General features: G+C 38.4%; 2 protein-coding genes and 1 pseudogene across 2 annotated transcripts in view; 1 reads left to right on the top strand and 2 right to left on the bottom strand.

The window, feature by feature from the left end:
* LOC133074520 (mitochondrial adenyl nucleotide antiporter SLC25A24-like) overlaps positions 1 to 71,279 on the bottom strand; it is a 77,807-nt gene extending 6,528 nt beyond the window's left edge. Inside the window, exons 1-9 of the mRNA XM_061168443.1 lie at positions 71,103 to 71,279; positions 60,870 to 60,878; positions 55,759 to 55,885; positions 46,100 to 46,187; positions 30,630 to 30,741; positions 18,410 to 18,568; positions 12,891 to 13,043; positions 3,610 to 3,717; positions 911 to 1,078 (exon numbers count right to left, since the gene is read on the bottom strand). Of these exons, the coding sequence (XP_061024426.1) occupies positions 911 to 1,078; positions 3,610 to 3,717; positions 12,891 to 13,043; positions 18,410 to 18,568; positions 30,630 to 30,741; positions 46,100 to 46,187; positions 55,759 to 55,885; positions 60,870 to 60,878; positions 71,103 to 71,279 (1,101 nt within the window). The remainder of the gene's footprint in view (positions 1 to 910; positions 1,079 to 3,609; positions 3,718 to 12,890; positions 13,044 to 18,409; positions 18,569 to 30,629; positions 30,742 to 46,099; positions 46,188 to 55,758; positions 55,886 to 60,869; positions 60,879 to 71,102) is intronic.
* Positions 71,280 to 78,680: 7,401 nt separating this feature from the next.
* Positions 78,681 to 134,217, bottom strand: LOC133074519 (mitochondrial adenyl nucleotide antiporter SLC25A24-like; annotated as a pseudogene).
* A 4,460-nt stretch (positions 134,218 to 138,677) lies between these two features.
* Positions 138,678 to 140,977, top strand: LOC133040969 (dnaJ homolog subfamily C member 14-like). Its single transcript, XM_061121259.1, has one exon. The coding sequence runs from the start codon at positions 138,823 to 138,825 to the stop codon at positions 140,920 to 140,922; it is 2,100 nt and encodes a 699-aa protein (XP_060977242.1). The 5' UTR covers positions 138,678 to 138,822; the 3' UTR covers positions 140,923 to 140,977.
* Positions 140,978 to 144,179: the final 3,202 nt, after the last annotated feature.

Raw genomic sequence — 144,179 nt, 5'->3', positions numbered from 1 at the left:
TGCAAATCAAAACCACAATGAGGTACCATTACACGCCAGTCAGGATGGCTGCTATCCAAAAGTCTACAAGCAATAAATGCTGGAGAGGGTGTGGAGAAAAGGGAACCCTCTTACACTGTTGGTGGGAATGCAAACTAGTACAGCCGCTATGGAAAACAGTGTGGAGATTTCTTAAAAAACTGGAAATAGACCTGCCATATGACCCAGCAATCCCACTTCTGGGCATACACACTGAGGAAACCAGATCTGAAAGAGACACGTGCACCCCCATGTTCATCGCAGCACTGTTTATAATAGCCAGGACATGGAAGCAACCTAGATGCCCATCAGCAGATGAATGGATAAGGAAGCTGTGGTACATATACACCATGGAATATTACTCAGCCATTAAAAAGAATTCATTTGAACCAGTCCTAATGAGATGGATGAAGCTGGAGCCCATTATACAGAGTGAAGTAAGCCAGAAAGATAAAGAACATTACAGCATACTAACACATATATATGGAATTTAGAAAGGTGATAACGATAACCCTATATGCAAAACAGAAAAAGAGACACAGAAATACAGAACAGACTTTTGAACTTTGTGGGAGAATGTGAGGGTGGGATACTTCAAAAGAACAGCATGTATACTATCTATGGTGAAACAGATCACCAGCCCAGGTGGGATGCATGAGACAAGTGCTCCGGCCTGGTGCACTGGGAAGACCCAGAGGAATCAGGTGGAGAGGGAGGTGGGAGGGGGGATCGGGATTGGGAATACATGTAAATCCATTCCATGGCTGATTCATATCAATGTATGACAAAACCCACTGGAAAAATAATAATAATAATAATAAAAATAAAAATAAAAAAATTAAAAAAAAACTAGAAAAAAAAATAAAATAAAAAAAAAAAAGAATAAGCTCACCTCATAAACACAAAGATCTATGCCTGCATAAGGTATAATTCCTAGCAAGTTAGGAATATAACCTTTGAAAAAGGCTCTAGCACCTTCTTGCTTCAGAAGCTGCTTGCCACAATCAATAATCCCTGAGTACTGTCCAGTTTTACCTACAGCCAGTCTGGTCTTTATAACCTAAATGTGAAAGAATACAATAAAAATACATTGATCAGATTCATTCAACTCACCTAGCAATCTATTAAACTGTATTAGGTCAGGATGTTTGCTAATTATCATAGAAATAAAAAAAAGCAATCTCAAATATAATTTTAACTTTTTGCTAACTCTTAATTATAAACAACTGATACAGTACAGAGGTTTTTAAAATTATTTAAACAGGAAAATATTTGTGGCTTTAATTGATATACTCTTTCATGTGCTATAGGAAACATATTCTAAAACAAACCAGCTGAGATAACATTATTGATTTAAGATAAAGCAATAACATTCTCGAGGCAAGAATACTGGAGGTGGTAGCCATTCCCTTCTCCAGGGGATCTTCCTGACCCAGGGATTGAACCTGGTCTCCCGCATTGCACACAGATTCTTTATTGTCTGAGCTACCAGGGAAGCCAAAAATAAAGCAGCTATAGCCAAAATTCAAGTTTTAAAAAAGTATATGGTCATGGTAAAGTGAACAACAAGTACGGAAAAAACATTCTATAATATGCTACAAAACACATACTCTGGGAACTATCGTTAACAACAAGGTCTATAAACTAATTTAATATAACTTGGGTTCATTTTGTGCTCATAAAGTAATAATATAACATGGGTTATTAAGACAATATAGCCTCTTGTAGGCTGTCTGTGATCCATATTCCTATGTTTAGTGTAATTCTTCTGATAGAACTTCACTTATTGTCCTTTTAATTTCTATTAAGCTAATTTAACAGAGTTCCAGATACACTTCTCAAAGGAGGAAATGGCAACCCACGCTAGTACTCTTGCCTGGAGAATCCCATGGACAGAGGAGCCTGGCCAGTTCTGGCCCACAGCGTTGCAAAGAGTCAGACACAACTGAAGTGACTTAACATGCACACATGCAGATATACTTGGAGAAATGGCTCTCTAAAATATCCAAGACAAGAAAAACACAAACTTTGTCTTGATTGGGCAACTGTATGTCTTGATGGAACTTCCTCTGAGTAGTCAGTTGGAAGCCCTCTGTACGAACTTCTCTGTAGGACCCAACACTTTGGATAATCCCATTCTTAAAATTCTTTGCCTTCTTCAGGGCAATGCACTCTCTTCTTACCCAAGTAAATTTTTTCTGTCTGCTTCCCTGGCATGTTTTTTGTTCCTTTCATTCTCTAAACTAAGATTTTCTCAAAATTTAAAAATAAAATTATGACTTATTTCTAAGCAATTTCAAGGCTTTAACTAACACCTCTTCACAGATGACACATCAAGACTTGAAATCTCTCAAGTCTTATTATTACATTTGCAACTGCCTGTAGAAAATCATGACTCAGTTGCCCACCAATAACTCAAATTAAATACAGGCAAACCTGAACTCATCATCTTTCAGAGTCTGGCTCACTTCCTTCATTCTGTACCTCTGTTAGAGACCTAACTCAGATATAACTCTCCTAAACACTTGGGCACAGAACCCAGCCAGAACTTTGTCATCTTCCCTTCCCTTTCTTCTGTCCTCCATTTCTCAAGTGATCTTATGACTGTTCTAATGACTATTCTAATGTGAGTCAGTTTCTGCTAGTCAATATCATATGTCAAGTCCTTATTATCACTTCTCTGAATGATAGCAATATCTTGTATCTAGTCATCTCATTTCTCTAGTCTCTAAAAAACTTTACCAGGATTACACTTCAAGCTCCAAAGTCTTTAATGGCTCTTATTTTTTTAAGAAATTAAAGCTAAATTTCTTAAGTTGCATTGACGAGCCATTCTGATCTGGTTCCAACCCATTATTTATAGTATTGTCCTATCTACACCTGAATATCTGCTCTTATACCCCCATTCCTTTGCTCAAGTTGTTATTTGCACTTAAAATCCACTTCCTCATCATCTCCAAACATCCAAATTCTAAGTCAAACTCACACATTCAACTCATGTCCTTCATGAAATCCATTAACTGGAATACTATCTCCCTTCTGAATTTCCGTAATACTTGGTATTGATCTCCCTTCTAGAATTTATATTTATATTTGGACCCACTCCATTTTTCTGGCCTGGAGAATTCCATGGACTGTATAGTTCTTGGGGTTGCAAAGAGATGGACACAACTGAGCAACTTCCACTTTCACTTTTCATCATTACTGATGTACATATTCTATCTCCCCTTCTGGACTATAATAGGCTCCATGACCAAAATGTCTGTCTGATTCAACTCTGGATCCAGAGAAGTACTTTAAAGTTTGTGGGTGTGCAATACAAATTTGATTTTATTAATGAATAAGTGATTCTATCAATTAATTAATCAATGAAATTATTTATCTTCTTAGTACAATACTGATTTTTTCCTAAACCAAAAATGACTGGGCAACTGACAGTTACTAAGGGCAACCGACACTTCATGTGAGACATATCTTATAACTATAAAGCTATTTATTGTATAAAATACTGATCTGTGATTCACTTATTTTTTTAAATTACAATTTGCATTAAAAACATTCCTTTGGTTAAAATTTTGTAATAGTACATACCTCCATAGGGTAAATACAGGTCTGTGCAGTTGCACCAGCCAATGAACCAGAAATAAATCTTTCAATAATTCCTATTTTAGCACCATCAGAACTAAGCCATTTCTTATACTGTATAAATAAAAATATTAAAATGTATAAAATTACTGAAATTGAATATACATTATTTGTTTATAACATTAATATTAATAACAATTATTTGAAAAAGTATTTCAGACACCCAACATTAGAATATCTAGTAGAATATCTGATTTTAATTTTATGCAATTAATTGTCTAAGATAATAAGTAAGACCCCTCTATTTTCACCTCCTTTTCCTCTTTTTTTCTGCAGAAGAAGTTAGCTATTCATGAATTCATAAAAGTATTTCATAAAAGGCATGCAAATGACACAAAGGAACTGTATTCTCTTATCTCTTTTTAGCCCCACCCCTTACACATGGAACATACTTCATATTGTTTGGATAGTAGATAATCAGGAATAGTAACTTTATGTGATAGGCTTTTTGTTACAAAGAACAACAGTTTCCTATTGTTAGCTTAATAACAGAGATTATTGAATTACATGTGGAAATAAGGAAAACAGAAATATCAGTGTAAAGGTCAGGCTTCACAGGGACTAAACTAAGTTTCATGAAAATTGAAACTGGAAACTCATTTAGGATCCAAGATGACCTCAGCAAGCAGATTATCTTGTTACTTCCTAGGCAAAATGTTTTTCCATTTGCCTCTTCTGATGGTCTTTCATCAGCATGATTCAGCCACTCTCTATGAACTAACTCTCTGGTCCTCAAATCAGTAACTCCCCATCAGAAAGTGTGATGGTTCACTTAACGTGTCAGAGACTGCTATCTGTTCCCATCCGTGTGTGCTAAGTCACATCAGTCATGTCCGACTCTGTGACCCTATGGACTCTAGCCTGCCAGGCTTCTCTATCTATGGGATTCTCCAGGCAAGAATACTGGAGTGGGTTGCCATTTCCTTCTCCAGGAGATCTTCCTGACCCAGGGATTGAACCTGCATCTTTTACATCTCCTTCATTGGCAGGTGGGTTGTTTACCACTAGCACCACCTGAGAAGCCTAGTACTATCTATTCCCAGTCTTATTTGTTCCAAATACCCTTTATCTTTTTCTTCCTTTTAGTGTAACACAGCTGACTCAGCTACAAACTACATTTTCCTCTTCTTCCTTGCAATAGACTGTATGTTTAAATGATTAATTTTGGCCAATGAGATGTGAGGGGAAGTTAAATATGGAAATTCTGAGACACCTCCTTAAACTAAACTATCCTAAACTCTTTTTTCCTCCACCTGGGAAATGGCAAAGATGGGTGCAGCCTTGGAACACATATATTGAAGATGGCAGAGTTGTACAGCTAGCCCCAGACCACTTGCTTCTGTCTTACTTAAGCTACTGTATTTTGAACTCCCTTTGTTAAAACATCTTAGAAAGAACCCTAAAGAGTACAAAAATTGGTTACTAAATGGAGGGTGATACCATAACTAAAACCTAAAATATGTGGCAATGGCTTTATTATTAAGATACAGATATTACAGTCTAAGAAGGTGATGATGCTCTAGAGCTCATGAGCTCTAATGCTCTGTGGAAATGCTTGATAAAATTACCTCCTGTGATAACTTAGAAGGAAGACCATGTGTTTTTTGACCCTGAAGTTACAGGAAAACTAACTGTAAAACCTCAGAATGCCGGACAGTGTTGCCTGTTCCTTGCTGATTTTAGTAAGATCTGTGAGACAGGAGCTAAAGCATCTCTCTGCCTGTCTGCCTTAAGGCCTTCTCAAAAGCTAGTTTGTAAGCACAGTTGGAAGGAAATAGAGCTCTGCAAAGGGATTTGTCACTGCCTGACTTAATTTTGTCAAGAAATGTGGAGCTTCCAAGTAGGGAAAGTTACCAGCACAGAAGCTGGTAATGAGATTGTCCTAAAGAACTTATCTATAAAAATCACATCAAGGGTGTTGTCATCTGTCAGGCTATTATTTCAGTTAACATCAACATAGCATACTATAAAAAAATAACAAAGGGAAGGAATGACTGAGCATAGGAACTGGAAAATAAAATATCAGGAAAAATATTTTTGGGTGTGGCTACTTTGCATGGTATTGACTGGAAACAAACAGACAGGAAGTAAAAGAAGTTTTGAAAGAACTTATTGCTAGAAGGCCCATGAGCATAGCCTATAAAATCCTATATTTTTACTGATCTCTAATGCAACTCTGAGGCCCTCAAACATAAGCAGGCAGATAGCTGGCCATGGCAGACATTTCCAGAAGCCTCCATCACATCTGGACAGTTTTGTGCAGACTCACAGGCAAAATGATTGTCTGAGGAGGCTTTACAAATAGCTAAGAAAAGAAGAGAAGACAAAGTCAAGGGAGAAAGGGAAAGATATACCCAGACTGCAGAGTTCCAAAGAATAACAAGGGAAGATAAGAAAGCCTTCTTAAGTGAACAATGCAAAGAAATAGAGGAAAACAACAGAATGGGAAAGGCTAGAGATCTCTTCAAGAAAATTAGAGATACCAAACATTTTATGCAAAGATGGGCGCAATAAAGGACAGGAATTGTATGGAACTAACAGAAGCAGAAGATACTAAGAAGAGGTGGCAAGAATACACAGAGGAACTATACAAAAAAGATCTTAATGACCCAGATAACCACAATAGTGTGATCACTCACCTAGAGCCACACATCCTGGGTGTGAAGTCAAGTTGGCCTTAGGAAGCATCACTACAAACAAAGCTAGTGGAGGTGATGGAATTCCATGTGAGCTATTTCAAATCCTAAAAGATGATGCTGTGAAAGTGCTGCATTCAACATGCCAACAAATTTGGAAAACTCAGCGATGGCCACAGAACTGGAAAAGGTCAGTTTTCATTCCAATCCCAAAGAAGGGCAATGCCAAACAATGTTTAAACTACCACACAATTGCATTCATTTCACATGCTAGCAAGGTAGTGCTCAAAATGCTTCAAGCTAGGCTTCAACAGTACATGAACCAAGAACTTCTAGATGTATGAGCTGGATTTAGAAAAGGCAGAGGAGCCAGAGATCAAATTGCCAACATCTGTTGGATCACAGAAAAAGCTAGAGAATTTTTTTTTTAAATCTATTTCTGCTTCACTGACTATGCTAAAGCCTCTGTGTAGATCACAAGTTGTGGAAAATTCTTAAAGAGATGGCAATAGCAGACCATCTTACTGTTTCCTGAGAAATCTGTATGCAGGTCAAGAAGCAACATAATCAAACATGTAACAACAGACTAGTTCAAAATTGGGAAAGGAATATGTCAAGGCTGTATATTGTCATCCAGCTTATTTAACTTCTATTCAGAATACACCATTCAGAATGCTGGGCTGGATGAACCACATGTTGGAATCAAGATTGATGTGAGAAATATCAATAACCTCAGATATGCAGATGACACTACCCTAATGGCAGAATGTGAAGATGAACTAAGAGTCTCTTGATGAAGGTGAAAGAGGAGAGTGAAAATGCTGGCTTAAAACTCACCATTCAAAAAAACCAAGATCATGGCATCCAGTCCCATCACTTCATGGCAAATAGATGGGCAAACAATGGAAACAGAGACAGACTTTATTTGGGGGGTGGGGGGGGCTCCAAAATCACGTGGACGGCGACTGCAGCCATGAAATTAAAAGACTCTTGCTCCTTGGAAGAAAAGCTATGACAAACTTAGACAGTGTATTAAAAAGCAGAGACATTACTTTGCAACAAAGGTCTGTCTAGTAAAAGCTATGGTTTTTCCAGGAGTCATGTATGGATGTGAGAGTTGAACCATAAAGAAGGCTGAGCATTGAAGAATTGATGCTTTAGAACTGTGGTGTTGGAGAAGACTCTTGAGAGTCCCTTGGACTGCAAGGAGATCAAACCAATCAATACTAAAGGAAATCAATCCTGAATATTCACTGGAAGGACTGATGCTAAAGCAGAATCTCCTAACATTGGCTATCTGAGGCGAAGAGCCAACTCTTTAGAAAAGACCCTGATGCTGGGAAAGGGGAGAAGGAGACGACAGAGGACAAGTTGGTTGGATGGCATCACCAACTCAATGGACATTAGTTTGAACAAACTCTGGGAGATGGTGAAAAATGGGGAAGCCTGGCATGCTGCAGTCCATGAGGTTGCAAGGAGTTGGACACAACTGATTGACTGAACAACAGTGGCAGAATCCCATCTAAAGAAAAAGCCTCTCACCTCTCTGTTTTTCTGCCTTAGGGCCTCCTGAAAAGCTACGGGAGCCTGTTGAACTTAGAAGTCTGGAAAGTTAAAGTCCTAAGATGATTCTTCAAATAACCTGGGATAGGAACTGGTAAGGGCTTCCCTGGTGGCTCAGCAGTAAAGAACTCACATGCCAATGAAGGACACACAGCTTCCATCCTTGGGGTCCAGAACAGCCCCTGGAGAAGGAAAAGGCAACCCACTCTAGAATTCTTGCCTGGGAAATCCCATGGACAGAGGGGTCTGGCAGGCATCATATAATCCATGGGGTTGCAAAGAGTTGGTCACGACTTAGCAATTAAACAACAAGAAATTGGTAGATAAATGCCTTAGCTCCTTTCCTCAGACAGATAATCCTGGGGACTATTCTGTCTACTTCTTACAAGTTCTGGAAGAATCAAGCCCCTACCACCTACAGCTGGACCCTCATATATGTACACTTACATTGGCTTTTCTTCCTTCTGTGTCTTTCTGCATCAGTCCTTCCAATGAATTCCAATTCACCTCTGGGTGACTCCAAACCTAAACATTTGGTACCACTTCAAAAGTCCTATCTACCAATTAAAGACTGTCAGAGTGGATCAAAAACCAAAATCCAAATGTATGTTGGCTACAAGAAATCAGCTTTAAATTTAAAGACACATATATTAAATGCAAATGAGTGGAGAAAAATATACCATGCTAACAGTAATCAAAACAAAGTGGAAGTAGCGATATTAATTTCAGATAGAACTGACTTCAGAGCAAGAAAAGTTACCAAGGATAAAGATAAAGGGGTCAGTTCTATAAAATGACATATTAATCCTTAAATAATAGTCCTGATAGAACTGCAAAGAGAAACAGATGAATGTATTATAATAGTTGGAGATTTCAACATCTTCTATCAGAAATGGACATTTCCAATGGGCAGAATATCAGTAATAACATAGCTGAACTAAACATCATTACTCAACTGGAAATAACTGACATCCATAGACTATTTCAACCAACAACAGCAGACTACACATTTTACTCAAGCACACATGGAACACTCACCAAGACAGACTGTATTTTGGACCATAAAACACATCTTAACAAATTTAAAAGAACAGAAATCAAACAATGTCTACTTCTCAGACCACAAAGGAAATTAATTAAACTAGAAATTAATGATAGAAAGATAATTGGAAAATACCAAAACATGTGGAGATTAAACAAAACTTTTGTTTTAAGTAACACATTGGTCAAAGAAGAAATCTCAAGAGAAGTTTTAAAATATTTTAACTAAATGAGAATAAAAACACTATCAAATTTAGTGGGAAGCAGTACTTTAAGGGAAGTTTACAGTTTTGAATGTATACATTAGAAGAAAGATAAAAATGAATAAGTTTCCACCTTAGGAAAATAGAAAAAGAAGAGCAAATCAAGCCAAGGGTAAGCAGAAGAAAAGTAATAATAATAATTAGAATAGAAATCAATGAAATTGAAAATAGGAAATCAATAGATAAAATCAACAAAAATCAAATGCTAGTTTTTTGAAATGTGGCACTAGAAGGTAAGCCTGCTCATATTATTAGAACTGAATCACTCACCAGTCACAGGCAACAAAGACATGATTACTAGTGGTAAATGGGATGATGATAACTTATGGTATGCTGTGGCATTACCATTACTAAGATTTTTAGTCATAGTGGCTTGGGATGAGGTACTCGTAGAAAGAAAAGCAAGTATCATGGTACTTGAACAATATGAGGTAAAGATTGTGGACCTGATTGGCTTTGATTCACTGTTTTAGAAACTTTGAAGAAAGAGAATGTCAAGTTTAGGTCAGTCAACTAGCACTTTAAAGCCTATTATGAACACTAAAATGCCTTCCTGGCAGCAATTTAAAGAGACCTTAATCTCTTGCAAGTGGAGAATAAACTATTGAAAATCAGACCCAGCATATAAATGTAAAGGTACCACAATTGCAAAGGAAACTGAAGGCACAGCTTCAAAAGATCTCCTATGCTAAAATGAGGATGCTCACTGGGAGGGAGTGGGACCCTAATACATGAGATGGGGACATCTGGGAATCGGCTCCTGAGAATCCTGAACTCCAGGATTCACTCAGTTCGGTTCAGTTCAGTCGCTCAGTCATGTCCGACTCTTTGCGACCCCATGAATCACAGCACACCAGGCCTCCCTGTCCATCACCAGCTCCCGGAGTTTACTCAAACTCATGCCCATCGAGTCGGTGATGCCATCCAGCCATCCCATCCTCTGTCGTCCACTTCTCCTCCTGCCCCCAATCCCTCCCAGCATCAGGGTCTTTTCCAATGAGTCAACTCACATGAGGTGGCCAAAGTACTGGAGTTTCAGCTTCAGCATCAGTCCTTCCAAGGAACACCCAGGACTGATCTCCTTTAGGATGGACTGGTTGGATCTCCTTGCAGTCCAAGGGACTCTCAAGAGTCTTCTCCAACACCACAGTTCAAAAGCATCAATTTTCTGGCGCTCAGCTTTCTTCACAGTCCAACTCTCACATCCATACAGGACCACTGGAAAAACCATAGCCTTGACCAGACGGACCTTTGTTGGCAAAGTAATGTCTCTGCTTTTTAATATGCTATCTAGGTTGGTCATAACTTTCCTTCCAAGGAGTAAGCGTCTCTTAATTTCATGGCTGCAGTCACCATCTGCAGTGATTTTGGAGCCCCAGGATTCACTAGAAACTCTCAATTCAGCAAAGTCATCCTCTCCCCGCTGCTCAAGCAGAGCAGCCGCTCCTCATCCAGAGGCCGTGCAAAGGCCTCAAAGAGGCGGACGTACAAGATGATGCCTGTCTCTCTCACGGTGTGCTCCCACCTCCTCTTATTGCCTCCTAACCAATACTTTTTATAAGATTAGATCTCAGATAGCCTGGTGAGGAAATAAAGCCCATGTTCTAGGAATAAATATCATTCTGATCAAATTGTTGCAGGACCTGGCTAATATAGATTAGAAGGAACCAGTTGAACATGTATAGGAGTGGATCATCAGTCTTGAACAGTGGGCTTATCAGGAGTGGAATATAATGCTGGACAAGGGAGACTTTATTCATGTTGAATACTCTCCCATGACATAGGACACCTGAAACCTGTCCTAATATGCTGCTGGGATGGACCCTTAAAGCTTGGACACAATTATGACTGACAGTAAATGAGGTAGAGATGCCAAAGTTTTGGTAGAGTGTGGAGGAAGGGATCAGTAGACTCAGGAAGGTGGAAATATCAGAATGAATTTTATCACGAGATTGATAAACCTACTAGTCGAGCATGTTTCTAGGATGAGACGGAGCCCTTGTTGAGAAGTCCAGTGATAGCTGTTATGAGGGTTGAAAGCAGAGGATACTGCCATGGAACTAGATTCAGTGGTATAAAAGGAAATGGAAAATTCCAGAATAGCAGAGTCCAAATGATGGCACTTCCTCATCAGATGCAAGATGAATATAATTATCTTAAAAGACAACAAGACTGGAGTTACAGCTAGGATTCCCTAACCCACAGGGATAACTTGATGGCTAATTACCCATGAACTTCCTAGGGGTCAGATAGTGAGCTATACTTAAGCAGTAATAAATACATACTTGAGAACTGTTTGATTTGTATAATCAGACAAAAGAATTTCACCTGGACCATCTGCCTCCAACAATCTTATTTAATTTCCTCTATCCATTAGCTTTTCCACTTTCCTAGAATACCAACTCATGACTTCTCCTCCTTCCTCACACCTCCACATGCCCTTGTTTCCCATTTCATTGAAGAAGTTGAAGCACTAGAAAGAAATCTTCCATAAACCCACCTGCATCTGTGCCCACATAGTAGAGCTTCTCCTCAAACTATGAATGAAGTGCCTACCCAAGGCCAAACCCTTCCATGAGCACTAGTTCCCATCTTCTTTCACTCTCTCAGAGACTCAAGGATAATAATAATTTATCTTACTTGCACTACTCTCCCCTCTATCCTGTCATTAATGGTCCCCTCTTTACTGGATCTTTCTCCTAAGCATACAAACATGCTGTTGCTTCTTCCATTTTTAGAAAATTCTCTATCCCACATCTTCCTACAGTTACCACTCAATTTCTCTCACTTCTTCATAGAAAAACTCCTTGAAAGAGTTGTCAATTCTTACTGTCTCCAATTTCTATCATCTGTTTTCTCCATAGCATTTATCAACATCTGATTTGTTTGCTGCTATATCCCCAGCACCTCGAATAACGTCTAGAACACATTAAGTGCTCAAGAAATATCTGTTGCTGAAAGAAACATTTCTTGAATGAGTAAGCAAATCCCAATTTAAATAAGTGATGTATGTTTTTAAGATGTGCATTACAAGTCTAGTGTCCTATACAACCATCCATTTGCTTTTAAATGATTTGGGTTGACAAAGGATATTATTTATTTTTTATCTTTTCTTAAAATTTTGAGGTCATCTGACTTTGTAAACCAAGGTTCTACCAAAGAGGCAAATTAATGCTATGTATTATTAAACATTTAAAGAAAAAAATTACTATAAGATTTACACTGAAAATGGAAAACTGGAGATACACAGTATACTCAGACTCTAATATGATGCTAATAATTTATATTACTTGAAAATAAATATAGCTCATCTCAAAGTGAATTATTTGAGCAAAAGTAAAATCCTAAATTAGATTAACAAATTTTTTGTTTGTTTTGGTTCCTTTTCAGATTAACAAATTTTAAAACAAATATTTTAAAAGGAAAAACAATACTGAAATGTTTTTTGAGGGTCTCTCACACGGGGAAACTGAAATTAAAAGAACTACTAATAGACAATAGAATAGATTATATTACAGTTATAATATGGCCCATGGACTACCTGTTACAAACAAAAGCAATGTGAAAATATCAAAAATAAATAAGAATAAAGTCACTTATATTTAAATTCACATCTATTACTTGAGAACACTCCAGCAATGTTTTATGTTTTCTCTCATAAAAGTCTAAAATTTTTAAAATTTAAAGTCTGTCTTATAAAATTCCACAGACAGTAACATTTTACCTGTTCATAGGTCCCAACCTTGAGCGCCGTCTCAGGTGCAATTTTTAAAACATTTACACCATTTCCTCGCCAAAGAGAACGAACTCCTCCTTCTTTTACCATCTGCTTAAACCCATCCAGCAATCTCATTTTCCCTGACTGTAAACTATGAATCTAGAAATAAACAGCAAATTTATCTATTTTAAAATTTATTTTGCTGGTAATATAGCATTGATATTATGACTAATAAAATAATGCTACATATATGTATAAACTTATGATCTTCAAAATAATTTTCATTTTCCTTTAGAGACATATAAAGTTGATAACATTAATTGGCTGTTGTCTCCGAATACATACTTTAATTTCACACATGAAAAAAAAGAATTAAACAAACAGGTATAACTTAGTTTTCAGAGAATTTTTTCATATGCAAGATGTATTGTTGCTGCTAAAATATTACAGGTTCATTAAAGAGTGCATTGAAATGGATGAAAAATACATCAAACTTTCAATACTTCTGGGCAGAGAGGTGTTATTGGTTGAATTGTGTCCCCTGAAATTCATATGCATGACAAGTCCCTTCAGGTGTGTCTAACTCTTTGTGACCCTAAGGACTGTAGCCCATCAGGCTTCTCTGCCCATGGGATTCTCCAGGCAAGAATACTGGAGTGGGCTGCCAAGCCCTCCTCCAGGGCATCTTCCTGACCCAGAGATCAAACCTGCATTTCTTATGTCTCTTGAATTGGTGGGCAGGTTCTTTACCACTAGCGCTATCTGGGAAGCCTGAAACTTATATCTTTAAGTCCTAATCCTTAGTGTCTCTGAACGTGACCTTATTTAGAGACAGACACGGTCTTTACTAGGATAACTAAGTTAAAGTAAGGTCATTAAGTGGGCCCTAAAATCTAATATGACTGATATCCTTACAAAAAGGGAAAATTTGGACACAAGTATGTATGTGTTAGTCGCTCAGTCATGTGCAGCTCATTGGGACCCCATGGACTGTAGCCCACCAGACTTCTCTGTCCATGGGATTGACCAGGCAAGAATACTGAAATGGCTGGCCATTTCCTTCTCCAGGGGATCTTCCCAACCCAGGTCTCCTGCATTGCAGGCAGATTCTTCACCCTCTGAGCCACCAGTGAAGTCCATCTACAAGCCAAGGGGAGAGTCCTGGAACAGATCCCTCCCTCACAGACCCCAGAAGGCACCAACCCTTCCAACACTTTGATCTTAGACTTCTAGCCTTCATAACTGTGAGACAAATCTCTGTTGTTTGGACCAGTCAGGGGGGATTCCTGGGTGGTGCAGTGGTGATGACTCTGCTGGGGGCCCAGGTTTGACTCCTGGTGGGAGAACTAAGATTCCACAAGCCATGCAGTGTGCCCAAGGATCACAGGTCATTTTAATGTCTTCCTTTATGTTTTCCATATTTTCCCATTTTTCTATGTATTATTTTATAATAAGAAAAATGTTATTTTTAACAAAGTGAAAATTAAAACATTAATACCCTCCTGTCTATAAGAGAACAATAATGAAAGAGCAAAGTGAAATGGGCATTCTCATTTCCTATGAACAGAAAAAGTTCATGTCCATGGGATTTACCAGGCAAGAATACTGAAATGGATTGCCATTTCCTCTCTCTTCTTCATACACACACACACACACACACACACACACACACACAGAGCCTTTAAGATATTCACATCAGTACTTAAACTTCTCAGAATTCATCCTAAGTAGGCAACTCTAAATATGAAAAAATTCATAAACTATTATGAATAATAGTTTTAAAATAGCTTTAAAGGAGTTTTAAAAATCCCTACATGTCCAAGAATAGAAAAAAATGGTAAGTAAATTATGACATCCATGAGAATACTACATAGTCATTAAAAACTATATTTAAAGAATATGCAAATATTTTAAATATTTGAAGAATATTTAATGTGACATGAAAACATGCTCATGTTAACACTATGAATCATAAAAGCAATAAACAGGATGTAAATTAATTATAAAGTAAACACTACTATGTAAAAAAATATGTAGGACAAAGGACAAGAAGAAATTTACTCAGTGTTAATAATGATAATTTTGGATGATGAGAAAGAGAATTTTTCTACTTTCTACTTTTTTACTTTCCAAATATCCCTTAGTAAGCACATACTCACTTTATTTAAAAAACACAATTTTTAAAAGACCAAATAAGTGACTATAGAAAGTTTAATGTGGTTTTCTTAAAATGGTAACAGTGCTATTTCTTCATCTTATTTCTCCACAAAAATGATGGCTCTCATATTTTAAGCACTGATTACAATGACAGGTATAATGCAAAGCACTTTATAAATTTTTTTTTAATTCTTAAAATAACCCTGGCATTATAATCCTCATTTTATAGACCCAATTAAGAGAGATCAAATGACTTTCCCAGCTATAAAGTAAGTAGCAAAGCCAGAATTAAAACCTCGGGCTCTCTGACTCTACAAGAGACCTGCTTTTAAATGACGTAAACTACTTCTCACCACACAACACATGCCCTTCTTTTGTTCACAGTGTTCTTTTCCAGTTGTGTGAAGCTCACAGAGAAATACCTCTATCAATAAAGGAGACAAGTTCTAGTTCTCCATCTAGAACCCATCTCCATCTCTAGAACCCATCTCCCTGTCAAATACACATCTGAATGAAAGCCATGAGATCCAAGCCAGAGCGGCACAAAAAGGGCAGCAGCTTGCCTCCTCTTGCTTCTCATTAGATTACTCTTCTCTTCCATTTCTAACCCATTTTTCATCTATGATAGCTTCTCTTCTTTCTCACTTATTTTATTCTCTATTTTCCTTTTCTATCTTTCAATTTCCCATCCTCTTCGTCCTCCTATCTATCCAGCCCCCTTAAATCTTTCTCTTTTTTCACTCTTTCTGAAAATACCCCCACTATTTACTCTATGCTTTTTCATTCTCCCCAATCCACTCACCTATTTTCACCCCCTAGGAGAAAATTCATACTCTGTATGTCCACAATACCCATCTATCTGGACTCATAGCAAGTACTCATAAGTTACAACTATTATTTTTCAATAGCACCATCAGCATATAGATTTGTTGTCTACATTTCTGTTAGGTTCTGAAGTATAAGAAAATATGCTTTTAATCCAGCACCAAGCATATTAACAATAGGCACTTAAAATACATATTTATTCTCTTTATTTTCCCTCCGAGTCCCTTTCCCATTTTTTCATCTCCTTATATGTCTCTGTTTCTAAGTAGCTCTGTATGGTATCTACATATTTTTCCTCTCCACCTCATTTTTACATTTTCTACCAGGTCTGGTCACTGAGGAAGCCAGCTCTTCTATTTCTACCTGCAAAAGAGAACTTTCAATTTCTGCTCTTTTCTAAAAGCTAGCTGAATTTAGTCACCTCACAGAATACAAAATAGGTTACATACGGAATCAAATGTACAGAAGAATGATAGGTTATTTGCCTTACTGTCTTACACCAATTAAGCCACAATGTACAATTATAACCATTCAGTTTATTTTCATAGTATCTTGGAAGCAATCAGCTGCTTCCAGATGAAGCTGAACATTTCCTTCCTGGCTACTGGTTGCTCATTCACGGACGTGAATGATGAACACAAATGTCCTACCTTTTGAGGGAAGCATATGGACGCAGAAGTTGCTGCTGATGCTCTGGGAGAAGAATGGGAGGGTTATGTGGGCCGAATCAGTGGTGGGAATGACAAACAAGGTTTTCCCATTAAGCACAGTGGCGTGACCCATGGCCACGTCCACCTGCTACTGAGGAAGAAGCAATCCTGTTATAGACCAAAGAAAAATGGAGAAAGGAAGTCAAATCTGTTCAGAGTTGCACTCTGAATGCCAATGTGAGTGTTCTCAACTTGGTTATTGCAAAAATGAGATATTCCTAATACTACTGTGCCTCACTGCCTGGGACACATGTACCCCCCACCCCACCCCCACAGAAAACAGCTGAATCCTCAAACTTTTCAGTCACTAAAGAAGATAATGTTCACCAGTATGTTGTCAGAAATCCCCTGAACAAAGAAGGTATGAAACCCAGGACCATACACAAGATTCAGTATCTTGTTGCTCCATGTGCCCTGCAACACAGACACCGGCATATTGCTCTGAAGAAGTAGCATACTAAGGAAAATAAGGAACAGGCAACAAGAGCTTTATAAACTTTTGACCAAGAGAATGAAGCAAGCCAAAGAAAAACAGGAGCAGGCTGCCCAGAGATGGAGGCTGTCCTCCCTGAGGGCCCCTATCTTTAATTCTGAGTCAGTCAAAAATAAGATTTTCTAATATTTTTACTCTTTGTTTTTTTGGCCATGTGGCATGTGGGGTCCTACTTCTCCAACCAGGGGTTAAGCCCACACACCCTGCACTGGAAGTGCAGAGTCTTAATCACTGGGCCACCAGGAAAATCCCCCCAAATAAGATTTTCTGAGTCACAAACAAGCAAAATCATATAGCACCAAAAAATACTATTCATAATCCATTACCAAATATCACCTATTTACCCAGAAAAGACAATAAAATACCCAGGTATGTAAATTTAATTACAAATTTAAATTTACTAGATTGTGAATTGGGCTTCCCTGGTGGCTCAGACAGTAAAGAATCCACCAGCAATGCAGGAGATGCAGGTTCGATCCCAGGGTCAGGAAGATCCCCTGGAGAAGGACATGTCAACCCACTCCAGTATTCTTGTCTGGAGAATTCCATGGACAGAGGAGCCTGGTGGGTATAGTTCATGGGATTGCAAAGAGTTGGACACAACTGAGTGACTAACACTTACTTACTTACTTAGATTGTGTATTATTAATTTTGTATCATTGTAAAGAAAGTATTCAGCAAATATTAAATTTAAAAAGAATTTTTTTGGCCACAGGGCATGTGGGATCTTAGTTCCCCAACCAGGGATTGAACCCACACCCCCAAATTGGAAGTAGGGAATCTTAACCACTGGACTTCCAGGGAAGCTTGGCAAATATTAACTTTTAATTGACACTTAACAGATTAAAATTAAACCATGCACTATTTTATAACTACTATTGACAATCTATTAATCAGTAAATTAAAATTATACAGTATTACCTCTAAACAGATACTAGTCAATAACACACTCCTAGTAACTTATTTTCCAATTCTTAGAAATACTATTAGTACTTAAGTAGATTAGAACCATGTTATTATATTAAGTTTCAGGGGCTCGAGACACCTAATAAGTTAGACTAATGGTATGTCTTAACACTTCATTCATAGATTCAGTTATAATCCTGAGAAAAAATTTCTAAGAGTGGTTCTATTATTATTTCAAATAAAAATTAATTTTAAAAGCATTGGAAAGAAAATTAAGGCATCTTTTAATATTGAAAATAAGAAAATGTATGTTTTCAGAAAAAGTGTAAAGCTTCAGGGAGAAGTAGTATGAAATGTGCCAAAACATTTCTTTTGAAAATTATCAAGATTTTTTTCAAGTTACTTTAATGCTTAAGGGCTAAAGTGCAAACTACCTGCATCATGACCTTCAAGCGGTCAAAAGGTGCCGTGCACGTCCTTGCAACTCCACCGGCTATCCCTCCTGCTACCAAGCGCTTCCACCAATTTCCAGAACTTTTTTCTTGATCAGTAATGTCATCTGGAATAGCTATACTCTCCCCTATGTCAATCATCTGACAAAACATAAAACAGAATTAGACAGTCAAGTGTAAACACTTGATAAGTAACAGGATAACTCTGTACAAAGACCAAAAACCCAAAGATTGTTTTTCATATCTCACCTCCTGTTAATGAAGATTGGCAATATCCTTAGCACTTGTATGAGACCAAATAATTTCTAATAGCACATTCATATACTGATTTAATGTAATATCCCAACTGGAGGTTTTAGTTTTAAATTCTCAAGCTATTTAGAGAATTCTCAAATATTAGACTAATCTCTTTCATGAAAAATCTAAACACTCCATGCAGGGATGATGTTCTAGTTATGTAACATAGTGTCTGCCACACAGTAAATAAGGAATAAATGCTTAAAATTTTTTCTCTATTTTATTTCAAGTTCTCTCAGATTACACTGTGCACTTACTTAACCTGAGTCAAAATTTAAGAGTAGCATTTTATATGTTTTCATTTCTTTCTCTACTATTTACATTGACTCTTCAAATGTCAGTTTTCTTTTTAAAAATCTGAACTCTAACAAGTTTTGCATTTCACTTTATTTTCAGTTATTATACATGATTTTGCTAAGACTATACATTTTTGCTAAATGTTGAGGCAGTGTGGTTCAGTAGGAAAAGGGCCAAATTGGAGCTAGGTTCCATTACTTGTCAATCATAGTGTGTGTGTGTTAGTCACTCAGTCATGTCCTACTCTTTGCAATCCCATGGACTAAAGCCTGCCAGGCTCTTCTGCCTATGGGATTTTCCAGGCAATCATAGTGAGCAAGTCCTTCTCTGCTTCTCAGTTTTCCCATCTTCATTTATTCATTCATTGAGCACCCTCTTTCCAAGCACCATCTCACCTCAATGCCTTTGTTTTTTATTTTCCCCCTGCCTAGAACATTTCTCCTTGGCTCTTTCCATGGCTTCCTCCCTAATATATAGCACAATCTTAATTAGTTCATTTCTATTGCGTGTTTTTTCCTCTAGAAGGTAAGCCTAATAAGAGCATCAAACTGGTCTGTCTTGTGCATCGATAAACCTAGCACCTTGGTCAGGGGAGATAACAGTGTTCCCTAAGTGGTGGTTGAATTAGTGAATTAAAGTCCAGGGCCCTGGGCTACATATCAGTAATGTAATGGTGCAGAAATCAGATTCTGCCCTTTAGTCCTGAATATTCATTGGAAAAACTGATGCTTTTGAACTGTGGTGTTGGAGAAGACTCTTGAGAGTCCCTTGGACAGCAAGGAGATCCAATCAGTTCATCCTAAAGGAAATCAGTCCTGAATATTCACTGGAAGGACTGATGCTGAAGTGGAAGCTCCAATACTTTGGTCACCTGATGCAAAAAGCCAACTCATTGGTAAATGTCGTGATGTTAAGAAAGATTGAAGGCAAAAGGAGAAGGGGGTGGCAGAGGATGAGACAGTTAAATAGCATCACCAACTCAATGGACATGAATTTGAATAAACTCCAGGAAATAGTGGAGGACAAAGGAGCCTGGGTGCTGCAGTCCATGGGATCACAAAGAGTCTGACACAACTTAGTGATTGAACAACAAGAAAGAAGCCTACTGAAGCAGATATTTAAGGTTGGAGTGATCAACCAAATCAAACACAACTGAGAGGTCAAGTAAGCTGAGATGTAAGAATGGACGACTGGAGTTGGAACATGGAGATCATTGCTTCAGAAGTCACTGAAAAGAAAGCTCGTAAAGTTTCAGGTCAGAATGGGGTCCAACAAAAGATTTTCAAAATCATTCAAATTAAAATTACAATGATATTCTATTTAATATTAACAAAATTGTCCAAAATTCTAGTCAGATAATAACTACTACTTGCAAGCATATAGAGCAAGAGTAATTTTAATCCATCACTGGTGAAAACAAATGGTACAAAAATTTTGGAAAATACTTTGATGCTACCTAGTGAAAGTAAATACTCTACAAAAGAGCAATTCCATTCCTGTGTATATGCCCTATATTCCTAGAAAAAGTCTTATTCATGTACACCAGGAGACATATACAAGAAAGCTTATTGCATCATTATTTATAATGGCAAAATCTAGAAACGACATGAATGTTCAACAATTGTGAAACTGATAAATAAAGAAACATATATATATATATATATACATATATATGTATTCATACACTGGTATACTATATGAGAGAAAATGGATAGAAGACAGTTACAAACATCAACATAGTTTAATCTAAATAAATAGAATGTTAAAATACCATATACAGTTAAAAATAGGCAAAATCAAATAATATGTTGCTTATACATACATACTTAGGTGCTAAAAGTATAAAGAAAAAGGAGAAAAATGGTTTGTAGAAAATTCAGTATATTGGTTAACTCTTGGTGGAAGTAGAGTAATATGACTGGGGAGGACACAAAGGGTTTTAAAGTAAGGAGAATGCCTATTTCTTAACCTGGAAGTGAGCACATTAGGGTTAATGATACAATTTCTAATTGTATTTATGTTATTTATTCTTTTTTGTATTTGTGCTGTTTATGTCACAATAACAAAGAATTTTATAAAAACAAAAAACCTCTACACTGACTTCCACACCATTTGGCATGTGTTACTGCCAGACCAACTCTTACTTTCAGACAAAGGCACTGAATTGTGACAGAAGAAAAGGCTTGGTTTTGTGAAATAGCAAAAAAGAAAAATAGAAATGGATGATGTGATGACAGTTTAAATAGACACTTTAGGAAAGAGCTTCAGTGAAAGAATGCAGAGATATGGGCAGTCACTAGAAGAGGAGGCATGGTCAAGGGTGTATTTTTAAATGGGAGAAATTGTAGTGTTTTTGTACGCTTATGGGAATGATACAGCAGAGATGGAAAAATTGATTGTGACTGAGACTACTGTTCAACACTCTATTCTTTTTGTTTCGTGACAACACAGTCACATCCACATTCTGCATTTTGCCTGGGTAAATGGCCATCCAAGTAGAAACCACATTTCCACACTTCCCTAGGAGCTTGTGTAGACACTAGTCTAGATTTTGGCCAGTTAGTTATGAGCAGAGTAAATACGTACAACCTCTACTTCACATCCTTAAAAATGAAGCAATGACCCAGCTTCAACTATGCATACAAGGACAACATCTTGGGGAACAGAAAGAACCAGTGGATTTCTCAAGGCTTTCGTGAAACAGAGGTACCCTATCAGCTTAAGAAAGCCTTAGTATTACACGAATAAGAAATAGATTTCTATCTTATTTAAGTCACTTATTTATTAACATTCTTTGGGATGTTGTTGCTATAGTTTCCTATCTCTCATACTGATGATGCAGGAGAGAGGGAACAATGACAGGAGTAAAGTAAATGAGAGGAATCCGATCCAATGCCCAGGTAAAGCACTTGACATAGGAAGTTTTCAAATATATCACACCATAAAAATGACATCAATGAGATAGGAAGATTTATGCTGTAGAGAGGGGGCCAGGGAGAAATTCTTTGCAGATGGGTCTAAAGGAGGGAGGAGCAAAGCATATTGATAACAGATAACACACTCTACTTCACTGGCATATTCCAGTGCTATAACTCAGAATTTTGAGGCATCCAGGAAATGTCAGAAAGCATCTCTTTGCCCACGGTATTATAAAACAAATAGATACTATTAAGTAGTTAGGTGTGTGCTAGGTGGCTTCAGTCGTGTCTGACTCTTTGCAACCCTATGGACTGTAGCCCGGCAGGCTCCTCTGTCCATGGAATTCTCCAAGCAAGATACTGGAGTGGGTCCCTAGGCCCTCCTCCAAAGGATCTTCCCAACTACTTAACAAGGGCTTCCCAGGTGGCACTAGTGGTAAAAACCCAGGGTCTTTACCTTTCATCAAACTGTATAGTTTGTAATATATTAAGGTAATGGTATTATAGTAACAAATAATAACACATTCTGGTTGTCAAGTCCTTATTTTGTGTCAGAGGCTATTCTAAATTAGTGGTGTGTTAATTAATTTAATGTAATAACTAATGAGAAACCTCATAAATCATGTAATTTTGGAGAAGATGGAGAGGTGAGTGGGCCCTGAGACCAACACCTCTGCTGATAATCTGCTGAAGCATAGGTTTTGTAGAGGTGACATTCTAAGCAAATGCACATTTGTTTATTATTGTAGTTCAAAAAGAATTAAATAGTATATTAAAAAGATCACATACTCCAATTGCTGCTGCTGCTAAGTCACTTCAGTCATGTCCGACTCTGTGCGACCCCACAGACGGCAGCCCACCAGGCTCTGCCATCCCTGGGATTCTCCAGGCAAGAACACTGGAGTGGGTTGCCATTTCCTTCTCCCATACTCCAATTAAATGGGATTTACCTCTGGAATGCAAGGATGTTTAAGCATACACAAATCAATAAATATGAAACATCACATTAACAGAATAAAGGATAACAATTAGATCGTCTTAATAGATGCACAAAAGCACTTGACAAAATTCAGTATCCTTTATGATTTGTTGTTGTTCAGTCACTCAGTCATATCCGACTCTTTGCAACCCCATGGACTGCAGCATGCTAGGCTTCCCTGTCCTTCACCATCTCCTGGGAGCTTACTCAAACTCATGTCCATTGAGTCAGTGATGCCATCCAACTACCTCATCCTCTGTCAATCCCCTTCTTCTCCAGCTTTCAGTCTTTCCCAGCATCAGGGTCTTTTCCAGTGAGTTGGCTCTTCACATCAGGTGCAAAGTATTGGAGCTTCAGGTTCAGCATCAGTCATTCCAATGAATATTCAGGACTGATTTCCTTTAGGAGTGACTGGTTAGATCTCCTTGCAGTCCAAGGGACTCTCAAGAGTCTTCTCCAACATCACAATTCAAAAGCATCAATTCTTTGGTGCTCAGCTTTCTTTATGGTCCAGCTCTCACATCCACATTTGACTACTGGAAAAACCATGGCTTTGACTAGATGGACTTTTGTTGCAGTAATGTCTCTGCTTTATAATAAGCTGTCTAGGTTTACCATAGCTTTTCTTCCAAGGAGCAAGTGTTTTTTTAATTTCATGGCTAAAGTCACTATCTGCAGTGATTTTGAAGCCCAAGAAAATAAAATCTGTCATTGTTTCCATTGTTTCCCATCTATTTGCCATGAAGTGATGGGACTGGATGTCATGATCTTAGTTTTTTGAATGTTGAGTTTTAAGCCAGCTTTTTCACTCTCCTCTTTCACCTTCATCAAGAGGCTCTTTAGTTCCTCTTTGCTTTCTGCCATTAGGGTGGTGTCATCTGCATATCTGAGGTTAATGATATTTCTCCCAGCAATCTTGTTTCCAGCTTGTGCTTCATCCATCCCAGCATTTCGCATGATGTACTTTGCATGTAAGTTAAATAAGCAGGTTGACGATACACAGCCTTGACATACTCCTTTGCCAATTTGGAATCAGTCCATTGTTCCACATCTGGTTCTAACTGTTGCTTCTTGACTTGCATACAGGTTTCTCAAGAGGCAGGTAAGGTGATCTGGTATTCCCATCTCTTTAAGAATTTTCCAGTTTGTTGTGATCCACACAGTCAAAGGCTTTAGCATAGTCAATGAAGCAGAAATAGATGTTTTTCTGGAATTCTCTAGCTTTTTCTATGATCCAACAGATGTTGGCAATTTGACCTCTGGTTCCTCTGTCTTTTCTAAATCCAGCTTGTACATCTGGACGTTCTTGGTTCACCTACTATTGAAGCGTAGCTTGGAGGATTTTGAGCATTACCTTGGTAGCATGTGAAATGAGTGCAATTGTGCAGTAGTCTGAATGTTCTTTGACTTTCCCTTCTTTGGAATTGGAAAGAAAACTGACCTTTTACAGGTCACTATGGTCACCGCTGAGTTTTCTCAATTTGCTGGCATACTGAATGCAGTGCTTTAAGAGCATCATCTTTTAGGATTTTAAATAGCTCAGCTGGAATTCCATCACCTCCACTAGCTTTGTTTGTAGTGATGTTTCATGATTAAAAAGTCCTTACAATTAAAAAAAAAAACCTCAAAAAAATTGGGTGTAGAATAAATGTATAGTCATATATAACATTAATCATACTCAGTGATGAAAAATTTTAAGCTTTTCCTTAAAATCAGGAACAAGATGATGGTGACCACTCTCACCACTCCTGATCAACACAGTAGTGAAAGTTTTAGCCACAGCAATTAAGCAAGTGAAAGAAACAAAAGGCTTACAAATTGGAAAGAAAGTAAAATTTTCCCTGTTTGGAATAACATGATTTTATATTATTAAAAAAAAAAAACAAAAAAACCTAAAGACTCCACCAAAAAAACTGTTAGAACTAGTCAATGAAATGAGTGAAGTTAAAAAAAATAAAAAAGAAATGAGTGAAGTTGTGGGATATACAATAAGCATTCAAGAATCAGTTGAATTTCTATTAATTAACAATGAAATATCTAAAATGGAAATTTAGAAAATTCTATTCATAATAGCATCAACAAAATACTTAAAAGCAAAGTTAACCAAAGAGGTAAAAGACAATCAAAAACTGTAAGACATTGATGTAAAAACTGAAGAAGACATAAATAAATGAAAAGATATGACAAGCTCATGGATTGGAAGAATTAATATTGCTAAAATACCCATATGACCCAAAAACATCTATAGACTCAATGTAATTCTTAGAAAAATTCCAATGTCATTTTTCAAAGAATCAGAGAAAATAAAGTCCTAATGTGTATGTGTGTGGTTAGGCCACCCAAGATGGCTTGATCTTCTGCTGTCTGTACATACCCTGCTTGACCAGTGCCTGCTTCATCTCCACCCTACTCACATGACAGACTTTCTTCTATACTTGCCCTTGCCCACTCAGAGATTGTTCTAATCTTTAGATCAGAATATCTCCACTCTAATAGACTATCAAAGAGGTGGTGAGGCGGTGTCCCTCTGCTAGTTTCCCTGGTAATCAATAACCCAACCTGATGTCAATTCCCACTGTAACTGATAACCCTCATCCCAGGAGCAAAGATTGCCACCATTTCCTGCCCACCAAGTGCTGCACATAGTAGGATATTGCTCCAGGACCTTGCTTTAGCTGTGTCAATCCCCCTATCCATTAAACCCCTGATGTCTCTGTTGCTGACTCCAGGCTCTTTCTGTCGTCTCAAGGCTAGACAAGTTCAAGGCTTTCAGGTCTGTGAGGTCCAATCCAATAGTATGGACCCTCAAAAGACCTTAAATAGCCAAATCACTCTTGATACAAAATAACAAAGCTGGAATCATCACATTTCTGGATTTCAAATTATACAACAAAACTATAACAATCAAAACACATAGTATTAACATAAATACAAATATATAAATCAATGGAACAGAGTCAAGAGCCCAGAAATAAACCATTTATAAAGCATTTCTATAAAGATTTACAACCATTTCTTATCAGCTAATATTTGAAAGAACACTCAATAAGGAAAGTATAGTCTCCTAAACGGTGTCAGGAAAACTGGCTAACCACATGCAGCAGAATGAAATTGGACCACTATTTTACATTACTCACAAAAATTAATTCAAAATGGATTAAAAACTTAAAATGTAAGATCTAAAACTGTAAAATTAACCAGAAGAAAACACAAGGGACCAATGGACAGATCATTCAGACAGAAAATCAGTAAGGACACACAAGCCTTAAATGATAGGTTAGACCAGATTAACTTAATTTATATTTATAGAACATCCCATCTGAAAGCAGCAGAATACACTTTCTTCTAACGTGCACATGGAACATTCTCCAGGATAGATCATAGGCTGAGCCACAAATCAAGCCTCAGTAAATTTAAGAAAACTGAAATCATTTCAAGCATTTTTTCTGACCTCAGTGCTATGAGATTAGAAATTAATTACAAGAAAAAACTGTAGAAAACACAAACACATGGGGGCTAAACAATATGTTACTAAACAATCAATGGATCACTGAAGAAACTGAGGAAGAAATTTAAAAATTACCTAGAGACAAATGACAACAAAAACCTCAAAACCCAAAACCCACGGGACATAGCAAAGGCAGTTCTAAGAAGGAAGTTTATAGCAGAACAATCTTACCTTAGGAAACAAGAAAACTCTCAAATGAACAACCTAACCTAAAACTAAAAGCTAGTTCTTTGAAAAGATAAACAACATTGATAAACCTTTAGCCAGATTCAGCAAGAAAAAAGGGGAAAGGGTTCAAGTTAATAAAATTAGAAATGAAAAAAGAGAAGTTTCAAATGACACCATAGAAATACAAAGGATTATAAGAGACTACTACAAGCAACTACATGCCAATAAAGTGGACAACCTAGAAAAAAATGGACAAATTCTTAGACAAGTACAAACTGACAAGACTGAATCAGGAAGAAACAGAAAATATGAGTAGACAAATCACAAGTATTGAAATGGAAAATATGATTTAAACCTTCCAACCAACAAAAGTTCAGAACTAAATGGCTTCACAGTTGAATTCTATCAAACATTTGGAGACGAGTTAACACCTATCCTTCTGAAACTATTTCCAAAGACTGCAGAGGAAGAAACACTCCCAAATTCATTCTATGAGGCCACCATCACCCTGATAAAACCATATAAAGATACCACACAAAGACTGCAGAGGAAGAAACACTCCCAAATTCATTCTATGAGGCCACCATCACCCTGATAAAACGATATAAAGATACCACACACAAAAAAAGAAAATTAAAGGCCAATATCACTGATGAACATACTCACAAAAAATTCTTTAAAAGATATTAGAAAATTGAATTAAACACCACATTAAAAAAAATCATATACCAAGATCAAGTGGAACTTACCCCAGAGATGCAAGGATTCTTCAATATATACAAATCAGTGTGATACACCACATTAACAAATTGAAAATAAAAAATATATGATAATGTCATAGATGCAGAAAAAGCTTTTGACAAAACTCAACACCTGTTTATGATAAAAACTCCAGAAAGTGGGAATAGAGAAAACGAACCTCAACATAATAAAGACCACAAACAAACCCACAGCTAACATCATTCTCAGCAGTGAAAAACTGAAAGCATTTCCTCTAAGATTAGGAGCAGGACAAGAATAACCATTCTCACCACTTTTATTCAACAGAGTTTTGGATGTCCTATCCATGGCAATCGAGAAGAAAATGAAATAAAAGGAATCCAAATTGGAAAAGAAAAAGTTAAACTGATACTGTTTGCAAATGACATGATACTACATGCAGAAAATCCTAAAGATGCTGCCAGAAAACTACCAGAGCTCATCAATAAATCTGGTAAAGTTGCTGGATAAAAAATGTTGAATTCCTATACACTAGCAACAAAAGATCAGAAAGAGAAATTAAGAAACCAATCCCATGCTACATTATATCAAAAAGAATAAAATACCTAGGAATACATCTATCTAAAGAGGCAAAAAGACATGTACTCTGAAAACTATCAGATGCTGATAAAATAAATCAAAGTTGACAAAAGCAGAGAGAAAAACCATGTTCTTTGGCTGGAAGAATAAATATTGTCAAAATGATTATACTAACCAAAGCAATCTATAGATTCAATGCAATCTCTATCAAATCCCCAGGTTTTTTTGTGTTCATTTCCTGTGTTCCCCAGATTGTGTTCATTTTTCACACAATTGAACAAAAATCTTTTTAATTTGTATGGTAACACAAAAGACCCCAAATAGCCAAAGCATTCCAGAGAGAGTAAAACAAAGCTGGAGGAATCAGGCTCCCTGACTTCAAACTATACTACAAGTCTAGAGTCATCAAAACAGTATTGCGCTGGTACAAAAACAGAAATACAGATCAATGGGACAGAATAGAAAGTCCAGAGATAAAGCTATGCACCTCTGGTCAACCAATCTATGACAAACTAGGACAGAATATAAAATGGAGAAAAGACAGTCTCTTCAACAAGGGGTACTAGGAAAACTAGACAAATACATATAAAAGAATTAAGTCAGAACAACATACACAAAAATAAAATCAAAATGGAAGGCTGGATACTATAAAATCTTTAGAGAAAAACATAGGCAGAACACTCTCTGATATAAATTGTAGCAATATCTCTCTGATCCACCTCTCAGAATAATGAAAATAAGAACAAAAATAAAATGGGACCTAATTAAGCTTAAAAACTTGCACAGCAAAATAAAAAGATAACCCACAGAATGGGAGAAAATATTTGCAAATGATGCAACTGATAAGGGATTAATCACTAAAATATACGAATAGCTCATGCAGCTCAATATCCCACCCCCCCCCAAAAAAGGACAGAAGATCTAAATAGACATTTCTCTAAAGAAGACACACAGAAGGCCAAAAAGTACATGAAAAGATAATGTCGCTAATTATTAGAGAAATTTAAATCAAAACTACAATGAGGTATCACCTCACACTTGGTTAGAATGGTCATCATTAAAACGTCTACAAACAATAAATGGTGGAAAGGGTGTGGAGAAAAGGGAACTCTTCTATACTGCTGGCTGGAATGTAAATTGGTACAGCCACTACAGAGGTTTCTTTAAAAACTAAAAATAGAGCTTACGTATGATCCAGCAACCCCACTCCTGGCCATATACCTGGACAAAAATCATACTTTGAAAAGATAGTCACTGTATCATTATTCACAATAGCCAAGACATGGAAGCAACTAAAATGTCTATTGACAGAGGAATGCATAAAGAAAATGTGGGATATATATATTATATATATTTACATATATAATATATATAATACAATAAAATATTACTCAGCCTTAAAGAAAGAATGAAATAATGTCATTTGCAGCAACATGGATGAACCTGGAGGGTATTATGCTTTGTGAAATAACTCAGAAAAAGAAAGGCAAATACTATATGTTATCACTTATATGTGCAGTCTCTTACTAGGGGAATGGATAAGGAAAATGTATTCAATGTGTACTATGTCAGAGATAGAAGTAATAAACTAGATGAACACATAACAATAATAATGTCTTAAAATCATAACAAGTAAATAAAACAAGAAATAAGATGTGAACTTTAGCACAATACTATCTATGTAAATTTAAAACACACATGAAACAACATTATATGATTTTTAAGAATACAAATGGAAAACATGCCTATCACAATAAGTAACACTTTGAACACATACATTACCTGCTGAACTCTTTTCTAAATATACTAATGTACTAATTTAACTCTCAAAATTCTAACCATTATTATCCCCAATCTATAAATAAGGAAATTGAGGCACAGAGGGATTATATAGCTAGTGGGTGGCAGATGTGGCGTTTAAACCTTGGCATTCTGACATCAAAGGCTATGCTCTTAGTCTTCCCCGAAATGTACATGAAGAGGAGGCATAAAATTACAATGGTGGCTACAAATATTATGCCCTGAAAAATGACTGACTTAACTTCCTGCAGGCTTCCCTGGTGGCTCAGACGGTAAAGAATCCTCCTGCAATGCAGGAGGCCTGGGTTTGATCCCTGGGTTGGGAAGATCCCCTGGAGGAGGAAAAGGCATCCCACTCCACTATTCTTGCCTGGAGAATCCCCAAGGACAGAGGAGCCTGGCAGGCTACAGTCCATGGGCTTGCATAGAGTTGGACATGACTAAGCGACTAAGCACATAACTCCCTGCACCTGAGATCTAAAAAAGAAAAAAAGCTTATTACTAAATCTCATTTGTTCCTCACAACTCTTAATCAAATACTTATATTAAAATGGCAGGCATATTATGTAGCTGATTCTTTATGATTCTAAAATTTTGAATCTTCATCTTTAACTTTACGTTTTCTATGATAGAAAGCCTAATTGAGTATGCTATATCTGTGAAAAAAAGAAGGGTGTACTATTTTTCCACTTTTCTAGGACAATTAACTGTATAAGAGTCATTTATTCTCAACATAAAGTAGGCCTTTTCAGCAGATGGATATCTATATTAAGTTCTAGGTTTTAGCAAACAAAGTTATTGTGATAGCTATGTTTGCACACTTCTTGCTAAGAGTACTGTTACTTTAGACAGTGAGATCGAAAAAGATTATGTGATCATAAGAGATATGACATTTATGGCAAAATAAAAATAGAGCAAAATACAAAGTAATCTTACAGTAGAACGCTTCCAGAAGTGAGCAATTTCATCGATATTTTTTGCAGGATGAAGCAAGAAGTAGTTCTTCCATTCATCCCAGTCTACTGTCATTGTTCCATCTCTATCAATGCTGAAATTCAAAAAACATTTATAACAAAGCTAGCAACATTATAAAAATTAATTAAACACTTACTACATATTTATTGTAGAAACCACTTCTTTGGGCTTCATCAATTTTCCCATCTTCAATAAAAGTTTATTTTTTGGAATAGTTTAAGACTTTCAGAAATCTTAGAGAATATTTATTGAGATTCATTGTACAACCTATTAAGATAGTACTGAGAGTTCCCACATATCCCCACATCCAGTTTCCCCTAATGGTAACATCTCATATTATTATGATATATTTGTTACAATTAATAAACCAATATTGATATATTATTATTATTAACTAAAGTTAAGGCTTTAGGTCCTTTAATGTCCTTTTTTTGTTTTAGGGTCCCACCTGAGATACCACAAGCCATTTGGTCATTACATCTCCTTAAGACTTTCTTGGCTATGAAAGTTTCTCAGATTTTCATTGTTTTTTGATAACTTTAATAGTTTCAGGATATGCTGATCCAGATATTTTGTAGAATACTCCTCTAATGGAATTTATTCTGTATTTCTTTTTAATTATTTACTTGTATGTGTTTCTCTCATACTTGCCTATGATCTTTCAAAAAGAAAGACAATTTATAAGCCACTTCTACATCTTTAGCACGAAGTACTCAATGTTGAATGAATAAATAAATGAATAAAATGGACTGAAATTTAACCTTATACCTTTTGACTCTCTCTGGTAGTATTTTCCCCCTGACCATCTTCTCCTTTAATTCTAAAAGAACATAAAATCAGGCTATCCTGCCAATCCTTTTAAAAATGTTTTATTGTAAGTAACCTTACTTCTTGTTTAATTGTATGAAGGTTAGAGAACATATTCTACATGATTCAAATTCTATTTAGTTTTTCACATTTCCTTTATGACCCACCATGTGGTCAATTCTTGTGAATTTTCTATGGGTCCTTAAAATAATGCATACCCTGCAGCTTTTGAGTGCAATATTCTAGTTATGCTTGTTAGGTAAAGATTGATGGTGTTGGTGGTGGTGGTTTAGTCACCAAATCGTGTCCAACTCTTGTGACCCCATAGACTATAACCCACCACACTTCTCTGTCCATGGGATTTCCCAGTGGTATTATTGAAATCTTCTATTTTTACTGATATTTTCCTGTGTGCTTGTATTATTATTGAGAAATGTGCAATAAACTTTCTTACTACAACCATTGATTCATCTTGCTTTATAAATGAGACTACATTTTTAGATCCATACATATTTAGAATTGTTATATATTCTAGGTGAATTAAATCTCTAACAGCTATAAAATGCATCTTTTAAGTTTTGTAATGAATTTTGCCTTTGCCATTCTTTTTTCTTAAACAAAAGGAGATGTTAGCAACATCAGTAAGATAGCAGAGTAGGAGGTATCAGCCTTCCTCCCCCAACAGGAAAACTATAGTTAGACAGCTATCCAGAAATGAGAACATCTCTGGGAGGGTTCAAGAATCCAATTAAGAAACTATAACAACATGGTGGAGTAAAAAAAAAAGTAGAGAATGGTCACACAGAAACGATCACTGATGAGGCTCACTTAGCTGATACGTGTGGAGACGGCAAGAGACGAAGGGTGCGGGTTGACATCAACCACGTGGCAGGTGTCATCATGGTCTCCAGGGGCCTGCTCTACAGAGGGCCCCAGCAGCCTTTGCCAATGAGGACTTCAACAGGCCCCACAATGGCCATAGATTCCCCACAGTTTTCACAGTGAAGGAACCTGAAGTGGCATCGGTGCAAACCCCAGAGCCTGCTCCACAGAGAACACTGGCAGCTTTTGCCGCCGAGGTAAACAACAGATGTTGCTGCCATGGATGCACTGGAGAGGGAGATGCTGTGCACCCTCACCAGAGGGAGCCACTATTGCACCATCCTGGCACCAGGCCTGTCACCGCCATAATCCCTGAGCCCCGGCTGCTCCCCCATGCACCCACACTTCAGGCCCCAGCGTACAGCTGCTCTAGCACACATGTGTTCAGACCCCTGCTTGGCAGCTGCTTGGTTCACACCTGCATCTCAAACACCAGAGCCACTGTGACCACAGGCTAGTTAATGCCTTGGGCCCCAGAGCCACAGTCACTGTACAAGAGCCTACACTTCAATCCCCAGCTCCGCGGCTTTTCCAAGCATGGTTGCACCTCAGATATTGAAGGGACTGCCAAGGAGAACTAGCCAACATGCTGAACCTTGGAACTACAGTCAATCCATGAGCATCTGTGCTCCAGACCCTGGCTCAAAGGCTGTTCCACAGGTACCTGCATATCAGTACCTGTGCACTACTATCACAGGGGACCTTGCAAGCTGAATCCAGCACCATGACTGATCCCCTTAGCCAGGACAGCACCACTGGAGACAAGGAGATCAAGAGGTTTCCAGAAGATGTGAGCATCAAAGACTCCAACAGTCCTCATCACATTGCAGACATCTGCAGCCTTGGCCATTGAGGATCCTGGTAATCTTCAGTGATGCCAACGTCAGCTGACAGAGTTACACAGAAATTATGTCACTGGGCTTCTCACAGAATCAGAACTACCACACACACCCCACCTGGCACCCTTGTACCTACCCAAAAGTGAAGGTCTTTCCCCACCAAAACCACTCTGAAAAATCTGAAAGACTTCAGACTTCAGACTCCATCAAATGTGCATATATCAATTCAAGGATACAAGAAACATGAAAAATCAAGAAAACATGACACTGACAAAAGAACAAAATACTTTTCAGTAACTGATCTCAAAGAAATGGAAGTCTACAAATTGACAACAAATTCAAAATAATTGTTTTAAGGAAGTTAAGCAAGTTATAAGAGAACACAGATAGACAACTCAATGAAATCAGGAAAAGAAACACATGGACAAGATGAGAAGTTCAACAGAGAGACAGAAATCATAAAAAAAAAATCAAAGAGAAGCTCTGGAGATGAAGACACAATGAATGAAATGAAAAATGCAATAAAGAATATCAACAAAAGACTTAAGAAGGACAAAGAATCTATGAGCTCAAACATAGATCATTTGAAATTATCCTGTCAGAGAAGAATAAAAGAAAAAATGAAAAACATCTACATGAATTATGGACAAGAAAAACAATATACACATTAAGGGTGTCTGAGAAGGAAAGAGTGAGAAAAGGGGCAGAAAGCGTCTTTTAAAAACTAATGGCTGAAAATTTCAGCCAGATTTGAGGGAGCTTCCTTGATAGCTCAGTTGGTAAAGAATCCGTCTGCAATGAAGGAGACCCTGGTTCAATTCCTGGGTCAGGAAGATCTGCTGGAGAAGGGATAGGCTACCCACTCCACTATTCTCAGGCTTCCTTTACGGCTCAGCTGGTAAAGAATCTGCTTGCAATGCAGGAGACCTGGGCTGGGAAGATCCCCTGGAGAAGGAAAAGGGTACCCACTTCAGTATTCTGACCTGGAGAATTCCATGGACTGTATAGTCCATGGGGCCACAAAGAGTTGGACATAAGTGAGCGACTTTCACTTTTTCATGAACATCTAGGTACATGGAACTCAAAAGTCCCCATACCTAATGAGGACTTCTCCAAGACACATTATACTAAAATTGTCAAAAGTCAGAGACAAAAATTGTCACAGAGAAGAGAGAATTTTGAAAGCAGCAAGAAAAACAAAATTCACTTCATACAAGGTAACTTCCCTGAGGCTATCAGCAGACTCCTCAGCAGATATCTTACAGTTCAGGAGAGAGTGGGATTAAGAAGAGATAGTTTCCCAGGCAAACAAAACCTGAGGGAGATCATCACCCCCCAGACCTGCCTCGCCAGAAATACTAAGTGGAATTCCTTAAGTTGAAATGGAAGAACACTAATTAATATCATGAAAACATATGAAAGAATAACACTCACTGGTGAAGGTACATCAGATTGAGAATACTCTAGTACTGTAATGGTAGTGTATAAATCACTTAACTGTAACATAAAGGATAAAAGACAAAAGCATTAAAAATAACTATAGCTACAATAATTTATTAATGGGTATACAATATTAAAAAACATAGTAATTTCAAAAATTAACATGTTGGAGGCAGTAAAGGGGTTCAGTTCAGTAGCTCAGTTGTGTCCAACTCTTTGCAACCCCATGGACTGCAGCATGCTAGGCTTCCCTGTCCATCACCAACTTCCAGAGCTTATTCAAACTCATGTCCATTGACTTGGTGATGCCATTCAACCATCTCATCCTCTGTCGTCCCCTTCTCCTCCTGCTTTCAGTCTTTTCTGGCATCAGGGTCTTTTCCAATGAGTCAGTTCTTCACATCAGGTGGCCAAAGTATTGGAGCTTCAGTTTCAGCATCAGTCCTTGCAATGAATATTCAGTACTGATTTCCTTTAGGGTTGACTGCTTTGATCTTCTTGCAGTCCAAGGGACTCTTGAGGGTCTTCTCCGACACCACAGTTTGAAAGCATCAATTCTTTGGCACTCAGCTTTCTTTACGGTCCAACTCTCACATCTCTACATGACTACTAGAAAAATCATAGCTTTGACTATACAGACCTTTGTTGGCAAAGTAATATCTCTGCTTTTTAATGCTGTCTAAGTTTGTCATAGCTTTTCTTCCAAGGAGCAAGCATCTTTTAATTTCATGGCTGCAGTCACTATCTGCAGTGATTCTGGAGCCCAAGAAAATAAGAAAAGGGGTAGAATTTTTGTATGCAAAGTTAACTTGTATTCAGCTTAAAATACTTTATAAGATGTTTTATGTAAGCTTCATGGTAACCACAAAGCAAAAAGCTATAACAGACAAGAGAAAAAGAAAGCAATCAAAGCAATTACTACAGAAAGTCACAAAATCAAAAAGAAAGATGTCTAGAGAAGAATAAAGGAACAAAGAAACTACAAGCCATTAAAAAACAATTAAGAAAATGATAATAGTAAGTCCTTACTTATCAATGATTAAATTCTCCAAACAAAAGTCATTGAGTGGCTGAATAAACTTTAAAAAACAACACTTAGCTTCTTGCTGCCTAAAAGAGACTCATTTCAGCTTTAGGGATACACATAATCTCAAGGAGAAGGGATGGGAAAAGATAATCCATGCAGATAGAAACCAAAATAGAGCAAAGTAGGAATAACTAGAGTTTAATTCAAAAACTATAAAAAAAAAGACAAATAATGAGATTATATAATAATTAAGAGGTCACTTCATTAACAGACTATAATTATAATATTCATATATATTATATGAACCAAATATTGAACTAAATATATTAAGCAAATACTACCAAATCTGAAGGTAGAAACAGACAGCAATGAAACAACAATATGAGACTTAACTCTCCCACTTTGAACAACAGATAAACCATCCAGACAGAAAATCAGTGAAGAAATAATTAACTTGAACTACACATTAGACCAAATGAACCTAAAAAACAAATACAGCAGCAGAACACATAGTCTTCTCAACTGCACATAGAACATTCTCAAAGATAAATCATGTCTTAGGTCACAAAACAAGTCTCAACTTTAAGACTGAAATCATATCAAGTATCATTTCTGACAATAGTATGAAACTAGAAATCAATAACAAGAGGAAAACTGGAAAATTCACAAGTACATAGATATTAAACAACACTCCTCTGAACAACCAGTGGGTGCAGGAAGATATCAGAAGAGAAATAAAAAAGTCTCATGAAAAATAAAAATAGAAACACAACATAACAAGTCTTATAGCATGCAGCAAAAGCAGTTCTAAGAAGGAAGCTTATAGCAATAAAGGTCAACATTTTTTTTTTAAAGAAAGATCTCAAGGGGAGGAGCTAAGATGGCGGAGAAATAGGATGGGGAGACCACTTTCTCCCCTACAAATTCATCAAAAGAACATTTGAACGCTGAGCAAACTTCACAAAACAACTTCTGACCACTAGCAGAAGACATCAGGCCCCCAGAAAAGCAGCCCATCATCTTTGAAAGGAGATAGGACAAAATATAAAAGATAAAAAGAGAGACAAAAGAGCTAGGGACGGAGACCCGTCCCGGGAAGGGAGTCGTAACAGAAGAAGTTTCCAAACACCAGGAAACCCTCTCACTGACGGGTCTGGGGGAAGCTTTCGAATGTCGGAGGGCAACCTAACTGGGAGGAAAAATAAATAAAATCCACAGATTACATGCCTAAAAGCAACTCCCAGCAGAAAAGTACCCCAGACCCCTGCATCCGCCACCAGCAAGTGGGGGCGGAACGGAGAGGAGCGGGCGGCAGTGCTTAGGGTAAGGACCAGGCCCAAATGCCCTGAGGGCAATCGGAGGGAGCTGACGTGAGATAGCAACTTAAACTGTGGGATAGCAAGAGAGAGAGAGAGAAAATTAAACAGCCTGAACACACTGTGGGCCGTTGCAGAACAAAGGGACTGAGCAATTCCAGAGAAGTGCTAGCCGGCTGCAGACCAGTCCATCCCCCGCCGGAGGCAGGAGGCAGCGGGGAAGGGAAAGGGGCAAACTCGGCCCCAGAGACGGCGTCCCCTACCAAACTGCAAACAGGCTTCCAGTCTCTAACCAAAGACTTCCTGAGATTCTGGATGGTCGACATCCACCGGGAGGGTCGCGGCTAGAGACCAGCTGAGGGGAACAGACACAAGGTGCACGCAACTGCCTGGCGTGCATGGAAACTGAGGCGGGGACCACGGAGGGGAGAAGGCGCACCGCACCCAGGGAGAGTGCGCCCGTCAAGCTCCTGGCTGCCTGAGCTGCTCGGGCTGGGAAGGTTCAAAACGCAGGCCCAACCGAGTCCGCGTTTTTGTGGAGTACCCGAAAACTGGAACCGCATGCCACACAGGGCCTGCTCCATATAGAGCAGCTGGGAACCTGAGCAGTGTAGACAGGGAAAGCACACACCCGTGAGCGGGGGCAAACCCAGTGTGGTCGGAACACTGCGAGTGCTCCCCACACAGGCCAGTGACATTTGTCTGCAGCGCCCCGCCCTCCCCGCAGCACGACTGAACAAGGGAACCTGAACAAGAGACCACCTCTGCCAACCTGTGTCCGGGTGGAAATTAGACACTGAAGAGACAGGCAAACAGAAGCCAAATAAACAAAGGGAACTGCTTCAGAAGTGACCGCGGCAACAGATGAAAATCCCTGTAGGTAACAACGACTACATCAGAAGGGGCCTATAGATATCGAGAAGTGTAAGCTGGAATGAGGAGCTACCTGAAACTGAACCAAACCCACACTAACCGCAACAGCTCCAGAGAAATTCCTAGATATATTTTTACTTTTCTTTTTTAATAAAAAAAAAACTTTTTTCTTTTCTTTTTTAATTTTTTATCTTTTATTTTCTTTTAAAATTCATTATTATTCCTCCATTACTCTTTAACTTTCATTTTCATTTTCATATGTTTTTACTATTTTTTTATTAGAAAAAAAATTTTTTTTCTCTTTTTATTTTTTTCTCTTATTTTCTTTTAAAGTCCTCTATTACTCCCGTATTATTCCATAATTTTCACTTTCATTTCACTATAACCTTGTAAAAAAAAAGAAGAGGCCCTGGTTTTAAACCAAACTTCATATATATTTCTAAAATTTTTTGTATTTGTTTTTAATATTGAATTTTTAAGAGTCTAACATCTACTCTAGATTTTTAATCTTTGTTTTTCAGTATGTGATATCAATATTGGACATTTAAGAATCCAATATTCAGTACCCATTTTTACTCAGGAGTGTGTTGATTACTCTCTCCCACTTTTGACTCTCCGTTTTCTCCCTCATATCACCTCTATTTCCTCCCTCCCCCATCTCTTCCCAATCCAATTCTGTGAATCTCTGTGGGTGTCTGGGCTATGGGAACACTTTGGGAACAGACAACTGCGTAGATCTGTCTCTCTCCTCTTGAGTCCCCCTTTTTCTCCTCCTGCTCATCTCTATCTCCCTCCTCCCTCTCTTCCTCCTCATGTAACTCTGTGAACCTCTCTGGGTGTCCCTCACAGTGGAGAATCTTTTCACCATTAACCTAGAAGTTTTATTATCAGTGCTGTATAGTCGGAGAAGTCTCGAGACTACTGGAGGAATAAAACTGAAATCCAGAGGTAGGAGACTTAAGCCCGAAACCTGAGAACACCAGAAAACTCCTGACTACATGGAACATTAAATAATAAGAGACCATCCAAAAGCCTCCATACCTACACTGAAACCAACCACCACCCAACAGCCAATAAGTTCCAGAGCAAGACATACCACACAAATTCTCCAGCAACGCAGGCACATAGCCCTGAGCGTCAACATACAGGCTGCCCAAAGTCACACCTGACACATAGACTCATCTCAAAACTCACTACTGGACACTCCATTGCACTCCAGAGAGAAGAAATCCAGTTCCACGCATCAGAACACCAACACAAGCTTCCCTAATCAAGAAACCTTGATAAGCCAAATGTCCAACCCCACCCACTGGATGAAACCTCCACAATAAAAAGGAACCACAGACCACCAGAATACAGAAAGCCCACTCCAGACACAGCAAACTAAACAAGATAAAAAGGCAGAGAAATACTCAACAGCTAAAGGAACATGAAAAATGCCCACCAAGTCAAACAAAAGAGGAGGAGATAGGGAATCTACGTGAAAAAGAATTTAGAATAATGATAATAAAAATGATCCAAAATCTTGAAAGCAAAATGGAGTTACAGATAAACAGCCTGGAGACAAAGATTGAGAAGATGCAAGAAATGTTTAATAAGGACCTAGAAGAAATAAAAAAGAGTCAATTAAAAATGAATAATGCATAATGCAATAAATGAGATAAAAAAAAACACTCTGGAGGGAAGCAACAGTAGAATAACAGAGACAGAAGATAGGAAAAGTGAGGTAGAAGATAAAATGGTGGAAATAAATGAAGCAGAGAGGAAAAAAGAAAAGAGAATCAAGAGAAATGAGGACAACCTCAGGGACCTCTGGGACAATGTGAAACGCCCCAACATTCAAATCATAGGAGTCCCAGAAGAAGAAGACAAAAAGAAAGGCCATGAGAAAATACTTAAGGAGATAATAGTTCAAAAGTTCCCTAAAATGGGGAAGGAAATAGTCACCCAAGTCCAAGAAACCCAGACAGTCCCAAGCAGGATAAACCCAAGGCAAAACACGCCAAGACACATATTAATCAAATTAACAAAGATCAAACACAAAGAACAAAATATTATAAGCAGTAAGGGAGAAACTACAAATAACACACAAAGGGATTCCCATAAGGATAACAGCTGATCTATCAATAGAAACCCTTCAGGCCAGAAGGAAATGGAAGGACATACTTAAAGTAATGAAAGAGAATAATCTACAACCTAGATGACTGTACCCAGCAAGGATCTCATTCAGATATGAAGGAGATATCAAAAGCTTTACAGACAAGCAAAAGCTGAGAGAATTCAGCACCACCAAACCAGCTCTTCAACAAATGCTAAAGGATCTTCTCTAGACAGGAAACACAGAAAGGTTGTATAAACGTGAACCCAAAACAACAAAGGAAATGGCAACGGGAACATACGTATCAATAATTACCTTAAATTTAAATGGGTTGAATGCCCCAACCAAAAGACAAAGACTGGCTGAATGGATACAAAAACAAGACCCCTATATATGCTGTCTACAAGAGACCCACCTTAAAACAAGAGACACATACAGACTAAAAGTGAAGGGCTGGAAAAAATATTTCACACAAACGGAGAACAAAAGAAAGCAGGAGTCGCAATACTCATATCAGATAAAATAGACTTTCAAATACAGGCTGTGAAAAGAGACAAAGAAGGACACTACATAATGATTAAAGGATCAATCCAAGAAGAAGATATAACAATTATAAATATAGATGAACCCAACATAGGAGCACCGCAATATGTAAGGCAAACGCTAACGAGTATGAAAGAGGAAATTAATAGTAACACAATAATAGTGGGAGACTTTAATACCCCACTCACAACTATGGATAGATCAACTAAACCGAAAATTAACAAGCAAACACAAACCTTAAATGACACAATGGACCAGCTAGACCTAATTGATATCTATAGGACATTTCACCCCAAAACAAACAATTTCACCTTTTTCTCAAGTGCACATGGAACCTTCTCCAGAATAGATCACATCCTGGGCCATAAATCTAGCCTTGGGAAATTCAAAAAATTGAAATTACTCCAGTCATCTTTTCTGACCACAGTGCAGTAAGATTAGATCTCAATTACAGGAAAAAAAATTATTAAAAATTCAAACATATGGAGGCTAAATAACACGCTTCTGAATAACAAACAAATCATGGAAGAAATCAAAAAAGAATTCAAAATATGCATAGGAACGAATGAAAATGAAAACACAACAATCCAAAACCTATGGGACACTGTAAAAGCAGTGCTAAGGGGAAGGTTCATAGCATTACAGGCTTACCTCAAGAAACAAGAAAAAAGTCAAATAAATAACCTAACTCTACACCAAAAGCAACTAGAGAAGGAAGAAATGAAGAATCCCAGGATTAGTAGAAGGAAATAAATCTTAAAAATTAGGGCAGAAATAAATGCAAAAGAAACTAAAGAGACCATAGCAAAAATCAACAAAGCTAAAAGCTGGTTTTTTGAAAAAATAAACAAAATTGACAAACCGTTAGCAAGACTCATTAAGAAACAAAGGGAGAAGAACCAAATTAACAAAATTAGAAATGAAAATGGAGAGATCACAACAGACAACACTGAAATACAAAGCATCATAAAAGACTACTAACCAGCAGCTCTATGCCAATAAAATGGACAACTTGGAAGAAATGGAAAAATTCTTAGAAAAGTATAACTTTCCAAAACTGAACCAGAAAGAAACAGAAGATCTTAACAGACCCATCACAAGGAAGGAAATTGAAACTGTAATAAAAATCTTCCAGCAAACAAAAGCCCAGGACCAGATGGCTTCACAGCTGAATTCTACCAAAAACTTAGAGAAGAGCTAACACCTATCTTACTCAAACTCTTCCAGAAAATTGCAGAAGGTAAACTTCCAAACTCATCCTATGAGGCCACCATCACCCTAATTCCAAAACCAAATATGCCACCAAAAAAGAAAACTACAGGCCAATATCACTGATGAACATAGATGCAAAAATCCTTAACAAAATTCTAGCAAACAGAATCCAACAACATATTAAAAAAATCATACATCATGACTAAGTGGGCTTTATCCCAGGAATGCAAGGATTCTTTAATATCCACAAATCAATCAATGTAATACACCACATTAACAAATTGAAAGATAAAAACCATATGATTATCTCAATGGATGCAGAAAAAGCCTTTGACAAAATTCAACACCCATTTATGATTAAAACTCTCCAGAAAGCAGGAATAGAAGGAACATACCTCAACATAATAAAAGCTATATATGACAAACCCACAGCAAGCATTACCCTCAATGGTGAAAAACTGAAAGCATTTCCCCTAAAATCAGGAATAAGACAAGGGTGCCCACTCTCACCACTACTATTCAACATAGTGTTGGAAGTTTTGGCCACAGCAGTCAGAGCAGAAAAAGAAGTAAAAGGAAACCAGATAGGAAAAGAAGAAGTGAAACTCTTGCTGTTTGCAGATGACATGATCCTCTACATAGAAAACCCTAAAGACTCTACCAGAAAATTACTAGAGCTAATCAACAAATATAGTAAAGTTGCAGGATATAAAATTAACACACAGAAATCCCTTGCATTCCTATACACTAACAATGAGAAAACAGAAAGAGAAATTAAGGAAACAATACCATTCACCATTGCAACAAAAAGAATAAAATACTTAGGAGTATATCTACCTAAAGAAACAAAAGACCTATACATAGAAAACTATAAAACACTAATGAAAGAAATCAAAGAGGACACAAACAGATGGAGAAATATACCGTGTTCATGGATTGGAAGAATTAATAGTCAAAATGACTACACTACCCAAAGCAATCTATAGATTCAAAGCAATCCCTATCAAGCTACCAACGGTATTTTTCACAGAACTAGAACAAATAATTTCACAATTTGTATGGAAATACAAAAAACCTCAAATACCCAAAGTAATTTGAGAAAGAAGAATGGAACTGGAGGAATCAACCTGCCTGACTTCAGACTCTACTACAAAGTCACAGTCATCAAGACAGTATGGTACTGGCACAAAGACAGAAATATAGATCAATGGAACAGAATAGAAAGCCCAGAGATAAATCCGTGAACCTATGAACACCTTATCTTCGACAAAGGAGGCAAGAATATACAATGGAAAAAGACAACCTCTTTAACAAGTGGTGCTGGGAAAACTGGTCAACCACTTGTAAAAGAATGAAACTAGAACACTTTCTAACACCATACACAAAAATAAACTCAAAATGGATTAAAGATCTAAATGTAAGACCAGAAACTATAAAACTAGAGGAGAACATAGGCAAAACACTCTCCTACATAAATCACAGTAGGATCCTTTATGACCCACCTCCAAGAATATTGGAAATAAAAGCAAAAATAAACAAATGGGACCTAATGAAACTTAAAAGCTTTTGCACAACAAAGGATACTATAAGCAAGGTGAAAAGACAGCCCTCAGATTGGGAGAAAATAATAGCGAACAAAAATATACAAGCAACTCCGGCAGCTCAATCCCAGAAAAATAAGTGACCCAATCAAAAAATGGGCCAAAGAACTAAACAGACATTTCTCCAAAGAAGACATACAGATGGCTAACAAACACATGAAAAGATGCTCAACATCACTCATTATCAGAGAAATGCAAATCAAAACCACATTGAGGTACCATTACACGCCAGTCAGGATGGCTGCTATCCAAAAGTCTACAAGCAACAAATGCTGGAGAGGGTGTGGAGAAAAGGGAACCCTCTTACACTGTTGGTGGGAATGCAAACTAGTACAGCCGCTATGGAAAACAGTGTGGAGATTCCTTAAAAAACTGGAAATAGAACTGCCATATGACCCAGCAATCCCACTTCTGGGCATACACACCGAGGAAACCAGATCTGAAAGAGACACATGCACCCCAATGTTCATCGCAGCACTGTCCATAATAGCCAGGACATGGAAGCAACCTAGATGTCCATCAGCAGACGAATGGATAAAGAAGCTGTGGTACATATACACCATGGAATATTACTCAGCCATTAAAAAGAATTCATTTGAATCAGTTCTAATGAGATGGATGAAAATGGAGCCCATTATACAGAGTGAAGTAAGCCAGAAAGATAAAGACCAATACAGTATACTAACACATATATATGGAATTTAGAAAGATGGTAATGATAACCCTATATGCAAAACAGAAAAAGAGACACAGATGTACAGAACAGACTTTTGGACTCTGTGCGAGAAGGCGAGGGTGGGGTGTTTAGAGAGAACAGCATCAAAACATGTATATTATCAGGGTGAAACAGATCACCAGCCCAGGTTGGATGCATGAGACAAGTGCTCCGGGCTGGTGCACTGGGAAGACCCAGAGGGATCGGGTGGAGAGGGAGGTGGGAGAGGGGATCGGGATGGGGAATACATGTAAATCCATGGCTGAATCATGTCAATGTATGGCAAAAACCACTACAATATTGTAAAGTATTTGGCCTCCAACTAATAAAAATAAATGGAAAAAAAAAAAGAAAGATCTCAAATAAACAACCCAATTGATCCCTCAAGGAATAAGAATAGAAGAAAAAACTAAGGCCAAAGTTAGCAGAGGAGGAAAAAAATAATAAAGATCAGAGCAGAAATAAATACCAAAACCCAAAGCCACAGAACAAAAGATCACCAAAATTAAAAGCTTGTTTGTTTAAAAAGGTAAACCAAATTGGCAAACTTTTAGCTGGACTAACTTAAAAAAGAGAGAAAAGACTCAAATAAATAAAACCAGAAAAGAATAAGGAGACATCAAGACTGATGCCACAAGAACACAATGGGTTATAAGACACTACTATAAACAATTATATGCCAACTAATTGTAAAATCTAAAAGAACTGGATAAATTCCTAGAAATATACAACCTAGCAAGACTGAATCATGAAGAAACAGAAAATCTGAACAGAGTAATGACTGAACAGATTGAATCAGTAAACAAAAATGTACCAACAAAGAAAGTCCAGGACCAGATGGTATTGCTGGTAAATTCTATCATAAAGAAGGAAATCTCACCATTTGCAACAACATGGATGCACTTTAAGGGCATGATGCTAAGTAAAATAAGTCAGACAGACAAAGACAAATACTATATGATCTCATTTACACATGGAATCAAAAGAAAGAAAAAGAAAGGAAGAAAAAGACCTTATAGATAGAGAAAACATATCAGTGGTTACCAGAGGTGGAGGGGGTTAGGAGGTAGGTGAAATGGGTAAAGGGGATAGTCAAAGGCACAAAACTTAAAACGTCAAGGATATAATGTACAGCATGGTAACTATAGTTAATAATACTATTTTGCATGCTTAAAGTTTCTAAGAGGGTAAATCTTAAAAGTTCTCATCATAAAAAAAATCTATAACTATATACGGTGACTGATGTTAACTAGACCTATTGTGGTGATCATTTCACATTATATACATATATTGAATCATTATGTTATACACCTGAAGTTAATATAATATTATGTATCAGTTATACCCAAATTTAAAAAACAAGTAAATTTAAGTTTTAACTATAAGAAAGTGTTATCATAAAAATAATAACAATAATAAGAGGGTGGGAAGAAACTTTAAGAAGTAATGAATACATTTATGGCATAGATTATGGTTATGGTTTCCTGGGTGTATGTGTGTGTGCATGCTAAGTCGCTTCAGTCGTGTCAGACTCTTTGCGACCCCATGGACTGTGCCCGCCAGGTTCCTCAGCCCATGGGATTCTCCAGGCAACAATCCTGGAGTGGGTTGCCATTTCCTCCTCCAGGGGATATTCCCAACCCAGGGATCAAATCCACGTCTCCTGCACTGGCAGGCAGATTCTTTACCACAGAGCCACCAGGGAAGCCCTCCTGGGTATACACTTGCTAACAAATTCATCAAGTTGGATACATAAATTATGTACTTTTTTATACTTCAACAAAATTGAAAAAATTTTAAATCAATTACTTAAGAGAATTAAAACCATTCTTTGACCTAGAAGCAGGAAGAATCTTTTTCTGAGGACTTTATAAAGAATACTTCCTGTTTTAGTCAATAGCATTTCAACAAATTTCTTAGGGATCTTTCGTAAACCATTGTCAATAAAAGGTGATGCTATCAGAACTAAAAAGAAAGGAAAGAAATGAAGAAAGAGAAGAAAGAAGCTATACTTATAACCACCAGTCACTAATATTAAACAAAAATTAAAACTATTAAAAATAAGGGTAAGGGCTGACCTTTGTATAATCTTTTTTGCTTGAGTTTCAGAAATATTTATACCCAGTGATTTCAAAACAGCAATTATTTCTGAAGTTTCTATTATTCCTTTAAAAAAGTGAAAATATGTCAAGTTAACGAATCTGAAAAGATAACAAGGCAAAATATACTTAGAAGGCAATAGCCTTTAAAAGTCCACATATTTTATAGGTCTATAATCCCACACTCACAACCCAAAGCTTAAAAAGTTCTAAAAATTTAAAGACTTCTTGTAAATTTTGGCACCAAAATTCACTATATGACAAAACCTGCCTTAAGCTGATGTGAAGTTAATCTTAGTCAATTATTTTTCTAATCCAATATGGTTATTCATTTGTTTCACTGAAGAAATATTCATGTACATAATTGCACAGTGGTGCTCCAGACCCCACCTGGAGTATTATATCAGTTCAGTTCAGTTCAGTTGCTCAGTCATGTCTGATTCTTTGCGACCCCATGGACTGCAGCATGGCAGGCCTCCCTGTCCATCACAAGCTCCCAGAGTTTACCCAAACTCATGTCCATTGAGTCGGTGATGCCATCCAACCATCTCACCCTCTGTCGTCCCCTTCTCCTCCTGCCTTCAATCTTTCCCAGCATCAGGGTCTTTTCAAATGAGTCAGCTCTTCGGCATCAGGTAGCCAAAGTATCAACAAAGTATCAACAGCCTCAACATCAGTCCTTCCAATGAACATTCAGGACTGATTTCCTTTAGAATGGACTGATTGGAACTCCTTGCAGTCCAAGGGACTCTCAAGAGTCTTCTCCAAAGAAGAGTATTATATAACATATCACATATGTGCTATATTGCTTTTCTAAAATCCAAATTCTAAATTTCTAATCATATCTGGTCCCAAAGGCTTCTAATCAGAGATTACAGATCTATAACAGATATTGATTATTGACTTACTTGGAAATAAAAAGCTAATTCTGAAGATCTGATTCATGGGCATGAAAATAAGGCTACTCAACATTTTATAAGGTTAAGTTTTAAAAGAAATAGCCTACATAAAATAAGATGCAACACCAAACTCTTTTTAACACAAGCATATCTGATGTTAAATAACTCAAAACTACTAATATATTTAATACAAGCCTATCACACATTTCAATCTCACACTGCTAGATGTTCTGAAGGAAAAATTAAGTATTCCATACTGTCCTCAAGCCCTAAACCACATATATAGTCATGTCACTACTCAAAATTAAAAAAAAACCTTTTAATTCTTCCCATGCAAACAAATAGTTGAGGATACCAAATATGAAAAAAAAAATTTTTAAAAATCAACTTTAGTGTCACCTAGATAAAAACTATATAATGTCAAAAAACTAACATAAATTCAGTCATAACTTTATATTTTACTTTACTAACCATAGCTGCATATGCATGCATTTAAAATATGCATAAGTAAAAACAGTATACATATATATGAGCTATATTATTTATGTAGCCTATAAACAAAGCCCAAAATTCATATGTAGAAACTCAGATTCTTTACAATGACTCTGAGGCCCCTAGTGTGGAATTTACCTGTGGAATTTACCTGTGGAATTTATATAGGGTGGAATTTACTGGCCTGCCTAGAAGTTTTTTTCAAATGAGGAAGCTGAATCCTCTGTCTTATGCCATTATATTCCATTATACCCCATTATAATTTTCAAACACTATACAATAATTTTTTTTAATTTTTTTACTATTTTTTACTATTTACTAAAAATATTTAGTAAAATATTACTAAAAAATTACTACAAATATTACTATTTACTATTCAAATCACTATGCTAAATGTGAAAGAAGTCAAAGATTAATGAATCAAACACCCCAAGGAGTTTACCAGTTTGTATGCATGCACTAATTATTTTAAAAATATATCACTCTGTTATTGTATGTCATAGAAGAGCTATGAATAATGTGCAGTGGAAAGATAAAGGAATGAAAAACAAGAGTCACAAATGAAGTACTATAAAAGGATAAGCAAGAGACCACCAAAGAAACAAAAGCATTTCAACAAAAGGTAGAGTATAAACATGGCAAACTTATTTGCTTAACAAAGATAGATTGAGAACTTACACATAGTAGTAGAAAGCAGGATAGCAGGTACTTTGGAGGGTGGTGGTGATTTGGAGAGGATACAAAATGGATTTTTCTGAGATGCTACTAATATTCTGCTTCTTTATCTGTATGTTGTTTTCATGTTGTATGTTTGCCTTGTAAAAATTCATGAAGCTTTTACTTATAATATATGCACTTTGCTATATATGTTATATATCAATGAAATTTTCCCCAAAAACTAATGTTAGGGCCAAATTTGAAATGGCATTTTAACAAGCTATGTCTGACAATTTCCCAATTCTGCCTTTGTTCTCCCTGCAAAAAAAAAAAAAAAAAACTTTCTTCAGGATAGAAAGCCCAGGTATAAAGTCATGTACTTATGGTCAATTAATCTACAAAAAAAGAAGGCAAGTATATACAGTGAAGAATACAAGAATATACAATGGAGTCTCTTCAATAGTGGTGCTGGGAAAACTGGATAGATACATTTAAAAGAATGAAATTAGAACATTTTTAACACCATACACAAAAACAAACTCAAAATAGATTAAACACCTAAATGTAAGACTATAAAACTCCTAGAGGAAACAGTAAGCAGAACACTCTTTGACAAAAATTGCAGCAATAGTTTTTTGGATCTGTCTCCTAGAGTAATGGAAGCAAAAGCAAAAATAAATAAATGAGACCTAATTAAACTTAAAAGTTTTGCACAGCCAAAGAAATCACAAAACAAAATGAAAAGACCACCTATGGACTAGGAGGAAATATTTGCAAATGAAGCAACCAACAAGGGATTAATATCTAAAAACTACAAAAAGCTCATATATCTCAATATTAAAAATAATAATAATAATAAGCAGAAGACATAAACTGACACTTCTCCAAAGAAGACATACAGGTGGCTAGCAAGTATGTGAAAAGATGCTCAACAACACTAATTATTAAAGAAAAGCAAAATTACAGAGAGGTATCACCTCACACCAGTCAGAATGGCCATCATTAAAAAGTAATTCGCCTCCAACTAATAAAAATAATTGGGAGAAAAAATAAAATAAAATACAAAAAAAAGAAAAGAATTTTTTAAAAAAGAAAAAAATCTACAATAAAAAATGCTGAAGAGGGTGTGGAGTAAAGCGAACCCTCCTAAACTATTGATGGGAATGTAAATTTGTGCAACCACTATGGACAACAGTATGGCGGTTCCTTAAAAAACTAAAAATAGAGTTACCATATGATCCCCACCAATCCCACTCCTGGGCATATGTCCGGAAAAGATGAAAACTCTAATTTGAAAAGATATATGTACCCCAATGTTCACGACAGCATTATTTACCACCATTGCTTTACCAACAGCCAAGATATGGAAGCAACCTACAAGTCCATTGATGGATGGATAAAAAAGATATGGATAAAGAATATTCCATGCATACAATAGAATATTAGTCATAAGAAAAAACAAAATATTGCCATTTGCAGCAACACAGATAGACCTAATCATACTAAGTGAAGTAAGTCAGACAAAGACAAATATCATATGATATCACTTCTAAGTGGAAGCTAAAATAATGATTCAAATGAGCTTATTTGCAAAACAGAAATAGATTCACAGACATAGAAAATAAATTTATGGTTATCCCAAAGGAATAGGGTGGAGTAGAAATAAATTAGAAGGCTGAGATTAACACATACATGCTAACTATGTAGAGGACATAAACAACAAGGTCTTACATGTATAGAACACAGACTGTATTCAATATCTTGTAATAACTTATAATGGAAAAGAATCTGAAAAAGAATAATATACAACTATATACATATATAAAGAACATATATAAGTAAATCAATTTGTTGTATACTTGAAACTAATACAACATTGTAAATCAACTATACTTAAACAAACAAACAAAAAAAAAAAAAAACCCGAAAATACAGTAGAAGAGCAGAGATGAATGGTACCATGTGTTGACCTTCACATTAGGGAGATAATAAGGAGTGGCAAACACTATGGTCTATGGGGAGCGGATATCTGTACAAATGGAGTAATTGCTACTAAACCCCACTGATTTTTACCATGTTGTAAAGTGGGTCATCTGTTTCATTTTAAAGAAAACTGGGAAAACAAATTTTTACATGAAATCTCCCAATTTTATGTTAAATAAAAAATAATTTTTAAAAAAAAAACTCCTTTCTTTCCAATTCTGTTTATATATTGACCCAGAAGATAACTAAATTGTTCCTGAGCACAATTAAAGTCTCCCTCTATCACTCGTAGAGCAATTATCATAGTCTAGCTTGTGTATGGCTATTCATTCTTCTTATTTTGCCCAAAACTGTCTGCTTCTGAAAACCTTTGTTAACACAGTTCCTAGTGCACTAGCTCACATATACTTCTCAAAAACTCTTTGTTTCATTGACCTAAAATTACATTAAGTAATTAACCCTTATGCAAAAGAAGTTAAAATTTCAAGCTATGATGTAGAGAAAAATTAGGTAATGCAATTCAGAATATAATCAATACCTATGGACTGAATGGGAGATTCAATGTTGTCTTTAATTATATACAGCAAGTTTTCACTGAGAAAGATGGGCTTGCAATGGATTTGCTAGAGTAACAGTTGTTAGATGTATGGAGAGGAAGACTGTGACTATTCCAGCCCTGTAATTACAAGGGGAAATGCAAAATATTCCACTTCTATACTAGAGATTATTTTGCTAAGTCAACAAGCCATCTCAAATTTTACTGGTTTAATAAGAATGCATTTGATAATAGTATGCAATCAGAGTTTGGTTCAACACATTGGTTCTTCTGCTGGTTTTGCCTGGGTCAGTCATGTGAATTCAGTCATCTAGAGGTTTGACCATAGCTGAAAATCCAAGATGGCTTCACTCACATGTCTTTTACATCAGATGGAAATGCAGAACAGTTGGAAATGAAGTGGGCATCTCTGTCCATTTGGTCTCATTAGCTTGTGGCTTTCTTCTGGTGGCTCAGGGTGCCAAAAGCAAGAATTCCAAGAGGACAAGTCCCAGTGTGCAAGTACTTATTAAGCCTTGCTAATGTGCTAATGCAGGTCAAGAGCAAGTTAGAACTGGACATGATCTGGAACAAAGGATTGGTTCAAAATTCAGAAAGGAATACTTCAAGGCTATATACTGTCACCCTGCTTATTTAACTTCTATGCAGAGTGCATCATGCTAAATGCCAGGCTGGATGAATACCAAGCTGGAATCAAGATTGCTGGGAGAAATATAAATAAATTCAGAAATGCAGATGACACCACCCTAATGGCAGAAAGAGAATAGGAGCTAAAGAGCCTCTTGATGAAGGTGAAAGAGGAGAGTGAAAAAGCTGGCTTAAAACTCAACATTCAATAAACTAAGATCATGACATCTGGTCCCATCACTTAGAGACAAAAAGAAGGGGAAAATTGGAAACTGGCAGACTTTATTTTCTTGGGCTTCAAAATCACTGCAAATGGTAACTGCAGCATGAAATTAAAAGACACTTGCTCCTTGGAAGAAAAACTATGACAAACCTAGATAGTGTATTAAAAAACTGAGACATCACTTTGCCAACAAACGTCCATGTAGTCAAAGCTATGGTTTTTCCAGTAGTCATGTATGGATGTGAGAGTTGGACCATAAAGAAGGCTGAGCATTGAAGAATTGATGCTTTTGAATTGTAGTGTTGGAAAAGACTCTTGATAGTGCCTTGGACAGCAAGGAGATCAAAGCAGTCAATCCTAAAAGAAATCAACCTTGAATATTCATTGGAAAGACTGATGTTGAAGCTGAAGCTCCAATACTTTGGCCACTTGACGCAAAGAGCCAACTCACTGGAAAAGATCCTGATGCTGGGAAAGATTGAGGGCAGGAGGAGAAGGGGATGACAGAGGATGGGATGGTTGAATGGCATCACCCACTCGATAGACATGAATTTGAGCAAACTCCAGGAGATAGTGAAAGTGAGGGAAGCCTGTCATGCTGCAGTCCATGGGGTTGCAAAGAGTGGGACATGACTCAGCAACTGAACAACAACAATGTCCTAATGGTTGAAGCAAGTTAACTGGCCAAGCCCAGGTCAAAGTGGTTCAGGGTTACACAAAGGCATAAACCCTGCTAGATGAGGTTCACTGAAATACCAAATGTATTACTTAGCATTACTGTTCTCATATGTAAAAGGTAGCTGCTATGAGGACTGCATGAGACAAAAATAAGATATAGAAGATAAAGCAGCTAAAACAGGCATGGCAGACGGTAAAGTACAAAAAATTCTAGTTTCTTTCCCACCATTTTCCCAATCTAAAAAAAAAAAGAAAAAAACTCCTTCCAAAAAAGAATCTTAATGATGAAATTATGTCTAATAATTACTTCATTTCACATATTTATGACCACATTCCAAGGACATTCTGGCTCAGCAGAAGTAGGGACTCAGATATTTCTTGAGAGAAGTTAAGCAGATCAGTTCACACTGGGCCTTGAATGCTTCCAGGTAGTGAATTTGATAGTATAGTATACCAGCCCACAAGCATCCTGTTGCCTCCACTGATTGGCATAAGGCCTGGAAAACCCTCCTGGGACACAGAAAATGCAGTGGTAAAAACTGAATCCTACTATTAATGTTTTATACATAGTAATATGTGATGAACTGAGAGAGTCTCAACAATGTTGTTAGGAAAGACAAGAAGGGAAAAGATATGATGTACAGAGCCAGATCCAATAATAGGATTTGGGGGGAAAGATTGGTTCCACGGTCAATAATGTACACCAGGTATCAGAAATTACCCTAACCCAGCCAATCTGGAAACACTCTTGGAGAAAGTGGCAGCATGTTCATATGAATTTTAAAAGTTGTACTTTGAGGCCCAAAATATTCTGGCATTGGACAATTTCTGATTAAGCAAATAAGGAGGAGGAGTGTATTTGTTTCCTAGGGCAACTGTAACAAAGGACCACAATCTGGGTAACTTAAATAGGAATTTAAGCCAAAAGTGATTATTGGCCAAAATACAGCCAAAAAATGACAAAGGCCAAAAGTCTTAAATCAAGGTGTTGGCAGGGCCATGCTCCTTTGGAAGATGCTACGGAAGGATCTGTTCTGTATTTCTCTCCTAGTGTCTGGTAGTCTCAGGTATTCCTTGGCTTACAGACACATCACTCCAAGCCTGACTCCATTATCAAATGGCTACATCATATTATCTGCCTCTGTGCATGTCTGTCCCTGTATCCAAATGTCCCCTTTATGTGACACCTGTCCTATTGGGCTTCCCTGGTGCTCAGACAGTAAGTCTGCCTGTAATGCAGGAGACCTGGGTTTGATCTCTGGGTCGGGAGGATCCCCTGGAGAAGGGATAGGCTACCCACTCCAGTATTCTTGGGCTTCCCTGGTGGCTCAGACAGTGAAAAATCTGCCTGCAATGCAGGAGATCTGGGTTTGATCCCTGTGTTTGGAAGATCCCCTGGAGAAGTGCGTGGCTACCCACTCCAGTATTCTTGCCTGGAGAATTCCATGGACAGAGGGTATTGGGCATACCCTAATGACCTCATTTTTCTTGGTTACTTCTATAAAGACCTATTTCCAAATAAGATCACAGTCTAAGATCTGGGGGCTAGGACTTCAACTTATCTTTTAGGGGTACACAATTCACTCCACTAGAGAAGGAAATGGCAACTTACTCCAGTATTCTTGCCTGGGAAAACACTATGGACAGAGGAACCTGGGGGCTACAGTCCATGGGGTCGCAATGAGTCAAACACAAACTAGTGACTAAACTACAACAAATGCAATCTGTAATAGAGTAGGTACTCCATTTCATACCCACAAAAAGCATCATGGCCAAGGTAAACTGGCTGAGCTTCACGGAAGTGTGGTCACTGAGGAGGCAGCGATGATGACACAAAGTGAGCGCCTGAATCAGAATAGTGCCTCTGCAGGTCCACTCGGGCCTGCGCTCTGCAGTTCAGGCGGGCCGCAGCTCTGGTAGCCACAGGAGAGCTTCACACCCACTGTCATGGCTCAGATGCTAAAAACAAAAGAAGCCAGCGGGAATTCAGACCAGAGCTCTTCCAGAATGGTGCCGCTTCAGGACTTGGCTGTGATGTTCCAGTTTGACCAGTCAAGGCAGAAGTTAAAAGATCTATATTGCTAATCATTACATTACTTTGGATGGCCATCTAGCCTCAGAAAGAGTATTTTCTATTATTACCAAGAGCTATAAGCACTGATTTTCAGAGACAATAGTAATATTATATTCTTTTTACTAGGGGTTTTCTACTTTCACTGATTATGATACAGTGTATTTTCAGCTTACAAATGATGACCATGGTGGTAACCATCAATAATGGAGTGAAATTCCAGAAGAGCACAAGAATAGAACTATCAGTCTTAGATCAACAATAAATGATGACCAGGTTTAATTCATAGATATGAAAGAGTAGTACTTCAAGCTTCTGGATATTATTTAAGTAGGAGGGCCCACAAAGGCCTAAACTTTCTCCTGGAAGATAAATGGAAGCTTGAAACCTATGGTTTGATATTAAGGGAAATACAACCACTTCTGTGCTTATAGGTCACTAAAGCTTGTGACATTCAGGTTACACTTTGTCTTACAAAGAATTCATCAGTGAAATCCTGAAAACATCTTTTCTGGTAAACTCATAATTTTTCAATTAAAAAATTAGACTTTACAGAATTTTTAAATTAATATGTATGTTTCAAAAATAAAGTATAATCAGTTTCTAATTACCCATGATGAATTAGCCATATGCGAATGCAGAAATGGTATTCTACTTTTACATTTTGTCTCTTGGATTTAAGGATTTGTAACAAAGTGAGAGTATTCCTTTCCTCTGCAAATCAGCATGGATATTGATTGTATGTATAAAAGACTGGAAACATTCTAAATGTCTAACAAAATGGGATTGATTAGATACATCTACTCACCAACTGAATATTTCAAAGTCATTAAAAACTATGCTTGCAAAGAACATTAAATGAAGTGAAATACTTACACTGACATTAAAAGAAAAAAGTAGGACATCAAACTATACATACAGTGTGACCACAATTTCACTTAAAGAGAAAAAGACCAAGAAAGAGACAGAAACAAAAAGTCTAAAAGGAAATATAAAAATATATTAAAATATTAAGCCTGATCTCTAGACAGCAAGGTCACAGGTAACTGGTTCTTTCTATTATCTATCTGTGTTAACTAACTTTCCTACAACTTAAATATTTTCAAAATCAGCTAGAAAACAACAAATATAATGATTTTAATCACCATGATACTTTTAGCTCATATATTGCAAAAATAGTGAAGAGGTCTACTTACCAAGCCAAGAAGTTTTAAATTCAGAAGATAAAAAGCAATTTAATTAAAAATATGACTAACCCCACAGAAATTTTAATACTAATAAATATCATTCACATATTACTCTTAGAAATTAAAAAATTACTACAAGACAAGTAATAGATATAATTGAGTATTTGATAGTGGGAGTAAGTTAAAAGCTAGTAAAAATATCCTTTAGTATTCACAGTTATCATTAATGTTAATCTAACTGTGGATAAAACACACACACACACACCATCATCATTTTTGTCCAGACTATTAAATGCCAGCGTCATTTTTCTCTCATGGTCTTTAAGGTAGCGCATAAAATCTTCAAAGTTCAATCCGGAATCAGCATTGGTATCTACAGTTTTATAAATATCCTATAAGAAAGAAGAAACTCATTACAGAGATATATAGCAAGTAAAGCTACTATACTATGTTAACATTGGCACTTTCACTCATACTAGTTATGATTTCTACCCACATCCATTGTCATAGTTTTTCAGTCACAGCTACAAAGCTAAATACATTAAGTGATTTTTTTTAATTTATTCAAAACTGAAGTCAAAAGTCATTTCAGATAATTATGAGTCTTACATGTAGTAAGTGTTTACGTAAGGTAAAAAATGAATGCCATATACCTTGAGGGAATAAAGATACTAAGGTATATAGTCTTTGCAATCAGAGACCTCACACTCCATTAAACTCAATGGGATAAAATATGTGAAATTCCAATATGACCCACAGATTATGATTTGAGATGTAGCTTTATGAAGAGTGTATGTTCAAACGTCACTAAGGTGTTCTGCTTTTTTGAACAAAAAACTAATAATTTTAAAATGCACTATCATATATATTTCTAGAAGTTTCCTATCTCAAAGGTATAGATCATCTCTTATTCATCTTTGTACCATAAATGCCTAGCATAGAGTAAGACATACCAAGGTCCTTAATCTATATTTGTTGAATTAATACTGTGAACTGGGCAATGCACTATGTGGCAGGGATTAAAAGACAAGAAGATGCAGTCTCTGCCCTGAAGGAAATTACGGGCTAGCAGAGACCATTCACATAATAAAAGAGAATTTGTTAGGTGATGTGATAGGAATGTATTCAAGGTACAGTGGAGTGTGGGAGGATTCAGGAGAGTCTTCACAGAGGGAGAGGACTTGAACTGAGAACTACAAAGAATAATTGGCATTAGCTGGGCAGACCAATGGGACAGGGCATTCCAAGAATATGTAACAGTATTTGTAAGCAGGCAGAACATATATTAGTTAGAAAAAATAAAATAATAATGACAATGATAACAGCTAATATTTATTGAGCACTTCCTTTTAAGCACTTTATATATACAATCTCATTTAATCATTATAACAACCCAAAATAGCTCTAATTTGCTAAGGACAAAATGCAAGGGAGAAAAGTAGGAGATAAGGTAGGCAGCGGAGAGATCATGAGAACTTACATGTCACAAAACGGATTCCAAATTAATTCTGTAGGTAGTATTTCCCAGTAAGTGGGATGATATATGGGGCTTACATGGAAACAATATTAACATTAAATCATGGTGAGAAAATTATTCATATTTAATTGCCTTCCAACCCTTCTGATTACATCACGGAGAATATCTGTTTGGAGCCAATATGTCTCAATACTTTCCAACTTTAAAAAAATCCAAGAATAGTAGCAACCCCTTGCCCCATCTTCTGCACTTTCAGTTGTTGTTGTTCAGTCACTAAATCATGTGCCACTCTGCAATCCCATGGACTGCAGCACACCAGGCTCCTCTGTCCTCCACTATCTCCTGGAGTTTGCTCAAATTCATGTCCATTGAGTCAGTGATGCTATTGGACCATCTTATCCTCTGCTGCTGCCTTCTCCTTGTGCCTTCAATCTTCCCCAGCATCAAGGTCTTTTCCAATGAGTTGACTCTTTGCATCAGCTGGCCAAAGTATTGAAGCTTCCGCATCAGTGCTTCCAATGAATATCCAGGGTTCATTTCCTTTGGGATAGACTGGTTTAGTCTCCTTGCAGTCTAAGGGACTCTCAACAGTCTTGTCCAGCACCACAATTTGAAAGCATCAATTCTTCAGTGTTCAGTCTTCTTTATGGTTCAACTGTGATATCTGTACATGACTACTGGAAAAACCACAGCTTTGACTATATGCACCTTTGTCGGCAAAGTGATTTCTCTGCTTTTTAAAACACTGTCTAGGTTTGTCCTAGCTTTCCTTCCAAGGAGCAAGTGTCTTTTAATTTCATGGCCGCAGTCACCATCCACAGGGATTTTGGAGCCCAAGAAAATAAAATCTGTCACTGTTTCTACTTTTTTCCCTTCTATCTGCCATGAAGTGATGGCACCGGGTGCCATGAGCTTAGTTTTTTTAATGTTAAGTTTCAAGCTGGCTTTTTCACTCTCCTCTTTCACCCTCATCAAGAAGCTCTTTAGTTCCTCTTCACTTTCTGCCATTAGAGTGGCATCATCTGCATATCTGAGGTTGTTGATATTTTTCAATTTTGTTACCCATGGTCAACTGTAGTCTGAAAATATTAAATGAAAAATTCCAGATAAAATAATAAATTTTAGATTAAGCACCGTTCTGAGTAGTGTGATGAAATCTCACTCCATCAGGTTCCATCCTGCCCAGGATGTGAATTATCCCTTTGCCCAGATATCCCACTCCTTATTCACTTACTAGCCATCAATCTAGATTATCATGTTGCCTGTCATAGTATCACAGTTCTTATGTTCGAATAACACTTATTTTACTTAGTAGTGGCCCCAAAACACAAGAGTAGTAATGCTGAAATTTTGGATATGCCCAAGAGATGCCATTGGAGAAGGAAATGGCAACCCACTCCAGTACTCTTGTCTGGAAAATCCCATGGACAGGGGAGTCTGGCAGGCTACAGTCCATGGGGTCGCAAAGAGTCAGACATGACTGAGCAAGTTTACTTTTACTAAGAGATGCCATAAAATGCTTCCTTTAAGTAAAAAGGGGAAAGTTCTTGACTAATAAGGAAAGAAAAAAAAAACCTGTATACTGAGGTTGCTAAGATCTACAGTACAAATGAATTTTCTATCAGTAAAACTGTGAAGAAGGAAAAAGAAGTTCATGCTAGTTTTGCTGTCACACCTGAAACCGCAAAAGTTACGACCATAGTGTGTGGTAAGTGCTTAGTTAAGACAGAAAAAACATTAAATTGTACAGTACAATATTCTGAGAGAAAGGCCATATTCATAACTTTGTTTTAAATTACTTTATTTAACTATACTCAATTTACAATATTGTGTTAGTTTCACGCATACAACTTTAGATACTTTTCCATTACAGGTATTACAGGATATTAAATACAGATCCTGTGCTAAATAAATAACTAAATCCTGTTTATCTGTTTTATATATAAGGGTTGCTGCTGCTGCTAAGTCGCTTCAGTTGTGTCCAACTCTGTGCAACCCCATAGACAGCAGCCCACAAGGCTCCTCCGTCCATGGGATTTTCCAGGCAAGAGTACTGGAGTGGGTTGCCATTGCCTTCTCCAATATATAATGGTATGTAACTATTAATCCCATACTCCTAATTTACCCCCCACCCTAAATTTTCCCCTTTGGTAACCATAAGTGTGTTTTCTGTCTGTGAGTTTGCTTCTGTTTTCCAAATAAGTTCACCTGTATTATTATTTTTAGATTCCATATATAAGTGATACCACATAATACTTGTTTTTTCTCTGCCTGACTCACTTCACTTAGTATGATAATCTCTAGGTCCATCTGTGCAGTGCTCGGTTGCTCAGTTGAGTCCGACTCTTTAGCGACCTCATGGACATAGCCCACCAGGCTCCTCTGTCCCAGGGATTTCCCAGGCAAGAATACTGGAGTAGCTTGCCGTTTCCTCCTCCAGGGGATCTTTCCAACCCAGGGATCAAATCCGCGTCTTCTGCTTCTCTTGCACTGCAAGCGGATTCTCTACCATTGAGCCGCTGGGGAAGCCCATGATCCATCTATGTTGTTGCAAATGGCATATTTCATTCATTTTATGTTTGAGTAATATTCCATTATATATGTACCATATCCTCTTTATCCATTCATCTGTTGACACTAAGGTTGCTTCCATGTTCTAGCTTTTGTAAATAGTACTTCCATGAACACAGAGGTGCATACATCTTTTCAAATTAGAGTTTTTGTCTTTCCCAGATATATGCCCTGGAGTGGGGTTGCTGGATCATATCATAACTCTATTTTTAGTTTTTTTTTTTTTCCTTAGGGAGGTAGAAGGGGTGGGAGTATTTTTAGTTTTTTAAGGAAACTTCGTACTGTTTTATATAGTGGTCCACAAATTTAACAGTGTAGGATGGTTCCCTTTTCTCCACACTCTTTCCAGCATTTATTATTTATACTTTTTGATGATGGTCATTCTGGCTGGTATGAGGTGATACCTTATTGTAGCTTTGATTTGCATCTCTCTTAGCAGGGCTTCCCTGGTGGCTCAGATGGTAAAGAATCCACCTGCAATGCAGGAGACCTGGGTTCGATTCCTGAGTTGGGAAGATCCCCTGGAGGAGGGCATGGCAACCTACTCCAGTATTCTTACCTGGAGAATCCCCATGGACAAAGGAACCTGGCAGGCTACAGTCCGTGGAGTCACAAAAAGTTGGACATGACTGAGCAACTAAGCACAATAATTAGCAATCACATTCTCATAACTTTTATTACAGTATATTGTTATAATTGTTCTATATTTTATCATTGAAAAAGTGAAAGTGCTGGTCGTTCAGTTGTATGATTCTGGTGCATATTTTATGCTTATTTTAGACCAGGGAAATGACATTAGACAAAAAGCAAATTTGAACAATTTTCTTATTAAGAGTTCAAAATGAGTCATAAGGCAAGCAGAGACAACTTGCAACATCAACAATGCATTTGGCCCAGGAACTGCTAATGAACGTACAGCGCAGTGGTGGTTCAAGAAGTTTTGCAAAGGAGATGAGAGCCTTAAAGATGAGGAACACAGTGGCTGGCCATCGGAAGTTGACAATGACCAACTGAGACGATCATTGAAGCTGATCCTCTTACAACTACATGAGAAGTTACCGAAGAACTCAATGTCGACCATTTGTTGGTCATTCAGCATATGAAGCAAAAAAAAAAAAACAAAAAACCCTGTATAATCCAGCACACCTTTCCTCATCAGAGAAGGATATAATATAGGGACCAAAGCCCCAACTTGGAGTGCCCTTTGTGTTGTACCTCACTCCTGATGTCTAGCATGTCTATCACAGCATCCTGGTCCTCACACATTCCTCAGAGATACAACCAACAACAAGGTACACACCTATATTAAATTGCTCGAGGTTACAAACTTCCTCCATCTTGACAAATCCCTTAGTTAAAATCAGTCTTCACCTTATAAGACCTCTTAGCAGACCTCTCGGTCCTATGTAATAACTCCCTCCTTGAGATATTTGACTCACATTGGCTCCCAAGAGATCACACACTCCTGATTTCCTTTCACTTTATTAAGTGCTGCTTTTCAGAGTTGTACATTGGCTCTTCCTGATCTCAAAATGTTGCAGTGATCCAGTGTTCAGTCCTCAGACCACTTCTCTATGTACACCTTCTAGACAATCTCATCCAGTATCAAAGCTTTGCATATATAATGCTGATGACTTACATCTCTAACCCTGACACCTCCTCAGAGATTCAGGCTCAAATACAAAACTACTATTTGATATATCCGCTTGGATGTTTAAAAGAAACCTCCAATGTCCACACTAAGAACTCTTTATTAACCACTTATCCTACCTCACTACTCTCCAATTCTGCCTGATTTTAGCAAACAGCACCATTATCCATTCATTTTTTCAAATTGAAAATCCTGGAGTCATTCTTTTTTTTTCCATTTATTTTTATCAGTTGGAGGCTAATTACTTTACAATATTGAATCCATCTGCAATGTTGGAGTCATTCTTGACTTCCTCTTATACCTCACAGTCCAAATCCAATTAACCAATGAATCCTATCAGCATTACTTTCAAAATTTATCACTCTAGTAAATTCTATAGTGCACTGCCCACCAATCCCCCTCAGGACTGAGAGTAGCTGTCAGTATTAACAACTGACAGCTCTCAGTTGAGTTCCTCCCTTCATGTCACCCTGGGCTGAAAAGATTCACCTTGCCTAAAGTCATTCCCTAGGAGCAACCCACATTCAATAAACGGGGGAGGGGGTGAAGAAGGCAGCGGACAGGTAACAAAGGCCTGGTCTTGCTGCCTCAAGATGGGACAACTCTTTTTTTTAATATTTATTTGTTTCTTTATTTGCTGCAAGAGATCTTTGATCTTTCAGACTCTCTATTTGCAGTGCGCAGGCTTAGTTGCTCCACAGCATGTAGGATCTTAGTTCCCTGACCAGGGATCAAACCCACAATCCCCATACTGCATGGTGGATTCTTAACCACTGGACCACCAGGGATGTCCCAAGATATCACAATTCTTAAGGGCCTATGTAATAACTCCCTCCTTGAGATATTTGACTCACATTGGCTCCCAAGGAACTCTCAAGATCCAGAGTTCCTCTTGAATTGTCTGAAGCCTCTATTGTAATTCCATCACAGTTCAACTTCTCCCTCTGTCCACTCCTGCTTCCGCCAGCCCTCTCAGGTACTGTCCCTAGGAGCACTTCCCAATAAACTTCTCAAGAATGAATCTGAGTAGTAGAGGCAGCTCTTATGGAATACAACCTATGGCAGCTGGTACCACAAATGGTCTTAGGATGCTGACTGCGCACAAAACATCATCACTGGTGGTAGATGATGAACTGGGATGGGAAGAGAATGCACTGGCTAATTATAAAAACTATATAATTGGATGGATGTTGATGGAAGCATCACTGCACTAGAGAAAAACAATGAAAGGCTGAGAATAATACAGCACCAAAAACGGGGTATATACATACCATGGAATATTCATCAGCCTTAAAAAGGAATGATTCTAACATATGCTACAACATAGAGGGAAGGGAAGGGAAGGGAAGTGAAAGTCACTCAGTCGTGTCCAACTCTTATGTGACCCCACACACTATACAGTCCATGGAATTCTGTAGGCCAGAATACTGGAGTGGGTAGCCGTTCCCTTCCAGGGGATCTTCCCAACCCAGGAATCAAACCCAGGTCTCCTGCTTTGCAGGCAGATTCTTTACCAGCTGAGCCACCAGAGAAGATACATGGATGGATAGTGAGGATATTATGCTAAGTGAAGTAAGTCAGTCACAAAAAGACAAATACTGTATGATTCCACTTCCATGAAATACACAGAGTCGTCAGAATAATAGAGACAAAAAATAGAATGGTGACTGTCAAGGCCAGGAAGAAGGAGGCAATGAGGAGTTACCGTTTAATGGGTGTAGAGTTTCCATTTTAAAGATGGAAGAGTTCCTGATGGATAGTGGTGATAATTGCACATATGAATATTATTATCAAATGTATTTAATATAATTAAATATTAAATGTATTCAATATAAAAATTAAATACAAACATTAACAAAGCTAGTGGAGGTAATGGAAATCCAGTTGAGCTATTTCAAATTCTAAAATATGATGCTGTGAAAGTGCTGTACTCAATATGTCAGCAAATTTGGAAAACTCAACAGTGGCCAGAGGATTGGAAAAGATCAGTTTTCATTCCAATCGCAAAGAAAGACAATGTCAAAGAATGCTCAAACTACCGCACAATTGCACTTATCTCACACACTAGCAAAGTAATGTTCAAAATTCTCCAAGCCAGGCTTTAGCAATACGTGAACCGTGAACTTCCAGATGTTCAAGCTGGTTTTAGAAAAGGCAGAGGAACCAGAGATCAAATTGCCAACATCTATTGATCATCAAAAAGGCAAGAAAGTTCCAAAAACACATCTATTTCTGCTTTATTGACTATGCCAAAGCCTTGACTGTGTGGATCACAATAAACTGTGGAAAATTCTGAAAGAGATGGGAATACCAGACCACCTGACCTGCCTCTTGAGAAACCTGTATGCAGGTCAGGAAGCAACAGTTAGAACTGGACATGGACCAACAGCCTGGTTCCAAATAGGAAAAAGAGTACGTCAAGGCTGTATATTGTCTCCCTGCTTATTTAACTTATAGGTAGAGTACATCATGAGAAACACTGGGCTGGATGAAGCACAAGCTGGAATCAAGATTGCTGGGGAAAATATGAATAACCTCATATACTCAGATGACACCATCCTATTGCAGAAAGTGAAGAAGTAAAGAGCCTCTTGATGAAGGTGAAAGAGGACAGTGAAAAAGTTGGCTTAAAGCTCAACATTCAGAAAACTAAGATCATGGGATCCGGTCCCATCACTTCATGGCAAATAGATGGGGAAACAGTGGAAACGGTGTCTGACTTTATTTTGGGGGGCTCCAAAATCACTGCATATGGTGGATGCAGCCATGAAATTAAAAGACGCTTACTCCTTGGAAGAAAAGTTATGACCAACCTACACAGCATATTAAAAAGCAGAGACATTACTTTGCCAAAAAAAGGTCTGTCTAGTCAAGCCTATGGTTTTTCCAGTGGTCATGTATGGATGTAAGAGTTGGACTATGACGAAAGCTGAACGCCGAAGAACTGATGCTTTTGAACTGTGGTTTTGGAGAAGGCTCTTGAGAGTCCCTTGGACTGCAAGGCGATCCAACCAGTCCATCCCAAAGGAGATCAGTCCTGGGTGTTCATTGGAAGGACTGATGTTGAAGCTGAAACTCCAATACTTTTGCCACCTGATGCGAAGAGCTGACTCATTTGAAAAGACCCTGATGCTGGGAAACATTGAGGGCAGGAGGAAAGGGGGATGACAGAGGATGAGATGGTTGAATGGCATCACTGACTCAATGGACACAAGTTTGGGTAAATTCCCGGAGTTGGTGATAGATAGGAAGGCCAAGCGTGCTGCGGTTCATGGGGTCGCAAAGAGTCAGACACGACTGAGCGACTGAACTGAACTGAATATAAAAATGTATTTTATACCCATTTGAATGCAAAGTTCCAAAGAACAGCAAGGAGAGATAAGAAAGCCTTCCTCAATGACCAATGCACAACGCAAAGTAATAGAGGAAAACAATGGAACTGGAAAGACTAGAGATCTCGTCAAGAAAATTAGAGATACCAAAGGAACATTTCATGCAAAGATGGGCACAATAAAGGACAGAAATGGTATAAACCTAACAGAAGCAGAAGATATTAAGAAGAGGTGGCAAGAACACACACAAGAACTATACAAAAAATATTTTCATGACCCAGATAACCATGATGGTATTGAAGAGGAAAAGTTAAAATTTTACATAACCTCCTGCTCATTCTGCCTTTGTAACTCAGCTTGCTCCTTACAAAGTCTGGATCACGTAGGTCATGTAGTCTATGAAAGTGGGGACTTACAATACTAGGAACTGGAGCTTATCTCACTCACCCTTGTCCTGCTCTTTGCAATTGCCTAGCCCCTGCAAACCTGCTTAAACATGCCTGTCCATGTAAAGGTCAGGCATCCCCCTTCCCATCTTGACTGCTGGTTCCTGTGTGGGTGAAACCCCTTAGTTTAAACCAGCCTATTAGCAGCTAGTGTTGCCCACTATAGTCTGTCTATAAAAATTCTGTAATCCTTTAGTTCAGGGCTTAGAGCTTGAAGGGTTAACTCCCCTGGGCCCGCAGGCATAATAAACCTGAGTTCTCCAACTCTCTGAGTGTGCTGCTTGGTTTCTCTAGTACTGGTTTCTGCAACAGTGTGACCACTCACCTAGAGCCAGACATCGTAGCATGCAAAGTTAAGTGGGCCTTAGAAAGCATCTCTACGAACAAAGTTAGTGGACGTGATGGAATTCCACTTGAGCTATTTCAAATACTAAAAGATGATGCTGTGAAAGTGCTGCACTCAATATGTCAGCAAATTTGGAAAACTCAGCAGTAGCCACAGGACTGAAAAGGTCGATTTTCATTCCAATTCCAAAGAAAGGAAATGCCAAAGAATGTTCAAACTACCGCACAATTGCATTCATCTCACACGCTAGCAAAGTAATACTCAAAATCCTCCAAACCAGACTTGAACAGTATGTGAATTGCGAACTTCCAAATGTTCAAGCTGGTTTTAGAAAATGCAGAGGAACCAGAGATAAATTTGCCAACATCAATTGGATCATAGAAAAAGCAAGAGAGTTCCAGAAAAACATCTACTTCTGCTTCATTGACTATGCCAAAGCCTTTTACTGTGTGGATCACAACAAACTGTGAAAAATTCTTTAAGGAGATGGGAATATCAGACCACCTTACCTGCCTCCTGAGAAATCTGTATGCAGGTCAAGAAGCAACAGTTAGAACTGTACATAGAACAACAGACTGGTTCCAAATCAGGAAAGGAGTACATCAAGGCTGCATATTGTCACCCTGTTTATTTAACATATGCAAAGTACATGATGTGAAATGCTGGGCTGGATGAAACACAAGCTAGAATCAAGACTGTCGGGAGGAATATCAATAACCTCAGATATGCAGATGACACCACCCTACTGCAGAAAGTGAAGAAGAACTAAAGAGCCTCTTAATTACATTGAAAGGTGAGAGTGAAAATGTTGGCTTAAAATTCAACATTCAGAAAACTAAGATCATGGCATCTGGTGCCATCACTTCATGGCAAATGGATGGGGAAACAATGGAAACAATGAGAGACTTTATTTTGTGGGGCACCAAAATCACTGCAGATGGTGACTGCAGCCATGAAATTGAAAGATGCTTTCTTCTTGGAAGAAAAGCTATGACCAACCTAGACAACATATTTAAAAGCAGAGACATTACTTTGCCAACAAAGGTCCATCTAGTCAAAGCTATGGTTTTTCCAGAAGTCATGTATGGATGTGAGAATTGGACTATAAAGAAAGCTGAGTGCCAAAGAATTGATGCTTTTGAATGGTAGTGTTGGAGAAGACTCTTGAGAGTCCCTTAGACTGCAAGGAGATCCAACCAGTCTGTCCTAAAGGAAATCAGTCCTGGGTGTTCATTGGAAGGACTGACACTGAAGCAGAAACTCCAATACTTTGGCCAACTGATGCAAAGAACTGACCCATCAGAAAAGACCCTGATTCTGGGAAAGACTGAAGGCAGGAGGAGAAGGAGACAACAGAGGATGAGATGGTTGGATGGCATCACCAACTCGATGGACAGGAGTTTGAATAAGCTCCAGAAGTTGGTGATGGACAGGGAAGCCTGCCATGCTGCAGTCTGTGGGGTCACAAGAGTCAGACACAACTGAGTGACTGAACTGAACTGATTTAATACCACTGAACTGTACACTTAAAAGTGGTTTAAGATGCTAAATTTTATAATACATGAATTTTTATCACCATTTTAAAAATTGGAAAAAAACCAGTATTACTTCCTAACAGCAGAGATTAGTACTATTCCTAAAGACTTACTAAGAAATTCAGGGGTGTGGTCCCCACCACTTAACTCACTGGTATAAGCCCTACGAAAGCTAGATGAGGAGGAGGATGACAGTGGATGACTTCAAACTCAACCAAGTAGCAGACAAGTTAACTGTAGCTCTATATCCAGATGTGGTATTTACTAGAGCAGACTAACACAGCCTCAAGGACATAGCATACAGCCATTGATCTGATGAATGCACAGTTTTCCATTTACCAAGAAGGATAACCAGAAGCAGTTGACATTCATGTGGGATGGGCAATAAATACGTTTAAATCTCCCACCTTCTGTCATAAAGGGAACTGGTCCAACTACACATTCATAGAACAGCATGCTGGTCCTCTACATTGATGAAAACATGTTAAACAGACTTGGTAAACAAGAAGTAGCAATATGTTGGAAGCCTTGGTAAGATATATGCCTCCAGAGAATGAGAAATAATAAAGTCAATAAAGATTAAGGGGTCTACCACATCAATTAAGTATTTCTAAAACCAGTGGTCTGGGGTATGTCAGGATATATCCCACCACCATCGTCAAAATAAAAGGGAAGTGACTGTATCTCATACCTCCCTAAGAAGGAAACACAACATCTGAGGCTTCTGAGTTCTGGAGGTAATGTATTTCAAGATTGAGAAAACTGCTCTGACTCACTTCTGAGAACCAGGAAAGGCTAACAGCATTCTTTGGGGACCATAATGGGCAAGAGCTCTTCAACATGTCCTAGTTATAGAGCAAGTGGCCCTGCCTCTTGGGCCACATGACCCAGCAGACTCTATGGCATTGAAAGTATCAGAAGAATGAAAAGATATTATGAGAGGTTTACAGTGAGCCCCCAAAGGAGAGTCTGCAGGAGAAAACTGTAACAGTTCCTGACATGCTATGGGGCCCTGGTAGAAACAAAGTGCTTAAATATGGTACTTCAAATGATTACCCAGGGCTTCCCTAGTGGCTCAGTGGTGAAGAATCTGCCTGCCAATGCAGGAGACACAGGTTTGATCCCTGGACCAGGAAGGAGGAGCCCACAAGCTACAGAGCAACTGAGTCCAGGCACCACACCTATTCAGCCTGTGCTCTAGAGCCCGGGAACTCCAACTACCAGAGCCCAGGTGCCCTAGAGCCCATGCTCTGCAACAAGAGAAGCCACTGCAACTAGAAGCCTGCATACCACAACTAGAGAGTAGCCCCCACTCGCTGCAACTAGAGAAAAGCCCACGCAGCAATGAAGACCTAGCACAGCCAAATTAAATATAAATGTAAAAAAAAAAAAAAAGATGTTAAAAAAAAATAATAACAAAATTAAAATGAACACACAGCCACGGTTGACTATCATGAGTTGGGTTCTATCAGATTCACCAAGTCATAAGTTTTGGTGAGTCCAGGAGCAATCTACATAATAGAAGAGAACATCTGAGATCAAGAACAAGCAGAACCAGAGTGCAAACAAAACAAAGAATGGTTCGGATCTCCAAGCTTCACCACTGTTATACCATCACCTCTCTTTAAACTCATTCCTATAAATACAAGGAAGTTCATTATTACCAGCCAACACAGGTGGAAAAAGGATGAGCTTGGTCCTTGGATCGGTTTCTGAGTATGTGAATGCAAACTGAAAATAGCTTGATGTGCACTATAATACCATTCAAGAACAGTCAAAAAAAAAAAAAAAAACAGTCCAGAAAGACAGCAATAAGGGGAAAGAGAGAAGAATGTTAAGTTGTGTACCTGATCACTTTATGTAGAAAGAGCAGAGAACAGAAATAACAATGTATAGAGACTTGTGGACAGTGGTGAGTAGCTTGTTTGGACGATCAGTAGCCTGGCAAGAAAAAGATTAAAAGATCAGAGACACAGAGATCTGGGGAGTATGCAAGAGGATGGATCTATGGGAGTGAACACAAAGTAAAAATATTTTCATTTTGTACAGTTGCTACTGTGGAAAAGGTACAAAATAACCAAGTAGATACAGTGACCCAGTCAGCTGAAGTCAGCCACACTCTCTCATCAGCTGACATAACGAACAGCAGTACTGACACAGTAGACTCAGGGATGGAACAGCCATGGTGGTAGAGATAGACGCCATCATGGATGCATATCCATCAGTATGGGTTCCACTTTCCAAGCCTAATATCACTACTGATGCTTCCAAATGCCCAACCTACTGCCATCAGAGACTGAAGCACATACATAAATAACATCATCCTTTCAGGGAACCTACCAGCCACCGAGCAGCAAGTCCATTACCCTGAAGCTATTCTATCCTGAAAGGTACAGTGTTTCATCTTCACTGGAATTGACATACTCTAAGTATGTGTTTGCCTTACTTGCCTGCAGAGCCTCAGCTGGCAGGACAATCCAACAGTAAACGGTGTTTGATTTCACAACATGTATATATAAAGTACACTGCACTGGACCAAATGTCCTATTATACTCCAAAGGGGCCATATAATGTTAACAGGACCCACCAGGCCTATCACATAAAGTACTAACCAGAAGCTGCTGGCCTGCTGTACAGACAGAACAAATAAGTGGTGCTCTTCCAAGTGAGGGCTTAAAGGTAATACCTTTCATGAGTGGCATACCATTTTCAAAGACACAGTGTACATACTAAAGCAGTATTCATGCTAATGTTCCTATATTCCTACCCCTCCTCTCTGATTCCTACCTCCCTCTCAGGTTTATTCTCTGATATCCCTTCTCAGGTAAGCAGAAGCCTAGCACACTTGACAGACTGAGGTACAGGGTCCTGGAACTCTGCCCTAAGGATGTATAACCAGAGACTGTCCTAAGAAACAAGATCCAGGGACAAAAGAAAAATAAACCCAAGGAGACAGTTTGCTTGCCATCAATCTGAAAAGACTAAGCAGAGTGGGAGGATATAGGATTGAGATGAGATAATCAAACCAGAGCAATACATTTTTGGAGTACAGAACTCAAGGAATTTCCTGAGCCATGGGAACCATTTGGACCTCTAATACACACATACACATACACACACATAACACACACACACACACACACACATCTCACTGGCAGAAAGCTGAACACGTAGGTTAATATCAGAAGACTGTTTTGCACTGGAAATAAAATGATTGTTTTCTCTTGGTTTTCTGAAACTTTCATCTAAACAGTTTTTAAATAATCAAGTCAATATTCATCTAGAGAAGAAAGGCATCCCTAATTTAGGCAAAGTACTAAAACAATCATGTGAAGAGTAAACCCATGGATCAAGGTCTGACTCCCCTTCGGTCTTTGGTGTGGGATCACAGCTCTGGGAACCCAGGTGTGCCTGTCATTTGAAGACGCCTGTGAAGCATGAATCGTAGGTGGTGAATGACTAGAGAAAAGATAAAGTCTTTGACTTCTGCATTGGCAAAGGCTAATGAGGCCTGTGAAATCCTGTGCCAGTTCAGTAAATGGTGAATGAGTCACCAGAAACCAAATCAGCATCTTCCAAAAACCCCAAGAGGAGGTTCTGGTGTTTGTTCAAAGTGATCACTTTAAGAAGATGGAGACGGTATTTTGCTGGGCTACCTTTTCCCTCCTGAGAGGCTCACGTAAGTTATGCCCACCCAGGACCCTTGGAAGCGCCTCTGGAAAAGGCAAGTCTGGATTTGAGACAGGCTAGGACCTGGGACCCTTTGCGGAAGTGCTTGCATTTTCCTGGACAAACATCTCCTGGAGCAACAAAATACAAAGAAACTATGAAGGACTAAAAATAACTAAGTGGATGCACCCTGGAACAAATTATGGACAGGGTACAAAAAGACAAAAAACCCAACCACCACCTCTGAAGAACCTAGAGCAAAAACAGAGATACTGCACAGGCCCCCATGCCAACGGGATGGGCAAACCACCTAAGCCACCCCTCCTGCCTGGTGCCCGAACACATTCCTACCCTAACCCCATAGTAGGAATCATCTTGCTCCCGCCTCTGGGAGCTAGTAAGGAAAACTGTTACTTGTTTACACTATATACCCTGTTGCAGCAGTGGCCCCAATAAAGCCTTGCCTGAATTTCCTGACTGACCTCTTATCAATTTTTATTGATTAGGGAAACCCAAGAATCCTGGTCCAGTAACACCTTTACCCTCTGCCCAGCACCTCTCCGGACCGGTGGGGCCACTCACCTCCCGGGCAAAAGAGGGGTTCCAGTTTTTCAGGCCCTCTTGGAGCTCCAAGATGTCCACCACGCCGTCCCCGTTGTGGTCCAGGCCTTGGAAAAGGGTCTTGTAGTGTAAGTAGTCTTCCTCGTCGGTGTGGCAGCTCGCCGCGGGCAGCACGAAGCCCCGCAGCCAGCGCAGCATGGTCCGGCCGGCGCTGCCGCCTCTCCTCCCGGCCCCAGCGAGGGCGACCCGCCGGCGGCCGCGCCACCTGCCGCCTCCGCGACGCCGCGGCTGCTCAGGGCTGCTCAGGGCTGCTCAGGTCCGCGCGGTCAGCCGGGCTGCCGCAACCGCCCGCCTCCAGCCACCGCGGGTCTCAGCCGCCTGAGGCGAGAGGGTCCGCGCCAGCGGCTCTCGGGCGTCGCTTGAAGAGCCTCGTGGGGGAGGCCCTGCCCGGGACGCCGCGGGAGCGTCCGCCCTCCCAGAAGTTGGAGGTGCCAAACGCGGCGGCCGGGACCTTCCAAGCCTAAGTCGACCTCGAGCCGAGCAGAGCTTGGGAGGGAGGAAGAACGCCTCCCTTGGGAGGGAGGAAGGCGTTCCTCCCCGCCCCCGGCGGCATCTAAAGAGCGCTCCGGCGTCAAGGATCTTCCCGGCAAACTCAGTGCATCTGGGGCAGCAGGCCAGTGAGTTGCTCTGACCTGCACCTCTGCTGAGAGCGCCCAGTGCCACAGCGTAGGTCATCGCTTGTAGTCGGGGCCCCGCTGACCCAGCGGAGGTAGAGCTAAAGAAGGTAGTCCTCCCCCTAGAAGCCTTCGTCTCTGTCTCTCTCTTCCCCTCCCTGGGAACCTGCGGTTGTTTCCAAGAACCTGTCTCCTCTTCAACTCCCACTTTTCTCCTGGATCCACTGCAGTCTCATCTCAGCCATCTCAGACTTCACTTTCTTATACTCTCTTGTAGGCTCCCACAAAAAGAGCCTGAAATCATCTACAGTTGAGGCTCTACAGAATTGCAGTAGATAGGGTTGAGGGAGTAGGTAAAAAACTAGTTCTGTAATTTGTTGCATTGAATCTTTGCACCCTCAATCCCTAGTCATATCCTTTGAAAGTCAATGGCATAATCTAATGACAAGCCCACCAGTGTTTTGAAAAGTTTTCTTGTAAAATTCCACAGACCACAGAATAAAATTCACTTATTTTTCAAAATAACAGTTTAAGATGTTATTTATTCCATCAGTTTTTATACCATTTGTTATTAATAAGTGTTAAAGATATAAAAGTAAAGAACACTGAATCTGCTCTCATAGCAGCTCACCATCTAGTGTGCTCTAGGTGTGTAACCAAATAAAATTCAACCTAATAAACATATGCTTTATATTAGATACAGTGAAGTGAAGTCGCTCAGTTGTGTCCGACTCTTTGGGACCCCATGGACTGTAGCCTACCAGGCTCCTCTGTCTATGGGATTCTCCAGGCAAGAATACTGGAGTGGGTTGCCATTTCCTTCTCCAATATTAGATACAAAGCATATATAAATAAAGATAACTGAGATGTGACTACACATGATAAAATACATGTTATTTAAATGAATGAGATTTAGGAATTAATAAACAGAAGGCTATTAATAAAGCTTTTAGAAAATATTCTAAGTAATAGGAAAATGTAAATATTAAGGACTTTTTCTTTAAAAGATAATTAACTGTCAAAAACAAAATATATTGTGGAACTTATGTAGAAGTAAAATGTATGACAGCAGTAGGAAAAAGGATGGTAGAGGAGACATAGAAGTATACTACTAAAAGCTTCTCACATTATATATGAGGTAGTATACATTTAAATGGAGGAGGACCTGGCAACCCACTCCAGTATTCTGCCTGGAGAATCCCCATGGACAGAGGAGCCTGGCAGGCTACAGTCCACAGAGGTGCAAAGAGTTGGACACAACTGAAGAGACTTAGCATAAATTTAAAACTGCATGCTAGAAACCCTAGAGCAACCATTGAAAAAACATGGAAGTATAGCTAATAAACCAATAGAAGAGACAGAATACCAAAAAACACTGAATTAATACAAAAGAATATAAGAGGGGAAAATGAAAAAGAACAGTTGAGATAAGCAAAACAAGAAAGATGTGGGACTTAAAACCATGTCAATAATTATTCTATATGCTTCAATAAAGACAGAGCAAACAAGACCCAACTATATACTTTCTAAAAAACTGAAATATAAAGATACGAATAGGTTAAAGTAAAAGGATGGACAGGAAATACTTGAAAACACTGATCTTGAGGAAGCTGAGGTAGCTATATTAACATTAACCAAAGAAGATTTCAAGACAACAAAGACATTTTATAATCTTAGGAGGGTTTATTCACCAAGATGGTATACCAATCATAAAGTATATGTAGCTAATAACAAAGCTTGAAATTACATAAAGTAAAAATGGACAGACTGCAAAGTGAAATAGATACATCCACAATTACAGCCAAACAATTGACAGAATGAGGAAACTGTCAATAGGGTATAAAATACTTCAGTAATATGATCAACATTATTTTCAACTGCACATGTAAAGTTGAAAGACTAAGAAAGATCATATGCTGGGCCATAAAGCAAGCCGATAACTTAAATGACTGAAATCATACAGAGTTTTTCTTTGATTACAATAAAATTAAATTAAGAATCAATCACAAAAAGATAGTGAAGACTACACAAACACTTGGAAATTAAATGATTTACTTCTAAATAATACATGGGTCAAAGAAGAAATCACAGGAAAAATCAGAATATATTTTGAACTGAATGATAATGAAAGCATATCAAAACATGTAGAATACAGCTAAACTAGTAGTAAAGTAATGCTCAAAATTCTCCAAGCCAGGCTTCAGCAATACATGAACCATGAACTTTCAGATGTTCAAGCTGGTTTTAGAAAAGGCAGAGGAACCAGAGATCAAATTGCCAACATCTATTGATCATCAAAAAAGCAAGAGAGCTCCAGAAAAACAACTATTTCTGCTTTATTGACTATGCCAAAGCCTTGACTGTGTGGATCACAATAAACTGGAAAATTCTGAAAGAGATGGGAATACCAGACCACCTGACCTGCCTCTTGAGAAACCTGTATGCAGGTCAGGAAGCAACAGTTAGAACTGGACATGGAACAACAGACTGGTTCCAAATAGGAAAAGGAGTATGTCAAGGCTGTATATTGTCACCCAGCCTATTTAACTTATATGCAGGGTACATCATGAGAAATGCTGGGCTGGAAGAAGCACAAGCTGGAATATCAAGAAAACATCAGCTTCTGGTTCAAGATGGCAGAATAAAAGGACATGCACTCATCTCCTCCTGCGAGAGCACCAAAATTGCAACTAGTTGTTGAACAACCATTGACAGGAGAATGCTGGAACCCACCAAAAAAGATACCCCACGTCCAAAAACAAAGAAGCCACAGCAAGATAGTAGTAGGGGTGTAAACACAATCAAATCAAATCCCATACCTGCCGGGTGGATGACCCACAGACTGAAGAACAATAATACCAAAGAAGTTCTCATACTATTGTGAAGTTTCTGAACCCCACATCAAGCTTCCCAGCCTGGAGATCTGACAAAGGGACTGGGAATCCCCAGGGAATCTGTCCTTGAGGGCCAGCAGGATTTGATTATAGGACTTCCAGAGGATTAAGGGAAGCAGAAACTCCAGTCTTGGAGGGCACAAACAAAAATTTACACGCACCAAGACCCAGAGTAGAGGAGCAGTGACCCCACAGGAGACTGAACCAAAATTACCAGCTAGTGTTGCAGGGCTTCCTGTGGAGGTGTGGGGACGAGGGCACTGGAAGGTCCCCCTTGGCATAAACCCTCTTGTAGTTTGCTATGAACCCTACCACAGAGCCTGTAAACTCCAGATCTGGGTTGCCTCAGGCCAGACAACTACCAGGGAGGGAGTACAACCCAACACATCAGCAAATAATTGGATTAAAGCTTTACTGAGCAAGGCCCTGCCCACCAGAGCAAGACTCAGTTTTTCCAATCACCAGTCCCTCCCATCAGGAAGCTTACACAAGCCTCTCAGCCTCATCCATCAGAGGGCAGACAGAAGAAGCAATAAACACAGTCTCACAGCAGCTAAAACAAAAACCATATTACAGAAAGTTAATCACGGTGAAAAAGCAAAAAGTTATGTCCCAGATGAAGGGACAAGATAAAATTCCAGGAAAACAACTAAAGGAAGTGGAGATAGGCAGCCTTCCAGCAAAAGAATTCAGAATAATGATAGTGAAGATGATCCAGGATCTTCAGAAAAGAATGGAGGCAAAGATTGAGAAGATACAAGAAATGACCTAGAAGGACTAAAGAACAAACAAACAGAGATGAACAATACACTAGAAGGAATCAATAGCAGAATAACTGAGGGAGAAGAATGGATAAATGACCTGGATGACAGAATAGTGGAAATCACTGCCACACAACAGAATATAGAAAAAAGAATGAAATGAAATGAAGCCAGCCTAAGAGACCTCTGAGACAACATTAAATGCACCAACAATCACATTATAGGGGCCCCAGAAGGAGAAGAGAGAGAGAAAGGACCTGAGAAAATATTTGAAGAGATAATAGCTGAAAATTTTCCTAACATGGGAAAGGAAATAGTCAACCAAGTCCAGGAAGCACAGAGACTCCTAGGAAAGATAAACCCAAGGAGGAACACACCAAGACACATAGTAAACACACTAACAAAAATTAAAGACAGAGATAAAACATTAAAAGCAACAAGGGAAAAATGACAAATAACATACAAGGGAACTCCCATCAGGTTATCAGCTGATTTCTCAACAGAAACTCTACAAGCCAGAAGGGAATGGCATGATATATTTAAAGTGATGAAAGAGAAGAACCTACAGCCAAGACTATGCTAATTCAGCAAGATTCTCATTCAGAAATGATGGAGAAATCAAAAGCTTTGCAGACAAGCAAAAGTTAGGAGAATTCAGCACCTCCAAACTAGCTTTACAACAAATGCTAAAGGAACTTCTCTAGGCAGGAAACACAAGAGGAAAAGACCTACAGAAAATAAACCCAAAACAATTAAGAAAACGGTAATAGAATCATACATATCAATAATTACCTTAAATGTAAATGGATTAAATGCACCAACCGAAGGACATAGACTGGCTGTGTGAATGAAAACATATGCATATATGCAGTTCCCCTTACCACATCACTTTGCCTGGCACCCCCCCCAAATTGTATGTAATTATTTTATATTGTTAAGTGAATTATGTTCCCATTATGGCTTAAAATTATAATTATCTTTTATTTTTTGTCTGGTTATTGATTGTGAAAACTGATAAACATCTTTTACTATTGTGATTATGTAACTATTTTTCACTTAATACCATTGTATCATGATTGGTCAACAGAAAAACAAGAGAAGTCTATATCACCAAAACTAGGATCTAACAGAAAAACTTGTAATCACTTTTTAAAATCCAGCTGCATATCAGAATTATCTTGAAATTTTTTGAAAAATACAAATGCTCAGGTATGGCATTTTCTCCAGAGTGCCAGATATGTCTCTAATAAGCCGTCATGTTTAAAAATAATTGGACTTATTATGATCCATTACCTAGTTTGTTTCACCTTCTCTATTTCATATTCAGTGCTCCCATTTCATTTAGTTTATGTTCTCCAATTTCTCCATCTATCTTTTTTTGTTTTTGATGTTCTTTCTCCAGCCTTTACCAAATGTAGTAGAAAAGCTTTTTATACACACACACACACACACACATGTGTTGTTGTTGTTCAGTCGTTCAGTCGTGTCTGAATCTTTGTGACCCCATGGACTGCAGCATGCCAGGCTTCCCTGTCCTTCACCATCTCCTGGAGCTTGCTCAAACTCATATCCACTGAGTTCGTAATGACATCCAACCATTTTGTCCTCTGTTGTCCCCCTCTCCTCCCATCTTTAATCTTTCCCAACATCAGGGTCTTTTCCAATGAGCCAGCTCTTCACACCAGGTGGCCAAAGTATTGGAGCTTCAGCTTCTGCATCTGTCCTTCCAATGAATATTCAGGATTGATTTCCTTTAGGATTCACTGCTTTGATCATCTTGCAGTCCAAGGGACTCTCAAGAATCTTCTCCAACATCGCAGTTCAAAAGCATCAATTCTTCAGCAGTCAGCCGCCTTTATGATCCAATTCTCACATCCATACATGACTTGGAAAAACCGTAGCTTTGACTGGACAGACCTTTGTTGGCAAAGTAATGTCTGTTTTATAATATGTGTCTGGGTTTGTCATAGCTTTTCTTCCAAGGAGAAAAAAAATTAAATTATTTTAATTTCATGGCTGCAGTCACTATCTGCAGTGATTCTGGAGCCCAGGAAAATAAAGTCTGTCACTGTTTCCATTGCATCCAAGTCTATTTGTCATGAAGTGATGGGACCAGTTACCATGATCTATTTTCCGAATGTTGAGTTTTAAGCCAACTTTTTCACTCTCCTCTTTCACTTTCATCAAGAGGCTCTTTAGTTCCTCTTTGCTTTCTGCCATAAGGGTGGTGTCATCTACATATCTGAGGTTATTGATATCGATATTTCTCCCAGCAATCTTGATTCCAGCTTGTGCTTCATCCAGCCCAGCATTTCTCATGATGTACTCTGTAAGTTAAATAAGCAGGGTGACAGTATACAGCCTTGACTCCTTTCCTGATTTGGAACCCTTCCATTGTTCCATGTCCAGTTCAAACTCTTGATTCTTGACCTGCATACAGGTTTCTCAGGAGGCAGGTAAGGTGGTCTGGTATTCTCATCTCTTGAAGAATTTTCCACAGTTTGTTGTGATCCACACAGTCAAAGGCTTTAGTGTAGTCAGTGAAGCAGAAGATGCTTTTCTGGAATTCTCTTGCTTTTTCTATGATCCAATGGATGTTGGCAATTTGATCTCTGGTTCCTCTGCCTTTTCTAAATCCAGCTTGAACATCTGGAAGTTCTCAGTTCACATACTGTCTTGAAGCCTAGCTTGGAGAATTTTGAGAGTTACTTTGCTAGCATGTGAGATGAGTGCAACTGTACAGTAGTTTGAACATTCTTTGCATTGCCTATTTTTAAAATCTTAAGAATTTTTGCCTAACTAAAAAAATTATGACATTTTTATTCTACTTGTTTGACTTAGTATAAATAGAATGCTAGATTTCTAATTTAAAAATAGATATGCAACAAGCAACCGAAGTTTACTGTATAGCATAGGGAGCTATAGTAATAACCTATGACGGAAAATAATTTCAAAAATAATATATGTGTATTTGTATAACTGAATCACCTTGCTGTGCACCTGAAACATTGTAAATCAACCATACTTCAATAAAATATTTTTTTTTAAAGAAAACATCACTACAAATTCTACACATACTGAAATAATAGAGAACATTATGAACTCCTCTATGGCAATAAATTTGACAACTTAGATGAAATGGAAACATTCCTTGAAAGACATATTTTCAAAGCTGGCAAAAGAAGAAACAGTAAACTTGAATAACCAGTTATGTAAACCTAAAGCTAACATTCATACTTAGTGGTGAAAGACTAAGTGTTTTCTTCCACTAAGACAAAATGACTGGGTAAGAATGCTCTCACCCATTCTATTCAATGCTGTACTGGATGTTCTCTCCAGTACAGTGAGGCAAGAAAAAGAGAAAATCACATATTGAAAACAGGCAAGTCAAACTTTGCTTATTTGCAGATGGCATGATCATTTACACAGATAATCACAAGGAATGTACAAAACAACTCTTTGAATTGATAAGTGAATTTAGCAAGGTTTCCAGAAACAAGTCAATATAAAAAGTTATATTTCTATATATATAATAACAATTAGAAAGTAAAATTTAATAACATTTAAACAGCATCAAAACTGAAATACTTAGTAATAAACTTAGTTAAATATGTGCACCATCTAAAAGTGAAAGTATTTTTGAATTAAAGAATACCTAAATAAATGGAAAGATATATCATCTTGATAGATTGAAAGGCTCATAGATAGAGTTGATTCTCTACAATTTGATTTAGAGATTTAATGTGATCTTAAACTAATTCCTAAGGGGCTTATTTATACAAACTGATAAGCTGATTCTAAAATTTATGTGGAAATGCAAAGGATGTTGAATTACTAAAACTATCTTGAAAAAGAATAAGTTTCAGAGGTCAGAAATAAACCTACACATGTATAATCAATTTATTTTCAACAATTCCATGAGGAAGGATAGTCTTTTCAACAAATAGTACTAGAAAATAAGATATCCATAAAGAAAAAAAAAAAAAACTTGAAACTGTGTCTTGAAAAGATATTGTTATGAAAACAGGCAAGACAGAGTTTGGGAGAAAATATTTCAATACTTTTATCTACAGTACTTAAGAACACTTAAAATATTACCAAAAAAAAAATTTATTTTTTTAATGAGCAAAAGGTCTGAACAAAAAAGAAGATATGTGAATGACCTATTTTTAAAATGCTCAAAAATCCTTAGTCATTATAGAAATACAAATTAAAACCACAATGAGATACCACTCTAGAATGGATAAAATTAAAAACACTAACAGTATCAAGTAGTGCTGAGTTTATAGAACAACTGAAACTCTAGTATGTAGCTGCTTCAGTTCAGTTCAGTTCAGCCGCTCAGTCATCTCCAACTCTTTGCGACCCCATGAACCGCAGCACACCAGGCCTCCCTGTCCATCACCAACTCCCAGAGTCCACCCAAACCCATGTCCATTGAGTCGGTGATGCCATCCAACCATCTCATCCTCTGTCGCCCCCTTCTCCTCCTGCCTTCAATCTTTCCCAGCATCAGGGTCTTTTCAAATGAGTCAGCTCTTCACATCAGGTGGCCAAAGTATTGGAGTTTCAGCTTCAACATCAGTCCTTCCAATGAACACTCAGGACTGATCTCCTTTAGGATGGACTGGTTGGATCTCCTTGCAGTCCAAGGGACTCTCAAGAGTCTTCTCAAACACCACAGTTCAAAAGCATCCATTCTTCGGCACTCAGCTTTCTTTATAGTCCAACTCTCACATCCATACATGATTACTGGAAAAACCATAGCCTTGACTAGATGGAGCTTTGTTGACAAAGTAATGTCTCTGTTTTTTATTATGCTCTCTAGGTTGGTCATAATTTCCTTCCAAGGAGTAAGCGTCTTTTAATTTTATGGCTGCAATCACCATCTGCAGTGATTTTGGGTAGCTAGTAGGAATGTAAAATAGAACAAGCAAAAAGACAGTTTGCTAGTTTCTCATAAATTGAACAAATAGTATATAATCCAGCAATTCCATCTCTACATTTTAACTCTAGAGAAACGAAAATATGTGTCAAAAAAAAAGGTGTTGGTACATGAATATTCAGAGCAGCCTTATTAATACTAGCCAAAAGCTTAGAAGCAACATTCTTCATCAGTGGATAAATGAAGTGTGGTATAGTCATGCTGTGGAATACTACTCAGCATTTAAAGGTAATGAACTACTGATACATAACACAGATAACACTCAATACATTGTGGAAATAATAGAAATCAATGTGATAGTCATTACACAAATGTATACTTTCATAAAAATTCATCACAACGAATACTTAAAATGAACACAATTTATTAAATGTAAATTATGCATCAACAAAGTTGAATTTTAAAGTTAAGTAACTAGCTATTACTAACTGAATATTGTTCAATATTTTCCTATACATATAGTATTCTGTACATTTTGGGTTTATCAACATAAAAGGGAACTATCGTAGGAATGTTCAAGCTGGTTTGAGAAAAGGCAGAGGAACCAGAGATCAAATTGCCAACATCTGCTGGATCATCGAAAAAGCAAAAGAGTTCCAGCTGCTGCTGCTGCTGCTAAGTCGATTCAGTCATGTCTGACTCTTTGCATCCCCACAGATGGCAGCCCACCAGGCTCCCCCATCCCTGGGATTCTCCAGGCAAGAACACTGGAGTGGGTTGCCATTTCCTTCTCCAATGCATGAAAGTGAAAAGTGAAAGTGAAGTCGCTCAGTCGTCTCCGACTCTTAGCGACCCCATGGACTGCAGCCCACCAGGCTCCTCCATCCATGGGATTTTCCAGGCAAGAGTACTGGAGTGGGATGCCATTGCCTTCTCCACAAAAGAGTTCCAGAAAAACATCTATTTCTGCTTTATTGACTATGCCAAAGCCTTTGACTGTATGGATCACAATAAACTGTGGAAAATTCTGAAAGAGATGGGAATACCAGACCACCTGACCTGCCTCTTGAGAAATCTGTACGCAGGTCAGGAAGCAATAGTTAGAACTGAACATGGAACAACAGACTGGTTCCAAATAGGAAAAGAAGTACGTCAAGGCTATTCATTGTCACCCTGCTTATTTAACTTATAAGTAGAGTACATCATGAGAACGCTGGGCTGGAAGAAGCACAAGCTGGAAGCAAGATTGTCAGGAGAAATATCAATAACCTCAGATATGCAGATGACACCCTTATGGCAGAAATTGAAGAGGAGCTAAAAAGCCTCTTGATGAACATGAAAGAGGAGAGTGAAAAAGTTGGCTTAAAGCCCAACATTCAGAAAACTAAGATCATGGCATCTGGTCCCATCGCTTCATGGCAAATAGATGGGGAAACAGTGGAAACAGTAACAGACTTTATTTTCTTGAGCTTCAAAATCACTGCAGATGGTGACTGCAGCCATGAAATTAAAAGATGCTTACTCCTTGGAAGAAAAGTTGTGACCAACCTAGACAGCATATTAAAAAGCAGAGACATTACTTTGTCAACAAAGGTCCATCTAGTCAAGGCTATGGTTTTTCCAGTAATCATGTATGGATGTAAGAGTTGGACTATAAAGAAAGCTGAGCATCGAAGAATTGGTGCTTTTGAACCGTGGTGTTTGAGAAGACTCTTGAGAGTCCCTTGGACTGCAAGGAGATCCAACCAGTCCATCCTAAAGGAGATCAGTCCTGAGTGTTCATTGGAAGGACTGATGTTGAAGCTGAAACTCCAATACTTTGGCCACCTGATGTGAAGAGCTGACTCATTTGAAAAGACCCTGATGCTGGGAAAGATTGAAGGCAGGAGGAGAAGGGGGTGACAGAGGATGAGATGGTTGGATGGCATCACTGACTCAATGGACATGAGTTTAAGTAAACTCCAGGAGTTGGTGATGGACAGGGAGGCCTGGCGTGCTGCCAGGGGGTCGCAAAGAATCAGACATGACTGACTGAACTGAACTGATAGTAGGAATGTAATCAAACCACTCATCAGGAAAAAATTACATTTATCATATTATGGCTGACTATATTTCTATCTGATGACAGGAATGGAGTCTTACTCAATTTCTGAGAGTAGCAGAGTTCTGGACAGAAAAAAGACTTAAGCATACGTTTAAAGTTTTATCAAATCTATAAACAAAGTTATACTCTCCAGAGAGATTTTCATTCCATTGTCCTAGAAACTTAACTTTTTCTAGTATTCCATGTTTGGTGAGGGACTTAGAATCTCTCCAAAGTTTGTTTCATCTCTCTACCCCTTTATTAACTTCTTTCAACCATATGATTAAAAGCACTAGAAGTCATACCTGAATTTGAATCCCACCTCTACCACTTACCACTTATGCAACCTTAGGCAAACTACTTAACTACTCCAAGACTCCATTTTCTCATTTGCAAAAAGGGGATAACAATTATACCTACCTCATAAGATCATTATCAAAGTAAAAAAAAATGATATAAAGTGTTTGCAACTAGCCCATGGTAAGCATTTAAAAGTTTGCTATTACTACTTTCCTTGTTAGAAACCATATCCTTACAACATGCAGTTTGAAAATTTCATTAGTGGGATATTTTGGTGTAATAGTATCAGTTGTTTATAGAATTACTTGGGGGCTATGGCAGATACTTTGGACTGGCTCTTCCAACCTTCATTCTACATTTTTCTTTGGAGACTGTGGAATGCTCAAAACTGCGTTGCTAAACTCCTTTGAAGTTAGGGTTCTATATGAAAATTAGCTTCCCCAAAAACCTTACACAGAATTTGGAAAGAATAAGTAAGACTGTTTATTCCTGTTGTCTTCATGGATATTCGAGTTTAGATAAGTTTTGGTGCCTCGATTCAGCAATCCAATGTTTATTCACCGATTTCACGGATATCTTGAAGCAGATTTGACAGTGATGATGGCAGCTAAACAAATTTCTAAACTATGAATCACAACTATATTCAACTTATTAGTATAGTTCAGGGATTATCTTTTTTTTCTACAAAGAACTAATTAGTAAATACTTTAGGCATTGTAGGTCACATACAGTCTCTTATTATTTTTGTTTTTGCTACAAACCATGAAAGGAAAATTGAGAAATTATAGACTTCATCAGCATGTGGAATTGCTGTTCATCCAATGACACAATTAAGAAAGTTGATATTCCAGTCACAAACTGAAAAAGGTATTCACAATACATATTGCTAACAAATGAGTCCTATGCAGAAGTTTGAAAAAGTCCTACAAATCAGTAAGAAAAAGGCAAACAATATTTAGATTAAAAAAAAAAAAGAAGACTTGCCCAGAAACACTTCAAAGAAAGAATATCTAATGACTTTTGTTTTTTTCTCTTTGGCCACTCTGCATATCATACAGAACTTCCCAAGCAGGGATAGAACTCATAGCCCTGTAGTGGAAGTGTTGAGTCTAGTGTTGAGTCACTAGATGTTCCAATGACTTCTTTTTTATGATTTTATTTTATTTTTAATTAATTTTTATTGGAATATAGTTGATTTACAATGTTGTGTCAGTTTCTGCTATATAGCAAAATGAATCAGTTATACATATATCTACTCTTTTTTAGATTCTATTCCCATATGGGTCATTTCAGAGATTTGAGTTGAGTTCCCTGTGCTATACAGTAGGTTCTCATTAGTCATCTATTTTATGTATAGTAGTATGTATCTGTCAACCCCAATCTCCCAGTTTATCCCTCCCTGCTTTCTTCCTTAGTAGCCATAAGTTCCAATGCCTTCTTAACAGAGCTGGTTTTGGGGGTTTTTGTTTTGTTTTGTTTTGTTTGGCTCCTCTTGCCATGGAGCATGGGCTTTAGGGCTCATGAGCTCAGTAGTTGCAGCTCCCCGGCAGGCTCAATAGTTGTGACACACGGCCTTAGTTGCTCTGTGCTGTGTGTGATCTTCCCAGGTCGGGAATGGAACTTGTGTCTTCTGCATTGGTAGGCAGGTGGATTCTTTACCTCTGAGCCACCAAGGAAGCCCCAATAAAGGTATATTATTAAGATTAATCAAAGGGGAATTCCAGACATTATGCTGTGTTTTTAACCCCTGAAAGTCTAAAATTGCAAATCTTAAATAGTAATTTATCACTCTGGTAATAATGTTTAAATTGACTTCTCTGTTTTCTGAAGTGTGAAGTTCAAGCGCCTTTGTTTCTTCATCAATTCTGAAGAGACTCTTGGAATTTCCCCCATCCTTTGCTCATAAAAGTATAAAAACCTCTAAAACGGGTTGAATTTTTACTCTTTGAAAGGAGTGGTGTATAGATGGAGAAGTCTTGAGCCTACTGTAAGAATAAGACTGAAAACCAGAGGCATGAGGCTTAAGTCCAAAACCTGAGAACACCAGAGAACTCCTGACTCCAGGGAACATTAATCGATAAGAGTTCATCCAACAGCCTCCATACCTACACTGAAACCAAGCACCACCCAAGAGCCAACAAGTTCCAGAGCAAGACATACCACGCAAATTCTCCAGCAACGCAGAAACATAGCCCTGAGCTTGAATATATCAGCTGGCGAAAGTCACACCAAACCCATAGACATCTAAAAACTCACTACTGGACACTTTATTGCACTCCAGAGAGAAGAAATCCAGCTCCACCCACCAGGACACCAACACAAGCTTCCCTAACAGGAAACCTTGACAAGCCACCCGTCCAACCCCACCCACAGGGAGGACCCTCCACAATAAAGAGGAACCACAAACTGCCAGAATACGGAAAGGCCGCCCCAAACACAGCAATATAAACAAGATGAAAAGGCATAGAAATACTCAGCAGATAAAGGAACAGGATAAATGCCCACCAAACCAAACAAAAGAGGAGAAGGTAGGGAGTCTACCTGAGAAAGAATTCAGAATAGTGATAGTGAAAATGATGCAAAATCTTGAAAACAAAATGGAGTTACAGATAAACAGCCTGGAGACAAGGATTGAAAGGATGCAAGAAATGTTTAAGAAGGACCTAGAAGAAATAAAAAAGAGTCAATCAATAATGAATAATGCGATAAATGAGATCAAAAACACTCTGGAGGGAACCAACAGTAGAATAACTGAGGTAGGATAAGTGAGGTAGAAGATAGAATGGTAGAAATAAATAGAGAGGAAAAAAGAAAAAAGAATTAAAAGAAATGAGGACAACCTCAGAGACCTATGGGACAATGTTAAATGCCCCAACATTTGAATCAAAGGAATCCCAGAAGAAGAAGACAAAAAGAAAGGCCATGAGAAAATATTCAAGGAGATAATAGTTGAAAACTTCCCTAAAATGGGGAAGGAAATAGTCACCCAAGTCCAAGAAACCCAGACAGTCCCAAGCAGGATAAACCCAAGGCAAAACACCCCAAGACACATATTAATCAAATTAACAAAGATCAAACACAAAGAACAAACATTAAAAGCAGCAAGGGAAAAACAACAAATAACACACAAGGAGAGTCCCATAAGGATAACAGCTGATCTATCAATAGAAACTCTTCAGGCCAGAAGGGACTGGCAGGACATACTTAAGGTGATGAACGAGAAAAACCTACAACCTAGATTACTGTACCCAGCAAGGATCTCATTCAAATATGAAGGAGAATTCAAAAGCTTTACAGACAAGCAAAAGCTGAGAGAATTCAGCACCACCAAACCAGCTCTTCAACAAATGCTAAAGGATCTTCTCTACACAGGAAACACAGAAAGGGTGTATAAACATGAACCCAAAACAACAAAGTAAATGGCAACGGGATTATACTTATGAATAATTACCTTAAATGTAAATGATTTGAATGCTCCAACCACAAGACAAAGAGTGGCTGAATGGATACAAAAACAAGACCCCTATATATGTTGTCTACAAGAGACCCATCTCAAAACGAGGGACACATATAGACTGAAAGTGAAGAGCTGGAAACAGACATTCCACACAAATAGAGACCAAAAGAAAGCAGGAGTAGCAATACTCATATCAGATAAAATAGACCTTAAAATAAAGACTGTGAAAAGAGACAAAGAAGGACACTACATAATGATCAAAGGATCAATCCAAGAAGAAGATATAACAATTATAAATATATATGCACTGAACACAGGAGCACCACAATATGTAAGGCAAATGCTAACAAGTATGAAGGGGAAATTAACAATAACACAATAATAGTGGGAGACTTTAATACCCCACTCACACCTATTCATAGATCAACTAAACAGAAAATTAACAAGCAAACACAAACTTTAAATGATACAATGGACCAGTTAGACCTAATTGATATCTATAGGACATTTCACCCCAAAACAATGAATTTCACCTTTTCAAGTGAGCATGGAACTTCTCCAGGATAGAGCACATCCTGGGCCATAAATCTAGCCTTGGGAAATTAAAAAAAAAAAAAAAAATGAAATCATTCCAAGCATCTTTTTTGACCACAGTGCAATAATACTAGATGTCAATTACAAGAGAAAAACTATTTAATCCCAACACATGGAGGCTGAACAACACGCTGCTGAATAACAAAAAAATCACAGAATAAATCAAAAAAGAAATCAAAATATGTATAGGAATGAGTGAAAATGAAAACACAATAACCCAAAACCTATGGGACACTGTAAAAGCAGTGCTAAGGGGAAGGTTCATAGCATTACAGGCTTACCTCAAGAAACAAGAAAAAAGTCAAATAAATAACCTAACTCTACACCTAAAGCAAAGAGAGAAGGAAGAAATGAAGAACCCCAGGGTTAGTAGAAGGAAAGAAATCTTAAAAATTAGGGCAGAAATAAATGCAAAAGAAACTAAAGAGACCATAGCAAACATCAACAAAGCTAAAAGTTGGTTCTTTGAGAAGGTATATAAAATTGACAAACCATTAGCCAGACTCATCAAGAAACAAAGGGAGAAGAATCAAATCAACAAAATTAGAAATGAAAATGGAGAAATCACAACAGACAACACAGAAGTACAAAGGATCATAAGAGACTACTATCAGCAACCATACACCAATAAAATGGACAACTTGGAAGAAATGGACAAATTCTTAGAAAAGTATAACTTTCCAAGACTGAACCAAGAAGAAATAGAAAATCTTAACAGACACATCACAAGCATGGAAATTGAAACTGTAATCAGAAATCTTCCAGTAAACAAAAGCCCAGGACCAGACAGCTTAACAGCTGAATTCCACCAAAAATTGAGAGAAGAGCTAACACCTATCCTACTCAAACTCTTCCAGAAAACTACAGGCCAATATCACTGACGAACATCGATGCAAAAATCCTTAACAAAATTCTAGCAAACAGAATCCAACAGCATATTAAAAAGATCATACATCATGACCAAGTGGGCTTTATCCCAGGGATGCAAGGATTCTCTAATATCTGCAAATCAATCAATGTAATACACCACATTAACAAATTGAAAGATAAAACCATATGATTATCTCAGTAGATGTAGAGAAAGCCTTTGACAAAATTCAACATCCATTTATGATAAAAACCCTCCAGAAAGCAGGAATAGAAGGAACATACCTCAACATAATAAAAGCAATATATGATAAACCCACAGCAAACATTACCCTCAATGGTGAAAAATTGAAAGCATTTCCCCTAAAATCAGGAACAAGACAAGGGTGCCCACTCTCACCACTACTATTCAGCATAGTTTTGGAAGTTTTGGCCACAGCAATCAGAGCAGGAAAAGAAATAAAAGGAATCCAGATTGGAAAAGAAGAAGTAAAACTCTCACTGTTTGCAGATGACATGATCCTCTACATAGAAAACCCTAAAGACTCCACCAGAAAATTACTAGAGCTAATCAATGAATATAGTAAAGTTGCAGGTTATAAAATTAACACACAGAAATCCTTTGTATTCCTATACACTAACAATGAGAAAACAGAAAGAGAAATTAAGGAAATAATCCCATTCACCATTACAACAAAAAGAAATCCTTAGGAATAAATCAACCTAAAGAAACAAAGACCTATATATAGAAAACTATAAAACACTGATGAAAGAAATCAAAGAGGACACAAACAGATGGAGAAATATACCATGTTCAGGGACTGGAAGAATCAATAGAGTGAAAATGAATATACTATCCAAAGCAGTCTATAGATTCAATGCAATCCCTATATCAAGCTACCAATGGTATTTTTCACAGAACTAGAACAAATAGTTTCACAATTTGTATGGAAATACAAAAAAACTTCAAATAGCCAAAGCAATCTTGATAAAGAAGAATGGAACTGGAGGAATCAACCTGCCTGACTTCAGGCTATACTACAAAGCTACAGTCAACAAGACAGTATGGTACTGGCACAAAGACAGAAATATAGATCAATGGAACAAAATAGAAAGCTCAGAGATAAATCCACGCACCTATGAACACCTTATCTTTGACGAAGGAGGCAAGAATATACAGTGGAGAAAAGACATTCTCTTTAACACGTGGTGCTGGGAAAACTGGTCAACCACTTGTAAAAGAATGAAACTAAAACACTTTCTAACACCATACACAAAAATAAATTCAAAATGGATTAAAGATCTAAACCTAAAACCAGAAACTAAAACTCCTAGAGGAAAACATAGGCAAAACACTCTCCGACATAAATCACAGCAGGATCATCTATGACCCACCTCCCAGAGTAATGGAAATAAAAGCAAAAATAAACAAATGGGACCTAATTAAAATTAAAAGTTTTTGCACAATGAAGGAAACTATAAGCAAGGTGAAAAGACAGCCTTCAGAATGGGAGAAAATAATAGCAAATGAAGCAACTGACAAAGAATTAATCTCAAAAATATACAAGCAACTCCTGCAGCTCAATTCCAGAAAAAAGAAACGACCCAACCAAAAAATTGGCCAAAGAACTAAACAGACATTTCTCCAAAGAAGACATATACATGGCTAACAAACACATGAAAAGATGCTCAACATCACTCATTATCAGAGAAGTGCAATTCAAAACTACAATGAGGTACCATTTCACACTGGTCAGAATGGCTGCTATCCAAAAGTCTACAAACAATATATGTTGGAGAGGGTGTGGAGAAAAGGGAACCCTCTTACACTGTTGATAGGAATGCAAACTAGTACAGCCACTATGGAGAACAGTGTGGAAATTCCTTAAAAAACCAGAAATAGAACTGCCATATGACCCAGCAATCCCACTGCTGGGCATACACACTGAGGAAACCAGAATCGAAAGAGACACATGTACCCCAATGTTCATCACAGCACTGTTTATAATAGCCAGGACATGGAAACAACCTAGATGTCCATCGGCAGATAAATGGATAAGAAAGCTATGGTACATATACACAATGGAATATTACTCAGCCACTAAAAAGAATACATTTGAATCAGTTCTAATGAGGTGGATGAAACTGGAGCCTATTATACAGAGTGAAGTAAGTCAGAGAGAAAAACACCAATACAGTATACTAACGCACATATATGGAATTTAGAAAGATGGTAACATAACCCTATATGCACAGCAAAAGAGACACAGATGTATAGAACAGTCTTTTGGACTCTGTGGGAGAAGGCAAGGGTGGGATGATTTGAGAGAACAACATTGAAACATGTATATTATCATCCATGAAACAGATTCCCAGTCCAGATTTGATGCATAAGACAGGGTGCTCAGGGATGGTGCACTGGGATGACCCAGAGGGATGGATGGGGAGGGGGATGGGGAGGGTTCAGGATGAGAACACATGTGCACCCATGGCTGATTCATGTCAATGTATGGCACAAACCACTACAATATTGTAAAGTAATTAGCCTCCAATTAAAATAAATAAATTTTTTAAAAATAAAAAATCAAAAAGGGAAGGTTAAAATAAAATAAATAAATACATTTGAAGAGAATTGGCATGTTTACCATATTGAGTCTTCCAATCCATGAACATGGTATACATATCTGATTTGGGAGTGTTACAAAATGTCTCTCACTAAAGTTTTATAATTTTCTCTGTAGTGATTCTGCCCAAAATTTATTACATGTATTTATAAGCTCTTCATATTTTATATGATTATAAAAATCATTAAAATTTCATTTGCTGAATAAAAAAGAAAATTGCAACCAAAACTTCTCATGAATATAGATATAAAAATGTTAAAAATATTAATCAAAATATTATCAGTCAAATAAACCCTATACAAAATGGCAATGCAGCATGAACAAGTGAATTTTTCCCCTTGATTTCAAGGGTAACATTTAAAAATCACTGTGTAATTTACAGAAGAAAGGAGAGAAATCAGTGTTATTGTGATAAATGCAGAAAAAGCAATTGATAAAATTCAATGCCAATTCATAATTTAAATTTCAGCAAACTAAGAACAGAAGGGAACTTTCTTAATCTCCCCAAGGGTATATTAAAAAAAACCCACAGCAAACAACAAACTCAATGGTAAAATGTTGAACAATCTTCCTCTGAGTAGGAATGAGATAAAGATGCTTACTCCTACCACTACCATTGTAGCATTACACTGGAGGTCTCAACCAGTGCCATGAGGCAAGGAAAAAAGGTGAGAAGTATAGAAACTGGAAAGGAAGACACCAAACTATTGTATTCACAGAAGGCATATCTGTGTCCATATAAAACCCAAAATGGAAAGAAAAATTGACAGATAAACTATTACAATTAATACATATATTTAGCAAGGTTGATGGATACAAGATTATTGTTCCAGAACCAACTGTATTTCTAAAATCTGGCAAAAGCTAATACTTAGAAACAAATATTGTAAAAAATTCCATTTGTTATCACACACAAAAAATTAAATGTCTAGTAATATACCTAAGAAAAGATACACATCACCTATATATTGAAACACATAAAATATTACTCTGAGAAATTAAATATGACCTAAATAAATAAGTGAAGGGGTATACCATGTTCATGGGCTTCTAAGATGTAAATTATTCCTAAATTAACCTAAAAAATAATTTACATTATCATTATTAATCAAAAAATCTCAATCAAAATCTTAGCAGGGTTTTTTGATGTGAGAATTAACAGGATGGTTTTACAGTTTATGTAAAAATGCAAAGTGCCAAAAATTTCTAAGATAATCTTGAAAAGCAGCAACATTAAAGGGCTTATAATACATATGAAGATTTCTTATAAAGCTACAATAATTAAAACAATATACTTATTAATATAAGTAGTTAAATAGAACAGAGTAGAGAATTCAGAAACAGGACCATACAACGAGAGTAACCTGATTTACCACAATGCAATAAAGAAAGAACGATCCTTTCAATAAATTGATCTAGATGAGAAAAAAAATAAGTTTTTACTCTCATCACTATAAATACATACAAAATATCCTGAGTTGCAGACCTAAATAGGAAAAGGTAACATGATAAATTTTCTAGTAGAAAAGAGAAAAATTTTGTGATCTTGTGTTAGGCAGTTTTTTAAACAAAATACCAAAAGAAAAGATTAGTAATTTGTACTTCAAGAAAGTGAGGAATATCTGTTTATCAAAAGATACCCTTAAAAGACTGAAAATGCAAGCCACAGACTTGAAGAAAATGTTTGCAGTATACAAATTTGACAACCGACTTGTATCCAGAATATATAAAGGACTTCTACAAATCCGGGGGCGAGGGGAAGCAATCCAATTATTTTTGATGGACAAAAATACTTTATAGAAGAGGATATACAAATGATAAGGGCTTTCCTGGTGGCTCAGTTGGTAAAGAATCTGCCTGCAATGCAGGAGACCTGGGTTCAATCCCTGGGTCGGGAAGATCCCCTGGAGAAGGAAGTGGAACCCACTCCAGTATTCTTGCCTGGAGAATTCCATGGACAGAGAAGCCTGGCAGGCTACAGTGCATGGGGTCACAAAGAGTTGGACATGACTGAGTAACTAAACCACCACCATACAAATGGTAAATGAGCACATAAAAAATACACAAAATCACTAGACACTGAGAAATGCAAATTAAAGTCACAAAGAGATTTTATTGTACATCAGCAGAATATCTAAATGTAAGACTGACAATGAGAAGTGCTAACAAAGATGAGTGACTGGGACTTATAGAATGCTTTTATAATGCAAACTGAAATAAGCATTTTGGAAAACAAATTTAACAATATCCACTAAAGTTGTGAAAGGTTGTTGCTGAACGATAAGACGCGGGATTCTTGGCCTCCAGAGGAGACGAATTCAGTCCGGGGCCGGAGATGAATTCAATCTGGGGCCAGAGACGAGGCTGGATTGCTCAGAGCTTTTGTATAATAAAGTTTTATTAAAGTATAAAGGAGAGAGAGAAAGCTTCTGACATAGGCATCAGAAGGGGGCAAAAGAGTACCCCTTTGCTAGTATTAGCAATGGAGTTATATACTCTCCAATGAATCCAAAGAATGTCTGGAGGTTGTAAAGACCTCACCAGACCTACTCCCATAATTTACATTTTAAGATAACAGAGTTGGCCAGAAGGTTTAATCCAAAGATTGTCCTCAGGCAGGATACATCCTTGTAAAGACCAGACCTACTCCCATAATTTATGTTTTAAGATAACAGATTTAGCCAGAGGGTTTAATCCAAAGACTGTCCTCAGGCAGGATACATTATTGTTATATAGTCACTCACAATCTGAGTAAGTAGGTTGGGCCATTTGGCGGAACCAACTTGAAGACAGAGTCATAGCTTAAGATAACATTTCCATAAGAAAAAGAAATGTATTGGTTAACTCAAGGTTTGAGAGTAGTTAGCTTCAGGTGAAACCAGGTGCCATGGCAACACAGCATTTTAAGAGAAACCTCCTTTTAAATTTGTATAGAGAAGAAAAAATATCACTGGTTTATTTCCTCCTGCCGCTTAAGAGAGATAAAAATGTCTGGCACTTGCAGCCTCTTTCCTCCGTTTGGAGACCCTCTCAGTTGAATATGCATTTATTCTATAAATTAAAAATATGCTTATGTTTTTCAAAAGACAAGTACATGAATATTCATATCTGTTTTATTCATAATAGCCCCAAAACAGAAACAACCCAGATGGTCATCAATAGTATAATGGATAAAGTGGAATATTATAGAGCAAAGAAAAAGGCTGCATGTAACAATGACTCTCCAAGACAGTACATAGTTTTTAAGAACAGATAAACTAATAAATGGTGATAAAATCAGAATAATAATTACTTTGGTGTGGAATGTTTATTAACTGGGAAAGGCACAAAGAAACCTTCTGTAATGCTAAAAATGTACTGTCTTAATCTAGTTGGTAGTTTCAGGTATATATATATTTGTAAAAATTCCTACAGTCAACAGTTGTCAATTGAAAGATAGACTTTCTGAATTCAAGATAAATTTTTTCTAATAATTGGCAGATATTCTATCAACTTCTTTTTAAATGAATTTGAATCACTATATACCACCTTGCAAAAATCCTTTAAAAGTCACTTAGATAAATACCTAAATTTTGAATCCTTCATTATCACAATCTTGTAAACTCTAGTTCAAGAATAGACTGGATACCTCTGGGCATGGAGACATTAATTCTACCACCCAAGGCAGAATATCCCATCTTCACGTGGCTATAAAGTTTAGATTTGATTTTAAAAGCTCAATTTCAAATAAATAGCACCATTAAAACTCATATGAGGAGGACTTCCTAATTTAGTCTTTTTGAAAGAACCAACATGAATGATGGTAATGAGGAGAATTCTAAGATATTCTTCAGAGCAGAAAGTAAAATCCTAAATCATGTGGGGCTTTGTAACTATCATCCCTCTCACAAAAACTCACCTTGAACCTGCTTGCAAGTTCTCACTAGATTCAGGGGGTAGCTGACAAACTGACCACAAAAGTTAGATAAGGCACAACATCCCATCAAAATCACCAATCCAGGGTCTTCTGCATGAGTGTTTAGCCAGTGAGTCTTCAAAAGCTGACAGAGAACAAAGCAACAATACACTTTAGCAGCTGTTAAAGAAGAATCAAGATAATAAAATGCTAATATGTTTTCTCACCATAGTCATACTCCTTGCTATCTTCTGTGTTACATTAGCAAAGTATATAAAATGCAGAATGCAGTAATCCAGTACAGAATAGCAAGAGCCATAGGATACATGTTTTTGAACTGCTAACTTTTCACATAATTTAATGCAAATTAATAAAGCCCTCAATATTTCACTTTCCTGCTGGCTCAGATGGTAAAAAATCTGCCTGCAATGTGGAAGACCTGGTTTCACTTCCTGGGTTGGGAAGATCCCCTGGAGAAGGGAACAGTTACCGACTCCAGTATTCTGGCCTGGAGAATTCCACAGATTGCGTAGTCCACGGGGTTACAAAAAGTCAGACCCGAAAGGGCGACTTTCACTTTCTTTTCTTTTCAACATTTCAAGGACTCAAATTATCTAAATATTATCTCTTTTCCTAAGCACCATCCTAGCAATCAAAATTATCCAGAGGTATTCTCTATGCATAAAAACACCATGAGATCAGAGGACCTTATTGATGGAAACTGAATCTGGACTTTAGATCCCTGGTTGCCTAATCTTTACAGAAGCTTATTATATCAAATTGCATTTCTTCTTACAGCAGTATTTTTGTTTCAGCACTCCTTTACACTCTTAAATATCCTTGAGGACACCAAAAAGTTTTTGTTTATGTATGTTACATCTATCAATATTATCTATCATATGAGACATTAAAACAGAAAAATTTTAAACTGAAGAATATGTTCTTATTAACCAGCAGAGGAATGATGTTATCACTAATTTGGGGGGGGGGGGGACAAAAAAACCTCTTTCATCGCAACAGAATGAAAGTGACAAAGGCAAATAACATCTTCATATTATGAAAATAGTTCATGCTTCAAGGACCCTTAGAAAGGTTTTGAAATATCAAAATAATTATTTTAATCTAAAGATACTAGACAATGCCATTGTTTACTCCTAATGCGCTGAATTGTATCCCCCCACCACCAAAATTCTTATGTTGAAGCCCTAACCCTCAGGACTTCAGAATGTCACTGTTCATGGATAAAGTCTCTAAAGAGATAATTAAGTTAATTTCATTAGGTATTCAGAGCGGAGTATTTGTGTTCACACACGCTTGGTTGTGTCTGCCAGGATCCCCTCTCCATGGAATTTTCCAGGCAAGAATACCTGGATTGTCATTTCCTCCTCCAGGGGATCTTCCCAACCCAGGGATCAAACCCAGGTCTATTTTGTCTTCTCCATTGGCAGGCAAATTCTTTACCACTGTGCCACCTGGGAAACCCCTATTCAGAGTGGACCCTATTCCAATATGTCTGGTGTTCTTTTAAGTAGAAGTTTGGATACATACGCGCTTGCACACAAAGGAAAATATGTGAGGGCAGAGGGAGCTGGCCATCTGCAAGCCAAGGAGAGAGTTCTCAGGGAAACCTTGATCTTGGGATTCTGGTCTCCAAAACGGTGAGAAAATAACTTCTCTTACATAAACCACCTAGTCTGTGATATTTTGTTATGACAACCCTAAAAAACTAGTGCACTACTTTTAAGGCCTTTCCTCATTTAATGATTCCCCAACTTGATTAATTATCAGATTTACTAGGATTTTTTAATTTATTTTTTACCAAAGTATAGTTAATTTCACCTGCTAGTACTCATTTCACATGCTAGCAAAGTAATGCTCAAAATCCTCCAAGCTAGGCTTCAACAGTATATGAACCGTGAACTTCCAGATGTTCAGGTTGGATTTAGAAAAGGCAGCGGAACCATAGATCATATTGTCAACATCCACCAGATCATAGAAAAAGCAAGAGAATTCCAGAAAAACTTCCACTTCTGCTTCATTGACAACACTAAAGCCTTTGACTGTATGGATCACAACAAATTGTGGAAAAATCTTAAAGAGATGGGAATACCAGACCACCTTACCTGCCTCCTGAGAAGTCAAGTCGCTCAGTCGTGTCTGACTCTTTGTGACCCCTTGGTCTGTAGCCTACCAGGCTCCTCTGTCCATGGGATTTTCCAGGCAAGAGTACTGGAGTAGGTTGCTATTTCCTTCTCCAGGGGATCTTCCCAACCCAGGGATTGAACCCAGGTCTCCCGCATTGCAGGCAGACACTTTACTGCCTGGGCCATCAGGAAAGTCCCTGCCTCCTGAGAAACCTGTATGCAAGTCAAGAAGCAACAGTTAGAACCGGACATGGAACAACATACTGGTTCCAAATTGGGAAAGGAATATATCAAGGTTGTATATTGTCACCCTGCTTATTGGACTTCTATGCAGAATACATCATGTGAAATGCTGGGCTGGATGAAGCACAAGCTGGAATCAAGATGGCTGGGAGAAATATCAGTAACTTCTGATATGCAGATGACACCACCCTTATGGCAGAAAGCAAAGAAGAACTAAAGAGTCTCTTGATAAAGGTGAAAGAGGAGAGTGAAAAAAGCTGGCTTAAAACTCAACAATCAAAAAACGAAGATCATGGCATCCAGTCCCATCACTTCATGGCAAATAGAAGGGGAAACAATGGAAACAGTGACAGACTCCATTTTCTTGGACTCCAAAATCACTGCAGATGGTGACTGCAGCCATGAAATTAAAAGACACTTGTTCCTTGGGAAAAAAAGCTATGACAAACTTAGACAGCATATTAAAAAGCAGAGACATTACTTTGCCAACAAAGGTCTGTATAGTAAAAGTTATGGTTTTTCCAGGAGTCATGTATGGATGTGAGAGTTGGACCATAAAGAAGGCTGAGCACCAAAGAACTGATGCTTTTGAACTGTGGTGTTGAAGACTCTTGAGAGTCCCTTGGACAGCAAGGAGATCAAAGCAGCCAATCCTAAAGGAAATCAGTCCTGAATACTCATTGGAAGGACTGATGGTGAAGCTGAAGCTCCAATACTTTGGCCACCTGATTCAAAGAGCCAACTCACTGAAGGCAGGAGGAGAAGGGGACAGAGGATGAGATGGTCAGATAGCATCACCAACTCAATGGACATGAGTTTGAACAAGCTCCAGGAGATGGTGAAGGACAGGGAAACCTGGCATGCTGCAGTCCATGGGGTCTCAAAGGATCAGACACGACTGAGCGACTGAATGACATTAATTTATGATGTTGTGTTAATTTCTGCTGTACAGCAAAGTGACTTAGTTATACACATATACACATTCTTTTTATATTCTTTTCCATTATAATTTATCCCAGGATATTTAATATAGTTTCCTGTACTGTACAGTAGTACCTTGTTGTTTATACATCCTATATATAATAGTTTGCATCTACTAACCCCAAACTCCCAGTCCCACCCTCACCTACCATCCCTCCCCGTCAGCAATCACAAGTCTATTCTCTATATCTGTGACTGTTTCTGTTTCACAGATACGTTCATTTGTGCCATATCTTAGATTCCACATAAAAGTGATGTCATATGGTATTTGTCTTTCTCTTTCTAGCTTACTTCACTTAGTCTGATTTTCTCTAGTTGCATCCACGTTGCTGCAAATGACTGCAAACCATCCTTTTTATGGTTGAGTAGTATTCCACTGTATATATGTACTACATCTTCTTTACCCATTCACCTGTTGATAGTTGTTCAGACTGGTTCCACGTTTTGGCTATTGTAAATAGTGCTGCTATGGACATAGGTGTTGGTGGTTTAGTCGCTAAGTTGTGTCTGACTCTTGTGACCTCATGGATTGTAGCCTGCTAGGCACCTCTGTCCATGGGACTCTCCAGGCAAGAATACTGGAGTGGGCTGCCATTTCCTTCTCCAGAGGATCTTCCCCACCCAGGAATCAAACCTGGGTTTCCTGCATTGCAGGCAGATGCTTTACCGACTGAGCTACGAGGGAAGCCATGAACACAGGTGTGCATGTATATTTTTGAATTATAATTTTCTCCAGATATATGCCCAGGAGTAGACATGCAGGATCATTCTATTTGTAGTTTTCTAAGGAACCTCCATATTGTTCTCCAGAAAGTGGCTACACCAATTTAATTCCCACCAACAGTGTAGGGGAATTCCCTTTTCTCTACATCCTTTCTAGGATTTATTATTTGTAGATTTTTTAATGATGGCCATTCTGACTGGTGTAAGGTGATACCTCATTGTAGTTTGACTTACCTTTCTCTAATAGTTAGTGATATTGAGCATTGTTTCATGTGCCTATTGGCCATCTGTATGTCTTCTTTAGAGAAATGTCTATTTGGGTCTTCTGTGTATATTTCCCTTGATCATTTAGTCTCCCAACATATCAAAGACCAGTTTTCAAGCTTTGTCCACTATCCTAGATGGACTTCTTCTAACACAGTGTGTGTACTTAGTCACTCAGTCAATCCTAAAATTCATATGGAAATGTGAGGGACTCACGATAGCCCAAACAATTCTGAGAGAAAAAAGAAAAAGCTCGAGAAGTCACATTTTCTAATTTCAAACTTACTACAGAACCACACCAATTAAGACAGCTGTGGTTCTGGTATAAGGACAGACATATTGATCAATGAAATAGAATTTGAGGGTTCAGAAATAAACCTTTAACATGTATGGTTAACTTCAATAATATTGCCAAGACCTTTCAGTGGAGAAAACAGTCTTTTCAACAAATGGTATTGATACAACTGGATATCCACATGCAGAAGAATGGAGTTAAACCCCTGCCTAACACCATATTCAACAATTAATTCAAAATGTATAGTAGACCTAAAGTAAGAGCTAAAAACGTAAAACCCTTGGAAGATATAAATCTTCTGTGTTCTTGGATTAGGCAGTGGTTTCTTATAATAGTACCAAAAGAAATAATAAATAAATTTGACTTCATCAAAATTTAAAACTTTTGTGTAAAAGACAATACATGGAATGGAAGAAAATAATTGCAGATCAAATATCTAAGGTACTTATATCTATTATATGCAAAGAACCACAACTAAACAAGAAAAAAAAATAAATTAATAATAGACAACAATACCACTTTCTATTCACAAAGATAACAAAATCAAGAAGACAGATAATAACAAGTGTCGGCAAGGATGTGGAGAACTCAGAACCCTCATTCACTGCTGGTGGAAATTAAATGGTGTAGCCACTTTGGAAAACAGTTTGGCAGTTCTTCAAGAGGTTAAACACAGAGTTATCTAATGACCCAGCAATTCTACTCCTAGATACATATCCAAGAGAATGAAAACATATGTCCACACAAAAACTTGTACTCAATTTCACAGCAGCGTTACTCATAATAGTAAAGAAGTGGAAATAGCTCAATTGTCCATTAACTGATGAATGAGGCAAATAAGAGATAGTATATCCATATAATGGAATAATATTCAGAAAAAAAGAATGAAATGCTGATAAATGCTATAAGATGGATGAAACTTGAAACCATATTTCTGAGTGAAAAGAAGCCAGTTATAAAAGATTACATGCTGTATAATTGCATTTATATGAAGTGTCCTGACTGGACAAATCTATAGACACAGAAAATAGATTAGTTGTTTCCAGGGAGTGGAGGAGTTAGAAGTGGGGAGTGATTGCTAATGAGTACAGGGTTTCTTTTAGGAGTGATAAAAATGTTATTGAATTAAATAGTAGGGATGATTGTACAACCTGTGAGTATACTGAACTGTACACTTTAAAATGGTATATGAATTATATCTCAATAAAGTTTTTAGGATAAAAAATCTTGTCAGCTGTGGCATTCCTATGCCCAGAGCCCTCCAACAGTTACCCATTTCACCTAGAGCAAAAATCAAAGTCCCTTCTACAATCTGCAAGGCCTTGAGAAATCTGCCCCGACCCAGCAGATCTCTGACCTCATCTCCTACTTTTCTCTTCAGGCTCACTCTGCTCCAGCTGCACAGGTATGCGTCCACCCTAAATGTCCTCCTTGTACATGTATGTGTGGCTCAACCCCCTCACATCCTCTGGTCTTTACTCAGAAGGTATCTTTTCAGGAAGGCCTTCCGGTCACTAAACTATCTACTCTCCTTTCCTGCTTCATTTTCCCCCACAACCCTATTACTACCATATGCCATGCTTCAAAGGGTTATTGTCTGTCTCTCAGTGAAAGAGTGTTGAGCTCCCTACAGATAGGACTTTCGGTTTCTTCTAGAACAAAGCGTGGTACATGCAACTCAATAATTATTTATTGAATGAATATATCCTCATTTTTAAGGTGAGAGGATTCAGGCACAGAGAGGTTAAGCAAATGGTGAAGCCATAATTTGTACTCAAGCAGTCTGAGTCTGCGGTCCTAACTGTTATCCTAACCGATAAGAATTAAGAAGTTTGGTGGCGTGGAAGGTACTCAGGATTACTAAAAAAGAAGGGAGTTGTACAGGGAATGTCATGTTTGATGGTCTGTTAGGATCAGCTACAGAGAATGACCAAAGTGAAACTGGACAGTACTAACAGAGAAAAAAAAGGTCATTGTTATTTTGCACTCCTACTTCCCTCCCCAAAAAAGAACTTACATTCTTCTCTTCCTTTTTCTGAATCAAGTGGCTATAATTGATTTGGAATAGATGATTACTATAACCAGAAATTATTCACAAGGAACCCCAGAACAGAAGTAATATGAGCCAAATCAAACTTCTGACACTAGGAAAAAATGGGGAGCAAAACAGTACCATTCAATCTCCTTGGTGGTCTGAAGATCAGGAGAGAGGTTTAAAAAACAGCTGCAAGTTACTGATATACCAGCTATATAGAAACCCAGCAACAGATGGAGTCACTAAGGTGGAGTGGGTTGTGTGCAGGGAGAGGAAAGGAATGGTCAAGGTCAATACTTATAGAAAACAATACTTATAGAAACAATCCTGAGAAAGAGAAGCCAGAAAAACAAACTGTAAAAAGAAAAATATGCTTTCTATTCACTCAGTTTTAAATGTATTTTTGATTTAAAATTTTTTCAATTGTATTATATTTTCAGACCTAATAAATCTGATGTAAGGCCATCATAGAAACAAACTCACCTCATAGAGAATGATATCTATACCAGCATACGGTATAACAGTCAGAAGACTAGGAATGTAGCCTTTGTAAAAGCCTGTAATCCTTTCGAGCTTCCAGATCTTCCTGGCATAGTCCAATAGCCCAGCGTACTGTCCAGTTTTACTTATAGCCAAATTAGTTTTTAAAACCTGAATGTAAAAGAATGTTATAGGGTCATTGATCAGTTACCCAACCCAGGGCAATCCTATAAAGTGTGAGTTACAGAATTAAAAAGAGAAGAGAATCTTAGGTCAAACTATATTTTCAATGACAGTATACCTGCTATCATTTTCCTACTTATTCTTGGAATATTTTACTTTTGCATACTACTATGTAACAGTTCATGGGGTCACAAAGAGTTGGACACAACTGAGCAACTGAGCACACACACATACACACACATGTTACAAATACAGTGCTTAAATACAAATACAGTGCTTTTACCAGATTCCTGAACTTAACTTTGCAGGAAGATAAAGTATCTGAATCCAGCTGTTCTTCTTTCTGTCTAAATTACATACTAGTGTAGCCACAGCTATTGTACTGTAAGTCAGATAAGGAACCCAAAATAGAATATAATTGGTCCAACCACTATGGAAAACAAGTTGGAGGTTCCTCAAAAAATTAAAAGTAGATCTACCCTATGACCCAACAATTCCTCTTCTGCTTATAATACGCAAAAGAAATGAAAACAGGATTTCAAAGAGATATATGCACTACTATGTTTATACATTTAGCACTATTCTGTAGCACTATTCACAATAGCCAAGATATGGAAATAAGCTTAATGCTTGTCAACAGATGTACATACAACAGATGTATATATAACAGATATATATACACATATATGTATATATTATAATAGAATGTTATTCAGCCATGAAAAAGGAGAACATCCTGCCATATTTAGGCCACCTCATGCGAAGAGTTGACTCGTTGGAAAAGACCCTGATGCTGGGAGGGATTGGGGGCAGGAGGAGAAGGGGGCGACAGAGGATGAGATGGCTGGATGGCATCACCAACTCGATGGGCATGAGTTTGAGTAAACTCCGGGAGTTGGTGATGGACAGGAGGCCTGGCATGCTGTGATTCATGGGGTCGCAAAGAGTCGGACACGACTGAGTGACTGAACTGACTGAACTGAAGTGAAATAAATCAGACAGAGGAAGACAAGTACAGTACAGTATCATTTATGTTTAATCTAAAAAGCCAAACTTGCAAAAACAGAGTAAAATGGTGGTTACCAGGGCATAAGAGGTGGGGCAGGTAAGATAGATGCAATTTAAGGGTACAAACTTGCAGCAAGTAATAATTGAGCTCTAGAGCTCTAACACACAGTATAGTGAATACAGACAACAATCTTGTACTATCATCAACCATCTTGCTGAGAGACTAGAACTTATTTATTCCAACCACTAAAAAGAAAGAATAACTATAAGTGTGATTGTAGTGCTAAATACTGCTATAATATATAAATGTATCAAATTAACTGTTGAACACCTTAAATTTACATAATATTATATGTCCGATATGTTCAAAAAACAAACCTAAAAGAAAAATGAAGCTCCTACAAACTCCATCTCCAACATAGTGTCCTAGTAAACTGATATTAGGATTTCACAAACATCAACACATGTATACATATACACACAACTTGTGAATGGCAATAGGTTTTTTAAACCATATATATATAAATATGTAAGAGCATACACACAAATACCAACACAAACAAAGACCCAAAAAATGGAAAATAAAAGACTAAGGAACTTATCCAGATGAAAGGATGTTAAAGAGACCTGACACATGATCTGAATTGGATCTGGAAAAAGAAATTACTATAAAGACAATTATTAGAACAATTAACAATTAATTACATTTCAATAAGGACTGTGGATTAGATAATAGTATTGTACTGCTGATAAATTTCCTGATTTTGATAATATATAAAAGAAAGTTCTTTGTTCTAAGGAAATTCACACTGAAATTTTTAAAGGTAAAGGGACACAACGTTTCCAACTTGCTCTGTCTCTACACAAACACACACACACACGCACACACACACACACACCTGTATGGAGAGAGGCAAAATGTTTATTGGAAATTTGTGTAGAGTATCCAGGGTTTCCTTGGACTAACGGAAAACACAGAAAACTCTGACACTGAAGTTTAGCATGAAAGAATAAGCCATGTTTCTTTACCAAGTATGTGGGCCTTAATTGTTATACTATTTGTTCATTTTTCACTGAGAAATGCTATGGTAGAAATGTATTTGCAGGAATCTCCTTATCTCCTACTATATCAGTTGCTTCTTTACTGTGCACATATAAAGCTACACAATCTGAAGGACATACTGCTTATCCTAGATTATATATAAATACTGCCAGATAAACACACAGGTCAATTTATACTTTGAAGAGAAAATAATCTTAAAATTCAAAAACCACATGGAAAATCTGTATTGTTTTTAAAAATTAGATATTTCATTCTTATAAAGGAGTAAAGAAGTATCATCATGACAGAAAAATATATTCTGAATATATTTAAATTTTGTACATCTGCTCTGACTCATAGCTCTAAAATTAATCACCTTCATGATTAATCCAGGATCTCTGGGTGTTCCTTGTATTCATTAACTTGGGATTTAGAAAAAATAAATAATAGCAAAACAAATTGGAGACTTTAAAACAAAAATAATTTAAATCCTCAGAGGAATTCAAGAGTATATTTCATCTAGGAGGTCAGTTCAATATTTGCAAATCAATCAATGTCACATATTACATGAACATTGAAGGATAAAAATCATGTGATCATCTCAAGATGCAGAAAAAACTTTTGATAAAATTCAACATTCATTTATGATAAAACTCCCAAGAAAGTGGGCATAGAGGGAAAAGTGAAAATGAAAGTGAAGTCGCTCAGTCGTGTCCGACTCTGAGACCCTGTGGACTGTAGCCTACCAGGCTCCTCTGTCCGTGGAATTCTCCAGGCAAGAATACTGGAGTGGGTTGCCATTTCCTTCTCCAGGGGATCTTCCCGACCCAGGGATCAAACCCGGGTCTCTTGCATTGCAGGCAGATGCTTTAACCTCTGAGCCACCAGGGAAAATATAGAGGGAATATACCTCAATATAATAATGGCCATAAAGACAAACTTACTGTCAACTCAATGGTGAAAAGCTAAGATAAGGAACAAGAAAAAGATGCTCACTAAACCACTTTTATTAGACATAGTATTGGAAGTCCTAGCCACAGTAGTCAGACAAGAAAAAGAAAATGGATCTAAATTGGAAAGAAGTAAAACTGTCAATGTTTGCAGGTGAGATGATACTATATAGAAAATACTAAAAAGCTGACACCAAAGAAACTATTCAAACTCATAAATGAATTCAGTAAAGTTACAGAACACAAAATTAACATCCAGGGCTTTCCTGGTGGCCCAGTGGTTAAGAATCCACCTGCCAAAGCAGGGGACAAAGGTTCAATCCCTGGTTTGAGAAGATTCCACATGCTATGGGGCAACTAAGCCCATGTGCCACAACTGCTGATCCCATGCTCTAAAGCCTACAGGCTACAACTACTGAAGCCTGCATGCTATAACTACTGAAGCCCATATACCCTAGATCCTGTGCTCTGCAACAAGAGAAGTCACTGCAATGAGAAGCCTGCACTCCGCAACTACTGAGTAGCCCCAGTCACTGCAGCTAGTGAAAGCCTATGCACAGCAACAGAGACCCAGTGCAGTCAAAAATTAATAAATTTTTTTAAATTGACATGTGGTAACATCATTGTTGGTATTTCTTTACATAGACAATAAACTAATAGAAAGAGAAAATTTAAAAAACAACCCCATTTACAATTGCATCAAAAAGAATAAAATACCTAGGAATAAATCTAACCAAAAAGATAAAAGACTTGTACCAGAAAACTGTAAGACACTGATGAAAGAAACTGAAGACAACACAAACAGATGGGAAGATAACTATGCTCATGGATTAGAAGAATTAATACTATTAATATGATTATATTACCCAAGGCAATCTACAGATTTGATATAAGATCTATCAAAATACCAATGGCATTTTTCATAGAACTAGAACAAATAATTTTAAAATTTGCATGGGAACACAAAATACCACAAATAGCCAAAACAATCTTGAGAAAGAAGAAAGCTAGAGGTAACATACCCCTTGGTTTCAAACTATACTACAAAGCTACAGCAATCAAAACAGTATGATGCTGGACCCAAAACAGACACATAAATCAACAGAAGAGAATAGAGAGCCAAGAAATGAACCCATATTTATATGGCTAATTGTAAATAATGCCAGAGGAGGCAAAATGTTGGAGGTACAAAGGAGAAAAGACAGCCTTCTAAATAAATGGTGCTGGGAAGACTGGATAGTTATATGCAAAAGAGTTAATCCAGACTACTTTCTCACATCATTTACAAAAATAAGCTCCAAATGGATTAAAGATTTAAATTTGAGACTTGAAACTATAAAAACTCCTAGAAGAAAATATAGGCAGTGTACCCTTGACATCAGTCTTAGCAATACTTTTTGTATGTCTCCTCAGGCAAAGGGAAACAAAAGCAAAAATAAACAGATGAAATTACATTAAATCAAAGGGCTTTTTCACAACAAAGGAAGCTACCAACAAAACAAAAAGGCAGCCTACTGAATAGGAGAAGATATTTGCAAATGATATATCTGATAAGGGGTTGATATCCAAAATATACAAAGAACTCATATAATTCAACATCAAACTCCCCACCAAAAAGATGGACAGAAGACCTGAGTAGACATTTTTCCAAAGAAGACATACAGATGAAAAAGAAACATGAAAGGATGCTCAATATCACAAATCATCAGAGAAATGAAAATCAAAACTATAATGAGATATCACCTCACACCTATCAGAATGGCTATCATCAAGAGACATCAAATAACAAGTGTTGGCAAGGATGTTAAGAAAGCGAACCCTTGAGCACTGTTGGTGGGAATATAAATCGGTGCAGCCACTATGGAAAACGGTATGGAAGTTCTTCAAAGAAACCTAAAGATAGAACTACCATACAATCCAGCAACACCACTTTTGGGTGTTTTTCTGAAGAGAGAAAAAAACCTTAATTTGAAAAGATATATGCACCCCTATGTTCATTGCAACATTATTTACAATAGCCAATATATGGAAGCAACCAAAGTGTCCATCAATAAATCAAAGGGTAAAGAAGACATCATACATATACACAGAGAGATAAAAAGAAAAGCAAAATCCAAAATTATTTAATAGTAGAAGATTTCCCAGAGCTGAAAAAAGCTCATTAAAAAATCTGAAATTAACCAATGAAAGAAAAGGGCCAGAATCTACACATTTCATTATAAAATTTCAGGAAAACAAGAATTAAAAGAAACTCTTAAGAGTTTCCAGATTATTTAATAAGAGTAATGTAAAGTGGTTGGATGTAAGTTTAACTTAAAAATTCAGCAGTTTTCATACATACCAGCAATAAGCATTAGCAAAATCTAATGAAATACATTAATAGCAACAAATACCACAATGTATCTAGTAATATAAAAGCCTCAAATGCATAAGACCTGTATAAGAAAATTATAAATTTTATCAAATAATACAAGAAAAGATCTAAATGGAAAGGAAGACATATCTCATTCCTGGGCAAAAAAAGAAATTCAATATTATAATTTTCATTTCTTCCCCAAATTCACTAATTACAATTAAGAGTCAAAATCCCAAATTGGTTTGCTTTGGCTTTTTTAAGAAACTGGGCAAGCCAATTCTAATGTTCATATGGAAGGGAAAATGCAGGAAAATAACAACAACAAAATGTCCCATTGGCAGATGAATGGATAAAGAACATGTGGTATGTGTGTGTATGTGTGTGTGTGTGTATATATACATATATATATATATATACATACATGCAACGGAATGTTACTTAGCTACCAAAAAGAGTTAAATAATGCCATTTGCAACAATATGGATGAACCTAGATATTATCATACTAAGCAAAGTCAGAAAGACAAATACTATATCACTTATATGAGTAAATATAAGTGATATTTATATTTTAGTAAAATAAAACATGATACAAATCAAATCAACAGAAATGCCAGCTTAGATATCACAGCTCTGGTAACACTGCCCTAGCAACAGATATTCTCTACTCAATAGCTACTAATAACAAGAGGATTCTGGCTCACTTGAAAAAAAAATTAGCCATAATTTTCATTAAGGATAACAAATCTTTTTCAATAGCACTTACCTCTAAGTGGTAAATAAAAGACTGAGAAGTCACCAGCCAAAGAAGCAGAAGCAAATTTCTCAAGTGTTCCTAATTTGGCTCCTTCAGAAGAAAGATACTCCTTATACTGAATTAACAAGAGTTCAAAGGTATGTTAGCATTGAGAAAGTTCAAAGAGGCATGCAAGTCATTCAATATCAGTGGATACCTAGGCATTTAATTTATAGTTAAAAACTATAATCCACATTTTTGTGCTGCTTATCCACTCAGTCAAGTCCAACTGCGATTCCATGGACTGTAGCCCACCAGGCTCTTATATCCATGAGATTTCCCAGGCAAGAATACTGGAGTGGGTTGCCATATCCTTTTCCAGGGGATCTTCCTGACCCAGGGATCGAACCCGTGTCTCTGAATTACCTAGTACCTAAATATAGTCATGTATATTAGATAGGAGGCCTCAATCTTAACAGTAGAGACTTCATCTTATACCTCAATTTGCTTAGAATAAGACATACAGCAAATAAGGTATATAGCAAACATTCAACAACTGTTGATTATGATAAGCAATAAATATAAAGAAAATGGAAAACTTTGAGATGGAAACAACTGAGAACCTTATGCAATATGTTTTGATGGCAACCATGTTATATTATAATGAAGCAACATGACATGACAAACAAACCCAGTATTCTTGCCTGGAGAATCCCATGGAGAGAGGAGCCTGGCAGGCTACAGTCCATGGGGTCACAAAGAGTTGGACATGACTGAAGCAACTTAACACACACACACACACACACAATTATAATAATAATATAATTATATAACTTTATAGTAATGTTCCAACACAGATATTAACAACTACTTCCCTTTGTTTTGTAATAACCCCAACCGATTTTTTAAAAAGTAAAACTGAATAATATTCCCTTGTTAATAAATGTCATAGGCAGTATGGTTTTACCTGTTCATAAGACCAGATCTTAACAGCTATTTCAGGAGCAAGCTTGAGAATATTCGTACCATTTCCTCTCCACACTCTTTCATCATCTCTATTAAATGGCTCATTATCTTCACATTCTTTGTTTCTAAACTCTGAGCCTTGAAAAGGAAAGGAAGAATTTTGAAAATTGTAGTACAACTTGAAGAACTTTGAAAACCACATATTGTAATTGGCAGGACAGAGTTGAAGTTCCTAAAATATGGAAGGTCTCTCCTGTTGGGGAAACAGCAGCTGTTCGGGTGATTAGACAGCTGTGGAGGTATGTTTATTTTAATCCCTGCACTGTAGCTTAAGAAGAGGACACCTTACACATGGGACACAAGATCATGCTGCAGACATGGTTGCTTTGTTGCCCCCTCCTCAGAGGAATGAACAAATGACTCTCTCATCAGCAAGAGTGAAATCAGGTGTACATTTCAAGAGACATGTCAGGGAAGCAACATTTCTGAAAAGTTAAGGCCACGGAAACTCAGAGAACTTATTGCTAACAAGTAGCTAAGAGGCCTTTAACAAGGGTAATCAGTGTGATCAGTGAAAGCAGAGAAAAAAGAGCAGAATCCAACTAACTCTGTGGCCAAGATCTGAAACCTTTCTCCAGGGCATGTGTTAGAAAAGAGATATACACTTTAGTCTTAAGACAGTATCAGAGAATGTGCTCTGGACATTGACTATACTGCATTAACATAAGAAAAATTAAACCCAGAGCAATATGACTCAACATGTGAGTGAAGATAACAAGAAAAATAAAAGATAAACTCAACAAATATATAGTCCAGTAAAAGAAGCTACAAAAGTGATTTAACAATAAGAGGTATTAAAGAGCTATGTATCTGTTTTTAAGGAGACTGGCAGCAGTCTGATGGCTGTAGTATGATAGTTGGATTCCTAGTAAATGTGGAGGGGATCAGCAGGCTCATTGTAAAACATTTATGAAGAGATAAGGAGGAAAAACTGACCAAAAATGGGGAAAAAACAAGAATGAGTATGAAGATAATTACCAACTCTCTATTGAGCAGAAAAAGACACAAACTCAGAATGATACTTGTATTTTACAGCCATCGTAATAAATAGATTTACTTTAATTTGTGCAATAAATCTACAAAAAAAGAGTTGAAATTCAGTCAACATATAACATAAGGAAATCTTTCTGAACTGGCTGTACACAGTCACTGAGCTAAGCCCTTGCATACCCACTCTCTCCTACACCAGCCACTCTAGCTCCAGGGAGTCCCAGGTAGACGCCACTTTAAATGGGTGCCTGCCTAGGTGACCATTAATCAGTCTACCTACGTACCTTCCTACCAGCCAACTGCCCTCTTGCATCATCCCTTGGCCTCTCTGTTCAGAGCATTAGTAAAATAAAAATACAGTTGACAATATTCATTAGAGTATTTAGATCCTTTTGGAAATTTTGGTGCATCAATTATTGTCTCTCTTGCCAGCAAGAACTTTTATAAAATAATATGATCTGATGTTTGGGAGGATACAGGAAAACAGGTAGTTTCACACAGTACTAGGAAAAGTAATGTATGATAAATGTGATTACATATCAAAAGCCTTATGGAGTAACCATCATAGTCAACAAAAGAATCCAAAATGCAGTACTTGGATGCAATCTCAAAAACAACAGAATGATCTCTGTTCATTTCCAAGGCAAACCATTCAATGTCAGGGTAATCCAAGTCTATGCCCCAACCAGTAACACTGAAGAAGCTGAAGTTGAATGGTTCTATGAAGACCTACAAGACCTTTTAGAACTAAGACCCAAAAAAAGATGTCCTTTTCAGCATAGGGGATTGGAATACAAAAGTAGGAATTCAAGAAACACCTGGAGGAACAGGCAAATTTGGCCTTGGAATACAGAATGAAACAGGGCAAAGGCTAATAGAGTTTTGCCAAGAGAACGCACTGGTCATAGCAAACACCCCCTTCCAACAACACAAGAGAAGACACTACACATGGACTTCACTAGAGGGCCAACACCAAAATCAGATTGATTATATTCTTTGCAGCCAAAGATGGAGAAGCTCTATACAGTCAGCAAAAACAAGACCAGGAGCAGACTGTGGCTCAGATCATGAACTCCTTATTGCCAAATTCAGACTTAAATTGAAGAAAGTAGGGAAAACCACTAGACCATTCAGGTATGACCTAAATCAAATCCTTTATGATTGTACAGTAGAAGTAAGAAATAGATATAAGGGACTAGATCTGATAGACAGAGTGCCTGATGAACTACGGACAGAGGTTCGTGACATTGTACAGGAGACAGGGATCAAGACCATCCCCAAGAAAAAGAAATGCAAAAGAGCAAAATGGCTGTCTGAGGAGGCCTTACAAATAGCTGTGAAAAGAAGAGAAGAGAAAAGCAAAGGAGAAAGGGAAAGATATATCCATTTGAATGCAGAGTTCCAAAGAATAGCCAAAGGAGAAATAAGAAAGCCTTCCTCAGCGATCAGTGCAAAGAAATAGAAGAAAACAATAGAATGGGATAGACTAGAGATCTCTTCAAGAAAATTAGAGATACCAAGGGAACATTTCATGCAAAGATGGGCTCAATAAAGGACAGAAATGGTATGGACCTAACAGAAGCAGAAGATATTAAGAGGAGGTGGCAAGAATACACAGAAGAGCTGTACAAAAAAGATCTTCACGACCCAGATAAGCATGATGGTATGATCACTCACCTAGAGCCAGACATCCTGGAATGTGAAGTCAAGTGGGCCTTAGGAAGCATCACTCTGAACAAAGCTAGTGGAGGTGATGGAATTCCAGGTGAGCTATTTTGAATCCTAAAAATTGATGCTGTGAAAGTGCTGCACTCAATATGTCAGCAAATTTGGAAAACTCAGCAGTGGCCACAGGACTGGAAAAGGTCAGTTTTCATTCCAATCCCAAACAAAGGAAATGCCAAAGAATGTTCAAACTACTGCACAATTGCACTCATCTCACATGCTAGTAATGCTCAAAATTCTCCAAACCAGGCTTCAGCAATACGTGAACCATGAACTTCCAGATGTTCAAGCTGGTTTTAGAAAAGGCAGAGGAACCAGAGATCAAATTGCCAACATCTGCTGGATCATTGAAAAAGCAAGAGAGTTCCAGAAACACATCTATCTCTGCTTTATTGACTATGCCAAAGCCTTTGACTGTGTGAATCACAATAAACTGTGGAAAATTCTTAAAGAGATGTGAACGCCAGACCAGCTGACCTGCCTCCTGAGAAATCTGTATGCAGGTTAGGAAGCAACAGCTAGAACTGGACACTGAACAACAGACTGGTTCCAAATAGGAAAAGGAGTATGTCAAGGCTGTATATTGTCACCCTGTTCATTTAACTTATATGCAGAGTACATCATGAGAAACGGTGGGCTGGAAGAAGCACAAGCTGGAATCAAGATTGCCAGGAGAAATATCAATAACCTCAGATATGCAGATGACACCACCTTTATGGCAGAAAGTAAAGCAGAACTAAAGAGCCTCTTGATGAAAGTGAGAGCGAAAAAGTTGGCTTAAAACTCAACATTTAGAAAACTAAAATCATGGCATCCAGTCCCATCACTTCACAGCAAATAGACGGGGAAACAGTGGCAGGCTTTATTTTTTGGGGCTCCAAAATCACTGTAGATGGTGACTGCAGCCATGAAATCAAAAGACGCTTACTCCTTGGAAGGAAAGTTATGACCAACCTAGACAGCATAGTAAAAAGCAGAGACATTACTTTGCCAACAAAGGTCCGTCTAGTCAAGGCTATGGTTTTTCCAGTAGTCATGTATGGATGTGAGAGTTGGACTATAAAGAAAGCTTAGCACTGAAGAATTGATGATTTTTTAACTGCAGTGTTGGAGAAGACCCTTGAGAGTCCCTTGGACTGCAAGGAGATCCAACCAGTCCATCCTAAAGGAGATCAGTCCTGAGTGTTCATTGGAAGGACTGATGTTGAAGCTGAAACTCCAAAACTTTGGCCACCTGATGTGAAGAGCTGACTCATTTGAAAAGACCCTGATGCTGGGAAAGATTTAGGGCAGGAGGAGAAGGGGACGACAGAGGATGAGATGGTTGGATGGCATCACCGACCCAATGGACACGAGTTTGGGTAAACTCCAGGAGTTGGTGATGAACAGGGAGGCTTGGTGTGCTACGGTTCATGGGGTCAGCAAAGAGTCGGAGACGACTGAGGAACTGAACTGAACTGATGTATAGAATTCCACTTGCAGTAATGGCAAGCTGGGTAATAAGGAAGGAATGAACTTCCAAGTAAGGATAACTGAAAAAGCCAATGGCATATTTATTTCTTAAAGTTTCTTAAAGGTATCCATGAGCTAACAAGACAGAGACCTATTCCAAGGCCAGTATCTAGGAGAGAAGAAGAAAATCCAGAAAGGTAGGGTTAGCATTCAAGTGTATTTCTCGACCCAGAAAAAAACAGTTATAAAGTTAACTCTTTGTTTTGTTGCCTCGCTAGGTTAACAGAAAACAAAAGACAAAGCTCAGGGTTCACTGAAGGTACAGGTCTCTGAAGAACCATCTCCACTTTAAACTTGGACTTTGCAGGTCTGTCCCCTAATGGGAAGGGTAAACCGGAAGAAACCAGCCTCTGCAAGGACTTACAGCATGGCTTTGTATCAGCTGGGTGGTTCTGGGAACTTCAAGACTCAAATCTGAATTAAATAATGTGATCCCAGATTGATAGTCCTCCCAAGCACCTAACAGAAACAAATAAAAATGTAGTCTGAAGTTGGATATCATCATCATAGTTCCTCAAGTTATTACTCCAAGTGATATTTTAAAAACAACATCAAAAACTAATGGAAGGGGAAAAAAGTAGAATAACTTTTAAAAATATAACTGAAGGCAAGAAAGGAAATAATAAAATCTTAGAACATGCAGGACAAATAGAAAGCATAAAATAAGATGGCAGTTTTGAACAAAATATCAGTAAGTACACCAACTGTTCAGTGAAATAAGTCTTCCAGTTTAAAATATAACAAAATCCAGGAAATTCCCTGTCAGTCCTGTGGTAAGGACTCTGTGATTTCACTGCCGAGGGCCTGGTTCAATCCACAGTAGAAGAACTAAGATCCTGCAAGCCATGCTGGCAAGCCAAGCAAATGAAAAATATATAAAATAAAATAAAAACCACCTATATGTCATTTACCTGTGACTTATCTAAAGCATACAAATGCTGAAAGCCTGAAAGTAAAAGAATTACAATGGATATATAACACAAATCCCAAGCAAGAGTAGGGAGTGCATCTATATTAATGTCAGACAAAATAGAACTAAAGGCATTTACAGAGACAAAGAAGATCACTTCACAGTGACAAAAGGTTCAATTCACCAAGAGCACTGTAATTTTCAGCGTCAGTGTATATAACGGAAAAGTGACAGTGCTACAAGCAGAGCAGGGCTAGACTGGGAAGGGTTGCTGCCCCTGGTCCTCGATCTCAGCCTCCCAGAGAGGACAGGTGGAGAATGTGGAGCGCAGAAGCTTAAACCTGCCCTGCATAGAAGAGTGAAGCTGATAACAGAAGCAAGGAGACTACAAAAAAAAGTGTGGAGTTTTCAAGAGGCTGATTCACAGGGATTTATTTCTTGTGGTCATTCCTTGATTTTCTTGGTGACATAAAGACAATGCAAATAAACAGATGTATAAATTCCTTTTTAACAGAAATTCTGATTTGCTAAGAGAGTAGATTTTAAAACTCATCAGAAGAAAAAAATGTAACTATATATGGTGATGGATGTTAACTAGATTTATTGTGGTACATTTGCAATGCATACCTACATTGAATCATTATATTGTACACATAAAACCAATATAATAAGTCAATTATATCTCAATTTGTAAAAAAAGACAAAATCTGTGGGAGAAACATAGCTAGAAAACACAACTGCAGAAGAAATCTATACAAGCTACCTAAAATATCCATTCTTCATTTTAAATATAAAAGAACAATAAAAGGTCATAATATATCTGAAGTAGGAAAGGCAGCATAGAACCCAAAACTAAGGTAAACAGAATAATTAAGTCCACAGAAAACAGTGACAATTTAGGAAACTACAGTTAACTAAAACTAAACAACATAAAGAACCCTGTAATGTCCTCAGAAAGAATCAAGATGATATTGAATTCATTTTAAGAAATACCAAACAAGAAAAAGATACTATGAAAAAAGAACAATCAAAAAGATAAAAAGAACTCTCAGAAATTTAAACTGTGATTACTAAAATAAGAAGTTCAATAGAAGGGTTAAAAAACAGTACTGAAGAAATGTCCCAGAATGTTGAGTAAAATGTCATAGTAATAAAAATATTTATGAAAAGATAAGATTGCAATGCAGGAGACCCAGGCTCAATCCCTGGGTCAGGAGGATCCTCTGGAGAAGAGAATGACAACCCACACCAGTATTTTTGCCTGGAAAATCCCATGGAGTCTGGCAGGCTACAGTCCATGGGGTCACAAAAAGTCAGACAGAACTGAGCAACTAACACACATACACACACACACACACACACACACACACACACACACACACACACACACAAGCTGCATTGAGGTCAGTCTGGGAGGTACCACATTCAACCATTCAACCAGAAGAATTACAGAGAGAATTAAGTGAAGAAAACTAAGGAGGAAATACTAGAATACACTAATGCTGAGGGATGACCCAAGTTTACAGTTAAGAAGAGCCCACCAAGTGTCAAGCACAATGAGTTGAAAAGAACCTACCTAAACTCACACTGCACAATTTCAGAATACCCAGTGCAGTACTTAGTTGCTCAGTCATGTCTAACTCTTTGAGATCCTTTGGATTGTAGCCCACCAGGCTCCTCTATCCATTGGGTTTTTCAGGCAAAAATACTGGAGTCAGTTGCCATTTCCTCCTCCAGGAGATCTTCCCCACCCAGGAATCTAACCCATGTCTCCTATGTCTTCTGCATTGCAGGCAGATTCTTTACATGCTGAGCCATTGGGAAAGGCCAAGGTAGAGGCATGACTAAATGCTTCCAGAGAGGAAAACCAGGTAATCAACAAAATATCAAAATGGCATCAGACTTTTCAGAAGTAATACTGAATGCTAGAAAATAATAGCATAATGCCTTAAGAAGTTCTAAGGGAAAGCATTTTTGACCTTGATGTCCATATTCTGCCAAACTGCCAATCAAGGAGAAAAGAAAAATAAAATAATTTTAGACACGTAAGATACTGACTTTCAGTAAAAGTGGCAGAATGACCCCACATGTTTATTTCCTCGTCCTCCCAAAACCACACAAAAACGATAGTAAAGTAACAAAGAAGGCAATCTAGGGCACCCATCAATCCCAATTTGCCCAAAAGCTGTCCCTCCATGATTATTAAGCACCCCTTTCTTTTTTAAAAGTGTCTTGGCTCAAATGAAAATTATATGGTCACCTCATTACTAATCTGCAGGGGAAAAGGGTACGAGTGGTTTCATCCAATTTGGGGGAGGTAGAAAGCAAATGGAAAAGTGATAACTAATTTAGCAAAGTAAAAGTTGTAACTTAAGGGTCTGATGAGGGGAAAGCACATAGAAGTAAATTTTCCATTAAAAATCCATGAGGCTTCATTCTCTGTAGGAAGCAGAGAGGATCTTAACTCAAGAATACAGAATTCAAGAATTCAGTGAGGCATAGGACTAAAAACAGATGAATTAAGTGAGTAAATATACACAGTAGGCCTCCTGTCCCTTCCCCCTGCTTTGAACTCAGAATACCAGCTGCCAGACGTGCTCCTTACTTTGTATATTTCTATAAAAGTTAGAAACAGATTTATTCTGTGGTGACCCAAAAAAGCTAAAAGGAGACAGTGACTGAATGTTGTTATAGGTCCATCATTTCTGCCTTGAATAGAGCAATGAAGAAGGTGGACACCCTTCTCACCTGGTTTCAGTTGAACAGTCATAACCAGAGACTTGGCCACGAGGCTCAGGCAATTTCTTCATTGCCTGCATCAATTTGAAAGGGACCCAAAACTTCAGAAAACTGAAGAATTCCACCTGCAGGGCCCTGCATTCAATAAGGAATAAAGAGGGAGTGCAACCCTGACCACTTTCTGTCTCTTGTCACAATTTCCAGTCCAGGGAGAGAATCAAGAGTATTGTGTAGCCTTCCATTCCCAGGCTCCACCAAAAAAACAAAAGATTTTCCCAATTTTTGCCCTCTCTAGAATACTAGTACTAGGTTGTATTTAATTATTTATTTGCAGACCTGTCTCCATCACAAAACTCCAAAATGCAAGTGAATGAGAATGCTATATCACTTGGTTGTTGCACCCTCAAGGTGAGTTGAGTGTCTGGGAACTTATTGAATAACTGAGTCTAGATTACTGGCAATGAAGCAATTTGCACACGACAAAATCAAGAAGTACTATTAAGACTTCTGAAATCCTTCTTTTTAAAAGCATCAAACATTATTCACATTACTCAAAAACATGTACATGAACTATGCAACACACCTGCATGAGGGTTTTCAGACGCCCTAATGGCACTGTACATGTTTGAGCACAAGTACCCGCTATGCCTCCAGCCAAGAGATATTTCCATAGATGGCCAGATTTTCTTTTCATCAATTAAATTATGAAAAGTCCATCTATCTTCTGTGTCAATTCCCTATCAAAACAAATTTTACATAACATTATAGTTAGCTGATCTCAAATGGAAATGTTATCTCCTAATAAGGTCTAAATTTTTTATATATTTCATCTCCACAGAAAATTAATATCAGCCTTTCCTAGAATTTTGTGTCTTACCAACTAATATAACTTTAAATAACTCATAAATTAGCTTGAAATACTGTCAATTATAAGTTAATATAATTATATTAAAAATATAAACTGATAATTTTTTGTATCATGCTTAGGATAACCTTTACAATTCAACCATTTAAAAATCTGTATACCATTTTCAATATAAAATTATTTGTCTAAGATTAAATACAAAAAGAACAATCTGTCAAATTCTAATAAATACTTTTAGCTCTCCTGTGTCTCCTGCATTACAGGAGGATTCTTTGCGCGCTGAGCCATCGAGGGTGCCCCGTAGTCAAATACAGGCTATTGAAACAGTGGTGAGAATAGTAATTTAAAAGGCAATAATGTATAAGTATCTTCGGTGTTCAAGACTAGTGGATTCTCCTATTATCTTCAGTCAGACTCTTCACTTATAACAAGTTCAGTTTAGTCGCTCACTCATGTCATGTTGCCCTAATGGTCTGGGAGCGAGCAACTGAGAATGAAGACAGAACACGAAATCTGGTGAAATGTGTCAGGGGACCTGCAGCCGCTATTGGACTGAGGTGCAGAGTCCACTCTGAGTCCAGCTTTTATTCCTAATTGCAGACTACAAGATTTTTGTATTTTATCTCTCCTAAGACACTACACTGACACAGTCCAGATCTCCTTGTTTTTACCCCAGGCCATTCCCTTTTGGGCTAGTCTCAGGAACAATCAGCAAGTACGTAGGCAGTGTTCATGCCTGACGCCAACCCGGGTGTTCCAAGGTCCATGCTTCCATGATCCCAGTCATACTCCATTCTGGGTTTGGCCTTGGGGTTTGTAACAAGGAGGTTATTCTTAAGAAAAACATGAAAGATAATCATTAACACAATTTCTTAATATATGCTGTTTTTCCAGGTGCTATTTCTGTGGAATTTCTCAAGGCTGTGAAAGTACATTATGAGGAATTCCCACTACAGTGTCAGACTCTTTGCGACCCCATTGACTGCACCACACCAGGCTTCCCTGTCCATCACCAACTCCCCGACCTTACTCAAACTCCTGTCCATCAAATCAGTGATGCCATCCAAACATCTCATCCTCTACCGTCCCCTTCTCCTCCCGCCTTCAATCTTTCCCAGCATCAGGGTCTTTCCCAATGAATCAGTTCTTTGCATCAGGTGGCCAAAGTATTGGACTTTCATCTTCAGCATCAGTCCTTCCAATTAATATTCAGGGCTGATTTTCTTTAGGATAGACTGGTTGGATCTCCTTGCAGTCCAAAGGACTCTCAAGAATCTTCTCCAACACCACAGTTCAAAATCATCAATTCTTCGATGTTCAGCATTCTTTATAGTCCAACTCTCACATCCATACATGACCACTGGAAAAACCATAGCCTTGACTAGATGGACCTTTGTTGACAAAGTAATGTCTCTGCTTTTTAATATGCTGTCTAGGTTGGCCATAGCTTTCCTTTCAAGGAGCAAGCATCTTTTAATTTCATGGCTGCAGTCACCATCTGCAGTGATTTTGAAGCTCAAGAAAATAAAGTCTGTCACTGTTTCTACTGTTTCCCCATCTATTTGCCATGAAGTGATGGGACCAGATGCCAAGATCTTAGTTTTCTGAATGCTGAGTTTTAAGCCAACTTTTTCCCTTTCCTCTTTCACTTTCATCAAGAGGCTCTTTAGTTCTTTGCTTTCTGCCATAAGGGTGGTGTCAACTGCATATCTGAGGTTATTGATATTTCTCCTGGCAATCTTGATTCCAGCTTGTGCTTCACCCAGCCCAGCATTTTGCATGATGTACTCTCTATACGTTAAATAAGTAGGGTGACAACATGCAGCCTTGACGTACTCGTTCTGATTTGCAACCAGTCTGTTGTTCCATTCACTTCTAACAAAGCAAATATAAAATATATGACAATACATTTAGAAGCACTTTCCTGTGTAATTGATAAAAACCTGGGCCTTCCCGTGTAGTGTGCAGAGCAGATAATAAATTCTGTGGTATATATATCACAAGTAAGATTTTTTTTGAGGGTCTAGAAGTTTGACCACATATGTCATGATTAAGGACCTAGGCTCAGGAGTCAAGTGGGATTCAAATCCCAAATCCCCGAGCTCCTAACTGAATGAACCATCTGTGACTTAGTTTCCTCAAATGCAAAGAGGAACAATACCAATACCTAACTGGGTAGACTTATTAAAATTAAGTAACTTAGAGCATATAAAGCACTCAGCATAATGCTTGGCACTAAAAAACACTCAGTGAATGTCAGTTACCAATACTATTAATTATAAAACAGAGTGCTTGAAAGCAATTAGGCCTCCAAGTGCTTGGCTGCACTTAGTCACTAGCAATAATATGACTAGGAAATAGCTCAGTATCTATTTAAGAAATAAAAACTGACATTTACGAAGCAAACCCAGTGCTGTATTAAACAGTTATATGTGTCATCTTCAGTTCTCAAAATAACCCTAAGAGAAGTAAGTATTACTATCCCAATTTTACAGTTAAGAAAACTGAGGCCCAGAGAGATTAAACAATTTACTCCCGCTCACCCAGATGGTAAATGGCAGAGCTGGGATTTGAACCGGAGCCGGCAGTCTCCGGCAGTCTGTCTCCACCCTGCAGAACCGGCTGCTTCCCACCTCTGGGCTGTACAGCTAGAGTTCCAAGCACATCTGTATCCTGTGAAATTACTATAAACCAAACAGTGGACCTGCCCAAGGAACAAACGAAGCGCCCTTTGTTAGCACTATACCCAAAAGGCAGTTCATTGAGTTCATTTTAAATGACTTTAGTAGATTATCACCAACACTATATCAGTTAATTTTCAAAATAGGCACTTTCCATGCCTGTTTGCTGTTTATCTCATTATTAAACAGAAAACTTATCATATATTAGGCATACAATGGGCTTTCCAGGTGGCACTACCAATACAAGAAACATAAGAGATGAGGGTTAAATCCCTGAGTGGGAAAGATATCCTGGAAGAGGGCATAGCAACCCATTCCAGTATTCTTGCCTGGAGAATCCCACGGACAGAGGAGCCTGGAAGGCTACGATCCGTAGGGTCACAAAGAGTCGGACACGACTGAAGTGACTTAGCACGCACATAGGCATACAATAAATGTATTTCTCATTTACTTGAATTTGCTTTAATCATCTCTAAAAGGAAGGCATAGAATGAACACTTCCTAAAGGAAAAAATCTCTTAATGATTACATATTTATTGAAAGAATGTTGGTAACTAGACAGTTTTGTAAGGGTCAGATTATGAGTAGAGAAGGTACACTATTACAGCTAAGACAGTAAGATTATTATATCTATCAATAGTAATGTGACCCTACTGATCTTCACCCTTTCTCAGAGACAGGACATATGGATGCATGTATATATTTGACCCTTGAATAACACAGGGGTTAGAGGCACTGATGCCAGGTACAGTCAAAAATCCATGTAGAACTTTACAGTTAGCCCTCCATATCCATTGTCAACCATAGATCATGTAGCATTTTAGTACATATTTACTAGGAAAAAATCTGCATATTAAGTAAATCTGTGAAGTTCAAATCTGCATTGTGCAAGGTTCAACTGTATACATATAATTGTGAGACATAGAAGAATAGTATAGATTTTAGTTTGTAGTTACTAAGCAAGACTTTTAAGGTATTTTAAGAAATTTTGAGAACTTTAAGAAATTATGAAGCATAGATTTTTAAGTACACCAACAGACAAGACCTATGCCAATTCTAGGTATATATGAATATGAAAAAAACTAAAGCTTTGACACTCTTTCAAAAGCTTCTGCTCAAAGTTTATTCATTCATCCAACAAGTATTTATCAGTGAAGTGTTATATAATACAGCAATCTGCAATCCACACTCCCTACTTTTCAGGCAAGAAAATAAGCAACTGCAACACAAAATGATGGTGCTGAGTAGGAGTAATCAACTCTTAAGAATGTACTTCATCTCAACAGATGTGCGCCTTTTGCAGGTTAAAACTTTAGTTGAAGTAGATATTACATGTCGACTCAGATTTTTTAGCATCATACAAATTTCTGAGGAAATATCACTTATAATATAGTATAGCATCAGTTTTTTCATCAGCAAAACCTCACTAAATAATTTTCTGGCCCCACAATTTTCTAAAAGTATGTAATGCATTACATTTATACCCATGATTCATAGAATGAGACATACAAATTCTTAAAAAGAGATGACTTACAGTAAAATGGCTCCAGTAATGGGCAATTTCCTCCATAAATCTTGCAGGTTTAAATAAAAAATACTTCCTCCATTCATCCCAATCCACTGTCAGTGACCCATCAGCATCGATGCTATAAATACAAATTACAATTCATATATTCTAAAAAGCATCATCAAAATGACATCTCATACTCTTAAAGTCGGAAAATTTGAGCTGTGTTGAGTTCTGCACATTATTACTTTTGTAATGTAGAAAGTGCATCTCACACCTCTAAATTTCGGTTTATATGGGAATAATTCCTGCAAAACAGAGCTATTAGAGTACTAAACAGGATTATATGTACAAAGGCCTTGTAAATTATAAAGAACTAACAAGCTGTCAGTATTACTACACCCCAACCTTCTGGTATTTCTCCTCTAAATATTTCCCCTTCTTCCTATTTGTAACTTCACCTTGTAACTCCTTTAACAATCAGAATGATGGCTGACAATTACCCTTTTTGGTTATGGATCTCAAAAGGCAATTTTCTTTTTTATGGATATAAAATATCTAATGTCAAAAATATCATAAGAAATGCAAATATCAATGGAAATAGAATTTTCATTAATATGAGATAATAGTAAACTAATTTTAAGAATTCTCATCAGGGAATTTCTCAAATCTTTGAATGAAATTAAGAATGTGAAGAAAGATAATGAAATATATCATTTTGAAATGTGAGGTTCCCAAAATTTCAAAGTTACTTGTTTGAGGTAGCACCCTTTCTCATTTTCCTCAGTGATTATTGCTAATTTTCACACATCTCAAGCCACCAAATCAATTTTTGACTCTCACTCTCAAGCCATGTTGTCCCCCATTTCTCCATAAAACATAAGTGTTGAAGTGCTCTCATCTTAAAACCTCTTAACCCCACCTTTCCCACAGTCACCCCTTAGATCTCTGTCTTTGCAGTAACACTCTCTAAAGAGTTGTCTAGGGACATTCCTGGTGGTCCAGTGGTTAAGACTCTAAGCTTTCAATGCAGGGGGCCCAGGTTCAATCCCTGGCCAGGGAAATTAAGATCCCATAAACTGCATGGTACAGCCAAAAAATGAGAAGGGTATGGCAACCCATTTCAGTATTCTTGCCTGGAGAATCCCATGGACAGAGGAGCCTGGCAGTCTTTGAGACCATGGGGTCACAAAGAGTCAGACACTACTGAAGTGACTTAGGATGCACACACATACAGCCAAAAAATTATACATAAATAAATTACTTTAAAGAGCTATCTACCTTCTGTCTCCAATTTTTCATTCTCTCTTGAACCCACTCCCATCAGGCTCTCACCACTATTACTACTCCCGTATTCTCCATGGCACCAAATTAGTGATCCATTCTCTATCCTCATCTTTACCCTATCAGCAGCATATGACAAAGACAGTTGTCTCCTCCTTGAAACATTTTCTTCATCTGGTTTCCAGAATAGAGTGTTCTCTTAGCCCTCCTCCTTTTTCTCTGGCTGCTCCTCCTCTGTCTCCTTCACTGGTTTGCCCTCATCTCCCCTGCCTCTAAACATTAGAAAACACCAGGACTCAGAGCATTATACTCTCTCCTTGGTTACCTCTTCCAATCTCATGGCTTCAAATACCATCTATGGGCCTATGACTTCCAAATGTCTCTCTTGAGCTGAACTCCAGATTCCTATTTCAAGTAGCCCATCTAACATTTCTACTTAGATGTCTGGTTAGCATCTGAAACATAACAAAAACAAACCTGAACTCTGATATCTACTTCATCCCAAACGTGTTTTTCTCACAGTTTTACCCCTCTCAATACATGACAATTCCATTCTTTCAGACGCTCAGGCCAAAAATCTAGGCACTATCCTTGACTATTCTTTTTCTTTTACACCCCCCTCACAATTCAGCAGTAAATATTGTGAACATTTCAAAATACATCCAGAATCCAATCACTACTTACCTCCTCCATCTTGGTACAAGCCACCTTCAAATGCTTTCTGTATTATTGCATACCTGTCCTCCCTACCCTCACCCTTGTCCCCCTTATTATCAACACATCAGCCAGAATGATGCTAAAATCTAAAATCATGTCATACCTTTGTCTAAAACCATCCAATGCCTTACCAGGGCAAAAACCAAAGTCCTTGTAGTTTCCTGCAAGATCATATGCGATCTGACTCCTGTTACCTCTTAAAGCTCATCTCCTACCACCCTCTTCCCCATTCACTCTATTCCAGACACACTGCTCCCCTCTCAGTGTCCTAACCTTGTCAGATACACTGCCTTTCTGGTGACTTTGCTCATGTTACTTCCTTTGCCTAGACTGCTCTTTCCTCAAAGACCATCATGACTCCTTCCTAATTTCTTCAAATCTCTACACAAATGTCACCATCATGGCCTTTCCAACTCACCATATCTAAAACTGCAACTCCCCTATCACTCACACATCCATACTGCTTTCCTCCCTTCTATTATTTTTCCACTTATCACCATCTAACATAATTTGTTTTTCTACTATTGTCTCCTCTTGGTTATTGTGTGTTCCATAGAGCAGGAATTTCTGCCTGTTTCCTTCACTACTACATCCCTAGCATCTAGATAAATGTCATGCACTCAGTAAATGAATGAATAAATTTCTCTCTACCCACTTTTATCCTTACCTTCTATGTTCCTAGACTCAGAGAATTACATGTTGACTCTTACTCAAGGACCCTCTCTCTCTCTCTCTTGAGCTATTGGTCCTACTCCTTCTCAATCATTAATTTCCTTTCTCTACAACATGTCCAACAAATGTCTCTCTTTCTCATGGCTACTTCTCCACAAATCTCTCCTATCCTTCAAAAAATTATAAAAATACAATGTAAAAAGACTTGCTTAGTCATCTTCTCCTTCTTATCTAAACTTCCCAAATCAGTAAACCACATTCATCATACCCACCTCCTCACTTCCCATTCGTTCAGTAGCCCTATGCAATCTGACATAACCCTTTACCACCCACTGAAACTGTTTTCACTGAGAGGCCCAGAAATCTCAAATGAGCAGATCCAAGGAATTTTTTTTTTCAATATTTATGTTGCCAGTCCCTCCTGTTAAATCTGATACTCTCCACCCTTGGTTTTTGTGACAATATTAAATCAGTCAGAAAACATGTATTGATCTGTTAGTACATTCCAGACAGTGTACCAGGCATTGACTATAAAATGATGGATAATATACTTTGGTCCCAGCTTTACAGTCTATTGGGAATACAGAATATGACAGATGAGCCTCTGTAAAGTTGTAAAAGCAAATACCAGCAAAACCAAAAAAGTTTCAGAGGTCAGAGTCACATCTGAACAGAGACCTAACGAATAAGCAGGGGGTATCCAAGTGAAGGAGCTGGAATGGGTCTCCCAGACAGAAAGAACAGTTTGTACAAGGGCTGAAGGAATGAGACTCCAGGGTGGTTGCTGCTGTTGTTGCTGCTGTTGTTGTTTAAGGCCGAAAGCTCAGTCGGCCTGGAGCACAGAGTGGAAGGAGAGTTCTGGATGACAAGGCTAGAGAGCTGGGCCAGACCACGTGGAGCCCTGTAGACCACAGAAAGGAAACAAGGTTCCATCTTAACCCTTGGAATAGTATTGATTTTTAACATGGATATGAAAATTCTAAATGAAGTGACAGCAAATCAAATTCCTCTGTATACTTAGAAGAGCAACAAAAACCTAGTTTCTGTGAGTAAATCCAACAAAAGTTATATAAAAGCTTTATAGAGAACATACATTTTATTAAAAGACATTAAAGAAGATCTAAAAAGTAAGACATACATAACATTCATGAAACAGAAAATGTAACATCATAAATACATCACTTCTCCCCCAAATGGATCCATAAATTACATGCAATTGCAATCAAAGTTCCAAAAGGGGGGAATTAAATTCCCGGTGGTCCAGTGGTTAGGACTCCACACTTCCAGGGCAGGGGTCACAGGTTCAATCCCTGGTTGGGGAACTAAGAATCCCACATGCTGCATGGTGCAGCAAAAGAAAGTTCCAAAAGGGGTATGTGAGTGTATGTATACAGATGTGCATATTTGTATATGTATTCTGAATAAGCTGATTCTGAAATGTATATAGAAGATTAAAGGGCCAATAATAGCATTGACATTATTGAAAATGAAGAAAGTAAAACCAGATATCAAGATGTATTCTAAAGTGATAGCAATTAGGAGATGGTAATGATGCATAACAGACAACAGCCAATGTAATAAAATAAAGAGATGAGAAACACATCCATATACAGATGGAAATTTTAAAATATGACAGAGGTAAGCATTTCAAATTGTGGGGAAAAGATGAGACCAGTCAATTAATGGTGCTAGAACAACAGACCATATAGAAAAAAATGAAACTGGACACGTAATTTTATAACATACATGAACATCAATTACAGATGAATTAAAGAACTAAATGTAAAATGCAAAATTATAAAAATAAGATATACATTAACATTTTTATATCCCAGGGTAAGGAAGAATTTTTCAAGGTGTTAAAAGCACATGCATAAAAGAAAAAGATGGACAAATATGACTACATTAAAGCTGAAATTTTCTGCACAATGACAAAAACACACAAAAAAAAATGAATTTAGAATAAGAAACAAGCCGGGAAAAGACTTTTGCAGCACATATAACCATCATAGGATTAACATCCAGAATTTATGAAAGAACAGCTGGCTACAAGCCATTAAGAAAACGATGACTAATTCAGCTTAAAAGTAGGCAAAAGACTTAACTTACGTAATTCACAGGGAGGTAATATCCAAATGGCCAGCTAATACATTAAAAGATGTTCAGACTCACTAGCAATGAGGAATATAAGTAAATTAAATCAAATTATATTAAAACAACAGGACACTATTTCTGACCCATGGGTTTGGAAAATATTTAAATATTAGAAGACTATAGTATCAAGTAATAGGAAGGAAATACATTTCTAGTAGAATACTAAATTGGTACAACTACTTTGGATAAAATTTGTAATATCTAATTAAAGGTCTGAACACCCTACAGTCAAGCAACTTGACTGCAAGTAATAAACAAGATGATGTATACGAAACTATTCATTCCAGCATTGTTTTGTCCCAGTAACAAAACAAAATTTTTTAAAAACCTAAATTCTATCATCATCAGGAGAATTCATAAGTAAATTGAATCATATACATTAAATAGAAGCTGTACACTGACTAAAATGATTGATGCTATAGGCATCAACATCAACAAATCTCTAAAATATAATATTTAGAAAAAGTGATTTAAAAAATATGCAGCATGCCATCATTTAAATAATGTCTTAAAATATGAGAAACAGTATCATACTTTAAGGATATGTACATAGTAAAATATACACAGAGATAAAAATGTGTATGGGGATAAGTTCAGGATAGTAGTTACTTCTGGCAGAAGAAAAGGAAATGGGTTTAAAGACACTGAAAACTTCAGCTGTCTGTAATGTTTTATTTATTTGAAAAATCTGAACCAAATACGGCAAAATGTTAAATATGACAAATCCAGTGATGGTATGGTTGTTTGTGATAAAACTCTCTATTGGTCTGTCTCTATTAGTCTGTATGTTTCTTGAATGAAACAGTTCACAGCAAGTTAGCTTTATCTCAGGAATGTTTAATGTCAGATCTACTACTATAGCATATTAAATAAATAAGTCAAGTGAAGGGTTTCCCTGGTGGCTCAGTGGTAAAGGATCCACCTGCCAGTGCAGGAGACACAGGTTTGATCCCTGATCCAGGAAGATCCTACATGCCTCGGAGCAACAAAGCCTGGGCACCACAGCCGAGCCTGTGCTGGAGAGCCCAGGAGCTGCAGCCGCTGAGCCTGAGCACTTCAGAGCTCATGCTCCCAACAAGAGAAGCCACAGCAATGAGAAGCCTGCGCACCGCAACTAGAGAGTAGCCCGGACTCGCCACAAATAGAGAAGCCCGTGCAGCAATGAAGACCCTGCACAGCCAAAAGTAAGTTTTTAAAAAATAGGTTAAGTGAAAAAAGCTGTATAGTTGACAAAATTCAGTTCTCTTTCCTAATAGAGATACTTTCCTTCAGTGTTTTCTTATGTGTCCCTATCATAACTTTCGCCACTCTGCAACTCAGCTCCCCTCAGCCCCATAAACTATTAGCTCTGCAAGGATGGGCACCAGGACCATACCGTTTATACCACTGAATCCTCACTGGCTACTGCATGTGTGGCAAAAAGCATCAATCAATATCTGATTGATAGGTGACTTGATTGGTTGGATGCTTGATGGATTGACTAATAGTATAAAGTATATGATCTTATAAAAAAAATAATAGATATATACATAAATATAAAATAGATATAAAATTATATCAGTGGATTAATATTGCAGAGGTGGATTATGGTGACCTTGAGCAAGTTACTTAACCTCAGTAGAACAAGGAAAATAATAGACTTTTCCTCTAAAGTCTTAAGAGACTTAAAGCAGATAATATATCATGTAGAAGAGTGATAACAAACAGATGATTAGGAGCCATTATTCATGTTTTCATAAAATTTCCATAGTTTTCACTTTCATAATGAAAAAGCTGTTTGTGTTTTTTGTTTATTTGTTTGCTTGTGGGTTTTTTTTCCCCTTTTTTTGGCTGTACTGTACAGCGTGAGGGATATTAGTTCCCCAACCAGAGATTGAACCCACAACCCCTGCAGTGAAAGCACAGAGTCCTAACCACTGGACTGCAAGGGAAGTCCCAAAAAGGTTTTAAAGAAAGAAAGAAAGTGAAGCCGCTCAGTCGTGTCCGACTCTTTGTGACCCCATTGACTGTAGCCCACCAAACTCCTCCATCCATGGGATTTTCCGGGCAAGAATACTGGAATGGGTTGTCATTTCCTTCTCCAGAGGATCTTCCTGACCCAGGAATTGAACCCACGTCTCCTGCATTGCAGGCAGACTCTTTACAGTCTAAGCCACAAGGGAAGCCCAAAAGGTTTTAAAGTAAATAAAAATTAATTTTAAAATGTATAAAATATGTAAGGGCTGACCTTTCAAGAATCTTCAATGCCTTTTTTTCAGAAATATGTATACCTATTAAGTTGAGACTATCGATAATTTCTGAAGGATCAATCACTCCTTTAAAGGAATAAAGAAAATGAGCATCAACTGGATGGTTTGAAAATATGCAGAGGCAAACAGTAAAGCAGTATTAAGCACATTATCACAACATGCCATAAAACATCAACATCCCAATTATGTTTTCTACTTGCTGAGACAAAGAGACTGGAAAGTCCATATAATATTTCCTATATTAATAAATAAAAAGTTTATCTCCAATATTGCTTAAATAAGTCATTCTTGTCTCTTTTTTTTCCCTCAACCTACTACACATTCAACCACCAAATGTGGTCTGTTCTGTGCCTAAGTGTTTCCCAAGTCATTTATTCCCATCAACCCAGTCCCACAGTGGTTCAAGATGCCAGTCCATGCTCTACACAAATATGATGGTGTTACTACCCCTACTATTGAAAACTCTTCAGAGGCTTCCCACCTCATTCCCCTTTATGATCAAGTCCAGAAACCTTCCCAGACCCCAAGGCCCTCCAAGACCCTACCTGTGCCAGCCTCCCAGCCTCATCTCTGACACTTCCCCTTGCTCTCAGCTCCACCCTCACTGGTCTTCCTCTAGTCCCTCAGACATGACCTACTCCCCCGAGGTGACCACAGCCTCCCAACAAGCTATTTCCTCTGCCTGGACCATTCTTCCCTACTCTTCACTAGGGTAACTTCTACTGATCTTTCCAGACTCAGCTTAACCACCATTGCCACATGGAGCTTCATGCAAAAACCTTACCAAAATGAAACAAATATTTCTCAGATCTTTAGCTAAAAAGCATATTACTCAAAGGGTATAATCTTTTTGTTGGTGGTTTTCTTTTTGAAAGGTAGTATGTAAATAAAAATGACATCATTTAAAAATATTTCTTAAAAGTAATAATAAAACAAGTGACGTAATTAAATAAATGAGTTTTCAATAACCTTTCAGAGAAGCCAAACACCTAAAAATAAACCTTTACTAAAACACAATTGATTTTCTGATAAAATTACTAGTTGTATTAAAAACAAACCATCATTATTTGTGTCCAAACTCTTAAAAGTCAATTTCATGTTTATCTCATTATCTTTTATGTACTGCATAAATGTGCCAAGGTCCAGCAGATTATGCTCATTAACATCAACAGATTTTAAAATTATCTCCAAGAAAGAAAAAATGTTATTAGAGATACATTCACACAAGGTAGATAACAAATTACAGCATTCAAGTATTTATATATTTATCACATGTAATGGAACAACAGACTGGTTCCAAATAGGAAAAGGAGTGCGTCAAGGATGTATATTGTCACCCTGCTTATTTAACTTATATACAGAGTACATCATGAGAAACACTGGGCTGGAAGAAGCACAAGCTGGAATCAAGATTGCTGGGAGAAATATCAATAACCTCAGATATGCAGATGACACCACCCTTATGGCAGAAACTGAAGAGGAACTAAAAAGCCTCTTGATGAAAGTGAAAAAGCAGAGTGAAAAAGTTGGCTTAAAGCTCAACATTTAGAAAACTAAGATCATGGCATCTGGTCCCATCACTTCACGGGAAATAGATGCAGAAACAGTGGAAACAGTGGCAGACTTTATTTTGGGGGGCTCCAAAATCACTGCAGATGGTGATTGCAGCCATGAAATTAAAAGACGCTTACTCCTTGGAAGGAAAGTTATGACCAAACTGGATAGCATATTAAAAAGCAGAGACATTACTTTGCCAACAAAGGTCCGTCTAGTCAAGGCTATGGTTTTTCTAGTGGTCATGTATGGATGTGAGAGTTGGACTGTGAAGAAAGCTGAGCGCCAAAAAATTGATGCTTTTGAACTGTGGTGTTGAAGACTCTTGAGAGTCCCTTAGACTGCAAGGAGATCCAACCAGTCCATCCTAAAGGAGATCAGTCCTGGGTGTTCATTGGAAGGACTGATGCTGATGTTGAAACTCCAGTACTTTGGCCACCTCATGCGAAGAGGTGACTCATTGGAAAAGACCCTGATGCTGGGAGGGATTGGGGGCAGGAGGAGAAGGGGAGACAGAGGATGAGATGGCTGGATGGCATCACCAACTCAATGGACACGGGTTTGGGTGGACTCCCGGAGCTGGTGATGGACAGGGAGGCCTGGTGTGCTGTGGTCATGGGGTTGCAAAGAGTCGGACATGACTGAGCAACTGAACTGACTCACTCACTCACTACATCCTTCATATCACATACATACATCCCCCACTGTCACAACCATCCAAAATGTCATATGTCTCTGAGGGACAAAATCACCCCTACTTGAGAACCATTGAGATAAATGAATAGAAGATAAATTGACAGGCTGCTAAAGCAGAAGACCCAGCTCCTGCCTGAGAAGAGAGAAGGAATAACAAGATTCTGGGGTTGCATTCTGCAAGAAAGCATAACTTCATCTGTTTGTTTGCTGATTCTGTGTAACACAAAGTGAGTGCAACAAAAAGCCTTGGACACACAGAATCCAGTGAAAGCAATACATGTTATATAAAATTAGGACTGGAATCCGTGGTTGGTTGGGCCTTAGGGATCAAACCATCAGTTTCCATAACAAAAATGTTAGATAGCATTAATCCATCCCTCATTTCTCTGGCATACACTGTATAAATCCTAAGAACTATGGTGCATAAACTACATGTTACTGTACTGACTGTATGGTTTTTCTAGATTCAGTGTTCTCTGCTCTCACATCCATCATTCAATTCAAGCCTACCAGATGGAAACTTATTAAATACTATTTCCCATAATTGAATATAATTCAGTTGCCTCACAAGGAAAAGATTTCTAGAAAGCCTGGTGTACTGTCACCTTTTCAAACTCATGTGCACACATGTTCCCATGCTGCTGCTGAAGCTACTAGCCTCTTGGAGAAGCTCTAAGTAAAACAAAGACTTTATTTTTACTGTAACCTAGCTGATTAAACGTACAGTTGTGGAAATGAGGACCCTCTGAGAATACAATAGTGAGTATTGATATTGTCACGTGTTGAGCTTAAGGATAACTTTACCCTGTAAGGTACAGGGCAGTACAGTGACTTCTAAGTGTAAGGTTAAACGGGCAAGTATTGGTTTTAACTGAGGTTTCCCAGGTGGCTCAGTGTAAAGCATCCGCCTGCCAATGGAGTGGCAAAACACTTGGGTTCAATCCCTGGATCTGAAAGATCCAATGGAGAAGGAAATGGCAACCCACTCCAGTATTCTGAATAGCAAGTGCCCACGCAGGGAATTCCCAAAGGTCTAGGCAGGGAGCTGTCGCCCTTGAGTGCAGGCCCCACTTCCCAAGCTATGGGACGCCCTCGCGTAGAGCTCAGGAGGAGCCATCAAGACGGACTCTTGGACTTTCCAAGAGCAAAACGAATTTATTTGCGCCCAGGCCCAGGCAGTCGGCTTCCTGCAGGGGTTCCTTTAACCTGTAGGAACGCCTAGCGGACCTTTTGTGTTTCGATGGCTTGGACCCTATTTTTAGGTAAGACTGCTACATGTTTCACCGGAGCAGCTCACTCAGAGGACAGAAACGTATGGAAAAGTGTTCTACCAGCGGGCTGTCTCTGGTGAAGCAGCTCACACCAAAAAACGTCTGGGGACTGGCCCCGAAGAGATGAGGGGGTCTTCACCACCCCCACCGCCATATCACCCCTGCAGAGCCTCCCGCCCCGCACTCCCTGAGGCCTGAACGCACCGAGACCCACCTCCTCCCCGCCCGGAGGGAAGCCCAGGGCCACCAGTCCTTCCTGCAGTTCCGCGATGTCCACCATCCCGTCCCCGCGGCGGCCCAGCTTCTGGAAAAGCTCTTCGAAACGGCTGTCGAACTCGTGTTCCTGGCTAGCCACGATGGGCGGCAGGAAGCCCCCTCTGCCGCGCAGCATGGTCATGCAGCGCCAAGGGAACCCCGAGAAGTGGGAAAGCCCCACCCGCGGGCCGAGCCGGGAGCCTCCGAGGGGGCAGCCCTGCGGGCAGCGAAGCAACTACCCCTGGAACGCGTGGTCCGACGCCTCTGGGTTCCGCGCCAGCGGGCGAGGAACATCCCCTTGGTTCCGGGTTTGCTTCTGCCAGTCTTTTTTTTTTTTTTTAATTGAGGTTAACGTTTGGCTGGGGATTCCCAGACAGCACAGTCTTAATTGAAACTTTAAAGTGACTGAGGGTAGTCCCAGGGTTGTAAATTTTTAGGGGAGTTTTTTTGGGTTTTTTTTTTTTTTTTTTTTTTTTTTGGTTTTGTGCTCAGAGCCGAGGTTGATGGAGATCAGCCTCCATGAAGCTGCTGCTGCTGCTGCTGCCAAATCACTTCAGTCATGTCCGACTCTGTGCGACCCCATAGACCGCAGCCCACCAGGCTCCCCCGTCCCTGGGATTCTCCAGGCAGGAACACTGGAGTGGGTTCCATGAAGCTACCCTGGGTCTATTCTCTCTCTTCCTTTTTCTAGGCCAAAGCTTCATCTCCCATTCCCATGGAGTTGTTGAAATCCACACCTCTTAGTAACCAAGAGAGAAAATATGAGGACTTCTTTTTGTATTTATAAAAGGGGAAAAATAAGCTTTCTAATATTTAACATGAACTGACAGTTGCACATATATACAATATTTAAGTAAGTATACCAAAAATGACAGTGATTGAACAAAGAAATTTATCTAGTGTAATGGAAGCCATCATCCGGTCAGTGGGCCAGTGAGCTACTTGAAGGTTTGGCAAGAAAATCAGCAGCGGTCAAGAAAAGCCATCAGGAGCGCTGCTCAAACCGAAAGAACAGAGAAGACACAGCAGTGGAACAATGGAGGCAGCACTGGACACAGACAGGAGACTGACTGATGCCAACCAGTGTGTCTCAGAATCTGCACAGGCTGCGTGTCCCTCAGTCTCAATGCTGCAGAATTCACAAGTAAGCCACATCCCTCCCTCAGACCCCCAGATGCACTCTTAGGGGGAGAATTAGTGAATCTTTCCATCCAAAAGGAGGTAGATACTATCTAAAGCAGAGTCCCCCGCCTCCAGGATCTAATGCCTGAAGATCTGAGGTGGAGCTAATGTAATAATAATAGAAATAAAGTCCACAATAAATGTAATGCACTTGATCACTCAGAAACCATCCCCCAGCCCCAGTCCAGGAGAAAAAGTCTTCCACAAAACTGGTCCCTGATGCCTAAAAGGTTGGGGACCACCGATCTGAAGGGGCTAATTCTGAGTCTAAGCTTTAAAAGAAATTAGATACTTGGTTAACTTTTCACCCCATTATCTAACAGATGGGGTCAGGAGAAAGAGCAGTTTAGGCAAATAAAGTACATTTTCTGTACATATCTGAATTTAATATGAGTTGAGATTTAGAAGTCTTTATCCCATTGGTAGGGCTTCCGTGGTGGCTCAGCTAGTTAAGAATCCGCCTGCAATGTGGGAGACCTGGGTTTGATCCCCTGGGATTAGCGCCCTTATAAAAAAGATTATGGAGCGATCCCTTGCTACTTCCTCCCTGTGAGGACACAGCTAGAAGACAGCATCTACAAGCCAGGAAGTAGGCCCTCACCTGACATTGAATCTGCCAGTACCTCGATCTTAGACTTTCCAGCTTGGTTGATAAGACGCCCAGTCTGTGACATTCTGTTACAGCAGCACTCCCAGGCTCAGACAGCACCAAAAACAGTACCAAAGACAGTACCAAAAACCTTTAGGTTTCTGGCATGAGACACCATGTAGATGGAATTGTCGATCTCTGAGGTGAAGGAGATTGTTTGGGGATAAGATCAAGATTTCAATCTCAGACATGCTAAGTTTAAGATAACTGTGAATCAAACAAGTGTCAAAATTGCATGCACAGCTCAGAAAAGAAGCCCAGGCTAGAAATAATCAACATAAATTTGTAAGTCATTGGTATACAGACAGTTTTTAAAGATATAGGAAAAAAGAACATCACTTAAAAAGTATGGAGTAAGAAGAAGGCCCTAGATTGAGCTCTGGGAAACTAAATTGTAGATGTCAAGTGCAGGCCACAGAGCCTGCAGGTACAAAGTTTAGGCTCAAATTCAAGCTGCCTGCATTTGAGTCACCTGGAGCAAGTTACATCATTTCTCTGAGCCTCAGTTTCCTCATCAGTACCAGGTCTGTCTCAACAGTCTGTTGTAGGATTAAGTAGAAAAGCAAAAAAAAAAACATGGGGCCTAGCACATAAAAAAGCACTTTATAAATGATAGTTGTTATTTTTATTTATATTAAAGGAGACTGAGAAAGAGCCTTCAGAGACATAGGGGAAAACAGGCAAGCATTAAAGAAACCATAAGAAGAGATTGTTTTTAGAAAAAGAGAGCTGCCAAAAGTGTCAAATGCTACTGGAAAACTGAATAAAATTAAAAGCTGGGGCTGAAAAATATCTTTCCGATTTGGCAAGAAATGTACCAGCATTTTTAGTGAACTGGAGAGGCACAAACCAGCTTGGGGAGAGTTAAAGACTAGATGGATGGATCTTTACCTCATGCGTGTGTGCATGCTAAGTCGCCTCAGTGTGTCTGACTCTTTTGTGACTCTGTGGACTGTAGCTCACCAGGCTCCTCCATCCATGGGAGTCTCCAGGCAAGAATACTGGAGTGGGTTGCCATGCCTTCCTCCAGGGGAACTTCCCAATCCAGGGATCGAACCCATGTCTCTTATGTCTCTGGCACTAGCAGGTGGGTTCTCTACCACTAGCACCTCATCGTAATATGCACAAAAATAAATTCCAGGTGAAGTAGATAAAAAAGTAAAATGTGAAACTTGAAAATATTATGAAGAAAATCTGGAAGAATATCTCTGTGATCTCAGTGTAGAAAAGGAATTCCAAAACAAGACAAAAAGTATAACCCATAAAGCACAAATTTGACAAAATTGAAAACATCTGTGCATCAGAATTCATAACTTAAACAGTGAAAAAAGCAAGTTACAGATAGAAAATATAAGCTTACAGACAACAAAAAATGTATTCAAAGTATGTAAGGAATCCTGTAAAACGATATGAAGAAGACTGTCTAATAAATGGACAAATAAAATGAACAGGGAATCACACTGAGACCTACAATATATTAATATTTTCACCTTGCCAGTGTCCTTACCCCATAGTGTCATTCCTTTCTTTACTTCCACTTAGATTCTATAATCTATGGTCTTGGTCAATACCTTTTATACCCCTTTAAACTTTTGGTCCCTTTTCCGCTGCCTTATTCATCTGACAAAACCATAACCTTGAGTGAATTCAACTTTCCATGTTGCCTGCAGCTTCACCCCTTATCTGTGGCTGACTACAGCTGTAGATGCCCTTCCCCCAATGCAGCAAAAACAATAAAAAGTGCAAGTTCTGTTGAGAGTTTGTAGAAACGATGATGGAAAGATGACGGGGGCCCAGGCTCTTTGAAGAATGATTTCCATTTCTTCAATGAATGAATGAAGGAATGGGGAAAATGAGGATGTAAGGGAAACATACAACATGATGGCTATAGTTAATACTGCTGTATTGGTACATTTGAAAGATTCCAAGAAGTCCCATCACAAGGAAAGAAAAGTGTAATTTTTTTCTTCTTTTTCTTTCTGTTTTTTTAATCCATGAGATGGTGGATGTTAACTAAACTTAGTGTGGTAATCACTTCACAATAAATGAAAGTTAAGCCATTATGTTTGTACACCTTAATTTTATGCAGTTATAAGCCAATTATATAATAAAATTGGGGAAAATCTATCTTTACCACTTAACAAAAAAGATGTGAGGGAGAGAGAGTCAGAAAAAGAGGGTGTAAGGGCCAGAAGTTTGAAGAGATGGAAGATGATCATTATTGTAGAGCATGGGAAGGCTGTGTTACAAGAGAAACTAGCTAAGATTTGGGGGCATTTTGAGTACCAATTTGTGGTCATGAATTTATGGAATATCACTTGTGAAACTTAATGTGCATATCATGTAGCCCAGAACTGGCACCAGCCTCATCATAGTTGTAATGGACCCAGCCCATTAGATCAGCATCTTTGATCAGAGCTACTAATATACCAACCTCCACTTTACTATGCCTTGGAGTTTAGTCTACTCTCCCAAAGGCTCTGCACCTATTTATTCTGCTTAATATACACAGCTAATGCATGCTTATACATGATTGAGCAGTATGACAAAAAATCATGTCAGCCCTGGACTATCTATGTGAAATGGAAATAAACTCAGCCCTTTAGCCATCTGTCATTTCAGCCGTCTGTCCCCCACAGCCAATTCTAACAACAGCAAAATCTTCAATAATACACAACTAATAAAAATAACAGTTAACCAGAAAAATGCCCAGGCTAAATCACAATCAAAATGATGATGAACATAGGTTTAAAACTGTTAAAATATATTGAAGTTAAAACAACTTACGCATTTTTTTTAACTTAAGCATTTTAAATGAAATCAATGGGTTGGGAAAAGGTTTTACTAATTTTATATAAATCCATGCAATGATGATATTTGGGTTTCCCGGGTGGCTCAGTGGTAAAGAATCCGCCTGCAATGCAGGAAATGCCAGAGATGCAGGTTCGATCCCTGGGTCGGGAAGATCCCCTGAAGGTGGAAATGGCAACCCACTCCAGTATTCTTGCACGGAGAATCCCATGGGCAGAGGAGCCTGGCAGGCTACAGTCCATAGAGTTACAAAGAGTCGGACGCTACTGAACACACATGCACTCAGTTCAGTTCAGTTCAGTCACTCAGTCGTGTCCGACTCTTTGCAACTCCATGAACCGCAGCATGCCAGGCCTCCCTGTCCATCACCAACTCCCAGAGTTCACCCAAACTCATGTCCATTGACTCAGTGATGCCATCCAGCCATCTCATCCTCTGTCATCCCTTTCTCCTCCCGCCCTCAATCTTTCCCAGCATCAGGGTCTTTTCAACTGAGTTAGCTCTTCACATCAGGTGGACAAAGTATTGGAGTTTCAGCTTCAACATCAGTCCTTCCAATGAACACCCAAGACTGATCGCCTTTAGGATGCACCGGTTGGATCTCCTTGCAGTCCAAAGGACTCTCAAGAGTCTTTTCCAACACCACAGTTCAAAAGCATCAATTCTTCTGCGCTCAGCTTTCTTTATAGTCCAACTCTCACATCCATACATGACCACTAGAAAAACCGGCTAGACAGACCTTTGTTGACAAAGTAATGTCTCTGCTTTTTAATATGCTGACTAGTTAGACACTATTTAGACAATAATGTTAATTATAAAACAACTTTATAAAATAATGGTAAATGAAGATTGCTATAACTGTGAAAATTGCCTCAACATACCATTTATCCAACATTTACTGAGTGTATATACGGTGCCAAGTAGTATACAAACCACTAGGAATATTAAGATAATGAGTCTTTGACTTTCTTGGAGAAGCTCACATACTAATGATAAAGACATAAACAAATGATATTTGATAAATACATAAACAAATGATATTTGATATACTTAGTTTCAATATTTTTTCTTAAATTAGTGAACAGATTTTTGTAGATTTAGCAGTGAACAAATTTTTTTTTTTTGTCTTTGAAGAAGAAATCCACTTTGGAATGGGAAAAAGGCTAAATGTAATTTGGCTCACTGATCAGTAGAGGGTGATAGAACACCAGAATAACAGCTTAAAATGCTTTTATGGACCACATTGTAGACGTTTTTTCTAGAATTTATTCAATTAAACACTTTTCCCCAGGCTCATTGACATACTTTGCTATGAATATACAAAGCATATAAAGTCATTCTGAATCAAATATATTATTATTTGGAAAAAATTTAGTGAAATAGATAACAATTTTCACTTATTCATGTTTTATTTCTCATTCTTTTTTATATTTTTTTCTTCTATGTCCTATAGTATTATGAAAGTTCATCAACTGAAAAAATGTACTGCATCAGCTTTTTTTTCTCATGAGTGTTAAAAATAAAATCTGCCTTAGTATCTTTCCAAGAATGGTCAAGTTAATGAAACCCAATGCAATGGTCATAGCAAGCCAGCTGTGGTTATTGACAGAAGATAAATGATAAAGTCTTTGTATTATCCGTGAGTAGCATCATTTTAAAGCATGAAGGCGTGAGAGGGAGGCGGAGCCGGGGGAGCTGCTCTCGTAGCTCCCCCTGGCCCTCGGCCCAGCTGCTCGAGGGGGAGGAGTTACCGCCGCTCTTCGGCATCGGAAGTTCCCATGATGGCTGTGACCTGACACCCTCAGGAAGCCCCGGGGTCATGGCCCAGAAGCACCCCGGAGAAGGAGGGTTGTGTGGAGCCCACCACAGTGGTGGTGCCTCCCTCAGGTCTTTAGGACACTCTGTGGACCCTGACATACTTTCATTCTCAGGACTCAGGGACTCAGCGCGGCCTACTCCTAATGGTACCCGCTGCCTCACAGAGCACTCTAGTCCTAAGTACACACAGCCCCCAAATCCAGCCCACTGGTCGGATCCAAGCCATGGACCCCCAAGGGGTCCAGGACCCCCTCTGGCTGGAGAGGACCCTGATCAGAGTGAGGCATCTTCAGAAGAGTCAGGAGTGGACCAGGAACTCTCAAGAGAGAATGAGGCTGGATACCAGGATGATGGGAACTCTTGTTTTCTTTCCATTCCATCTACTTGTAACTGCCAGGGAACCCCTGGAATCCCTGAAGGGCCTTACTCTGAGGGAGGAGATTGCTCTTCTAGCAACTTTTGCCACCATTGTACCTCTCCAGCTTTGGGGGAAGATGAAGAGTTGGAAGGGGAATATGATGAAGAGGAACCTCTTAAGTTTCCCAGTGATCTTTCACGTGTGCCCAGTGAAAAGAAACCTGCACCCCGGAGACAACGGCACCGTGTTCCAGCCAAGGAGGACACTCGGGAGGGTGGACGAAGAGATCCCAGATCCCCTGGTCGACATCGGCTGGGCCGGAAACGGAGTCAGGCAGATAAACGCAGAGGACTGGGATTGTGGGGAGCAGAGGAACTGTGTCACCTTGGACAGGCAGGCTTCTGGTGGCTGATCGAACTGCTAGTATTAGTGGGGGAGTACGTGGAGACTTGTGGCCATCTCATCTATGCATGCAGGCAGCTGAAAGGCAGTGATCTGGACCTTTTTCGTGTCTGGGTGGGAGTGTGGGCAGGGCGGCTGGGGGGCTGGGCCCAGACGATGTTTCAGTTTCTGAGCCAGGGGTTTTGCTATGGGGCAGGGCTGTTCACCCGTTTTCTTAGGCTCGTGGGTGCTTTGCTCCTTCTGGCTCTGGCCCTTTTGTTGGGCTGTTTACAGTTGGGCTGGCGGTTTCTGGTAGGATTGAGTGATCGGTTAGGCTGGAGGGGTAAAGCCACCTGGCTCTTCTCTTGGCTGGCTTCTCCCACCTGGCAGCGTTGCCTGATTCTGCTGAGAGAGAGCAGGCCCTGGCAGCAGCTGGTAAGAATAGTTCAGTGGGGTTGGCTGGAGTTACCTTGGGTCAAACAGAGGACCAATAGACAGGGGAATGGACCTGTAGCTGGTGGTCGTTACTGCCAGCCTGAAGAGGAAGTGGCTCGACTCTTGACCATGGCTGGGGTTCCTGAGGATGAGCTAAACCCTTTTCACGTGTTGGGGGTTGAAGCCACAGCATCAGATGTTGAACTGAAGAAGGCCTATAGGCAGCTGGCAGTGATGGTTCATCCTGACAAAAATCACCATCCTCGGGCGGAGGAGGCCTTCAAGGTTTTGCGGGCGGCTTGGGACATTGTCAGCAACCCTGAAAGACGGAAGGAATATGAGATGAAACGAATGGCAGAAAAGGAACTGAGCCGGTCAGTGAACGAGTTTCTGTCCAAGCTGCAAGAAGCAATGAATACAATGATGTGCAGCCGGTGCCAGGGAAAGCACAGGAGGTTTGAAATGGACCGGGAACCTAAGAGTGCCAGATACTGTGCTGAGTGTAATAGGCTGCACCCTGCTGAGGAAGGTGACTTTTGGGCAGAGTCAAGCATGTTGGGCCTCAAAATCACCTACTTTGCAATGATGGATGGGAAAGTGTATGATATCACAGAGTGGGCTGGATGCCAGCGTGTGGGAATCTCCCCAGATACCCACAGAGTCCCTTATCACATCTCATTTGGTTCGCGGATGCCAGGCACCAGTGGGCGGCAGAGAGCTACTCCAGATGCCCCTCCTGCTGACCTTCAGGATTTCTTGAGCCGGATCTTTCAAGTACCCCGGGGCCAGATGTCCAACGGGAACTTCTTTGCAGCTCCTCAGCCCGGCCCTGGGGCCACTGCAGCCTCCAAGCCCAGCAGCACAGTACCCAAGGGAGAAGCCAAACTGAAGCGGCGGAAGAAAGTGAGGAGGCCCTTCCAACGTTGACACCTCTCGTCTTTCCTCCAATCAATGTCAGGGAGTCAAAAGGGCTGTGTACAGCACCAGATGGAAAAAAAAAAAAAAAATAAAGCATGAAATTTGATTCTTTTCATGTAAGTCAGTTTCTTTGGCTGTAATTCATATATGTAATATTAATGAGTTCAAAACTTTTCAAAATACAACTATAGTAAAGCATTTTATAACAGTGTGTTTTCTACCCCAAAAGAAAAGTTTTCTTCATCAGAAAGTGTTTTGTTTAAAATTACTGTGGAAGTCCCTCTCTTGTTTAGATCATTACAGAATTTCATTCTCCCTTTTGAAGGATATCAGTTGGCAGTTATTTATGGAGCACTCATGAGCTGCTCAATTTATGTGCCATAACAAACTAACAAATTACCAAAACCTGGGCGGCTTAAACAACAGAAAATCACTCTCTCACAATTCAGGAGGCCAGAAGTCTGAAATCAAGGTGTAAACAAGTTTGGCTTCCTCTTGGGCTTCTGAGGGAAAATCCTTTCCTTGCCTCTCTCTTAGTTTCTGGAGCTTGCCAGCAATCCTCGACTTGTAGCCATATTGCTCCAATGGGCGCCTCTGTCTTCACGTGACCTTCTGCTCTATGCATCTCTGTGTCTTCACACATAGCCTTCTTATCATGATACCAGACATTAGATTTACGGCCCACCCTAATAGAGTATGACCTCATCTTAAATAATTACATCTACAAAGACCCTGTTTCCAGTAAGATCACATTCTGAATAGACATGAGAAATAATATGGCTTTCTGTTATGGAAAATGAATATATTGTATTCAAAGTAGAAACATCCCTTGGGAATTCCCTGGCAGTTCAATGGCTAGGATTCCTGACTTCCACTGCAGGGGGCATGGGTTCTATCCCTGGTCAAGGAATTTAGATCCTGGAAGCCACCCAGCCAAAAAGAAAAAAAAATAGACATACCCCAAAGTACACTCAACTGAGTCTTTTTAATTTACTTTACTTTTATTATATTTTACTTTTACATTTTTTCATATTCATGTACTTATACCTTGCCTTGCTCTGTAATGGTTTGAGCTGTCTTATAACTAAAAAAAATTAATTAGTAATGTGCACAACATAAAATACATGTGTCTCACTATTAAAAAACAATGTATGCTTTTTACTGAGACCCAATAGAGTCAGAGATTTAGTAATAAAGGAACATATAGACAAACCCTCTCTATAAGTGGAATCCCAAAAGTTCCATCATAGAAAATTCATAGTCAGATTATTGCAGTGTTAAAGAAGACTCTTGAGAGTCCCTTGGACTGCAAGGAGATCCAACCAGTCCATCCTAAAGGAGATCAGTCCTGGGTGTTCATTGGAAGGACTGATGTTGAAGCTGAAACTCCAATATTTTGACCCCCTGATGCGAAGAGCTAACTCATTTGAAAAGACCCTGGTGCTCGGAAAGATTGAGGGCAGGAGGATAAGGGGATGACAGAGGATGAGATGGTTGGATGGCATCATCAACACAATGGACATGGGTTTGGGTCGACTCCGGGAGCTGGTGATGGACAGGGAGGCCTGGCGTGCTGCAGTTCATGGGGTCGCGAAGAGTCGGACACAACTAAGCAACTGAACTGAACTAAAAGAAGACATCCCTTTTCAATTCATTTTCCAGTTACTATGTGTTTTATTCATCTTCATCTATGGGATGTGTGGGTCTGGGTATAACCTAGTTTTGCTTCCCTAGTGGCTCAGCGGTAAAGAATCTGCCTGCCAATGCAGGAAACTCAGATTTGATCCCTGAGTCAGGAAGATCCTCTGGAGAAGGAAATGGCAACCCACTCCAGTACTCTTTCCTGGAAAATTCCATGGACAGATGAGTCTGATAGGCCTCAGTCCATGGGATTGCAAAGAGTCAGACATGACTGAGCAACTTCACTTCACTTCACCAATATTCTTGCCTGGGAAATCTCATGGACAGGGGAATCTGGTGGGCTACAGTCCAGTTCAGTCCAGTCACTCAGTCGTGTCCGACTCTTTGCAACTCCATGAATCGCAGCACGCCAGGCCTCCCTGTCCATCACCAACTCCCGGAGTTTGCCCAAACTCATGTCCATTGAGTCAGTGATGCCATCCAACCATCTCATCCTCTGTCATCCCCTTCTCCTCCTGCCTTCAATCTTTCCCAACATCAGGGTCTTTTCAACTGAGTTAGCTCTTCACATCAGGTGGCCAAAGTATTGGAGTTTCAGCTTCAACATCAGACCTTCCAATGAACACCCAGGACTGATCTCCTTTAGGATGGACTGGTTGGATCTCTTTGCAGTCCAAGGGACTCTCAAGAGTCTTCTCCAACACCACAGTTCAAAAGCATCAATTCTTCTGCGCTCAGCTTTCTTTATAGTCCAACTCTCACATCCATACATGACTACTGGAAAAACCACAGCCTTGACTAGACAGATCTTTGTTGACAAAGTAATGTCTCTGCTTTTTTGTCCATTGGGTCACAAAAGAGTTGGACATGACTGAGCGATTAAACAACATGAGCTGTAAAAGAAATAAACCAATTATCAGGAAATGTGCACCATACACTGAACTGAGAAAGCCCCAAATAATCATAAAACAGTCATTTTCTGACCCACTCCTCAGAAGATACTACTGATCCCTAGTTGAGATCTGTAGCTGGGTGGAGGATGGGAACCAATTGTCAACTGAGCTTTGTCTGAACTTGCATTATCTCAGAGACTGTCACATTTTTAAGATAGAATAGAAAATCAAGATCAGATAATGCTGAAACACAGATGATAAAAGGGAAGTATGGTCCCTTGCACCATTCTCATTATCAGAAGGGAGAAGATACACCAGCTTCTCTGGAGAACCCAAGTGTTTTGTCTCAGTGAGTTGTTTAAAAACATGTCTCACTGAGTAAATGGAGAAGATAATGTCCTTTGAAAGTTCCTAAAGTAATTGCAATAACAGGAAAACCTGCTTCTCGTCACTCATTTTGTTACAGTGAAGGCTAGAACACTGAAACAACTCAGCCAAGGCAGTTGTGGAAGGGCTACGATAACACAAGCACAGTGGTTGGTTGTTCCAGCTTATTCCAAGGATAGACGTTAAACAGAAAAGAAACTGAAACACAGATCTTTCAAACCTGCCTCCCCAGACACCACCCTCCCCCCTGGCCATTAAGTAGATAGGGGATGGCAGTCTCCCAGCTTATGTTTCACTGATGAGAATACAGAAAACTAATGTCTTGAGTTGCTAGATCTACACATG

This window comes from Dama dama, chromosome 20 (genome assembly GCF_033118175.1).
Source record: "Dama dama isolate Ldn47 chromosome 20, ASM3311817v1, whole genome shotgun sequence".
Classification (NCBI taxonomy): Eukaryota; Metazoa; Chordata; class Mammalia; order Artiodactyla; family Cervidae; genus Dama; species Dama dama.
The sequence above is the reverse complement of the archived record's forward strand: the minus strand, read 5'-3'. Positions and strand labels throughout refer to the sequence as shown.

Bases quoted from the DNA above. Each gene is read 5' to 3' on its own strand.
- LOC133040969 (XM_061121259.1), top strand. From the start codon at position 138,823: ATGGCCCAGAAGCACCCCGGAGAAGGAGGGTTGTGTGGAGCCCACCAC.